The sequence below is a fragment of the Chiloscyllium plagiosum genome, unplaced genomic scaffold, assembly GCF_037043375.1.
Source record: "Chiloscyllium plagiosum isolate Xiang-an unplaced genomic scaffold, Cpla_swu_hap1 HiC_scaffold_15, whole genome shotgun sequence".
Lineage (NCBI taxonomy): Eukaryota > Metazoa > Chordata > Chondrichthyes > Orectolobiformes > Hemiscylliidae > Chiloscyllium > Chiloscyllium plagiosum.
The window spans coordinates 771,743-915,921 of record NW_028270153.1 but is presented as its reverse complement, the minus strand read 5'-3'; the positions used below and the strand labels follow the sequence as shown (position 1 = coordinate 915,921).

At 44.2% G+C, this 144,179-nt stretch overlaps 1 protein-coding gene and 1 long non-coding RNA gene across 2 annotated transcripts; both read left to right on the top strand.

The window, feature by feature from the left end:
• Positions 1–27,899: 27,899 nt before the first annotated feature.
• Positions 27,900–32,170, top strand: LOC148147597 (uncharacterized). The gene is made up of 3 exons (XR_015759503.1): positions 27,900–28,023; positions 30,700–30,885; positions 32,093–32,170. It is a non-coding gene; the product is annotated as an uncharacterized LOC148147597 (long non-coding RNA).
• Positions 32,171–55,105: 22,935 nt separating this feature from the next.
• Positions 55,106–143,853, top strand: LOC122560342 (myosin-7-like). The gene is made up of 42 exons (XM_043710989.2): positions 55,106–55,267; positions 57,218–57,321; positions 58,305–58,448; positions 60,850–61,006; positions 61,206–61,233; positions 62,620–62,716; positions 63,020–63,043; positions 63,543–63,635; positions 64,027–64,090; positions 67,794–67,892; positions 74,067–74,170; positions 77,265–77,403; positions 78,001–78,119; positions 80,684–80,833; positions 81,696–81,866; positions 82,983–83,162; positions 83,344–83,476; positions 84,131–84,210; positions 88,216–88,303; positions 89,620–89,737; positions 91,343–91,466; positions 92,851–92,987; positions 97,664–97,919; positions 103,160–103,402; positions 105,045–105,221; positions 107,658–107,803; positions 109,955–110,045; positions 112,833–113,222; positions 114,395–114,521; positions 117,539–117,657; positions 120,303–120,499; positions 121,322–121,671; positions 122,612–122,736; positions 125,471–125,586; positions 126,922–127,114; positions 127,522–127,725; positions 127,820–127,945; positions 128,530–128,700; positions 131,241–131,345; positions 133,396–133,491; positions 133,578–133,706; positions 143,741–143,853. The coding sequence occupies exons 1-42, from the start codon at positions 55,171–55,173 to the stop codon at positions 143,750–143,752; spliced, it is 5,823 nt and encodes a 1,940-aa protein (XP_043566924.1). The 5' UTR covers positions 55,106–55,170; the 3' UTR covers positions 143,753–143,853.
• Positions 143,854–144,179: the final 326 nt, after the last annotated feature.

The window sequence follows — 144,179 nt, the reverse complement described above, 5'->3', positions numbered from 1 at the left end:
CCACTCTGAAGCTGCATCACAGCCTCCTGCACATCTTGCTGTGATAAGGGGGCATTGAGAAAGACTCTTGCTCAGGGGTCACGCCTGGGAGCTCCAGATCCTTAAAAAAAGACTCAATTTTGGCCACCCCTCCTCACAACCCTCAGATTGGTATAACTTAGAGTAAAATCTCCGGAATGCCACATTAATCTTTTTGGAGTCACATGTTAGGTTCTGAGACCTGTCCCTAATCACCGTAATGGCGTGTGGGGCACTCCTTTATCTGGCGAGATATGTTAAGTATTTGCCTGGTCTGTCACCATCTCATATAATCTTTGCTTTGCAAAAGTAAGCTCCTTCTTTGCTGTCTGCGTAAGCACAGAATTCAGTGCAGACCACAGCGCTGTAATCCTCTGTAGTTTGACCAACGAGGGCCTGTCAAAGTAAGCCTTCTCAGCTTCAACCATGCTTCAAGGAGACGTTGCTGCTCACCCTTCTGCCACTTCCAATGGCAGACTAAGAAATAACTAACCGCCTGGTATATGCTTTGGCAGTTTCCCAAAGGATGGGTGGACTACTAACCAAGCCTGAGTTAATGTCTAGGAACACCCGAAATTCCCTAGAGAAGTACTCCACAAACTTATTAACCTTAAGGATAAAGGGATCCATTCACCAGTGCCTCGGGCCCATTAGAGTGTTCTTCATCTTAACCAACAGGTACACTGGAGCGTGATTGGACATGGTAATATTACCAATTGTACAAGATGCCACCAAGTCCAGGGTTGCCATGGGGGTCAGAAATAAATCAATCCTGGTGTGACATCTGTGTGGGCTGGAAAATAACATAAAATCCTTGCCTGTAGAGTAGAGACACCTCCAGATGTCTACCAACCCTAACTCCAAACACAGATCCACTAATTGTTTAGTTTGTACAGAGGGTATCAGGGGGCCTTTGGGCAACCTGTCTATTGTAGGATCCATGAGATAGTTAAAATCTCCCCCTAAAATGATATGCTGGGACTCGAGACTGTAGAATTTAAAGAATGCATCTACCAGAAATTTGAGAGGATGGGCCAGAGGGCAATAAACTTTCAAAACACTATGTTCTTCCCCCTTTATCAGGGCTTTGAGAATCTTTAACACACTCTAGTAGCTTAAATGGGAGATTCCCCCTAACTAATATAGCCACTCCCCTACTTCTGGTATTAAAAGATGAAAAGTAAATCCGATCAAAGCTATTCTGCTGTGGTTTCAAATGCTCCCTATCATCCAAGTGTGTCTCCTGTAACAAAGCAATATCCACTTTCTCCTTTCTAAGACTCAAAAGTGCCTTCTTCCTCTTAATTGGTGAGTGGCTCCCCTTGATATTCCAGCTATACCATTTAATTCAAGTCATTAGCCATAACCTTCTGGCAGCAACATTTAAATTCCGGAGAGGAGGAACTCGAACCACAAATTGTTGCACCTTAGTGTCACATAATTCATCAAACATAAAAACTACATAAGATAAAACCACTACAAAGTTTGTGAGAAGGTTTGTAGCTCGGGTGCTCGTTGTTGTGGTTCTGTTCGCCGAGCTGGGAATGTGTGTTGCAGACGTTTCGTCCCCTGGGACAACACTACTATTATAGGACAATCCAAACAGAGAACAGCCAGGGAATTCCTAGAGGCATGGCACTCATCCACAGATTCAATCAATAAGCACATCGACCTGGACCCAATATACCGGCCACTGCAACTGACAGCTGGAACTGACAACCGGAAGCGGCAGAGACAAACCACTATAAGTGCCGGAGGAAAGATCACAGAAGCGCTTCACAGGAGGCTCCCAAGCACTGAGGATGTCACCTAGACAGGGGACGAAACGTCTGCAACACAAATTCCCAGCTCAGCGAACAGAACCACAATAAAACCACTACAGTTAACAAACCTACAAAGCTATCAAAGATTATATACAACAAAAGCCAAAAATACAAGCCAACGGCGCTGAATGGGGGATCTCACTCCCTGCCCAAAGTGGGAAAATACCCATCCCAAAATCCAACTTCCCATCCTGCTGCCTATACTGCAGCCCAGGCATTTAAATACCTGAACCTGTATAAACTGCCTGTAAGTAGGCATCTAGCCCTCCCAACCATTTTCCCTCCTCCTAGCTAGAGCCGCACCGCAAACACAAGCAGAAAAGAAAGAAAATACACCATGGAATAGCAATATAAAAGAAATTCTTTTTTAAAGAGAAAAGGGATAAATATCCCACCCATCCTTTCGTATAACTTCTCAACCCCCACCAAACATCATTTAAACCAGATTATCACCCATCAAAAAAGGTAAAGAAAGCCCCAACCGGATTGCCTCTGTTTTTAAAAAAAAAGAGACATACCCAAACAACAGTACTATTTCTACATACTGAATTGTTCAGATTTAGTAATTTGTCCACAAAGTCTCTTGCCTTCTCCGATGTGTCAAAGGGATGTACGGATCCATCTAAGGTGATCTGAACCACCACTGATACCTCAGAGAGTACTGGATCCCTGGCTCCCTCAGTCTTCTCTTAAAGCCGTCATAGGATTTTCTTTTCTGGATCACTGCCATTGAGAAGTCCTGGAAGAACATCATCTTCGAGCCCTTGTAAATTAGGGCCTTCGGATCCTTCCTCTGGATTCTGGAAGCTTCCACGATTCTCTCCTTATCTATATAATGATGAAACCACACCAAGAGAGGACAAGAATGTTGACCTAGACCTGACCTCCGTGCCATGACCTGGTGAGCCCTCTCAATCTTCAAGCCTCTCATTCCAGTCTCCAAGTTAAGGAATTTCGGCAACCAGTCCTCATAACATTCCACCGGCCGCTCACCTTCCTTATCCTCCGGCAGACTGACGATCAAAATATTTTTTCTCCTGCCTCTGTTCTCGAGGTCATCAACTTGGTCAAGCAAATTATGGACCTGTGTCTTCAGAGCTTGGATCCTATCCTTGGAGGAACCGGTATCAGCTTCCACCACAGTGACTCTGTGTTCAACCTCATCCGTCTTCTTTTCCAGGTCTCCCAGCTGCTGTTCATGCTTCTGCAGCTTGATAGAGGTCGGGGCCAGCTTCTCCTCGATCTGCTTACCTAACATCTCGCGAGATTTCGCGAGCTTCTTCACCAGGGCCTGGTAGGAAGTCGAGTCTGAGGATCCTGCAGGCTAGGCCACTGGCCCTGCCTCGGATGTACCTTCTCCCTTCTTCGGCATCCCTGGATGGTGAAAACTCAGGTAAGTTATTTTTTCACAGTTTCCTGGGATTCCACGACCTTTCCACGACCTGGTGGTCCAGGTAGGGCAGGTTAAAAGTTCAGCCTGCTTGTGCTACAGTGTGGAGCTTTGCAACATGATCCTCCTAGATTGCCGCCATCTTGGATCCCCCGAGTCTCTGGCTTTTAAGATTGTCAATATACTAAATTCAAATTTGATTGGTGTTTGGTATTTTGGGGGTATAATTTAAACTGATTAGCCAAATTTGAATTTGTTTTACCACCTCCAGGCAACCCAGCTACCCCAGCTGTTCGACCAAGTGTTATGTTGTTACCTTATTCAGAACACTTGGTGCTGTGTCAGGTAGTTCTGCTAGATTTTAGCTCTCTTAAAAGTACAGTACACCCACATCTTCACAACACCTCCCTCCTTAAGAAAAAATGAACCATCACAATGAAAAGATGGCTTCAGTTTTGTTTCTCTATTTTTTAAACACATTACCCAAAATACAGATAACTTTAAACTAAATTCACCTTAACTTCTTCCCATATAACTGTATATATGAAATTAAATAAATACAAATCTCATCTAAACTTTATTAGTTAAATCCACAATAATGCATCTACAATTACATTCTTATGAGCCGCAACATGTATGATTTTAAATTAAAAGTCTGTAACATAAGACTCCAACAAAATAGTCTCATGTTCTTGTCTTTAAAGCGTTCTAAGAATGTAAGCAGATTGTGAACCATGTACACAGTTGTCTCCAACACATTGTTCGTCACATACACATTAAAATGTTGTAAGGCCAGTACCAAACTCAATCGTTCCTTTTCGATTGTGGAGTATTTCTTCTGGTGGATGTTGATCTTCTTCAAAAAGTAACCAACTGACAGTTCAATCCCGTCTTTATCTTCCTGTAGGGGTACAGCTCTAACCCCAATGTCACTAGCATCGATGTGACTTTAAAAGGTTTTGAAAAGTTTGGTGCAGCTAAAACTGGTTTGGTGGTTACTATTAATTTCAAATGGTCAAATGCCTCCTGGCATTGTTCTGTCCACCAAAAGTTAGTGTCCTTCTTTAGCAAATTGATTAATGGTGCACTACACTGCTGAAGTTTGGAACATACTTCTGATAGAATCCATTGAGTCCTAAGAATTGAAGCACCTCTTTCTTTGAGGTTGATCGTGGAAATTCCTCGATGGCCTTCGTCTTTGCGTTCCATAGGGTCAACCTTCCACGACTGATGTTATATCCCAAGAACGTCACCTCTGCTTTCGTGAATTCAGTTTTATTTAAGTTTATCACCAGTTTTGCTTCTCGTAGTCATTCAAAGAGCTCTGCTGCTGTACCATGTGATCTTTCTAGGACTTACTAAAGATTACAACATCTTCCAAATAGACTGCACAGTTTGTTAACCCAGCCACAACTGATTAGATTAGATTAGCTACAGAATGGAAACAGGTCCTTTGGCCCAATAAGTCCACACCGATCCGCCGCAGAGTAACCCACCCAGACCAATTCCCCTACCCTATATTTATCCCTGACTAATGCACCAACACTATGGGCAATTTAGCATGGCCAATTCACCTGAATCGTACATTTTTTGGATTGTGGGAGGAAACCGGAGCACCCAAAGGAAACCCACACAGACACAAGGGATCTCCTATCACTGGTAACAGCACTAACACATCATCCCTTCGGGAAAACGTCCGAGTCTCAGACCTTTTATCTGCCACCTGCTTCATTCTACACTGTGCCCTCTTTAGGTGCTGTTGAGCTAACTCACCTACTCGATTTAATCTCTCCCTCAACTCCAATACATAATCTAAGTGTGGGATCTCCGACTTTGGTCTTGTCAACTTTTCTTTAATTAATTTCAAAGGCACTCTCACTTCATGCCCGAATATTAACTTGAAGGGAGTGAACTGAGTAGATTCATTTGGGGCATCTCTAATGACAAGCAATATGAATAAGATACCTTTATCCCAATCATTCAAGTAGTCCTGACAGGATGCTCTCAACATTGTCTTCAAGGTCTGATGCCACCTTTCTAAAGCTCCCTGGGATTCAGGATGATTCGAATTGGATTTAAAGTGCTGTATCCACAACCTCCTTAAACAGTCTAGCAGTAAAAGTTCTCCCTTGGTCCAACTGAATCTCTCTGGGTAGCCCACACCGTGTGAAGAAAGCTACTACCTCCTCTACTACCCTTTTTGCCTTAATATTCCGTAATGGAATTGCCTCCGGAAATCTGGTAGGCACATCCATTATGGCTAACAAGTACTAGTTCCCAGTTTTAGTGCTCGGGAGGGGACCTACACAATGAATTATAACCCACGTGAAATGTTCTTTAAATGCAGGAATTGGCAACAAAGATGCTGGTTTTATTACCGTCTATGGCTTACCCAGCATTTGGCATGTACGACACATACAGCAAAAGTTAACCACATCCTTGTGCATTCCAGGCCAATAAAAATGCTTCTGTACCTTAGCCTGAGTCTTTCGTACCCCTAGGTGACCTCCATAGGTAGTTCATGTGCTACGCGTAACACTTTCTGTCCGTATGCTACCGGCAACACAATCTGGTGCACTTCAGCCCATTTCTCTTCTGCACTAACCTGCCGTGGTCTCCATTTCCGTCTTAGGACTGTATCTTGCAGATAATAACCCTCAGGAATATTCTCTGCCTCCTTTTCGGAGTACACCTCCACATATATATCTTTCATTGTCTTGTCTTTCTGTTGCAAGTCCCTTAGCTTTGACCCTCTTCCTGTTCAGGTTTTTCCTGCACCATTACATCAAACAGGGTGTCCGCTAACTGAACCTCAACTCCATCTTTCTCTTTACTTTTCGCTTTGTGCTGTGACTTATGATAGTGGGATCTGGTTACCACACAGTCTGGGAAAATGCCAGGATATTTCTGTTTTAACTCCTCAGTTTCTTGGTCTTCTCCACAACAAGGAGTGTCGCTCCCACCTTGGATCCTGCCAAATCATTCCCAAGAAGAAAATTAATTCCTGGAACTGACACTCTGTCAATAACTCTCACTGTGGCTTTCCCCTCTTGAGTTGGCACTCCAACCTGACCTTATATAAGGGGACGCTAAATTTCTGTCCGTCTATCCCACAAATTACCACACTCTCGGGTAACAGTTCATAAAAAGTGGATATTCTCTCATCTCTTACTATCAGCACCTGGTTAGATCCTGTGTCTCTCAAAATGATAACTTCTTGTCCTTCTCCCCCTGTTCTTTCTAAGTATACTTTACCCACAGAGGCAAATTCTTTGTAGAGATCAGGTGATATCTCCATACCCAACCCCTGGCTGGGCTGTGCACTCTCCTGCAGCTCCTCGGCTCTTCTTGGGGGTCTCCTTTACTACCTTCACTAATGCCACTGGCTTAGCTTCTTTTACCACATCGTTTCCCACAATGCCTTTCTTTAGGGCGGCATGGTGGCTCAGTGGTTAGCACTGCTGCCTCACAGCGCCAGAGACCCGGGTTCAATTCCCGCCTCAGGCGACTGACTGTGTGGAGTTTGCACATTCTCCCTGTGGGCTGCGTGGGTTTCCTCCGGGTGCTCCGGTTTCCTCCCACAGTCCAAAGATGTGTAGGTAAGGTGAATTGGCCATGCTAAATTGCCCGTAGTGTTAGGTAAGGGGTAAATGTAGGGGTATGGGTGGGTTGCGCTTCGGCGGGTCGGTGTGGACTTGTTGGGCCGAAGGGCCTGTTTCCACACTGTAATGTAATCTAATCTAATCTTAACCATGGTAGGCTACTGCAGAAAATACGGAGATATGGCATTGAGGGTGAGTTGGAGGTTTGGATTCGGAATTGGCTGGATGGAAGAAGACAGAGGGTAGTAGTTGATGGCAAAGTTTCTTCATGGAGTGCCGTCACTAGCGGTGTTCCGCAAGGATCTGTTTTGGGACCATTGCTGTTTGTCATTTTTATAAATGACCTGGAAGAGGGGTTAGAAGGTTGGGTGAGCAAGTTTGCGGATGACACGAAAGTCGGAGGAGTTGTTGACAGTGAGGAAGCATGTGGCAGGTTACAGCAGGATATAGAGAAGCTGCAGAGCTGGGCAGAAAGGTGGCAGATGGAATTCAATGTAGCTAAGTGCGAGGTGATTCACTTTGGGAAGAATAACAAAAAGATGGGGTACTGGGCTAATGGTCGGATACTTGGTAGTGTGGATGAGCAGAGGGATCTTGGTGTCCATGTACACAGATCTCTGAAAGTTGCCACCCAGGTAAATAGTGCGGTGAGGAAGGCATATGGCGTACTGGCTTTTATTGGTAGAGGAATTGAGTTCCGGAGTCCTGAGGTCATGATGCAGTTGTATAAGACTCTGGTACGGCCGCATCTGGAATATTGTGTGCAGTTTTGGTCGCCATACTATAGGAAGGATGTGGAGGCATTGGAACGGGTGCAGAGGAGGTTTACCAGGATGTTGCCTGGTATGGAAGGAAAATCGTATGAGGAAAGACTGAGACACTTGGGGCTGTTTTCACTAGAGAAAAGAAGGTTTAGGGGTGACTTGATTGAGGTGTACAAGATGATTAGGGGGTTAGATAGGGTCGACAGTATGAACCTTTTCCCGCGTATTGAGTCGGGTATTACAAGGGGGCATAGCTTTAAATTAAGGGGGGGTAGATATAGGACTGATGTTAGGGGTAGGTTCTTCACTCAGCGAGTCGTTAGTTCATGGAATGCCCTGCCAGTAACAGTGGTGGACTCTCCCTCTTTATGGGCATTTAAGAGGGCATTGGATAGGTATATGGAGGATAGTGGGTTAGTGTAGTTTAGGTGGGCTTGGATCGGCGCAACATCGAGGGCCCAAGGGCCTGTACTGCGCTGTAATCTTCTATGTTCTATGTTCTATGTTCTATGTTCTAACGACCAGTATTGTGTCTTTACGTGTCCCACTTTACCACAGTGGAAACTACCTGCGGCCTTTCACCTCCTTTCCATCCTTTTGGGCTTCTTTTTTTTAACATGCGGTAAAATCTTACCAATGCTCTCTACTCTTGGTTTGGTAGTGTAGGATCTCCCCTTCTCCCAACTTCTATCCCTCACAGGACAAAATTCTGGCCGGAAGCTGCTCTTATGCACCAGCATGTATCATCTGCTACTTCTGCTGCCCTTCTCACTTCCTCAACTTTCTGTTCCTTCACATGAGTTCTTATCATCTCTGGAATTGAGTTGTTAAACCCCTCCAGCAGGATAATCTCTTATAGAGCCTCAAAGCTCCTATCTATTTTCAAAGCACGAACCCATCAATCAAAATGACTATGTTTAATTCTTTCAAACTCAACATAAGTCTGATTTGGTTCCTTCTTTATGTTTCTGAACTGCTGTCTACATGCTTTTGGTACCAATTCATAGGCCCTTTTTAGAGCCAATTTAACTTCTTCATAATCTCCTGACCCCTCATCAGACAGCGCGGCAAATACATCACTAGTTCTGCCTACCAGTTTAGTCTGAACTAGCATTACCCATAAATCTTCGGACCACTCCATCTGCCTAGCCAATTTTTAAAATGAAATAAAGAAGGCTTCAACATCTTTCTCATCAAAATGTGGCAGAGTTTTAACATATTTGTATATATCACTACCTTCTCTTTTAATGTCCAGCCTGTTAACTTGACTTTGCTGACTTAGTCACAACTTCTCAAGTTCAAATTCTCTCTTTTTCTGTCTCCCTTTCTTTTCTCTCTCTTTGCTCAGCTAAGAACCTCTCTTACTTTTTCATCTCTCTCTCTTCTCGCTCTCTTTCTCTTTCTCTCTCCCACTGTCTTTCCTCTCTCTCTGTTTGTTTATCTTCTAACTCCATTTTCCTCAGTTGTAATTTAAGTTTTTCTACCTCTATTGCACTTGTCTGTTTCTCTGACACACCTAAGTGTTTGAGTAATTCCCTTACAATTTCAGCTTTACTTTTGTCCTCGGTTAAACTCAAATCTAACTTATTTGCTAATTCTAAAAGTATGGCCTTTTTCTTTCCTTCTAAACTTTCTTGGCAAATTTGAGAATCATCTTCAAATCCCAGAACCTCTTTAGCAATTTTAGGAGTCAGATTAGATTACTTACAGTGTGGAAACAGGCCCTTCAGCCCAACAAGTTCACACCGACCCGCCGAAGCGCAACCTGAAGCATTCCCCTACATTTACCCCTTTTACCGAACACTACGGGCAATTTAGCATGGCCAATTCACCTGACCTGCACATTTATTAATTTCAAAGGCACTCTCACTTCATGCCCGAATATTAACTTGAAGGGAGTGAACTGAGTAGATTCATTTGGGGCATCTCTAATGACAAGCAATATGAATAAGATACCTTTATCCCAATCATTCAAGTAGTCCTGACAGGATGCTCTCAACATTGTCTTCAAGGTCTGATGCCACCTTTCTAAAGCTCCCTGGGATTCAGGATGATTCGAATTGGATTTAAAGTGCTGTATCCACAACCTCCTTAAACAGTCTAGCAGTAAAAGTTCTCCCTTGGTCCAACTGAATCTCTCTGGGTAGCCCACACCGTGTGAAGAAAGCTACTACCTCCTCTACTACCCTTTTTGCCTTAATATTCCGTAATGGAATTGCCTCCGGAAATCTGGTAGGCACATCCATTATGGCTAACAAGTACTAGTTCCCAGTTTTAGTGCTCGGGAGGGGACCTACACAATGAATTATAACCCACGTGAAATGTTCTTTAAATGCAGGAATTGGCAACAAAGATGCTGGTTTTATTACCGTCTATGGCTTACCCAGCATTTGGCATGTACGACACATACAGCAAAAGTTAACCACATCCTTGTGCATTCCAGGCCAATAAAAATGCTTCTGTACCTTAGCCTGAGTCTTTCGTACCCCTAGGTGACCTCCATAGGTAGTTCATGTGCTACGCGTAACACTTTCTGTCCGTATGCTACCGGCAACACAATCTGGTGCACTTCAGCCCATTTCTCTTCTGCACTAACCTGCCGTGGTCTCCATTTCCGTCTTAGGACTGTATCTTGCAGATAATAACCCTCAGGAATATTCTCTGCCTCCTTTTCGGAGTACACCTCCACATATATATCTTTCATTGTCTTGTCTTTCTGTTGCAAGTCCCTTAGCTTTGACCCTCTTCCTGTTCAGGTTTTTCCTGCACCATTACATCAAACAGGGTGTCCGCTAACTGAACCTCAACTCCATCTTTCTCTTTACTTTTCGCTTTGTGCTGTGACTTATGATAGTGGGATCTGGTTACCACACAGTCTGGGAAAATGCCAGGATATTTCTGTTTTAACTCCTCAGTTTCTTGGTCTTCTCCACAACAAGGAGTGTCGCTCCCACCTTGGATCCTGCCAAATCATTCCCAAGAAGAAAATTAATTCCTGGAACTGACACTCTGTCAATCACTCTCACTGTGGCTTTCCCCTCTTGAGTTGGCACTCCAACCTGACCTTATATAAGGGGACGCTAAATTTCTGTCCGTCTATCCCACAAATTACCACACTCTCGGGTAACAGTTCATAAAAAGTGGATATTCTCTCATCTCTTACTATCAGCACCTGGTTAGATCCTGTGTCTCTCAAAATGATAACTTCTTGTCCTTCTCCCCCTGTTCTTTCTAAGTATACTTTACCCACAGAGGCAAATTCTTTGTAGAGATCAGGTGATATCTCCATACCCAACCCCTGGCTGGGCTGTGCACTCTCCTGCAGCTCCTCGGCTCTTCTTGGGGGTCTCCTTTACTACCTTCACTAATGCCACTGGCTTAGCTTCTTTTACCACATCGTTTCCCACAATGCCTTTCTTTAGGGCGGCATGGTGGCTCAGTGGTTAGCACTGCTGCCTCACAGCGCCAGAGACCCGGGTTCAATTCCCGCCTCAGGCGACTGACTGTGTGGAGTTTGCACATTCTCCCTGTGGGCTGCGTGGGTTTCCTCCGGGTGCTCCGGTTTCCTCCCACAGTCCAAAGATGTGTAGGTAAGGTGAATTGGCCATGCTAAATTGCCCGTAGTGTTAGGTAAGGGGTAAATGTAGGGGTATGGGTGGGTTGCGCTTCGGCGGGTCGGTGTGGACTTGTTGGGCCGAAGGGCCTGTTTCCACACTGTAATGTAATCTAATCTAATCTTAACGACCAGTATTGTGTCTTTACGTGTCCCACTTTACCACAGTGGAAACTACCTGCGGCCTTTCACCTCCTTTCCATCCTTTTGGGCTTCTTTTTTTTAACATGCGGTAAAATCTTACCAATGCTCTCTACTCTTGGTTTGGTAGTGTAGGATCTCCCCTTCTCCCAACTTCTATCCCTCACAGGACAAAATTCTGGCCGGAAGCTGCTCTTATGCACCAGCATGTATCATCTGCTACTTCTGCTGCCCTTCTCACTTCCTCAACTTTCTGTTCCTTCACATGAGTTCTTATCATCTCTGGAATTGAGTTGTTAAACCCCTCCAGCAGGATAATCTCTTATAGAGCCTCAAAGCTCCTATCTATTTTCAAAGCACGAACCCATCAATCAAAATGACTATGTTTAATTCTTTCAAACTCAACATAAGTCTGATTTGGTTCCTTCTTTATGTTTCTGAACTGCTGTCTACATGCTTTTGGTACCAATTCATAGGCCCTTTTTAGAGCCAATTTAACTTCTTCATAATCTCCTGACCCCTCATCAGACAGCGCGGCAAATACATCACTAGTTCTGCCTACCAGTTTAGTCTGAACTAGCATTACCCATAAATCTTCGGACCACTCCATCTGCCTAGCCAATTTTTAAAATGAAATAAAGAAGGCTTCAACATCTTTCTCATCAAAATGTGGCAGAGTTTTAACATATTTGTATATATCACTACCTTCTCTTTTAATGTCCAGCCTGTTAACTTGACTTTGCTGACTTAGTCACAACTTCTCAAGTTCAAATTCTCTCTTTTTCTGTCTCCCTTTCTTTTCTCTCTCTTTGCTCAGCTAAGAACCTCTCTTACTTTTTCATCTCTCTCTCTTCTCGCTCTCTTTCTCTTTCTCTCTCCCACTGTCTTTCCTCTCTCTCTGTTTGTTTATCTTCTAACTCCATTTTCCTCAGTTGTAATTTAAGTTTTTCTACCTCTATTGCACTTGTCTGTTTCTCTGACACACCTAAGTGTTTGAGTAATTCCCTTACAATTTCAGCTTTACTTTTGTCCTCGGTTAAACTCAAATCTAACTTATTTGCTAATTCTAAAAGTATGGCCTTTTTCTTTCCTTCTAAACTTTCTTGGCAAATTTGAGAATCATCTTCAAATCCCAGAACCTCTTTAGCAATTTTAGGAGTCAGATTAGATTACTTACAGTGTGGAAACAGGCCCTTCAGCCCAACAAGTTCACACCGACCCGCCGAAGCGCAACCTGAAGCATTCCCCTACATTTACCCCTTTTACCGAACACTACGGGCAATTTAGCATGGCCAATTCACCTGACCTGCACATTTTTGGACTGTGGGAGGAAACCGGAGCACCCGGAGGAAATCCATGCAGACACGGGGAGAATGTGCAAACTCCACACAGTCAGTCGCCTGAGTCGGGAATTGAACCCGGGTCTCTGGTGCTGTGAGGCAGCAGTGCTAACCACTGTACCACCGTGCCACCCACTGTGCCACCGTGCCACCCACGAGTCATTCTCTCACTTTTAATTTAATCAACCACAAGTCACCGAAATTTAACAAATTGTCTCACCTACATTTTATTTAAAGATCTAGGACACTAACCTATAAGTGTTTAAATAGGCTGGGATTTTTCGTACCCCCAAATCTATTCAAATCTGTCTAAACCAGTTCAAATCCCGATAATGAGCCCCCAAACTGTTATGTCATGAGGTAAACCCTGCTGGTTAATTTAAACTAGCAACACAGAAAAGATTTATCCCGTGCAGTAATCTGTGAAAAATTGAGAGGCCAAGAACGAGTTAAAGTAAAATTAACAACTTTATTTCTTAAAGTATAACAGAGAATAATTAACTATAAATAATTAACAACTGTTTACAACTCTTTCCTCTAACCTATCTTTTACTTTCCCTTTTATAATGCTAGTCTGATAAAAACCCTGATTAAGATTTACCAAAATTCAAATTTCAAAACCTGCCAACTATCAGAACTTCTCTTTATATCTTCCTCTGTCTTCTTTTCTTCTTCTTAGGGATTTCTGTTTTACAGGACACTGATCAATTAAGGTACCTTGAAGAGAGATATTTTTCGGGCAGTCTGTACATGGCAGTTCTCTCTCAACTGTTCAAGTTTTCCCAGTCTTATTTCATTGGTTTTTAAAATATTGTCAATATACAAAATTCAAATTTGATTGGAAGTTGGTATTTTGGGGTATAACTTAAACTGATTGCCTGAATTTGAATTTGTTTTGTCATCTCCAGGCAACCCAGCTACCCAGCTGTTTGACCAAATGTTACATTGTTACCTTATTCCGAACACTTGGTGCTGTATCAGGTAGTTCTACTAGATTTTAACTCTTAAAGATACAGTACCCCTTACACCTTCATAACAATATTCAGTCTCTGCCTGTAGTTCAAGCCCTCCAACCCTGGTAACATTCTTGTAAATCTTTTCTGAAGTCTTTCAAGATTCACAGCATCCTTCCTATAGCAGGGAGACCAGAATTGCACAGAGTATTCTAAAAGTGGCCTAACCAATGTCTTCTATAGCCACAACATGACCTCTCAACTCCTATACCCAATGCTCTGGCTAATGTCGAGTTGAGACTAATATCAGATCAGCATGATCTTATTGAATGGCAGAACAGGCTCAAAGGGTCAAGTGGCCTATTCCTGTTCCTTAGTCCCGTGTTTGTTAATAAAATTTGGCTTCCTACCACTCAACCTTAATTTTGTCATTTCTGGTTTAGTGGCTTTTTTGCCATTGGAATTGGTGTGGTATTAATCTGTCCTGGATTCCAGCAGGTGTGTTTCTCTATTTGAGGATTGCCTGTGATACATTTGGGTTGGATATGCTCAATTTCTTTCTGACTGCTTTAGTGATGAAATCCACAGCCTTGGCTTTTCCGAATCACAATGAGGACTGTGTACATTACATTCCAGCACATTCCAGTGGGTGGACCATTCTGTGACATCATTCCAGTGGGTGGACCATTCTGTGACATCATTCCAGAGGGTGGACCATTCTGTGACGTCATTCCAGTGGGTTGACCATTCTGTGACATCATTCCAGAGGGTGGACCATTCTGTGACGTCATTCCAGTGGGTTGACCATTCTGTGACATCATTCCAGTGGGTGGACCATTCTGTGACATCTTTCCAGAGGGTGGACCATTCTGTGACATCATTCCAGTGGGTGGACCATTCTGTGACATCATTCCAATAGGTGGACCATTCTGTGACATCATTCCAGAGGGTGGACCATTCTGTGACGTCATTCCAGTGGGTGGACCATTCTGTGACATCATTCCAGTGGGTGGACCATTCTGTGACATCTTTCCAGAGGGTGGACCATTCTGTGACATCATTCCAGAGGGTGAAGAAGGCATATGGCGTACTGGCTTTTATTGGTAGAGGAATTGAGTTCCGGAGTACTGAGGTCATGTTGCAGTTGTATAAGACTCTGGTGCAGCCACATCTGGAGTATTGTGTGCAGTTTTGGTCGCCATACTATAGGAAGGATGTGGAGGCACTGGAACGGGTGCAGAGGAGGTTTACCAGGATGTTGCCTGGTATGGTAGAAAGATCGTATGAGGAAAGGCTGAGGCACTTAGGGTTGTTTTCATTGGAGAAAAGAAGGTTTAGGGGTGACTTGATAGAGGTGTATAAGATGATTAGGGGTTTAGATAGGGTCGACAGTGAGAATCTTTTTCCACGTATGGAGTCAGCTATTACAAGGGGGCATAGCTTTAAATTAAGGGGGGGGTAGGTATAGGACAGATGTTAGGGGTAGGTTCTTTACTCAGCGAGTCGTGAGTTCATGGAATGCCCTACCAGTAGCAGTGGTGGACTCTCCCTCATTATGGGCATTTAAGTGGGCATTGGATAGGCATATGGAGGATAGTGGGCTAGTGTAGGTTAGGTGGGCTTGGATCGGCGCAACATCGAGGGCCGAAGGGCCTGTACTGCGCTGTATTCTTCTATGTTCTATGTTCTAGGGTGGACCATTCTGTGACATCAGCATCATCCAAGAGTAGAAAATCTGCCATCAGAGTGCAGTGATCTCTGACAAGGAAGCAGGGCTTCCCAGAGGCGGCTTGCTGGCCATGATAAAACCGCACACTTTGTGAGAAAATGTTAAATTGATGCTCTGTCACCACAGGTACAAATCCTATCACAGCAGCAGGTGGGATTTATTTCTAATGAATGAATAAAACTGCCTTTCAAAGCCCCTTTCATTAATTGTCACCACAAAGTGACTGAATTCTCATTAAAACCCAGCTGGCTCACAACTAGCGAAGGCTATCTATTGAAACTTCACTTCCCCCTGAAACGGTCTGAGGATTGCGAGGAACTACTGGCTGGCAAATAGCTGTGGAAGAATGCATCTTGTTGCTGGTGGATTCTCCATTGGTAGTCATTTCAGTAGCCTGGAGCTCAGACACTGGGCTTACGTCACTGACTAATGGATCTGAACATGGAGTGAGGCTGATTTCGGAGATTCCCATCCCCTCAACATCATCTAAACTATCCTTACCATCAATGTCCAAACTAGCAGCTATCTTATAAACTTTAGACATCTATTAGTGGTCTTTATCTGGCAGAACGATACATTTGCTAAGAAATTGCTTACTGGGTCAGTTTGCTTGTTTGCAGTGGGACTGACACCTACCATATGAGACTGAGGAGAGGACCAGATACTGGGCAGATTTGATAAGAAGGTGAAGTGATTCCAGTGGCCCTGGAGGGAGAGTGTGGCAGTGAAGTGATCCTTCACATCCCCAATTGTATGAATGTGTTTGGCAGTGGATCCTGGGAGAATTCCATGCTGCAATGGGTGTGCTCAGCCTGAGCTTTGCACCTTGTATTGGCTTCATCAACATGTGTTCAAGCTGAAGTAGAGCTGCTGTGGTTCTGTTCGCCGAGCTGGAAGTTTTTGTTGCAAACGTTTCGTCCCCTGTCAGGTGACATCCTCAGTGCTTGGGAGCCTCCTGTGAAGCGCTTCTGTGGTGTTTCCTCCGGCATTTATAGTGGTCTGTCCCTGCCGCTTCCGGTTGTCAGTTTCAGCTGTCTGCTGTAGTGGCCGGTATATTGGGTCCAGGTCGATGTGTTTGTTGATGGAGTTTGTAGATGAGTGCCATGCTTCTAGGAATTCCCTGGCTGTTCTTTGTTTGGCTTGCCCTATAATGATAGTGTTGCCCTATAATGGTAGTCGAATTCATGTTGCTTGTCGTCTGCGTGTGTGGCTACTAGGGATAGCTGGTCGTGTCGTTTTGTGGCTAGTTGATGTCAGGGGATGAAACGTTTGCAACAAAAACTTCCAGCTCGGCGAACAGAACCACAGCAACGAGGACCCGAGCTACAAATCTTCGCACAAACCTTGAAGTAGAGCTGTTATGTTCCCCAGAAATGGTGACACTTCCTGAAGTAGAGTAGTCATGACTGAGCTCACCTTTCTGCAAGATGTTATCCTCAAAAAAAGTCACCAGACGTTGATGCATGTTATCACTTTTTGTCTGACAACCCTTAAGAAACTCGGCCTGTGGATAATCCAAACACTAAGACATCATCACATGACCAAGAGCATTATAGCACTCTTGGCAGAGTCTGTGTCTAGAGCGTATTCTGTACTGTCTATATTAGTTTAGCTTGAAATAAACCCATAGATTCCCAAATGGTGTCCACATGTGCCTCACTTGTGTCACATTCAGAAACGAAAATGTGTTGCTGGAAATGCGCAGCAGGTCAGGCAGCATCCAAGGAACAGGAGAATCGATGTTTCGGGCATATGCCCGAAACATTGATTCTCCTGTTCCTTGGATGCTGCCTGACCTGCTGCACTTTTCCAGCAACACATTTTCAGCTCTGATCTCCAGCATCTGCAGTCCTCACTTTCTCCTCACATTCAGAAACAGCAAGGATATACCATATGGTGAGCAGCCACAATTGTTCACTGAAAAGTTAAAAAAAACAGAGTAACGAAAAGCAGACAGATAAATCTGAAGACCAAGGGAAGAAGGCGCAAAAGACATTACATCCACAAATACAGAGAATACTCGAGAAACCCAGCTGGTCTGGCAGCAACTATGCAGAGAGAAACAAGAGTTAAAGTTTCAAATCTAGTATGACTCTTCTTCAGAAGTTATATTAATATATAGCAGCAATCCAGAAATTCCCAAATGATCAGAAATTCCCAAAGGACCAGAAACAGGAGAGAATAAGCCTCAGATCACAAACTATGAGTTAGAGAAAGGCAGTCAGGCAGCTGTCTGAATCTATCTAGTTGCTATTTACAATTTTAGGAGTTTTGGGAGTTTGGGAGTCAGACACGCACTGAACAATATTATAACAGACCTCAATTAAAATGGATTTTGGGCAGCATAAAGTGAAGAGAACAAACTATAAAACATATTTGGAAGAAACGGTTGTTACAGGACAGAGTGGAAGCCTGTCAAAATGTAATGAGCAAGATCACAACTTTCGTTTTTATCAAGTGTCTGGAGTTGTTGTTATCAGAGGAGAGTTAAAAATGGCTTATTGTCTGGCAATGCAAATGACAGCTGTGTACCATGTTGGGTTAGTTCTAATCTGTAGTGTTTTAGAGAGAGAGAAGCAATCCTATTTTGCTAAGTATATTGTTTGTATTAAAATTAGGTTCAATAGGTGTGTGAATTGTGCCTCTATAATCTTTTGGACTTTTAACTGAATAAGTACTCTTACTATCTTGCCCATTATGCACTTGGGTTTTACACACTATTGGTTTTAAGCATTGCCTACTTTTCTGCATTAATTTTAAATTTAATAGTCTTTTTTTATTATAAAGTGCCTTGGGGCCTTTAAGGATAGACAATAAATGCCAGCCAAGCCAACGATGCTGACATCCGATGAACAAATACAAAATGTCAATGCCTGTCCCTCTTAAAAGCCAATTAGAGAATGATCTAGCATCCTCTAAACCAGTTTAAAATTAGCCTCGCTCACCAACAACAATTAACATGTAGTGACTGTGGGAATGAGTCTATAAGCAGCAGCTCCCTGTGAACAAGGTACACTCTGTGTCGAAACAAGTGTTTTCTGAGGCCACTGCCCAATCAGAAGGAAAAGACTCCCAAGACTGGTGGAGCAAGACCAGAGGCTGAGTGTCAACATGTGCCTTAAACAGAACTAGGCAGCAAGGACCACAGTAAACCTGGACAATCACAGGCCTGCTTTGTTATGTATCACACTTCATGGTAATGTCAATGTATTGATAGTCAGGAACCCCGGCTAATGTTCAGGGACTATGACCTTAAATCCCAACAAGGCAGGTGATGGAATTTAAATCCAATAAAAGTCTGGAATAATAAGCTGGTCCAATAGCAACTGTGCGATCACTGCTGACTGGAAAAAAACAACTGGTTCACTAATATCTTTGAGGAAAGGAAATCTGCCACCCTTACATGGTCTAGCCTATATGTGACTCCAGACTTTCAGTAATATGGTTAGAGCGGCACAGTTGCTCAGTGGTTAGCAATGCTGCCTCACAACGCCGGAGACCTGGGTCCAATTTCTTCCGAGGGTGATTGTGTGGAGTTTGCACATTCTCTGTGTCTGCGAGGGTTTTCTCTGAGTGCTCTGGTCTCCTCCCACAGTGCAACAATGTGCACGTTAGGTGGATTAGCCATGCTAAATTACCCTTTGGGTAAGATCTTTTGGGGCCTTGGATGGGATAAGTGGAGGGAGGGGAGATGAGGAAACTGGTGAAATCAATATTGATCCCGTGTGATTGGACTGTGTGGCTCCAAAGAATCCTTCCACATCCAGCAGAGATTTTTCTGCACCTCCACACACCTCATCTACTGTGTCTGTAGCTCTTGATGTGGTCTCTTCTACACTGGGGAGACAGGATGCCAAGTTGCAAAATGTTTCAGAGAACATCTCTGGGACAAACTACCCCACCGCCCTGTACCAAACACTTCAACTCCCCCTCCCACTCTGCCAAGGACATGCAAGTGCTGGGCCTCCTCCACTACCAAATTCTAGCCACCTGATACCTGGAGAAAGAACTCCTCATCTTCTGCCTTGCGACCATCCAACCACAAGGGATCAATGTTGACTTCACCACCCTTCCCTCACCTTACCCCAGATCCAGCCCTCCAATTCAGCACCGCCCTCTTGAACTGTCTGACCTGTCAACTCCACGTTCCACTCTGACCTATCACCTTCACCCCCAATCTTCATCCACCTATTGCATTCCCAGCTACCTTCCCCCCAAATCCATCCTGCTCCTATTTATCTCTTAGCCTCCTTGGCACCCCGCCCCCACTTTCCTGATGAAGAACGTATACTCAAAACATCAACTCTCCTGCTCCTCAGATGCTGCCTGAACTGTTTGTGCTTTACCAGCATCACATGTTTTGACTTTGGTCAGTGGGACAGTATACTGATGATGTAATTTATAATGTCTGACTGTGTTAGGCTGTTGCTTGGCAAGTCAGTGAGATAGTTGTCCCATTATTGTCACAAGCCCCAGCAGATCAGTAAGGGGGACTTTTAGAAACAACAGGCAGAGTTTGATGTTGTAGTTTCTGGTGCTAGGTCAATGCTGGGGGTTCATTTCGTTTAATTCCTTTGAGAATTTTCTGTAGCATTTTGCTACAAATGTTGCATGATATTCCATTTCTTATGAGTCAAGCACCCTTTCACTCACTTGCACTAAACCCCACCCTCAACTCTCGCCTGTCCCCTGACATTGTCTCTTCCAATCTCTGCTCCGCCTCCCCTCTCCCCTGTTTCTTGCCCCTGGCCTCAGCCCATCTTCCCCTCCCCATCTCCATATTGCTAACCATCATACTCATGACTGCTCTGAGCCCTCTCTCCCTCCATTTCTCTCCTTGGCTCTGACCTGATTGAGAAAGATTTCCAGAGGAGAGTTTTTTCTGTGAAATTGGGACAGTGGATCCTGCTGTTCCAAGAGGGTCAGAGTTAGTGGATAACAGACTCCTCGGAGTTCACTGACTCTCCCTCTCCTGCACCCTTCAGCCCTCGCTCACTTTGTGTCTCTCCACAGACTCTGCTGCATGGCTTGAGGAGTTACAACATTTTCTGGCTTTTTTTTAGGTTCCACTTGCTGCAGTGTTTCTACTCAACATGAAAGGTAGGACAGAGCCAACATTTTCCAACAATCAGTTTCAAATTCCAGGGACAGTATAAGTTCACAACACAGCCATACTGAGAACTGACGATCGCTCACTTTCATTGGTGAAACCCCAGGTTAACATTTGTCTTTTTATTCTAAAAATAGAGAGCAGTTGTTCATTGTTTTATCAACATCTCATTTTCCTTGCTGTGGTGGTTAAACAGTGTGACCCAGACACAATGTGACAGAAGCCAGGCAGGGGATGTCTGTGAATTTGCAAATTCACAAAGATGGTTCCCCTTCTTACTTTGCTTGGCGATACCATCCTGGAGCAATCACTAATCATTAATCACCCTCATCACTGCTGTTCATATCTGAAACTCAAGTGGAAGGGAACATCCCTTCCTCAGCTACAACCTCACCCTCAGTCATATCTCTGTTTTTCAGGATGCTGTGGATAGTGAGCAGCAGCTGGTGCTGCCTTTGATTTCCATTGAGATAAATCTCTCCAGAGACACCATGGCCCAGACCAACAAAACGAATGAGACTGATTGGCAGGGACCAGAGGCATTTACACATTGTCTCACTTCAAGAGGATGAGAGGATAGATTTTAGCTATGTCAATTTATTGACCATGAAAAGACAGCAAGGGAAGGCCAAGAAATACTTGGCAATAAATAACTTGAAAGAAGGATTATCTTACCAATATAACCTTTGGAAATAGTGGATTAATACATGTCTCCCCATGAGGGGTATTGCCATGAGGAATGGCAACACAGGGATAAGGGCAAACTAGTCATCAAGACGTCGGCACTGATTCTCTCGAGACAAGTATTCAAATTCTGTCCTGGTTGTTGAGACGATTTAAATTTGGAATTTAAACAACTGGCCTCCATAATAATGTTCATGCAATGCAAACCCATCTGGTTCACTAATGTCCTTTAGGGAAGGATTCAAGACCCACAGCAATATGCCTGACTCCTATCTGACCTTGAAATGGCCTAGAGAGCCATTCAATTGTATCAAAACATTTCAGCAATGATCCTCCCTCCATCATTAGGTCAGAAATGAGGATGGTTGCCGATGATTGCACCATGTTCAGCACCATTTGTGATTCCTCAGATAGGAGAAAGTGAGGTCTGCAGATGCTGGAGATCAGAGCTGAAAATGTGTTGCTGGAACAGGAGAATCGACGTTTCGGGCATTGGTTCCTGAAGAAGGGCTTATGCCCGAAACGTCGATTCTCCTGTTCCCTGGATGCTGCCTGACCTGCTGCGCTGTTCCAGCAACACATTTTCAGCGCTGATTCCTCAGATACTAAAGCAGTCCATGTCCAAATACAACAAGATCTGGACAAAATCCAGGCTTGAGCTAACAAGTAGCAAGTATCATTCAACCCACACAAATGCCATGCAATGACCATCATCAATAAGAGAGAGTCTAACCATCACCCTCTGTCATTCAGTGACATTACCATCACTGATCTCCCCCATTGTCGACATTCTGGGGGTTACTATTGACCAGGAACCAAACTGAACTAGTCATATAAATACAGCGTCTACAAGAGCAGGTTAGAAACCAGAGATTTTACAGCAAGTGACTCACCTCACAATCATCTACAAGGCACAAGTCATGGAATACTCCTCCCTCCACTTGCCTGAAGGGGTGCAGCTCCATCAACACTCAAAAAGCTTGATACCATCCATGACAAAGCAACCTGCTTAATTGGCACCATACCCACAAGCATTCACTCCCTCCACCACCGACATTCAGTAGCAGTAGTGTGTACTGTCTACAAGAAGCACTGCAGAAATTCACCAAGGTTCCTTAGACAGCACCTTGCAAACCCATGACCTATTCCATCGAGAAAGACAAGAGCAGCAGCTACATGGGAACACCACCCCCTGCGAGTTCCCCTCCAAGCCACTCACCATCTTGACTTAGAATTGAGACAAAGAAGAATATCACCACCTTTAGGATAGAGAATTCCAACAATTTACCATCCTATCTCATTGAGAGTAAATTCTGTACATATACTATACACAGTTACTTCTTATTACACATGCTGACTTACACTCACTAGCAATTACATACACACTGAGCTGACCATTACATATTCAGAAGTGTGGTGTTGGAAAAGCACAGCAGGTCAGGCAGCATCTGAGGAGCAGGAGAATCAACATTTCAGGCAAGAGCCCTTCATCAGGAAGCTCTTGCCTGAAACATCAATTCTCCTGCTCCTCGAATGCTGACTGACTGGCTGTGCTTTTCCAGCATTACACTCTCGACTCTGATCTCCAGCATCTGCAGTCCTCACTTTCTCAAAGTTGACCATTACACATTGACAGTGATCACATCCTTTACTGGCCGGATCATATTAATGGGTTCTGAATTGTGCAGTTCCATAGTTGTGTTTGTTAGATTGTAATGATATGGTTTTGAGAAACTGTTCTAGCCCACCTTCTTGCCATCGCCAACATCCAATCAGCTCATACTGTCAGGGCGAGAGGGAATATTTGAAGATCAATTCAGGGATTTTTCCAGAAAGGAGCATTAGTTGCTGTTCTGAGGAGGAGTCAATGGACTCTAAACGTTAAATCTACTTTCTCTCCACCAACGTTGCCAAACATGATGGGTTTCTCCAGCAATTTATGTTTTTGTTAATTTACTGAGAACTGAGATAAGTTTACTTTCATTGTCAGTTTTCAATGAGACTGTTTCCTGATTAATGGGGTGCCCAATCATAGAGACAACCACAATTAAAGGGAAGATGGCTGGATGGATCTTTGCAGAATCCATTATGTTTCAAGTGGCAGCAATCTGGCTTGAACCTGACTCTGTGCAGAACAAGGAATGATTAATTAGCAGCACAATACAAAGAGCAAGGGGACTGGTGGCAGCTTTGATCTACATTAGTTACTCTGGCAGTTCGACCTCTGCAAAGGGCAGTCTGTCACATGGTGGATTCCACAGCCCTGAACAATGCGATAATAGACACAGCTTCCAGCCTGTTGTGTAATATCTTCCCAACATAGCCATTGCTCAACTCATCAACAATGTCCATGCATCTCACACTCCTGTGACCTTTCATTCCACCAGTCTGTTATATTTGATGCACAGTCAGATACTTTATCACTTAGCCAATGATATTTAAGATGATAAACCTGTGAGGGAAATCAAGGGCGACATTGAGAGGTCTTACCAAATGTATAAAGAGAATGAGGATGGTTAAAGGTTAACAATGTACACAGGAAACACTGTCATTTAAACTCAGAACACTGTAGGTTTGCAAAATAAATACTCCTTACCTCTCAGCGAGGGTGAGAATAATATACCAAATATGAGGAAGCTTAAATGTAAATCAGAGAGAGGAACTAACTTTAATGTAAGTTAAAGGTAAAGATAAAAGAGGAAACAATGGTGGTGGAGGGGTGGGGGGGGGGGGGAGGTTTAAAAGGGAGTAAAATTGCCAGGGCTCGATGGTTTCAATCTCTTGGTGAAGAAACTGAAGATGCTTCAGTCATCAACTTCTGAACCTTTGTTTCATAAAACATCCCATTGAACTAGAAAGTTACAGGCAGACCATTTGACCCACTATGCTTGTGCTGGCTCTTTGAAAGATTTACTCAATTAGTCCAACTCACCCTGGTCTTCCCCATACTCCTGCAAAATTTCCCTTCAAATATTTATCCAATTGCTTTTGAAAGTTACTGTTGTATTTACTTCCTCTGCCCCTTCAGGAAGCACATTTACTGCATTTAAAAAATACAACACTCCTGATCCCACATAATAGTTTTTGTCAGTTAACTAAAAAAAAATTGCATTATTTTAGAAGAAAACTCTTAGCCAATTTCAGTTGTAGGGAAGATTCTAGAGTCTATCATCAAGGCCTCAGTGACTGGAAATTTGCACAGTTTGAGCGGAGAGAGCCAGGGTGGGTTTGGGGAAGCTCCTACAAGCCTGGTCTCTTCAAACAGGGAATCTACCCTCATAGTATTTATATACTATGGTTGTTAATAAGAACGCCGTCCTTCTCCGCTGTTTGACAGAGCAGTAGCAGCTTCTGATTTTCTCAAATCTGTTTGTCTGATTAACTCAGAAACTCTGGGAGTCTGAGTGTGGCAAGTTGTGACTTGGGCCTTGTTCCCATGACAACTGGGTCACATGGGCTTGTTTCCAGGCAGAATTCATTGCACGTCACAGCCCCTCTCCAAACTACTGCATCTACATTGAATTACGCTTAAAAGGTCATTCACATATAAAGTCCAACAACCATAACACCTCCCCCTCAAAATATGTTAAAAATTAACATTGTGATAATTTATCGACAGTTCTATCAAAACATAACATAACAATATACACATTTTAACAATTAACTTTCTACAGAAAATTCACAATGTTTTTTTCTGCATTTGTTGTATTGGCTTTCAAACATTTTGTTTTGGAAACATTATGAAGTGTAGTCCCTCATAACCAATTGCAAATGGCAGTTTGCTACCTTTCTGTCACTGGTCAGAGAAGATTTCCACTCTCATTTCATATCATCTTGACAGTTTTCCCATACCCTTAGTTAGAACATGTCTTTTATTCTGTTGACTTTTTCTTGAATAATGTCCATTTCTGACAATCTACCTGACATACAGGATCTGCTGATGAAAATTGTAAACAGTGTAGCACCCCTCTGTCATATTGCTTCTGAGTCTGGATTTAGTAATTACTTTAGTTTGTCTTTAAAAGGAGCTAGTACTGACACAATCTTCAAAGCAGCCAGTCCAATCTCCAAACTATGTCTTCAGGGTTTCTTAAGTCTAAACATGTCAGGAATGTTTTAACCAATCACACATCCAGATTGTTTACCACAGCAATGGACTTGAGATCCTCCTGTTTTAATTCAGGTGCACTTCAATCTTCCAGTGTGTTTTCAGGATTTAATTTTTTTTTCAGGAGACGGTTCTTTAACTCCACCTCCTTTAATATTTTAAGGTGTATGTCAAAGTTTTCTCAATGTTTATTTTAAAATGTTTGCTATCCCTCTTATTGAATTCACAGATTTCCTGCTTTTCACTCACACAAGGATGTGAACTTTATCCAGTTCTTTTCTAGTGAGACCCATCATTACAAAGTCTGACCATACATATCCTCCATGTGATTCGAAGAGCTCCCAGCTTTTCTTTATTGAATCGTCATTGAGTATTATTGCTATCTGCTTTGTCAGAAGGCTTTTACATCAGACTGAACCTTATGATATTTTGGCAGTGTCCATATTGTTGAGCTTCATGGAGGGTTTCTCTCTGTGAGGCCGAGAAGGTTTTCTCTTATTGTTCCAAATTTACCTCATTTATTTCCTACAGTATCTGCCTTGCCCAATGCAGTCCCATTAACCCATTCATGCTAACCAGAAGAGCTCACCATAGCTGGGACATCCTATGTCAGATTTTTAAAAAATCATTGTGGGATGTAGGTGTTGTTGACTTGCTAGTGTTTATTATCTGTCCCTAGCTGCACTTGAGAAGGTGGGGTGTGAATTACTTTCTTTAATCACTGCAGTCCACATGCTGTAGTTGTACCCATAATGTCATTAGGGAGGGAATTCCAGGATTTTGGCCCAGCAACAGTGAAGGAATAGCGATATAATTCCAAGTCAGGATTGTGAATGTTTGGAGAGGAACTTGCAGGTGATGTTGTTCGTATATATCTGCTGCCCTTGTCCTTCTCGATGGAAGTGGTCGTGGGTTTTGGAAGGTGCTGTCTGAGGACCTTTGGTGAATTTCTGCAGTGCATCTTGTAGATAGTACACACTGCTGTTACTGAGCATTAGTGGTGAAGGGAGTGGACGTTTGTGGATGCGGTGCCAATCAAATGGGCTGCTTTGTCCTGGATGGTGTCAAGCTTCTTGAGTTTTGTTGGAGCTGCACCCATCCAGGCAAGTGGGGAGTATTCCATCACACTCCTGACTTGTGCCTTGTAGATGACGGACATGTAGAATTTACAAACGTGCGGAGCAGTAATTTTTAACTCCACCCCTGTGTCAATAAACTGGCTCTGTTGGGTGCAACATTGGTTTAAACCTGCCATACCCTATCCCACCACCTGCCTTTACTGCCTGTCAAAGATGGTTGATGTTAATATTTGTAATATTGAGCACAATGTACAAACTAGCATACCATCTTGGTCTCATTGACTTCCCAACTGCTCAGCATGAAGATAATACCTCCTTTATTTCAATTCATTATTAGCTTTCCCAGAACATTAGATATATGAATCCTTTCTTATCCTGTGAATACTGACACTGAAATCACAACAGGTTTCAGTCTTATCATGTCTGATTTTAAAAATAACACAAACAGAAAGTGATCAAGAAACTCAGCAGGCCTGGCATCATCTGTGGATAGAGAAACAGAGTTAATGCTCTTCAAACTGTTCTGCAATCTTTTCTCAGATATCTGGCATCTACCGTTCTTTTTTCTATTGTATCTGTTTTTAAAGAGCCGCATTAACATTAAACATGTACTTTCCGTTAACTCTGATTTCTCTTCACAGAAGCTGCCAGACCTGCTTAACTTTTCTAGCAACTTACATATTGTTTAAGACGTGTAAAGTTTCACAAACCTCACAAGTTTATTTTCATTTTCTTTCGTTGTTCTTATTTTTCTGTTTTCCTCTGCAGTTCTTTATCTTCCAGGATTACTTTGTGAGTGACGGGAAACAGGGAGTAGTGGTGGCTGGGTATTTTTCAAGCTGGCGTTCACTCTGGGACCCTTGCTTGTCCCAGGTCAAGGCTGGCAGGTTCTGTTGTCATGTCATCAGGACCTGCAGGCCCCTGCCCACAGAGCATGATGCCCAGTTCCTCCAGTTGCCTTGTCCAATGACAGCTATACCTTTCTCCAATGATTGTTGCTGTTAGTTTGCTGAGATTCTATGAATCTAACCAAATTCTCCAATCCGAGTAACTAGGTGATGGTTCTAAGTTACAAAGCAAGCATTCTATTTGACAGTACTGTAACATAAATCTTTCCTTACTGTTCACTTCCTTATGAAATATAGTTCAATCATCATGACTAAATCTAACATGGTCCAGTTTTCTTTATTATCGATCGTTCTAGAAAACTAGATTGATTGGAGTCTAGAAATGTACTATATTTCTCAGAGAAAAACTCTGCTTTTCCCAAGTTAAAGCAAAATTAAAATTCTTCTGTTTAACCAACTCTCTGTGTTGTGAATGAATTGCTGCTTGATTGCAGTTAATGTTGAATCTTGCCTCCCTGTTGCAGATGACTTTGAATTGGACTGCCTTATTCCAGTTTGGATTTATTCAGTTCTTATGACAAGGACATAAATAACTCCACATTTACAGCATTATTACACCATCAGTTACAATAAACTGGCTATCAGATTTCTCAGTATCACCACAAGAGTACTCAGGATTGCAGTATTATTACCATATACGTACACAAGGTTTTAATACTTCAAGTTACTGTCTATTCATTCACAGTTGTGAGCATCGACGACTAGTCCAGCCATTGACTGCCCGTGTCACTTTGCCCAGAGTTACATATGGACCAGACCAGGTTGGTAGATTTATTTTCCTAAAGTATTAATGAACCCAATGGGTTTTTAAGGCTGTCAACAGTAGACAAGACTTTTTTAAGATCCCAGAGTTTTATTTTTGCTATGGTGAGATTTGAACCCATTTCCCCAGAGCACTGGCCTAAGTTTCTGGATCACTGACATCGCCAGTACACCACTGTATCCCCACATTTGTAGGGCATCAGATGATTAATGCCTCTAGAAATTGGAAGTTTAATATCCAAGTGGTAACAGATTATTAATGCTACAGAGTATTAATGCCACAGGGTGCACCTGGACGCCTTTCTGGATGACACTGTTGATTAGTTAGACATGAGGGGGATATTTTCTGTTTGTTATTTTCATGGCTCTGATGCGAGTTAATCTGAGCTCTGACAGAGCAAACAATGACCTTCGACAGAACAAAAGAAGCAAGTGACCTTGCAGCCAGATAATAATGTTATAAATAGCCGAGTGAAACAGCCACACGATCCTTGGCCACTGATCTCAATGTGGGATGTGTCCTTAACCTGTTTCAATGGCCATGCATGAACACTCTGGTTTCAGACCAAGTTACAATGTTTGATTTCAAGAAGCCAGGAACATACAAACCTTCTGGCTACAAATATTTTCTAATTTGCTTTCTCCTGTAAAATGATGAGATAATAAGTGTTCTGCACAGAAACTGTCACCAGATATTGTAACTAAAAGTTCAATAAGCCCTATTCAACTTCATACAGTGACAAACTACAAATACCCAGTTCTGAAAAAGCGTCATATCAGACCCAAAACATTCCAGATGTCTTTCTCTCCCCAGAGACTGAGTTTCTCCAACATTCTCTTTTTCTATTTTAGATTTTCAGCTTCTGCAGGATTTTGCTTGTACTTGAACCTGTGGCTTGTGAGCAATGTAAAGAGTGCACATGCTCAAAGAGAAAGACAAAGTTATTAGTAAGTGACAGGAAGCAAAGAAGAGAAGTCCTTTGGATTTTAATTTTTTTAAATAGCAATGAAATGAAATAGGAAGTTGATCCCTCCTGCCCCTGGGGTAGGGATCAGTCTGTGTCCCAGCGTTAGTCTTGCCTTGAACCCCTCATCAGGGCCATACACATGTATGGAACTCAGTGACATTATTGATGAGGGTGCCTCCTTCATCCTGTCCTCTTGTGATCAGTCCCGTTCCGGATCATACCTGCACACAGACAATGGCCTGTTGCTGTCATGGAGAATCACTGCAGAAATTCACCAAAGATCCTCAAATCTTTGCATCTTTCAAATCAACGACCACTACCATCTAGAAGGACAAAGGCAGCAGACACATGGAAACACCAACCCCCTGCAATTTCCCCTACAAACTACTCACCATGCTGACTTGGAAATATATCGCTGTTTCTTCACTATCACTGGGTTAAAATACTGGAATGTTCTCCCTATTGGCATTGTGGGTCAACCTAAAGCAGGTGTACAAAGTTAAAAATCACACAACACCAGGTTATAGTCCAACAGGTTTAATTGGAAGCACCAGCTTTCGGAGCACCGTTCCTTCACCAGGTGGTTGTGGAGGACACAATTGTAAGGCACAGAATTTATAGCAAAAGTTTACAGTGTGATGTAACTGAAATTATACGTTAAAAAATACCTTGATTGTTTGTTGAGTCTTTCATCTGTTCGAATACCATGATAGTTTCACTGCTTTCATGTGTAAATCACAAAACCTTTTTTTAAAAATTGCATTCTCAGATTAACTGTAACAATTGGTGTTAGCTAGACAATATGTTGAAGGTGTTAGCCCCTTGTGTTCTTTGTCTATGCCATGATGTTTAAATTGATTCTAATCTAAAAAGTGAGATAACAGAGTTTTACAGGAATTCATGCAGTTTTTGGACAAAGTACAATGCAACTCTGCAAGTACAGATTCACCCCACAAAATATATGTGTGCATGTGGGTCTTTGTGTCTGTCTGGGTTGGGGGTTGTGAGTGTGAGAGAGTGTATATGTGTGTGTAGTGAGTGTAGAGTGTCTTAAGTCTGTGTGGGGTGCATATGTGATTGTGGGAGTGTGTGTGTTTGTGTGTAGGAGTGTCTGTGTGTGTGTATAATGCAATGGTGGTCACCTGTAGTGTGACATGAACCCAAGGTCCTGGTTGAAGCCCTCCCTATGGGTATGGAACTTAGCTATCAGTTTCTACTCTGCCACTTTTCATTGCTGCCTGTCCCAAAGTCCGCCTTGGAGGATGGTCACCCGAAGGTCTGAGGTCGAATGTCCTGGATCGCTGAAGTGTTCCCCAACTGGGAGGGAACCCTCCTGTCTGTTGATTGTTGTGCGGTGCCCATTCATCCGTTGCCGTAGCCTTTGCTCGGTTTCCCCAATGTACCATGCCTCCGGGCATCCTTGCCTGCAACGTATAAGATAGACAACGTTGTTTGAGGTTTGGCGGTTGTTTAAAAGCAAGCAGTGGAGGTGTGGGGGAGGTCTTGGTGAGACCTCAAACAGATCATTGTTCGTAGCAAGTTGCCTGGCTCTCAGGACAACTCCATACAACCCTGTCATGGTAGGCGCTGCAAAACGTGTCAGAGTGTGGACATAGATACCACCATTACACTTGGGGACACTTCCCACCATGTACGTGGCAGGTACTCATGTGACTCAGCCAATGTTGTCTATCTCATACGTTGCAGGCAAGGATGCCCAGAGGCATGGTACATTGGGGAAACTGAGCAAAGGCTACGACAACGGATGAATGGGCACCGCACAACAATCAACAGACAGGAGGGTTCCCTCCCAGTTGGGGAACACTTCCGTGGTCCAGGACATTCAACCTCGGACTTTTGGGTGACTATCCTCCAAGGCGGACTTTGGGACAGGTAACAATGAAAAATGGCAGAGTAGAAACTGATAGCTAAGTTCCATACCCACAGGGAGGGCTTCAACCAGGACCTTGGGTTCATGTCACACTACAGGTGACCACCATTGCACTATACACACACACAGATAAGACCATAAGACCATAAGACATAGGAGCGGAAGTAAGGCCATTCAGCCCATCGAGTCCACTCCGCCATTCAATCATGGCTGATGGGCATTTCAACTCCACTTATCCGCATTCTCCCCGTAGCCCTTAATTCCTTGTGACATCAAGAATTTATCAATTTCTGCCTTGAAGACATTTAGCGTCCCAGCCTCCACTGCACTCCATGGCAATGAATTCCACAGGCCCACCGCTCTCTGGCTGAAGAAATGTCTTCGCATTTCTGTTCTAAGTTTACCCCCTCTAATTCTAAGGCTGTGTCCACGGGTCCTAGTCTCCTCGCCTAACGGAAACAATTTCCTAGCGTCCACCCTCTCCAAGATGCTCCTACACACACACACACACACGGACACACATATACACAGACGTGCACACAGACATTCACACACACCCTTACAGACACACACTCCCACACTCACACATGCATCCTCACAGAGACTTAGACCACTCTACACTCATGCACACACACATATACACTCTCTCTCACAGACACTCACAACCCCCCACCCCAGACACACACACACTCCCACACTCACACATGCACCCCAAACAGACCTAAGACATTCTACACTCACTACACACACATATACACTCTCTCTCATATATATACACTCTCTCTCACACTCACAATCCCCAACCCAGATAGACACACACACAGACAGACACAAAGACCCACATGCGCACACATATTTTGTGGGGTGAATCTATACTTGCAGGGTTACATTGTACTTTGCTCAAAGACTGCATGAATTCATGTAAAACTCTGTTATCTCACTTTTTAGATTAGAATCAATTTAAACATCATGACACAGACAGAGAACACAGGGGGCTAACACCTTCAACATATTGTCTAGCTATCACCATTGTTAACAGCTAACCCGAGAATGCAACTTTAAAAAAAAGGTTTTGTGATTTACACATGAAAGAAGTGAAACTATCACGGTATTCGAACAGATGAAAGACTCAACAAACAAGGTATTTTCAATGTATAATTTCAGTTACGTCACACTGTAAACTTTTGCTATAAATTCTGTGTCTTACAGTTGTGTCCTCCACAATCACCTGATGAAGGAGTGATGCTCCGAAAGCTAGTGCTTCCAATTAAACCTGTTGGAGTATAACCTGGTGTTGTGTGATTTTTAACTTTGTACACCCCAGTCCAACACTGGCATCTCCGAATCATAAAGCAGGTGAACTGCAGCAATTCAAGAAGGCAGCTCACCACCCCATTCTCAAGGGCAAGTAGGGATGGGTAATAAATGCTGGCCCAGCCAGCAATGGCCACATCCCATGGGTGAATAAAAAAGGTTAAATTCTCAAGATGGTGCAAGTTGGATAAATATGAAAAAATGAAGCGGAAAAGGGTGAGGATGAAGGGTGAGGGTGGAAGAGTGAGGGTGGAAGGGTGAGGGTGGAAGGGTGAGGATAGATGTGTGAGGGTGAAGGTGAGGATGAAAGCATGAGGGTGAAGGGTGGTGCTGGAAGGGTGAGGGTGAAGGGTGAGGGTGGAAGGGTGAGGGTAGGTGTGTGAGGGTGAAGGTGAGGATGAAGGTATGAGGGTGAAGGGTGATGCTGGAAGGGTGAGGATGGAAGGGTGAGGGACTTCGAGGACAATGGGTGGGTATTAGAGATGTGGGCAGTTGTATTTGAAAGGGGCTGAGGGAAATGAATGGGGTGAGGGGGAGAGGCTGTGAGGAGGGAGGAGAGAGAGTGTGGTGAAGGGGCAGACAGGTGGTAGTGACGGTGTGGGGGGTGGCCCTCCGGTATTGGGTGAGAGAGTGTGGTCTGGCAGGTCAAAGCTGATTGAAGATAAAGAGAGTGACCAGATGCAGTCAGTGAATGCTCTAAATCCACGCAAATTCCTGCAGTACTTCTTGTGGGGTCCATGGACTATCGAAAATAATGAGAGGATTTGAAATAGTCTCATGTGATATTACAGGGACTTATCTGGCAAAAAGCAACATCAATAAGTTTGTTAAAGTTTCAGCCGAATGTAAATGCAGATCCCAAACATTGCTTTAATCTTGTACTGATTTGTGAGGCATTGCCATTTTAACTGCTGTACTGAAGTTGGACAGTACAGGAATTAACAAACAGGATCATTTCTACTGCTGCATAAAGTGTTGGGAAATTTTCAAGAGCTATGCTCACAGATAAGATAAACTTTCCAGTCTGTTTCTAATTCTGGAATGTTTCCATTCAGTGAGCTGGGAATGTGGACAATCAGAGCATGAAGGATCTTGTCCTCCACTCTGAATCTGCTCCAAGTTTAGGCACAAGCTCTCTGCTCCCTGATTCACTGATCACTCTGGGTTCATCAAGTTCATTGCCAAGATCAGGGTGAAGGTGGTCAGGAATTGGATGGAGACAGGTTGTTGAAGTGTTTTGTCCTTCATTCATCAAAATTCAAACTTCAAAATATCACAACTATTACAAACACAGGGAAAAGGCTGCTGATTGGTTGGCAAGTCAATCAATTAGTAATGGCCAAGCCATTACTAAGAGAAAGCAGCAGGGAACACTTAACCCCACACCCTAGGTAACTCACAAAAAGATGCAAAACTTCAACATATTCCTTCTGTTTGCAAAGTCCAGGTTTAAATGGATGTCACTTCTGACAAATGTAATAAATGAGTCACATCATGAGCATAATTGATCGCCTTAAATTAGTTGTTATTCAGGTTGTAAGTTTGCTCACTGAGCTGATAGGTTTGTTGTCAGACGTTTCGTCACCATGCTAGGTAACATCATCAGTGAGCCTCCAGTGAAGTGGTGATGTTCTGTCCCACTTTTTATTTATGTGTCTTGGTCTGTTGTGGTGGGTGATATCGCTTCTGTTTCTTTATCTGTGAGGTTGGTAAATGGGGTCCAAATCAATGTGTTTATTGATGGAGTTCCAGTTTGAATGCCAGGCCTTTAGGAATTCCTGTGCATGTCCCAGGATAGACGTGTTGCCCCATTCGAATTGATGTCCTTCTTTGGCTGTGTGTAAGGATAGTAATGATGGTTGGTTATGTGTTTTGGTGGCTAGTTAGTGTTCATGTATCTTGGTGGCTAGTTTCTTGCCCGCCTGTCCAATGTAATGTTTGTTGCAGTCATTGTAGGGTATTTTGTGTATGATGTTCATTCTGCTAGTTGGTGTACAGGGTCCTTTAGGTTCATCAGTAGCATTTTCAGTGTGTTGGTAGGTTTATGAGCTACCATGATGCCAAGGGGTTGGAGTAGTCTGGTAGTCATCTCCAAGATATCTTTGATGTATGGTAGTTTGGCATTCTCAGGATTGTCCAGCAAGGGCTGTCTTTTCACAGAAAAACTCCTAACAGTGTATTTGGTTTGTTCTTCATAAGGAGAAAGTGAGGACTGCCGATGCTGGAGAGTAGAGCTGAAAAATGTGTTGCTGGAAGAACGCAGCAGGTCAGGCAGCATCCAAGGAGCAGGAGAATCGACGTTTCGGGCATAAGCCCTTCTTCAGGATTCCTGATACATTTGCGCTTTTCCAGCAACACATTTTTCAGCTTTGTTCTTCATAAGGGGCAGAGTACAGCATCCAAGGGGCATTCAATCAACCTGTTCTTGCAAAATCCCAAACAAATCATCTCCAGTGACATGTGATTCCATGGACTTTTGAACATTGAAAAGTAGGGTCTGGATTAGAATGGTGCTGGAAAAGCACAGCAGTTCAGGCAGCATCCGAGGAGCAGTAAAATCAACATTTTGGGCAAAAGCCCTTCATCAGGAACACCTAATGTGGCTGTAGTAGCAGGTTTGTTTCAGGACATGGTTGAAGAGCTGCAGGGCAGAGGAAATGACCTGGGAGTTGCAGTGGGAGAGGGACTCTCTGAGATTCTTGTAGAGAGAGGAGGAAAACTTCTTCAAGGCAGGCATCCTTGCAAGAGGATTCGCAGTAGGGTTAAATCCAACAAGGTAAAAATAATGACTGCTGATGCTGGAAACCAGAGTCTTGATTAGAATGGTGCTGGAAAAGCACAGCAGTTCAGGCAGCATCCGAGGAGCAGTAAAATTGACGTTTCAGGCAAAAGCCCTTCATCAGGAATAGCATTGAAAAGTAAAACTGTAGCATTTGTAGGATTGCATAGTGTTTGGTCAGAAAATGTCAAACCACAAGTTTTTAATGTATTTACTGTTGGAATGGATAAGAGCATTGAAAAAAATCAGATCGAGATATCCGCACTTCTGCCTTGTGAGGCAGGATAATGAATTAATATTCTTAGAGATCACAGTTCAAAACGGTGCAAATTTCCTTCCAGAAAATGTGTAAATTAAAATGATTTGTGGTTTTGATGGAAATTGTTGAGCTGCACCTTTGTCTAACATGATGTTAATGTGTGATTTGGTGACAGCTCTGTGGTTGGGATATCGCAGTCACCTGTGCTCATTTTCTTTTAGCAAATGACCAGTGGGAATGAGGTATTTCTGTTTCCGAAGGTTTCAGAAAAGCCCAGTGAAACTAATCAACAAACACTCACTCCTCCACCACCGACGGTCAGTAACAGCAGTGTGCACTATCGACAAGATGCATCTCAGAACTTCACCAAAGCTCCTTAGACTGCACCTTCCAAACCCACGATCACTTCCATCTAGGAGGACAAGGGCAGCAGATACATGGGGATGCCACCACCTTCAAGTTCCCCATCAAGCCACTCATCATCCTGACTTGGAAATATATCCATGTTCCTTCACTGCCGTTGGCTGTAAAACCTGGAATTCCCTCCCTAAGGGCATTGTGGGTCTACCTACAGCACATGGACTGCAGTGGTTCAAGGAGGCAGCTCACCCCCACCTTCTCAAGGGGCAATTAGGACGGGCAATAAATGCTAACCAGCATGTCCCACTAGGACTGATAAATTAAACTGCATTTATTTAAATGCAAGAGGCCCAACAGAGAAGGCAGATGAACTCAGGGCATGGTGAGGAATGTGGGACTGGGATATCATAGCAATTACAGAGACATGGCTTAGCAACGGACAGGACTGGCAGCTTAAAGTTCCAGGATACAAATGCTACTAGAAAGATAGAAAGGGAAGCAAGAGAGGAGGGGGAGTGGCATTTTTGATAAGGGATAACATTATAGCTGTACTGAGGGAGGATATTCCCGGAAATACATCCAGGGAAGTTACTTGAGTGGAACTGAGAAATGAAGGGATGATCACCTTATTGGGATTGTGTTATAAGACTCCCTAACAGTCAGAGGGAAATTGAGAAACAATTTTGTAAGGAGATTTTAGTTCTCTGTAACAATAATAGGGTGGTTATGGTAGGGGATTTTTACTTTCCAGACATAGACTGGGATGCCATAGTATTAAGGGTTTAGATGAAGAGGAATTTGTTAAAGTGTACAAGGAAATTGTCTGAGTCAGTATGTGGATGTACCTACTAGAGAACGTTCAAAACTTGACCAACTCTTGGGAAATAAGGCAGGGCAGGTGACTGACGTGTCAGTGGGGGAGCACTTTGAGGCCAGTGCTCCAAGTTTTAAAATAGTGATGGAAAAGGATAGGCTAGATCTAACAGTTGAAGTTCTAAATTGGAGGAAGGATAATTTTAATGGTATTAGGCAAGAACTTTCAAAAGCTGATTGGGTGCAGATGTTCGTGGGTAAAGGTACGGCTGGAAAATGGGAAGTCTTCAGAAATGAGATAACGAGAATCCAGAGAAAGTATATTCCTGTCAGGGTGAAAGAAAAGGCTGATAGGTATAGGGAATGCTGGATGACTGAAGAAATTGAGGGTTTGGTTAAGAAAAAGAGGAAGCATATGTAAGGTATAGACAGGATGGATCCAGTGAATCCTTAGAAGAGTATAAAGGCAGTAGGAGTACACTAAAGCAAGAAATCAGGTGGGCAAAAAGGGGACATGAGATAGCTTTGGCAAATAGGTTTAAGGAGAATCCAAAGGGTTTTTACAAATACATTAAGAACAAAAGGGTAACTAGGGAGAGAATAGGGCCCCTCAAAGATCAGCAAGGTGGCCTTTGTGTGGAGCCGCAGGAGATGGGGAACATACGAAGTGAGTATTTTGCATCAGTGTTTACTGTGGAAAAGGACATGGAAGATATAGAACGTAGGGAAATAGATGGTGACATCTTGCAAAATGTCCATATTACAGAGGAGGAAGTGCTGGATGTCTTGAAATGCATGAAGATGAATAAATCATCAGGACCTGATCAGGTGTACCCTAGACCTCTGTGGGAAGCTAGGGAAGTGATGGCTGGGCACCTTGCTGAGATATTTGTATCATCGATAGTCACAGGTGAGGTGCCGGAAGACTGGAGGTTGGCTAACGTGGTGTCACTGTTTAAGAAGGGCAGTAAAGACAAGCCAGGGAACTATAGACCAGTGAGCCTGACCTCGGTGGTGGGCAAGTTGTTGGAGGGAATCCTGAGGGACAGGATGTACATGTATTTGGAAAGGCAAGGACTGATTAGGGACAGTCAACATGGCTTTGTGTGTAAGAAATCATGTCTCACAAACTTGATTGAGTTTTTTGAAGAAGTAACAAAGAAGATTGATGAGGGCAGAGCAGTGGACTTGATCTATATGGCTTTCAGTAAGGCGTTCGACAAGGTTCCCCATGGGAGACTGGTGAGCAAGGTTAGATCTCATGGAATACAGGGTGAACTAGCCATTTCAATACAGAACTGACTCGAAGGTAGAAGACAGAGGGTGCTGGTGGAGTGTTGTTTTCAGATTGGAGGCCTGTGACCAGTGGAGTGCCACAAGGATCGGTGCTGGGTCCACTCCTTTTCCTCATTTATATAAATGATTTGGATGTGAACAGAGGAGGCATAATTAGCAAGTTTGCAGATGACACAAAATAGGAGGTGCAGTGGACAGCGAAGAGGGTTACCTCAGATTACAAAAGGATCTTGATCAGATGGTAAAAATGAGGACTGCAGATGCTGGAGATCAGAGTCAAGAGTGTGTGATGCTGGAAAAGGAATCCTGATGAAGGGCTCCTGCCTGAAATGTCAATTCTCCTGCTCCTTGGATGCTGCCTGACCTGCTTTTCCAGCACTACACATTCTCAACTATTGATCAGATGGGCCAGTTGGCTGAGGAGTGGCAGATGGAGTTTAATTTCGATAAATGTGAGGTGCTGCATTTTGGGAAAGCAAATCTTAGCAGGTCTTATACACTTAATGTTTAGGTCCTAGGGAGTGTTGCTGAACAAAGAGACCTTGGAGTGCAGGTTCATAGTTCCTTGAAAGTAGAGTCGCAGGTAGATTGGATCGTGAAGAAGGTGTTTGATGTGATTAGATTAGATTACTTACAGTGTGGAAACAGGCCCTTCGGCCCAACAAGTCCACACCAACCCACAACCCACCCAGACCCATTCCCCTACATTTACCTCTTCACCTAACACTACGGGCAATTTAGCATGGCCAACTCACCTAACCCACACATTTTTGGACTGTGGGAGGAAACCGGAGCATCCGGAGGAAACCCACGCAGACACAGGGAGAATGTGCAAACTCCACACAGTCAGTCGCCTGAGGTGGGAATTGAACCTGGGTCTCTGGCGCTGAGAGGCAGCAGTGCTAACCACTGTGCCACCATACCTTATGCTATCCTTTATTGGTCAGAGTATTGAGTACAGGAGTTGGGAGGTCATCTTGCGGCTGTACAGGACATTGGTTAGGCCACTTTTGGAATATTACATGAAATTCTGGTCTCCTTCCTATCGGAAGGATGTTGTGAAACTTGAAAAGTTCAGAAAAGATTTACAAGGATGTTGCCAGGGTTGGAGGATTTGAGCTGTATAGAGAGAGAGGCTGAATGGGCTGGGGCTGTTTTCCCTGGAGTGTCAGAGGCTGACGGGTGACTGTATAGAGGTTTATAAAATCATGAGGGACATGGATAGAGTGAATAGATAAGGTCTTTTGCTGGGGTCAGGGAGTCCAAAACTAGAGGGCATAGGTTTAGGGTAAGAGGGGAAAGATTTAAAAGGGACCTACGGAGCACCTTTTTCGCACAGAGGGTGGTGTGTGATGAAATGAGCTGCCAACAGAAATGGTGGAGGCTGGTACAATTGCAGCACTTAAAAGGCATCTGGATGGGTATATGACTAGGCAGGGTTTAGAGGGATATGGTTGAAACTTTATTGCTGGAACAGCACAGCAGGTCAGGCAGCATCCAGGGAACAGGAGATTCGACGTTTCGGGCACAGGCCTGTGCCCGAAACGTCGAATCTCCTGTTCCCTGGATGCTGCCTGACCTGCTGTGCTGTTCCAGCAATAAAGTTTCAACTTTGATCTCCAGCATCTGCAGACCTCACTTTCTCCTCCTTAGAGGGATATGGGCCAAGTGCTCACAAATGGGACTAGATTAGGTTAGGGTATCTGGTCAGCATGGACAAGTTGGAACAAAGGGTCTGTTTCCATGCTGTACATCTCTATGACTGACTCTATGATTGCAGGGTCAGGGTCAGCAAGAAGACCACATGGTGATTGATATCAGCTGGTAGCCTCTCATTGGTCTGAAGTGGCCTCTAATGGCCTCACCTCTTGAGTTGAGAAGGTTTCCCAGTTGGTGTCAGGTTTATGTACAAAACCAGTCACCTGACTGGATACCACTGGAGGATTGTGAGTGTTGTGAAGGATGTCCCCTGGGACCCAGGGCAGGAGGGACTGAATGCTTTTTAAATAGTGAGACATGTGCAACAGGGGAAATAGACAATAGGTGCAGGAGTAGGCCAATCTGCCCTTCGAGCTTGCACCACCATTCAATATGATCATGGCTGATCATCCTTAATCAGTATCCTGTTCCTGCCTTATCTCCATAACCCTTGATTCCACAATCCTTGAGAGCTCTATCCAACTCTTTCTTAAATGAATCCAGAGACTGAGCCTCTGGGGAAGAGCATTCCACACAGCCACCACTCTCTGGGTGAAGAGGTTTCTCCTCATCTCTGTCCTAAATGGTCTACCCCATATTTTTAAGCTGTGAACTCTGGTTCAGCACTCACCCATCAGCGGAAACATGTTTCCTGCCTCCAGAGTGTCCAATTGTTTAATAATCTTATATGTCTCAATCAGATCCCCTCTCAGTCTTCTAAACTCAAGGGTATACAAGCCATATCGCTCCAGTCTTTCAGCATTAGGTAATCCCGCCATTCCAGGAATTGACCTCGTGAACCTACGCTGCACTCCTTCAATAGCCAGAATGTCTTTCCTCAAATTTGGAGACCAGGTCTCACCAGGGCCCTGTACAGCTGCAGAAGAACCTCTTTGCTTCTATACTCAATCCCTCTTGTTATGAAGGCCAGCATGCTATTAGCCTTCTTCACTGCCTGCTGTACCTGCATGCTTACCTTCATTGACTGGTGCACAAGAACACCCAGATCTCTCTGTACTGCCCCTTTACCTAAATTGATTCCATTGAGGTAGTAATCTGCCTTCCTGTTCTTGCCACCAAAGTGGATAATCATACATTTATCCATATTAAACTGCATCTGCCATGCATCTGACCACTCACCTAACTTGTCCAGGTCACCCTGTAATCTCCGAACATCCTCATCACATTTCACCCTGCCAGCCAGCTTAGTATCATCAGCAAATTTGCTAATATTATTACTAATATCATCTTCTATATCATTAACATATATTGTAAAAAGCTGCAATCCCAGTACTTATCCCTGCGGTACCCCACTGGTCACTGCCTGCCATTCCAAAATGGAGCCGTTTATCACTACTCTTTGTTTCCTATCAGCCAACCAATTTTCAATCCAAGTTAGTACTTTGCCCCCAATATCATGCGCCCTAATTTTGGTCACTAACTTCCTATGTGGGACTTTATCAAAAACTTTCTGAAAGTCCAGGTACACTACATCTACTGGATCTCCCTCGTCCATCTTCAGAGTTACATCCTCAAAAGATTCCAGAAGATTAGTCAAGCATGATTTCCCCTTCATAAATCCATGCTGACTCTGACCAATCCTGTTACTACTATTCAGATGTGTCATAATTTCATCCTTTATAATAGACTCCAGCATCTTTGCTACCACTGAGGTCAGACTAACTGGTTTATAATTTCCTGCTTTCTCTCTCCCACCTTTCTTAAAAGGTGGTATAACATTAGCCACCCTCCAATCCGCAGGAACTGATCCCGAATCTATCGAACTCTGGAAAATAATTTCTCAAGCCACCTCCTTCAGTACCCTGGGATGTAGACCATCAGGCCCCGGGGACTTATCAACCTTCAGACCTAACAGTCTCTCCAACACCAATTCCTGGCAAATCTAAAATCCTTTAAGTTCAGGTCCTTCAGCCACTGTTACCTCAGGGAGATTGCTTGTGTCTTCCCCAGTGAACACAGATCTGAAGTAGCAATTCAATTCTTCTGCCATTTCTTTGTTCCCCATAATATATTCCCCTGTTTCTGTCTTCAAGGGCCCAATTTTAGTCTTAACCATTTTTTTGCCTTTCACATACCTAAAAAAACTTTTACTATCTTCCTTTATATTATTGGCCAGTTTACCTTGTGAAAGGGATTCAGGAATGTGTGTTCAGAGGTTATTGAAACTAGCAGTAAGGTACAAATATTCAAAAGGGCTGGGAGGATGTTTGTCTTTATCTTGGGCTGGACTCCAATGGGGAGGAAATTCCACATCAAACAATCAAAACCCTGGTTCGACACATCTGGAGTAAATACTGCTCTGAACATCACTCCACAGAAATGATTACTCATTTTAAAACTGAAATTGGTAGTTTTAAAACATAAGGGAATGAATGGAATCAAGGTAGGTGATAGAGTTAGAATGCAGATCAGCCATGAACTTAATGGAATAATGAATAGCTTAGACATTTAATGTCCCAAACTCCAATAACTCACGCAGTGATGCCCAGTTTAGGTTCTGTCTGACCTATTACAGCCTTGGTCCAAACATGGACAAAAAAGCTGAAATCTATAGTGGAGGGGAGTGAGAGAGATGGAGTTTGGCATCAGGGAGCCCTGGCACATTTGAAGCCAATGGGAATAAGAGCTAGAGTTATGCCCAACACAAAGGAAGATGGAAAAAAGTGAGAAAGCACTCAAAATATTCAGCAAGATAGGGAGCTGAAGTGGAGATGAATATGAGCAAGGGACAGGATGGTATTCTCCCTCCAACAGGTGGAGGTACAGAGGCAGTTAGGGAGCTGGGTGGATGACTGGAACAGGGATGTGCTTGCCTGTGTAATTAGATGTGAGGTCAAGGCTGGAGATCCTCTCACTGAAGGATTGACTATGGCTTTTCTGCCGAGAAATAAATCGTGTCCATGAGTGACCACCAGATGCCCATCTGACTAAAGTTGAGGTCCCACATGGGGGTATCTGGTGGGTAATGACCATGGCTTGTCCAGTGGGGGGAGCTTTGGAGATATTGACTGGAGCCATAGGCTGAAGATCCCTGTCAATCCAATTTGTTATTTCAGAGCTATGTCACTTCAACTGAACTGAAAAAGAGAAAATGGTTGTGGTTGTAGGAGGTCAGTTATCTCAGTTCTGGGACATCGCTGCAGAAGTTTCTCAAGCTATAGATGTTTCTCTGTACCTCAGCTGTCATATAATTTAGAAATTTTGTTTCCCAGTGAAATTTATCTTTTGGTTTCGAGGAAAATGAGATGTTTTGAAACTACTTGGGAATAAGTTTAATATCAGGAATCAGGAACTGACCACAAGGTAGTGAAACAGTGAGTAGCAAGTGTGCAATTCTTTCCTCAAGAAAGTTCTACTTCTACTCCATTAGAAAATGTACAATAGGACAATGTGGTGAATGTCAACATGAAGTGGGTGACCCCCATGGCACTGAATATTACAAGTGAAGATCACAACGGGTTCAGCCTGGAGATACTCACTATCACAGCCCAAGATCAAAGAACAGACAAGAGCCAATTTGATATGAATACAACTCCTTATTGTCTTCTCATTGAGTTCTTAAACTTTTACAACCCCAAACATCTTCCTCAATGACCTTTCCTCCATCATAAGGTCAAAAGTGGGGATGCTCAATGATGATTGGACAATGTTCAGCACCATTCATAACTCGTCAGATGTTGAAGCAGTCTATATCCTTGGGCAACATGGTGGCTCAGTGGTTAGCACTGCTGCCTCACTATGCCAAGGACTCCAGTTCAATTCCAACCTTGAGCAATTGTCTGTGTGGAGTTTGCACATTCTCACCATGTCTGCATGGGTTTCCTCGGTGCTGTAGTTTGCTCCCACAATCCAAAAATATGCGGATTAACTAGATTGGCCATGGGAAATGCAGAGTTTTAGGGTATGGGGAAAGAGTCTGAGTGGAATTCTCTTCAAAGGATCACTGTGGACTCAATGGAACAAATGGCCTGTTTTAAAACTGTAGAGGTTCTACATACAAATGAAACAAGGTCTGTACAATATCCAGGCTTGGGCTGACAAGTTGTAAGTCATATTTACACCACACAAGTCATATTTACAAGTACCAAGTCATATTTACACCACCAATTCATATATACACCATCAAGTCATATTTATAAATACCAAGCAATGACCAATTCCACAAGAAACAATTTAAACATCATCCTCTAACATTTCTGAATCCTCATCAAATTCCCCCACTATCGACATCCTGGAGGTTACCATTGATGAGAAACTGACCAAAACTTGCTACAGAAATACAATGGTTACAAGAGCAGATCAGAGGCTAGGAATGCTGCAGTGAGTAACTCCCCTCCTGACTCCCCAAAGCCTGACCATCGACATGGCACAAGTAAGGAGTGTGATGGAATACTCCCCAGTTGGTGACTAGAGCAGCAGCACTCAAGAAGCTCGGTACCATCCAAGACAAAGTAGCCCACTTGATTGGCACCACATCCACAAGCGTCCACTCCCTGCACCACCAATGCTCAGTAGCAGCAGTGTGTACTATCGACAAAATGCACTGCAGAAATTCAGCATAGATCCTCAGACAGCACCTTCCAAACTCACGATCACTTCCATTGAGAAGAACAAGGGGCAGAGCTGAAAATGTTTTGCTGGAAAAGCGCAGCAGGTCAGGCAGCATCCAAGGAGCAGGAGAATTGACGTTTCGGGCATGAGCCCTTCTTCAGCTCTGATCTCCAGCATCTGCAGTCCTCACTTTCTCCAAGAACAAGGGGCAGTGCATACATGGGAACACCACCCCATGCAAGTTCCCCATCAAGCTCCTCATCATCCTGACTTGGAAATATATCGCCGTTCCTTCACTGTCGCTGGGTCAAAATCCCAGAATTCCCTGCCTAATGGCACTGTGGGTCTAACCTACAGCACATGGACTGCAGCAGGTCGAGAAGGCTGCAGTCCATGTGCTTTAGGGAAGTAGTAACTCCAAAGATTGCAGATAGATGGGTGACAGTGAGGGGACTGGGAGGAAGCAGCCAGTGCAGGGACCCCCTGCGGCCGTTCCCCTCAAGAACAAGTATACCGTTTTGGATACTTGTGGGGGGGACAACTTACCAGGGGTAAGTAATGGGGCTCAGGCCTCTGGCACGGAGCCTGTCCCCGTTGCTCAGAAGGGAAGGGTGGAGAAGAGAAGAGCAATAGTAATTGGGGACTCGATAGTTCGGGGCACAAATAGGCGGTTTTGTGGGGGGCGAGAGAGACTCACGTTTGGTATATGTTGCCTCCCAGGTGCAAGGGTACGTGACATCTCTGATCGTGTTTTCCGGGTCCTTAAGGGGGAGGGGGAGCAGCCCGAAGTCGTGGTCATAGGTAGGAGGAGAGCTGAGGATGTTAGGCAGGCTTTCAGGGAGCTAGGTTGGAAGCTCAGAGTTAGAACGAACAGAGTTGTTGTCTCTGGTTTGTTACCCGTGCCACGTGATAGAGAGTCGAGGAATAGGGAGAGAGAACAGTTAAATGCGTGGCTACAGGGATGGTGCAGGAGGGAGGGATTCCGGTATTTGGATAACTGGGGTTCTTTCTGGGGAAGGTGGGACCTCTATAAACAGGATGGTCTACACCTGAACCTGAGGGGCACCAGTATCCTTGGCGGGAGGTTTGCTAGTGCTCTTGGGGGGGGGGGGGGTTTAAACTAACTCTGCAGGGGCATGGGAACCTAGATTGTAGCTTTAGGGTGCAGGACCTGGAGTGTAGGGAGGTTAGGAACATGGCATCAATCTCAAAGGAGGGTGCCTGTAAACAGGAAAATGGCTTGAAGTGTGTATACTTCAATGCAAGAAGTATACGAAATAAGGTAGGTGAACTTGCAGCGTGGGTTGGTACCTGGGACTTCGATGTTGTGGCTATTACGGAGACATGGGTAGAACAGGGACAGGATTGGCTGTTGCAGGTTCCAGGGTTTAAATGTTTTAGTAGGGTCAGAGGTGGGGGTAAAAGAGGGGGAGGTGTGGCATTGCTTGTCAAAGATAGTATTACAGCGGTGGAAAGGACGATGGATGAAGACTCGCCATCTGAGGTAGTTTGGGCTGAGGTTAGGAATAGGAAAGGTGAGGTCACCCTGTTAGTAGTTTTTTACAGGCCCCCTAATAGTCCTAGAAACGTAGAAGAAAGGATTGCGAGGATGATTCAAGAGAAGAGTGAAAGTAATAGGGTGGTTGTTATGGGGGACTTTAACTTTCCTGATATTGATTGGGAAAGCTATAGCTCTAGTTCGTTAGATGGGTCAGTGTTTGTCCAATGTGTGCAGGAGGGTTTCCTGACACAATATGTAGACAGGCCAACAAGAGGTGAGGCCATACTGGATTTGGTTCTAGGTAACGAACCAGGCCAGGTGTTAGAATTAGAGGTAGGTGAGCACTTTGGGGACAGTGACCACAATTCGGTGACTTTTACTCTAGTGATGGAGAGGGATAAGTGTGCACTGCAGGGCAAGAGTTATAGCTGGGGGCAGGGAAATTATGATGCAGTGAGGCATGACTTAGGATGCGTGGCTTGGAAAAGTAGGCTTCAAGGCAAGGGCGTAATTGATATGTGGAGCTTGTTCAAGGAGCAACTATTGAGTGTCCTTGATAAGTATGTACCTGTCAGACAGGGAGGAAAGGGTCGTGTGAGGGAGCCGTGGTTTAATAAGGAATTGGAATCCCTTGTTAAATGGAAGAGGACGGCCTATGTAAAGATGTGGCGTGAAGGTTCAATTGGGGCGATTGAGAGTTATAAGGTAGCCAGGAAGGACCTGAAGAGAGAGCTAAGAGCAGCAAGGAGGGGACATGAAAGGTCCTTAGTTGGTAGGATTAGGGAAAACCCTAAGGCTTTCTATAGGTATGTCAGGAATAAAAGAATGACTAGGGTAGGAATAGGTCCAGTCAAGGATAGTAGTGGGAAGTTGCGTGTGGAGGCTGAAGAGATTGGGGAGACACTGAATGAATACTTTTCGTCAGTATTCACTCAGGAACAGGACATTGTTGCCGATGTGAATACTGAGTCACAATTAAGTAGAATGAACGGCTTTGAGGTATGTAGGGAAGAGGTGTTGAAAATTCTGGAAAGGGTGAAAATAGATAAGTCCCCTGGGCCTGATGGCATTTATCCTAGGATTCACTGGGAAGCAAGGGAGGAGATTGCAGAGCCATTGGCCTTGATTTTTATGTCCTCGTTGTCTACAGGAGTAGTGCCAGAAGACTGGAGGCTAGCAAATGTGGTTCCCTTGTTCAAAAGGGTGAGTAGGGATAACCCTAGTAACTATAGGCCGGTGAGTCTCACTTCTGTTGTGGGCAAAGTCTTAGAGAGAATTGTAAGGGATAGGATTTATGAACATCTGGATAGGAATAATGTGATCAAGGATAGTCAGCATGGTTTTGTGAAGGGCAGGTCGTGCCTCACAAACCTTATTGAATTCTTTGAGAAGGTGACTAAGGAGGTGGACGAGGGGAAAGCAGTAGATGTGGTGTATATGGATTTTAGTAAGGCGTTTGATAAGGTTTCCCATGGTAGGCTACTTCAAAAAATACGGAGGTATGGCATTGAGGGTGAGTTGGAGGTTTGGATTAGGGGTTGGCTGGCTGGAAGAAAACCGAGGGTAGTAGTTGATGGTAAAGGTTCATCTTGGAGTGCCGTTACTAGCGGTGTTCCGCAAGGATCTGTTTTGGGACCATTGCTGTTTGTCATTTTTATAAATGACCTGGGGGAGGGGCTAGAAGGTTGGGTGAGCAAGTTTGCGATGATACGAAAGTCGGAGGAGTTGTAGACAGTGAGGAAGGATGTGGCAGGTTACAGCGGGATATAGATAAGATTAGATTAGATTACTTACAGTGTAGAAACAGGCCCTTCGGCCCAACAAGTCCACACCAACCCGCCGAAGCGAAACCCACCCATACCCCTACATTTACCCCTTACCTAACTCTACGGGCAATTAAGCATGGCCAATTCACCTGACCTGCACATCTTTGGACTGTGGGAGGAAACCGGAGCACCCGGAGGAAAACCACGCAGACACGGGGAGAATGTGCAAACTCCACACAGTCAGTCGCCTGAGGCGGGAATTGAACCCGGGTCTCCGGCGCTGTGAGGCAGCAGTGCTAACCACTGTGCCACCGTGCCGCCACTGTGCCAGATAAGCTGCAGAACTGGGCAGAAAGGTGGCAAATGGAGTTCAATGTAGCTCAGTATGAGGTGATTCACTTTGGTAAGAGTAACAAAAAGATGGGGTACTGGGCTAATGGTCGGATACTTGGTAGTGTGGAAGAGCAGAGGGATCTTGGTGTCCATGTACACAGATCTTTGAAAGTTGCCACCCAGGTAAATAGTGCTGTGAAGAAGGCATATGGCGTACTGGCTTTTATTGGTAGAGGAATTGAGTTCCGGAGTCCTGAGATCATGTTGCAGTTGTATAAGACTCTGGTGCGGCCGCACCTGGAGTATTGTGTGCAGTTTTGGTCGCCATACTATTGGAAGGATGTGGAGGCATTGGAACGGGTGCAGAGGAGGTTTACCAGGATGTTGCCTGGTATGGTAGGAAGATCGTATGAGGAAAGGCTGAGGCACTTGGGGTTGTTTTCATTGGAGAAAAGAAGGTTTAGGGGTGACTTGATAGAGGTGTACAAGATGATTAGGGGTTTAGATAGGGTTGACCGTGAGAACATTTTTCCACGTATGGAGTCAGCTATTACGAGGGGGCATAGCTTTAAATTAAGGGGTGGTAGGTATAGGACAGATGTTAGGGGTAGGTTCTTTACTCAGCGAGTCGTGAGTTCATGAAATGCCCTGCCAGTAGCAGTGGTGGACTCTCCCTCTTTATGGGCATTTAAACGGGCATTGGATAGGCATATGGAGGATAGTGGGCTAGTGTAGGTTAGGTGGGCTTGGATCGGCTCTACATCGAGGGCCAAAGGGCCTGTACTGTGCTGTATTCTTCTATGTTCTATGTTCTATAAGGCAGCTCACCCCCACCTCCTCAAGGGGCAATTAGGGATGGGCAATAAATGCTGGCCAGGCAGTAATGTGTTCATCCTGATAATTAATGAAAAAACATTATTGAAATGTTTGATATGTTTTCACATCCTCCAGCACCTAAGACGCTTGTGGTCATCTGATTTCAGCCGGTTGGACATGCCCAACTTTAATTCCACTATCATTGGTATTTTCCAGTCAGCTGCCGGGGCCCTGAGCTCTGAAATTCCCTCCTCAAACTCCATTAAATTTCCACAGCTCTTCCTTCCCTGAGGATCCTTTTTAAGCAGAATCTGAGCAGCTGCCCCAGGTTTGTGTGCTGTGAATTTTGAGAACGCTTTGTGTAGATCTTTTGTGACAGTTTACCAGGTGCTACATAAATGCAAAATGCTGCAATACTGGAAATGTGAAATAGACAATGAAAATGCTGGAGAAATTCAGCAGGCCTAGCAGCATCTGTGGAGAGAGAAACAGAGTCAACATTCCAAATTCTGATGTGACTGCAGTTCAGAACATAAATCCATAAATGCATAATGTTCTTTTTTTGGTGCTTACTCAGAATGATGAGAAAGCGGAAGTAAAATTGGAGGAATAATCTTGACAATCTCCAGGAAACCTTCCATAAAGTGTCTCTCTCTCTCTCTGCCTTTTGTCACTCAATCAGCCATGGTCATCTCCACAATGGAAGGACAGTGCTAACTCAGATCTTGAGCCAATGGATTTCACTGACATTGGCTCCCATTTTGGATTGATTGAGACTCTGCTTTGTGTTGTGAATCTTTACCAATTTTAACCCTGTGTCAATATCAGAAACAAGATATCCCGCTGAGGGTGAACTTCAAACATGGAGCTATATAAATTTACTAAAAATATAAAACATGAAATCGATGGAGGAATTTCACAGAAAAGAATCATTTCCAGGAAATAATTGATGGAAATTTAAAGGTGTTGGTTTGAAGGGAAGAAGCAGGATGGGGAGGGTCTCTCTCACTCTCTGCTGCTGGCTGAGGTACAATCATAAAAATAAAGACTGTATGTGCAGACAGTTCAGGCAGATTGCCTTTTCTGTAAAGCTGAGGCAGGGTGTCAGATCCAATGGGCTTGAGGACCAGGGACACAAGGGATTTCTCACATAGCTCTTGTCAAACTGACCTTGAGGGGAGAATAAAAAGGGCTGAGCGTGCCTTCACCTCAATCAGAGCTGCTTAGTGAAGGTTAGTACAACATGCTTGCTTATACAACTCAGCAACTAACTAACCATGTACAAACAAGGAGATTGCATGAGGAAAGACTTTTTTAGTCCGAGGGAATGATGCACATTTTATTCAGCTATTCTGTAAGAGTACTGATTGTGGCAGTTTAAATGAAGCTGAAGGAACTGTTTTTTTGATGCTTGTGGACCAGCAATGAGTCAATGGTTTGTTCCAGCTCAAGGTGATTGAGAGCTGCTTTCGCAATCCTGTTATTTGGTTTTGGTGTGGTTGTGGAGCTGGGCAAAGAGCTGGATAGATTCATTTTGTGTGGCTACTTGCAGTGTCTGTTTTGTGATTTTACACCAAGCCCTATGCAATCAAAGGGGACAATAACTGTTCAATGTGACTTTCGTTTTTGCTAAAGGGCTTTACATTTCTTTTGTGGACGATCTGCACCCTGCACAATTCTTTATTAAACTTTCTGATCTGATTAGTCCAGATCTTTTTTTCAGTTTTAGGAGCTACTGAACAGAGAAAAATTATGCTTCTAAATCCCCTTGTACAGTTATAAACACTTCATGTGGTTAGAAACTATAAACTGTTACTCAACTTTTAGTTTAACATTTTAGAAATTCTTTCCATGGAAACTAATTGTGCAGTGACTTATCTGCAAGTAATTTTGCGTGGTATGAGATTTTATTCAAGGAATTATTAACTCCCAGAAGGATATAACATTGTTCAGGAGCAACAGGGAATGAAGACAATTGGTGTTAAATAGAAACCAAACTTTGAGTTTATTTTGACTGTGGCTAAAAATAAAAGGGAAGCTGGGAGAGAGCAGGATTTGCACAGATTTTAGATCTTATCCAAGGAATAAGAACCAGCGCGACCAGTTTTTATTTCAACACAGGCAGAAGGTATGGTCGAATATTTTGAGCTGAGGATGAACACCATTGGAGCGCTCAGAGGAGTAAGGGCTTTTGTAATAATATTGGGTAAAACAGGCAGAGAATTTGGGCATGATTTGGACTGGGGTGTACAAAGTTAAAAATCACACAACACCAGGTTATAGTCCAACAGGTTTAATTGGAAGCACACTAGCTTTCGGAGTGCTGCTCCTTCACCAGGTGGTTGTTCATCCACCACCTGATGAAGGAGTGATGCTCCGAAAGCTAGTGCTTCCAATTAAACCTGTTGGACTATAACCTGGTGTGTGATTTTTAACTGAGATAATTTGGGAGCTTTTAATAACAATACATATTTTTCCACAATTCAATCAAGGATTTTGCTAAACAGGCTTTAAAGCATTGGAAGTGTGCTGTAGAACTTCTTCAAATTCATTGCGAGATGTTTGATTTTTAGTTCCTTCCTAATTTATTTTTATATTGAATGAATTTAATGCTTTGCCATTTTGTTCTATAACTCAGGCATTACTTATTTGAAAATCTGCTCCGGATTTGGGTTTGACTTGTATTAACGCTGTGATAGTCTGACACTGAGGTGTCTGAGAGATCCATGAATCTGATTCCAGTTGCTCGACAGTGAATCACAGAATGTTGCAGCACAGAAGGAGAGCCCTTTGGCTCTCTATGTGAGGAGGTATTCTCACTGTGAATTTGCCTCACATAAGTGGAAAATCCTTGAAGTTTGTCATAGGCCCATTTTTGAGTTGGATTTCAGCAGCTGGTTTCTGGGAGGCAGAGTCTTTTCCTTGATCACTAAATCCACTCTGTTATCAGGCAGGAAATCTCTTTTTGGGCCATGATGTGAATCAGAAGTGATTTCAGAGTCGGTTAACAGCAACGTTCAGTATGCTAACTCTGTGAATACCACCCTAGACCTTCTAGTTGGAAGATAAATGCAGTGGCAATGTGCCCCAAAAAGATACACAAGGGGACCCCTCAGAGATCTGGATGCACTAGGGGATCCCTCAGAGATTACAATGAACTAAGACAGTCCCAGCCTGAAGTGGGAAGTTTAAATTTGGGATGACCAATTGCTCAGCATCTGGAATCTTCTGGAAAAGTTGTGAACTCTGAATTAGAACTGGAGATTTCAGAAGGTTCCAGCCTGATCACTGGAACATTTCCTTGGGAAAGGATAAAACTCTCATACTAGCTCCAACATCCGGGAATTAAAAACCCAGGTGCACCCCCAGCCCCAAATGCCCCCGACGCGAGAGCCTTCCCAAATCGACCTGACCCACTGGCCCCCATGGTCTCGACACCCCCTCCCAACCCCCGACTCACCCTCATCCTCCCACTCACCTTCACGCACCCACTCACGCTTACCCCTGACTCACCCTCACCCCGACTCACCCTCACCCCTACTCACCCTCATCCTCCCACTCACCCTCACCCCGACTCACCCTTACCCACCCACTCACCCTCACCCCGACTCACCCTTACCCACCCACTCACCCTCACCCCGACTCACCCTCACCCCTGACTCACCCTCACCCACCCACTCACCCTCACCCTTCCATTCACCCTCATCCCTGACTCACCCTCACCCCGACTCACCCTCACCCCTAATTCACCCTCACCCCTGACTCAGCCTCAACCCTGACTCACCCCCACCCACCCACTCACCCTCATCCCGACTCACCCTCACCCCTGACTCACCCTCACCCTGATTCACCCTCACCCGTGACTCAGCCTCACCCCTGACTCACCCTCATCCCACCCACTCACCCTCACCCTTCCACTCACCCTCACCCTGACTCAGCCTCACCCCGACTCACCCTCACCCACCCACTCACCCTCACCCTTCCACTCACCCTCACCCCTGACTCACCCTCACCCCTAACTCACCCTCACCCACCCACTCACCCTCACCCCTGACTCACCCTCACCCCCAACTTACCCTCACCCTCCCACTCATCCTCACGCCCCCACTCACCCTCAACCCACCCTAACCCCCTCACTCACCCTCACTCCACCCTCAAACCCCCACTCGCCCTCAAAGCCCACTCATCCTCACCCCACCACTCACCCTCAAGTACCCTCACCTCCCCACTCATCTTCACACTCAGCTACCCTAAACCCCCACTCACCCACACTCCACCTTATCCCCCCACCCATCCTCACTCTACCCTTACACTCCACTCATCCTCAACCCTCCACTCACCCTCACCTTCCCACTCATCCTCACCACTCACTCACACTCCCACTCACTCCTCACTCACCCACACCCTCCTCACCCCCCACTCACCCTTACACTCCACTCCACCTCACCCCCTACTCATTCTCACCCACACACTTACTCCCCAAACCTGCCCCCACCCACACCCCCATCTCCCTCACCCTTAACACCTACTCAACCTCACATCCCACTCACCCCCACCCATCACCCACTATGCCTACCCTCACCCACCCTCACCTGAGCCCAATGCACCCAGAGCATGCACCAGGACACTCTCACCCTTCACTCACATGTCACCACTCCCACACCTGTTCAGCTGCCTATCAGCTCATCCCCCAACCCCCCATCACTCACCTACCAACTCACCTTTCCAACTGCCCAACACCCTATCATCCCAGCCCCACACCCAATCCCATATTCATTCAGAGACAGTCTAGGTTGTTAAAGCTCAGAATGCTGCAGGTTCTGTTGTAAAATGGGCCAGGCCTCTAGCACAGATCCTGCTGTCTGTGGTGCATCGCTCCAGGCCAACTGCTCCTGTTTTTCAGGAGACCCAAATCATAGTGTGGATAAGAATTGTGGACTTCTGGAGCAAGGCAAAGGAATCAGAGCAGAGAGGCAATCCCACACTGACTGCCTCATTTGTGAGACTAGACACATTGCATCGTGTGAGCTGTTATACCAATCAGGGCAAGAACTAGGAAAAATGACAGTCTTTGGTGGGTCAGCATGAAGGGACCTGAGTCTAAAGAAGGGAAAATGTTGATAGTTTCTCATGAATACCCAACATTTTCTCAATGAAAATGGAGAGAACAGGAAAGTGAGCCCCAAGATTGACTGTCCCCATTTCCAGAAAGCAGCAGTGACAGTGTCATCATCGTCAACGGAGAAGCAGTCGCCGATGAACAGGGACTGGGAGCTTGCTCAGTGGGAAGTGGTCAATTTCTCATAATACCAGCATGCATTTGATGGGCTGAATGACATCCTTATTTGCTCTACTTACCCTCTGGATTAGAGTGGTGCTGGATGAACTTCTGTGCTTTTCCAGCACCACTCTAATCCAGAATCTGGCTTCCAGCATCTGCAGTCATTGTTTTTACCTCTAGTTACCCTCTGCCAGGTGTGAGAAATAAAGATAAATAGCAAGACAAAGGGGTATTTAATGGGGTAATCAATAGATGGGATATTAGGTTTATGACATAATTGATGGGTAATTTATAGGATTGTCAATGGGGTAATGGGTGGGGTAAGTAAAGGGGTGATGGGTGGTGATGGGTAGGGTAAGTTAAGGGGTGATGGTTGGGGTAAGTTAAGGGGTGATGGGTAGGGTAAGTTAAGGGGTGATGGGTGAGGTAATGGGTGGGGTGATGGGTGGTGTAATGGTTGGAGTAATGGGTGGGGTGATGGTTTGGGTAATGGGTGTGGTAATGGGTGTGGTGATGGGTGAGCTGATTGGTGAGGTAATGGGTGGGGTGATGGTGGGCTGATGGGTGAGGTAATGGGTGAAGTAATGGGTGGGTTGATTGCTGGGGTAATGGGTGGGGTAATGGGTGGGATGATGGGTGGAATAATGGGTGGGGTAATGGGTAGGCTGATTGGTGAGGTGATGGGTGGGGTGATGGGTGAGCTGATGGGTCAGGTAATGGGTGGGGTAATGGGTGAGGTAGTGGGTGGGGTGGTAGCTGGAGTAATAGGTGGACGGATGGGTGGGGTGATGAGGGATAATGATTGGGGTGATAGGTGGGGTAATGGCTGGGGTAATGGGTGAGCTGCTGGGGGGTATTGTTTGGGGTAATGGGTGGGGTGAATTGAAAGCACAAGCTCAGCTGGTTACAAACTGTGGAGTGAGTGAGGGGGTTGGGTGCTACCTGACTCCAACATGCAGACTATTCAGAGGAATTTACAAGAATGTTGCCGGGACTGGAGGGTTTGAGCTATAGGGAGAGGCTTCTTTCCTCAGACGCTGAGGAGTGACCTTATAGGGGTTCATGAAATCATGCAGGTCAAGGATAGAGTGAAAAAATCAAGGTCATTTCCCCAGGGTGGAGGTGTCCAAAACTGGAGGGCATTGGTTTAAAGTGAGAGTGGAAAGGGACCTGAGGGATGACTTTTTCACATAGAGGGTGAGCTGCCAGAGGAAGTGGTGGAAGCTGGTACAATTGCAGCATTTAAAAGGCATCTGGATGGGTAAGTGAATAATAAGGGTTTAGAGGGATATGGGCCAAATGCTGGCAAATGGGACGAGGTTGGATCGGGATATCTGGTTGATGCAGACAGGTTGGACCGAAGGGTCTGTTATCGTGCTTTGTAACTCGATGAGAACTGTCTGAATTCTTACTGACTCTGTTTCTACTCCCCAGCCCTGAACACTCTCTGCATCAATCAACTCTGGTTGCTGTTGCTACTGCTGTGAAAATTAGCCAACATGTCAATGCACGATATGTCAGAATTTGGGGAGGCTGCCCCTTTCCTGAGGAAAAGTGATAAGGAGTTAATGGTTTTACAAACCATTGCCTTTGATGGTAAGGAGCAGTTTGACTGCCACGGAGTCAATGATCTGGTATGTATGCTGTCCACTCAATCAGGCAGAAGGTTGAGTAATAAAGCCTGAGAAAAATTCATCAAGTTTAGATTAGATTACTTACAGTGTGGAAACAGGCCCTTCGGCCCAACAAGTCCACACCGCCCCGCGGAAGCGCAACCCACCCATACCCCTACATTTACCCCTTACCTAACACTACGGGCAATTTAGCATGGCCAATTCACCTAACCTGCACATCTTTGGACTGTGGGAGGAAACCGGAGCACCCGGAGGAAACCCACGCAGACACGGGGAGAACGTGCAAACTCCACACAGTCAATCGCCTGAGGCGGGTATTGAACCCGGGTCTCTGGTGCTGTGAGGCAGCAGTGCTAACCACTGTGCCACCGTGCCGCCCAAAGTTCTCTACCATGTATTCCTCATTAATATGTTCTTAGTGAGAGAGCACAGGGCAGTACGTGACATTGAGCAGAAACTGAGCATTCTATCCTTGGGGACTTGTTAACATCACATCATGAGTTAGGAACAATTAATACTTGTTCCTATCGGAAAGATGTTGTGAAAGTTGAAAAAGTTCAGGCAATATTTAGGCAAGGTTCAGGCAAGGGGTGACCTTATTGAGGTTTACAAAATTATGAGGGGCATGGATAGGATAAATTGACAAAGTATTTTCCCTGGGGTGGGGAAGTCCAGAACTAGAGGGCATAGGTTTAGGGTGAGAGGGGAAAGATATAAAAGAGACCTATGGGGCAACTTTTTCACACAGAGGGTGGTACGTGTATGGAATGAGCTGCCAGAGGAAATGGTGGAGGCTGGTACAATTGCAGCATTTAAAAGGCATTTGGATGGGTATATGAATAGGAAGGATTTGGAGGGATATGGGCCAGGTGCTGGCAGGTGAGACTAGATTGGGTTGGGATATCTGGTCGGCATGGACGGGTTGGACCAAAGGGTCTATTTCCGTGCTGTACATCTCTATGACTCTATGATTCTATGACCCTGGACACTCAGGAGGGCCTGGCCTGTTACTCCAGCCCCTACCCCCACCAAAGGCCCTGCCCTGGCCCACCTCCCGGGCCCAGCTCCTCTCCCAGGCCATCCCCTCTCCCAGGTCCCACTCCCCAGGCCCTGCTCCACCCCCAGGTCATCCCCTCCCCCAGACCCCACCACCTGGTCCTGCTCTCCCCCGGGCCCTACCCCACCCCCAGGCCCTGCTCTTCCCCCAGGCCTGCCTCTCCACCCCAGGTTCTCCTTCCCCACCAAGGCCCTGCCCTTCCACCAGGCCCTGCTCCAGCCCTCAGGCTCTGCCTCTCCCCCAGTCCCAACCCCATTCCCGAGCCTACCTCCACCCCTCCCCCAGCCTACTTCAGTAAATGTTTTTAAAGCTAAGATCGATATTTTTTGAACAGTAAAGGAATTAAGGGTCATGGTGAGAGTGCGGGTCAGTGGAGCTGAGCCCATGAAAAGATCCGCCATGATTTTATTGAATGGTGGAGCACGACCGCAGGGCCAGATGGCCTACTCCTGCTCCTAGCTCTTATGGTCTTAATCTGTTCCCACCACCTGTTCAGGCAATGTGTTCCCATCACAAGAACTCACTACACATCGCCCAAGTGCATTTCCAGTACACTAGCTATCACTTCCTTTGCAAAGTGTGGGGCCAGAATTGACTGCAGATCTCCAGCTCAGCCCCAAGAGTAATTTATAAATGCTTCACATCGTCTTCCTGCTTTTGTCTCTCTGTTGTCAATAACAAAGGAAAGGACCCCTCCTGCTGGTTTCCAGCCTTGCAGTTTTCTAATGTCACCTTCAATGAGTTCACACACTCCTTTAAGCAAAACCTCTCATTGTTTCATGTCAGATTGAGAGGTGATGAATTAATGTGTGATTGATCATGTATTAATTTGTTCTTGGCTACTCTCATCTTCAGGCAAGAAACGTTGCTGGGTTCCTGATGAAAAGGAAGCTTATGTGGAAGCTGAGATTAAAGAAGTTAATGGTGGAAAAGTCACTGTGGAAACCAAAAATGGCAAAGTAAGTGGGAACTAGCCCATTGCATAACAAAGGTTTCTGAACATCAACTGTCCCGGGTCCATCTGTGGTTAGATTTTACTGTGCTGTCTCCATCTACTGTCTGGATCTGCCCATTGCCCACACACCAGCCTCCAATCCAGGGTCTGCTTCCTATAGCCTCCTCATGGTACTAAGTGACTGAATGAGTGTGAGATTGTTATCTCAGCCAAGTGTTGATCTTTTTATGGGATAAAGATCCTTTTGACATCAACTCAGAAATCTTCCATTATTCCTTGTTAATAATTTATAGTTTAGCTTGATCCATGTTCTAGATTAATCTGTAATAAAGTTCCACTTTCTTATATTACTCTCAGAAATGAAAGCATCTTGTATCTCGAGTTTCCTTTGAAATTAAACATTGCGTCTATTACCCACAACCTTTGAGAAACCTTTTGCAACCTTGGATCGAGAAATGAAATACTGCAGATGCTGGAAATCTAAAGTAAAAATAGAAAGCCAGTGATACTGGGCAGCTCAGGCTGTATCTGCAAAGAGAGAAATTGAATTAATATTTCAGGTCGATAACCTTTCATCAGCATCTCTTTCTGTTTCAGTCTACATCGACTCACACACACTGTCTGGCCAGCTGAGGACTGCCAGCATTGTCTGTGTTCACTATGGTGTTGGACATTGCTCTCACCTTGCTGACTGCTCTTTGCTGGTCTCTGAGGAGACCTTTTCAATTGTTCACTCTCAGCTCCAGCTCAAGTGGCCAAGGTGGATCTGTTTTGTGAATCATTTCTCCAATTGGAGATGCTACATTTGTGACAGTTCCACTTCAGGTGTTTCTTCTACACTAGTGATGGAGCCTGCTGCATTTTATCTAGTCCAATGATTCACTGCCCATTATTACAAACTATTTCTTACAATTGTTATTATGATATCATTCAAATGCAGCCAGCTTGCTATTGAGCCTGTTTTTTTTTTTCCCTGTCTTCCTTTAGACTATAACAATTAAAGAAGATGACATTCAGCAGATGAACCCTCCCAAGTTCGATATGATTGAAGACATGGCCATGTTAACCAACCTGAACGAAGCTTCAGTGTTGACCAATCTCCGCCGGCGATACAGTAACTGGATGATTTATGTAAGAATAACCAATTATTAAAACTAAAACTTTTAATAAAATGTGAGCTGTGTGATTGGGTTCAATTGAGGCCTTCTGGGGGAGTTTGATGATTATTTAAATCAAAACAATGTGCAGGTTATAGGGAGGAGGCAGGAGATTGGCATGAATTCATAATGCTGACTCAGAGGCAGTGCGAAGGTGATGGGCCAAATGGCGTCTTCCTGTATCTGAACAATTCTCTCATTTTGTGTGACTCTGTGTTCAAGCCACTCTGTCAGAATTCCCTGATGTGACTCTGAGCTTCAAACTGAATTCAGCTGTAAGACTGGAGAATCCCAATCTGGCTTGGTAGAACATTCCAGTAACGTGTCTTCTCCCATTGGAGCCCCAGACAATGCTGCCCATGTAGAATAAACCCTGGTCACAAGGACAAAGACAACATGCAATATGTTAACCACCAATAACCTCCAAATATTCCTGACTCGATTGGAGTCAGTGTCTGATTTAGTCACAGTGTGGCCATGACACTAAATTATGCTCCTTTCTGACTGGAGTCAGGGGTGGAGTCTGAAGGTCAGGGGCCAGCAGTCTGAGGTTGTTACTAACCGCCCTCTGGAAGTTTCTATTTTCCTGAATAAGAGGGTGTTTATCGTTCTCCCAAACAGCACCCACCCATATATCCAATCAAAGAAGTGTTCCCAGAATAGTCAGAAGAAAAAACAGCATTGGCCACTTTCCTTCTGACGATAAAGGAAAGGTTCACAGGGTCAGGAACATGATGCATTGTGGGGTAGCTCTGATCTAAATTCCATAGAACCTGGAACAGTACAGCACAGAAATGGGCCCTTCAGCCCACATTGTCTATACCGACTATGATACTGTTCTGTAGTAATCCCATCTAGTCCTTATCCTTCCATTCCCTGCCTGTTCATGTGTCTGTCTAAATACCTCTTAAATGTTGCTGTTGTTCCTGCTTGTTCCATCTTCCCTGGCAGCACAATTCAGGCACTTATCACCCTTTGTGTAAAAATCATGCCTCACACATCTCCTTTAAACTTGTCCCCTCTCACCTTAGACCTATGCCCCGTAGTATTTGATGTTTCCACCCTAGGAAAAAGACTCCAACTATCCACCTTATCCATGCCTCTCATTTTTATATACTTGAGTCAGTTCACCTTCTCAGCCTCCAATGCTCTAACTACAACATTCCAAGTTTGTCCAAACTCTCCTTATAGCTAATACATTCCAATCCAGGCAATATCCTGGTAAACCTGTTTTGCACCCTCACCAAAACCTCCACATCCTTCCTGTAGTGAGGTGACCAGAACTGCACACAATACTCCAAATGTTGCCTGACTGAAGTTTCATGCAGCTGCAGCATGATTTGCCAAGTTTTATACTCCGTGCCCCGAGTGAAGAAGGAAAGCACCTCACCTTCTTTATCACCTCATGCCCTTGTGTTGCCACTTTCAGGGAGCTATGGACTTGCACACCAAGATCCCTCTGTATGTCAATATTCCTAAGGGCTCTGCCATTTACTGCATACTTTCCTCTTGCATTTGACCTTTCAAAATGCATCACCTCACACTTGTCCAGATTAAACTCCATCTGACATTTCTCCGCCCAACTTTCCAATTGATCCACAGGTAGATTTTCTATAATCCCATGGTTGTGTTCTTGTGCAACCCTGCATTATAGAATAATCGTGCTTTAGAAACAGCACGGTGAAATGCTGGTGATGTAATTGCTTTACAGCCAACATATTTTTAAAAGTTTGCATTTTCGAAAGTGTTCCCGATTCATCAATTGCATTATAGCGAATTCGCGATAATGAAAGATATGTTATAGTAGAATGACCTGTATATCCTGCTGTATCCTTTGACAACCTGCTGCACTATCCATTTCTGAGATTCTTGGTCCCCACCTTTTAGAATAAACAACCTCACAAACCACAAGTTCTAAAATATTCCATCCCAAACTTGCTGATTTTCTGAAACAAAAACAGAAATTGCTGGGTCTGGCAGCATTCCTTCTGCAGCTAGGTCACACTCAGTCTGGGCCATCAGTGAAAGATGGCTGACACTTTGCAGCATCCAACCTGAGTCTCAGAGGGGAGATAGAGAATTAACTATATGAAAGCAGCTTCCTGTTCCATTGAGACTCGTTGGGAGTTGCATTAAAACAGCCCAAATCATGATGATTTCTTGTAGCTAATGTACAAGGACCATTTCAACATCTGGGCAGAATCTGATTCCATTTATGGAGATGTAAAGACAACCCAAAGAAATCGGTTTTACCATCAATACCCACATCCCAAGAAAGAACTTTTTAAAATTGTTTCAGCTGATTATCTGACTCTTAATGAAAGTAACATGAAGTAGAAATGCTTGGTCTGATTCTGTGCCTTCCTTCCTGACAGACCTACTCAGGGTTGTTCTGTGTGACCGTGAATCCATATAAATGGCTCCCGGTGTACAGTGCTCCCGTGGTCGCTGCCTACAAGGGCAAGAGACGTTCAGAGGCACCACCTCATATCTACTCCATTGCTGATAATGCGTATAACGACATGGTTCGCAGTAAGTAGCATCATCATTGGAGCCTCTGCTCTGAAAACAGACGCACATGGGGAACAGTATATAAGTGGGTTAGCTGATTGCAGATAAGTTGTGATTATCAGCAAATGACCCTTCTGTATTGATCAGCAGAAAGTAATACAGCAGGCTAGGAGAAAGGGAGAGTCTGGGAAAATCATTAATTATAACTCAATTTTTCCAGATCGGGAGAACCAGTCAATGCTGATTACGTGAGTGCTTAAATTTCATATTTTAATAATATTTATAAACTAATTTGTGGTTAAAGTTGAAATGTAAGTGAGTTCATTGAAAAGAGCTGAAGTTTAGTTTTGAGTTAACAGCCCTGTGAGTAGCCTCAAATATTGTTTATAATAAACTGTGTGATTGATCAGCATTATCCCATAATAACCTTAGTATTATGTCACATATTAATCTTGATCAACACTTTCCCAGCTTTTCGACTCAAAATTTGTTTTGGGATTTTGCTGTTGGTGGTGTTATCTCACAGAATTTAACCAAATTGTGTGACTGCAATCTGACCGTGTAACATTGTGCAATTCTGTGTTATTATAACAGACTTCTTTATAAATTCACATATTTTATACATTTCTGACCATATTTATAATGGAAAGTTCCCATGTAAACTTATCATGCTGCAATTGCGCTCTGCTGCCAGAGATGGCATTTGAGCACCTTGGTCTGATCCAGGTGTCATTTCACTCATCAACAGCTCTTTGTGCAGGGCTACTCCAGAACATTGGCTTGTCCAAATAGAAAATGGGAAGCCTTGCTTTTGTCTCTAATGCAAATTAACCCATAGATTTTAACACGTGAAATTTGTTATTATTAGTTATTGATGGATCAAGCTCCATTCTGTAAAATAAGTTTATTGATTTCCCCAAATCACCATGTGTGTCCATTTTAGTTCCCGAGCAATTAAACGTAGAAGCTGAGAATAAATTTATAATGTAATAAATACATTAAAAATCTGAATTAATTTTGGAACGCCTCGGATGATTTGCAGAAGGAGCCAGATACCTGTTTGAAGACTTTGTAGGAAGTGTCTGTTTTCAGTGCAGTCTATGTTGTCTCCATTCTGGTAATCAACTACATGCCATTGAAGGTCATCAGAAAGGGGGCTTTCTGAAATTGGAGCAGGCCATGTTGGAGAGATTCGTTGAACCCATTGTAATCCTAAAATCAAACCCAATCACAATTTGTCTACCATCAGTCCCTCTCCTATAGATGAGTGCCAGAGATGGAGACAATCAAACAGACAGAGAGAGAGAGAAACTGACAGTGACATTGAGGGACACAGAGAATAGACAGGGGGACAGATAAACTGATTGCCCAAAATAATTTCATCAAAAGCCATTTTATAATGGATTATATGAATCATTTTGTAATGGATTAATCTTGTTTACCAACAGGCCACAACTCATTCAGCACAAAAAAGACACAGATCCTTTTTAACACTGAGAATAACAAACTGAATGCTATTCTCTGTTTTTATATTTGATATTTTGAATGATTATGAATATTTTGTTACTTACTTTTTATTTTTTGGGGTTTAACTTTTTCACTTTTTTCCCTCCCTGGATTTTGACCTTTCCCAGTGGTGAGTCTGGAGCTGGGAAAACTGTCAACACGAAACGTGTTATTCAGTACTTTGCAATTGTAGCTGCCTTGGGCGAAGGAGGTGGAAAGAAGGGCGTAAGATCAACTCTTTCAAACTTCTTCAATTTTTATTTTGCATTTTTGCTTTTTTCTGATAAAAAAATATTTTGGCATCTGCTTTAATGTTGAGTAATTTATACACAGTTTGTTCTTTATTGAGTAAATACTTTTTGCCCTAGAGATTTTTCTCCTCTTTTTGTATATTTTTAAAACAAAACTTTTTAAAGATAATTTTTATACCTGTGCTGTTCTTATTTTTCAAAATAAAATTGCAAATTTTTTTTCAGTGTTTCCTGTTTTAATCCAAGGAGATTTATTTTTTTCTGTTTTTCCTTGCAGTCTCAACCAGCAACAAAGACTGGGGTAAGATTAGTGTTTCTGCCATGACTGGGTGGAATTTCTTTGTGTAGTTCTGACCTTGTGAGCAGGTTCTTTGTAAAATTCCACACAATAATTGACTGATTGCCACCTGTAACTTCAATATCATAACCTTAACCCTGGCTCAACCAAACACCCCTGCCCCCAAATCATAACCTCAATCCAATTGTTAACCAATTGCTAATCATGTCTCTGTCCTAATAGCCCATGCACCGCAGCAAGATTTGGAGTTGTTTATATCATATTGCATGAGTTAGAAGAGAAAAATTTCTAAAAATTTAAGATGGTTTGCCAAATGTCAGTGAACTATGGGACAATTTAAATCCAGATGGAGGTAATTGGCCGAGAGAATGGGTAGAGTAGGAGGGTTGTTAAAAAGGGGTGGGATTTTGAGCTATTTCCAGAAGAGTTTCTTGATTAATTTATGTGAGTATCAGGGATACTTTACACAGTTCATCTTCAAATGTGTTTCTCCAATTCTTAGGGTACCCTGGAGGATCAGATCATTGAGGCAAACCCAGCAATGGAAGCTTTTGGCAACGCCAAGACGTTAAGAAATGACAACTCTTCCCGTTTTGTATGTATTTAATGAAATATACATCTTCTTTCATACAATTGGCAACATGTTAAACAATAATCGGCACTCTCTTCTCATGCAATAGAAATTGTTGCTCCCTTTGAGATTTGGTATTCCTGCACATTCATTCTGATGAGTACACAGTAAAAAGCTTCAACAGAATGGATCTTTTTCAGCAAGATTCAAATAATTAGACAGTTAATGCCAGACAATATATTGTGCAATCTGAAAAGCTTCATTTGAAACTAGGAAGTTCAAACAGTTTTACTGATGACTTGCTACCTTAGTTTAAAGATTTTCACACATTCTGCATTTAATGAATGAATCCCACTCTCTGATTTAACCATTTCTGTGCTGTAATCTCTATATCGTTCCTATTACCTTTGTGCAGGGGAAGTTTATCCGGATCCACTTTGGTCCCACAGGGAAACTGGCATCAGCTGACATTGACATCTGTAAGTGAGTGGAAACTTGGCTGAAGGGTTGGTGTGAGGCGACAGGGTGGTGGGGGAGAGAGAGAGAGAGAGAAATGGAGAGATTTAGGGAGAGGTGGTTTGAGAAGTGGGAGTTGGTGTGGGGACGGGAAGCCGTAGATACTGTCGTGGAGAAAATGTAGAGAATCACCAGGAGACGCAGAGAGTTCTTCAAGGAATAGGTATTTTATTTGCAAACAAAAAACCATGACACTCAGAAAGCAAATTCTTGAATGCTCCTGAACCTCAGAGTCTGTGGGTTTTTATATCTTTCTTATCATGTTTCTGTTAGCTTATCAGCATGTCCAACTGTGTTAATCAGAATTACCTCACTCCAGCTATACAATAAACCAATGGTGTTAATTCCCATTATCTCTTTAATTCTGCCACTATGGTATTTCCTACATTCTACTTAATGTTATTGTAATGTCAAGATTTTAGATTAGATTAGATTACATTACAGTGTGGAAACAGGCCCTTCGGCCCAACAAGTCCACACCGACTCGCCGAAGCGCAACCCACCCATACCCCTAACCTAACACTACGGGCAATTTAGCATGGTCAATTCACCTGACCTGCACATCTTTGGACTGTGGGAGGAAACTGGAGCACCCGGAGGAAACCCACGCAGACACGGGGAGAACGTGCAAACTCCACACAGTCAGTCGCCTGAGGCGGGAATTGAACCGGGTCTCTGGCGCTGTGAGGCAGCAGTGCTAACCACTGTGCCACCGTGCCGCCCACAGATTAGACATTTTATTGTCAGCTCTGCAACAATGGTCTTTCATTCCAGACCCTACTTAATATTTTCCTAATGTCATGATTAGATATTTATTGTCAAGGGTTTCAAGCAGGCTGACTCTACTAACTATTAATTAGATATTTAATGTCATGTCCCAAAAATGTATTGCTACAACCTGCCATGACGATATTTAGCAGGCGAGATTGACTTTACTAACTATGCTATCTCATCCCGCCATAGTGACCTTTCAGCCTCAACCTGACTCTGCTAATTGGTGTAGGATTAGATTAGATTAGATTAGATTAGATTACTTACAGTGTGGAAACAGGCCCTTCGGCCCAACAAGTCCACACCGACCTGCCGAAGCGCAACCCACCTAGACCCATTCTCCTACATTTACCCCTTCACCTAACACTATGGGCAATTTAGCATGGCCAATTCACCTAACCTGCACATTTTTGGACTGTGGGAGGAAACCGGAGCACCCGGTGGAAACCCACGCAGACACGGGGAGAACGTGCAAACTCCACACAGAGAGTCGCCTGAGGCGGGAATTGAACCCGGGTCTCTGACTCTGTGAGGCAGCAGTGCTAACCACTGTGCCACTGTGCCGCCCCTATTCTTATCCCATCCTGCCTTCCACAGTGACCCCATCCTGCCACAGTGACCCCATCCTGCCACAGCGACCCCATCCTGCCACAGTGACCCCATCCTGCCACAGCGACCCCATCCTGCCACAGTGACCCCATCCTGCCACAGTGACCCCATCCTGCCACAGCGACCCCATCCTGCCACAGTGACCCCATCCTGCCACAGCGACCCCATCCTGCCACAGTGACCCCATCCTGCCACAGTGACCCCATCCTGCCACAGCAACCCCATCCTGCCACAGTGACCCCATCCTGCCATAGCGACCCCATCCTGCCACAGTGACCCCATCCTGCCACAGCAACCCCATCCTGCCACAGTGACCCCATCCTGCCACAGCAACCCCATCCTGCCACAGTGACCCCATCCTGCCACAGTGACCTTTTGGCTAATGTTGCATTCCACAGACTCCTTGCAACAGATCGCCAGTGGTCTTGGTCATTCACAGCTCCTAATCTCCCTGTAATCTCTCTATGCACTGTCATTATCACCTCTTTATTGCTACCTTTGCTTCTGGAGCCAGGACTCACCTTCTCTCAGCCGAGTATAAATACCTCCCTATTTCTCCCTTTTTTTAGCTTTGACAAAGGGTCAGTTAGACTCGAAATGTCAGCTCTTTTCTCTCCTTACAGATGCTGCCAGACCTGCTGAGATTTTCCAGTATTTCTCTTTTGATTTTTTCGCCAGTGGTCTTCATGCTTTAACCCTTCCCATGCTTTCATGTTCTTTATTTTCCATAATACTGCAGCAGTTCATACAGTTTGATGAACATTTTTGGCCAAACTAATGAGATAAAAGCCTTTTTCTACTGGGTTTAATGTACCTGAATGAACGGCACCTGGAAAAACCCTAAAGACTTTAGAGTTAACAGAATCAGTAAACTGTTCTGATCCTTTTTTTAACAAAGTCACCATAGTATTAATTAAACAATTTAAAATTACCCAATTTTTTTAACTACCATGAATAAACACGTGTTTCCATTAATTAAACACATTGCAATGCCCATTGAGGGCAACTCTGTCTAATGTGAAGTAGAGAAGCAAGTTCAGTACAGCTGAGGTATAAAAGCATGGTTTGATAGTAAGTGATAGATTGGACCAACTTGCACTTGTAAAATGTAACCATTGTATGATTGTAACCAATCACAACTTAAGCTCTTCTCTTTGGAATGGAACTGGGATTTGAGCAGAAATGAGTCTCTTCTGGATTTACCCAGAATATACAGATTTATGACCCTAATTCTGTTTTTCTCTCCAACTACTCGATCAAATCCCTTCGCCATTTGAAAGACCTCAATCATGCCATTGCATCAAAATTATAAACTTGCCACATTGGAAACATTGGAAGACAAGATTTGTTTAATTCATAGTTAGATCAAGCAGAGTTCTGGAGTTTTATTACATCTTATGTCTTTTTACTAAGTTTTATTATGGTTGGTCTACCTGGAGAAGTCTTCAACCTCTTTTACTACAAAGTCATTTTATGTTTCATTGATTAAAGAACTCAAAGTTTTGAAAGGTTGTGGGAAAATGAATTTATTTCAAATTTTGTGGACATACCTGGAGTGTTTTTTTAAAAAGAGGTAATTGAAGGTTCACTGTGGACATTGGAAGTTATTTTAACAAGGCTTCCTGGAAATTAAATGGCTGGTGATAGCTGCTTGAGTTTCTGTACACCCCCTTCTGGGTTGTTTATAACAACAATTAGCTTGGTTCTTATTTTACCTGATTCATTTTGGAGAGAAGCCTGCTAACAACAAGCTCTCCATCTGATCTCTTCCCTCTTGTTGAGCCCAGCATAAAACCTATCTCTTTCTTTTGAAAGAACAATTGGAGGACCATCTCAGGATTGTGTTTCCTGAATCAGTTGAGTTGACCAGACTTCAACAAAAAACAGACTTCAACAAAAACCTTGCAAGTTTAGTGACTTGCACGGGCAGGACATTAGAGCAAAGACTCGAACATTCTACTCTTTATCACTGGCTCTTAGAAATATGAGTAAAGATAAGATGAGTGTGAAATTCTTCAGTAAAACTTGAACAGGCTTTTCTTCTGAAAAGAGGAGGCTGAGTAGTGACATAAACGTGCAGAACTCAGTTGTGACTAATTATTATAGATGAGCCATTGTCAAATGCTGCCATCACAATCCTCTGTTCTAGAAGGTAATGTCAAGTTGCACTGTCCTTTCAGCAGCTCCATTGTGTTCAAGACATTTCTAACTGCAGTTATCTGCTCAATGAAATTTGGTGATATCTGAATGTACTGCTCTGTAATAATTCAAACCTCTAACTTTCAGATCTTCTAGAAAAATCTCGGGTAATCTTCCAACAGCCTGGGGAAAGGAGTTACCATATTTATTACCAGATCTTTTCTGGCAAAAAGCCTGAGCTCTTTGGTAAGTATGAATAAACACAAATTAACATTTTTCCCCAAAAAAACTTTGATCTGATTTATTATTGACACATGTACCGAGATACAGTGAAAAGTATTGTTCTGTGTGCTATCCAGACAAATCATATCTTTCTTAAGTACATCAAGGTAATAGAACAGAATATAATGTTACAGCTACAGAGAAGGTGGAGAGAAAGATAAATTCTAACATATGGGAGGTCTGTTCATAGGTCTGATAACTGTAGGGAAGAAGCTGTTATTAATCTATTGGTACAAATGTTTGAAAACACATATCTTCTGACCAATGGAAGGGGGTGGAAAGGAGTATAAGAGGGATGTGAGGGGGGGGGGGTGGTCTTTGATGATGTTGGCTGCTTTCCTGAGGCAGCGGGAAGTGTAAATAGAGTTACTGGATGGAAGGCGGGTTTGTGTGATGAACTGGGCTCTGTTCACAACTCTCTATAATTTCCTGCAGTCTTGGGTACAGCAGTTGCCATACCGCGCTGTGATGCATCTGGATAGGATGCTTTCTATGGTCCATCTATAAAAATTGGGAAGAATCTTTGTGAACAAGCTGAATTTCTTTAGCCTCCTGAGGAGGTAGAGGTGTTGGTGTGCTTTCTTGACTCTGGTGTCGATGTGGATGGACCAGGATCGATTGTTGGTGATAGTGACTCCAAGGAACTTGAAGCTCTTTTTAGATTACTTACAGTGTGGAAACAGGCCCTTCAGCCCAACAAGTCCACACCGACCTGCCGAAGTGCAACCCATCCAGACCTATTCCCCTACATTTACCCCTTCACCTAACACTACGGGTAATTTAGTATGGCCAATTCACCTGACCTGGACATTTTTTGTTTGGACTGTGGGAGGAAACCAGAGCACCCGGAGGAAACCCATGCAGACACGAGGAGAATGTGCAAACTCCATGCAGAGAGTCGCCTGAGGTGGGAACTGAACCCGGGTCTCTGGCGCTGTGAGGCAGCAGTGCTAACCACTGTGCCATCGTGCTGCCCATAACCCACTCTTGACCACCTTCACCTCAGCACCATTGATACAGACAAGGGCATGTTCTCCACTCCGTTTCCTGAAGTTGCTGGCACTGGAAAGATTGTTGTCTTTACACCAGGCTATTTCTATCTCTTTACTCTGTCTCATTGTTGATGAGATCTGACCCACTATGATGGCATCAACAGCAAACTTATAAATGGAGTTAAAGCACAATTTGGTGACATGGTTGTGAGTGTATAAGGAGTATAGTAAGGGAATCTGGAAATTGAAATATTTTCCAGACAAATACCCTATCAGCTCTATGACCCTTAATTGGTGAGAGTGATAATGTGAGAGACACAGACAAGCCATTTTAACCCTTACTTTGGACATTGAGGTGGTCACAAGGGAGCGCTAAGTGATAACTACTATTGTGACTGTTTCTTCTCTGTCCAGTGATCCCCAAAGATTCATATTCTGCTCATACTCACTGTCAACTTCACACTAAACAATGGCTATTTAGATAAGAATATCCAATCCTATCCATGTCCAGTTACTCTGCAAGAATCTGGGGCCAGATTTTACAGGAGTCAGAAATCTAGTGACAAGGTCACATCTTAGCTTTAAAAAAATCACACTGAAGATTACCAAGTGTTTTGCTTTGTGAATTGAAGAAGGCATTTGGTATGCTTTCCTTTATTGGTCAGAATATTGAGTACAGGAGTTGGGAGGTCATGTTGCAGCTGTACAGGACATTGGTTAGGCCACTATTGGAATATTGCGTGCAATTCTGGTCTCCTTCCTGTCAGAAAGATGTGAAACTTGGAAGGGTTCAGAAAAGATTTACAAGGATGTTGCCAGGGTTGGAGGATCTGATCTACAGGGAGTGGCTGAACAGGCTGGGGCTGTTTTCCCTGGAGCGTCGGAGGCTGAGAAGTGACCTTATAGAGGTTTACAAAATTATGAGGGGCATGGATAGGACAAATAGACAAAGTCTTTTCCCTGGGGTCGGGGAGTCCAGAACTAGAGTCCATAGGTTTAGGGTGAGAGGGAAAGATATCAAACAGACCTAAGGGGCAACTTTTTCACGCAGAGGGTGGTACATGTGTGGAATGAGCTGCCAGAGGATGTGGTGGAGTCTGGTACAATTGCAACATTTAAGAGGCATTTGGATGGGTATATGAATAGGAAGGGTTTGGAGGGATATGGTCGGGTGCTGGCAGGTGGGACTAGATTGGGTTGGGATATCTGGTCGGCATGGACGGGTTGGACCGAAGGGTCTGTTTCCATGCTGTACATCTCTATGACTCTAATTACAAGAGTGTGAGTTGAAAATGGGACCTTGGGTGAATGACAGAAACATGAGCCTCCCTCCTTAACCAATGAGGTTCCATTGGCAGTTAGGAAGGTAAATACAATGTTAGCATTCATTTCAAATGGGCTAGAATACAAGAGCAGAGATGTACTGCTGAGGCTGAATAAGGCTCTGGTCAGACACAGTTGGAATATTATGAGCAGTTTTGGGGTCCATATCTAACGAGGGATGTGCTGATGTTGGAGGGGGTCCAGAGGAGGTTCACAAGAATGATCTCAGTGATGAAGGGTTTGTCATATAAGGAGCATTTGAGGAATCTGGTTCTGTACACACTGGAACTTAGAAGGATGTGGAGGGTGGGTGGGTCGGGGGGGCGGGGGGGGGGGGGGGGCGGGGGGGGTGTGATCTGAGGACATAGAGAAGATGTTTCCACCAGTAGGACAGACTAGAACCTGAGGGCACAGCCTCAGAGTGAAGGGATGACCCTTCAGAACGGAGATGAGGAGGAATTTCTTCAGCCAGAGGGTGGTGACTCTGTGGAACTCATTGTTGCAGAGGGTTGTGGAGGCCAAGTCATTGAATGTCTTTAAGGCAGAGATAGATAGGGTCGTGATTAGTAAGGGGGGTGGTTAAGGGTTACAGGGAGAAAGCAGGAGAATGGGTTTGAGAGACAGATCAACTGCGATTGAATGGTAGGCAGACTTGATGGGCCAAATGGTCTAATTTAAAGATTAATAGTGAAAGAAGTGTAAATAGGGTGAATTTGTGATAAATTGGATACAGAAAGAGAAAGAGAAAACAAAAGAAAGATGACATTGGGGGAGAAAAGAGACAAAATCATAAAGTAAAAAAGCAATTAAAGTGAAAACTTTTACACTATAAAATCACCAATAACCATTCATAACCTGAAGGAATGAGGCTCCAAATATAAATTGACTCTTTCTGTAAAAACAAAAGACTTTTAATACTTATTTTTACATTGTTTAAGATAGGCTGTTAATTACTGGAGAAAGTGAGGACTGCAGATGCTGGATGTCAGAGTTGAGAGTGTGTTGCTGGAAAAGCACAGCAGGTTTTGCAGCATCCGAGGAACAGGAGAATTGATGTTTTGGGCATAAACGCCCCCTGATGAAGGGTTTTTTGGCTGAAATGTTGATCCTCCTATTAATTACTGGACTTAACTTTGTGATAAAGTTACTGACAGTGAATGTAAAGTTAAAAGTAAAGTTGCTATAGTCCTAGAGGACCACGTTCATATCAGACGGAGACAACTGGTGAAGATTTAACCTGAGGGTCAACACACCTTAGGTTACAGCAGAGGGTGAGAAGGAGAGTCCTTCATGGTGCAGGAATTGAACCCACATTGTTCGGATTGCTCTGCATTGCAAACCAACTGTCCAGCTAACCGAGCTGACTGCAGTGAAAGTACAAATTCATTAACTGCACAAAAATCACAAAAGGTTAAAGCTGAAGCGAATAATGAAACATCATAAATTATTCTGATTCAGGGGTATTGGATCCTTGCTGTAAGTTAATTAAACTCCTCATTGAGTATGAGTTTCATGGGTGGCATGGTGGCACAGTGGCTAGCACTGCTGCCTCACAGCGCCAGAGACCTGGGTTCAATTCCTGCCTCAGGCTGCTGACTGTGTGGAGTTTGCACATTCTCCCCGTGTCTGTGTGGGTTTCCTCTGGGTGCTCCGGTTTCCTCCCACAATCCAAAAATGTGCAGATTAGGTGAATTGGCCATGCTAAATTGCCCGTCGTGTTAGGTGAAGGGGTAAATGTAGGGGAATGGGTCTGGGTGAATTGCGCTTCGGTGGGTCGGTGTGGACTTGTTGGGCTGAAGGGCCCGTTTCCATAATGTAAGTAATCTAATCTAAAAAAAAAGCAGTGACCTGCCCTGCTAAAACTCCTCACCTGAGCCCTTTATAAAGCAGACCCTGGAATGTTTAGGGCTGATTTGCCAATCAGTGTTAGAACATAGAACTGTACAGCACAGGAACAGGCTCTTTGGCCTGTGACGTTGTGCCACACATGATGCCAAATTAAACTAATCCCTCCTGCCTGCTTTTGGTCCATATCCCTCCATTCCTTACATATTGATGTGCTTATCTAAAAGCCTCTTAAACCCACCCCCCCTCCCCCAACACCAATTGTATTTGCCTCCACCCCCACCCCTGGCAGCGGGTTTCACACTCCTACCACTCCTTGTGTAAAATACTTGCCCTTCACATCTCCCTTGAACTTTCCCCTCTCACCGTAAATGCAGGTTACCTAGTATTAGATATTCTAATTCTGGGAAACAGATTCTTTTATCTATGCAACTCATTATTTTATAGACTTTTATCAAGTTTCCCCTCAGCCTCCACCGCTCCAGGGAAAACAAGCCGTGATTTTCTAGCCTCTCCTTGTAGCTCATACCCTCTAATCCAGGCTGTATCCTGGTAAACCTCTTCTGCACCCTCTTCAAAGCCTCCACATTCTTCTTGTAATGTGGCGACTAGAATTAAATACAATACTCTAAGTGTGGCCTAATCATAAAGCTGTGAAATGACATCCAGACTTTTCAACTCAATTCCCTGACAAATAAAGGCAAGCAAGCCAAATGCCACCTTTACCACCCTATCTACTTGCGTGGCCACTTTCAGGGAGCTATGGACTCAACCCCAAGATTCCTCTGTACATCAATGCTGTTCAGAGTCTTGTCATTAACTGCATATTTTTCTTTAACATTTGATTTCCCGAAGTGCAGTATCTCACATTTACCTGGATTAAACTCCACTTGCTATTTCTCTGCCCATATCTGCATCTGAGCGATATCACACTGTATCCTTTGACAACCTTCTACACTCTCTGCACTCTACCGATCTTTGCAAACTTACTAACCTACCCATCTACATTTTCATCCAAATCAGTTATATATATCACTAAAAGCAGACATCTCAGTACGGATCCCTGCAGAACACCACTAGTCATGGTGTTTTTCCAGCCTGAAAAATACCCTTCAGGTATTTGGGGTGGCACAGTGGCTCACAGCGCTGGAGACCTGGGTTCAATTCCACACTTGGGTGACTGTTTGTGCAGAGTTTGCACATTCTCCCTGTGTCTGCATAGGTTTTCTCCAGATACTCCAATTTCATTCCACAGTCCAAAGATGTGCAGGTTAGGTGGATCAGCCAGGGTTGCAGGGAAAGGGTAGTAGATTGAGTCTGGGTGGGATGCTTTTCAGAGAGCCAGTGTGGACTTGTTGGGCCGAATAGCGTTTTTTCACACTGTAGGGATTGTATTCACGGCTATACTCTGCCTTTTATGGCCAAGCCAAGTCTGAATCCACACGGCCAATTCACCATGGATCCCATTCATCTTAATCTTCTGGATGAGCCTACCATGAGGGACCTTGTCGAAAGCCTTACTAAAATTCATGTAGACAACATCCACTGCTCTACCCTCATCGATCACCTTTGTCACCTCCTCGAAAAATTCAATCCAGTTGGTAAGACATTATCTGCCCCGCACTAAGTCATGCTGACTGTCCAGAATTAGGCCATGCTTTTCCAAATGCACATAAATCCTTTCCCTAAGTATTTTCTCCAATAGCTTCTCAACCACCAATATTCTGCAGTAAGTTTGACTCAGTGCATCACTACAACATTCCTCCCTTTAAATTCCAGTTCTCCCGTCATTTGATCAGCTCCAGAGAGAGCTAGACTAGTCTTAAAGCTCTGATCATTATGGTCTGGATTAAATTGTTGGATTAAATGATTCTTTGGGCACAAACTGATAGAGTCTGAAATCAATTAGATGTTAAGGAAATCCTCACGGATTATAAGAAATTGCCTTTATCACTTTCTTCAATGTTCTCTTTTCCAGACATGCTGCTGGTGAATAACAATCCTTTCGACTATCATTTCTGCTCACAAGGGGTTGTTACAGTTGATAATTTAGATGATGGGGAGGAACTGTCGGCAACTGATGTAAGTATTTCCTATTGGATTGCTCAAGCATTAAGCAAAATGCAAGGGTCAGACCCCAAAGCTCAGCCACAGTTATTTCCTGGTCTTCTTGAATTCCTCTACTCTCCTAACTTTCCATATCATCAGCCGGCCAGGCAGCATCCGAGGAGCTGGAGAGTCAATGTTTTGGAATGAGGAGCTTATGCTCAAAATACTTTTAGATCTCCAGCACATGCAGTCCTCATATTCTCATTTCCAAATCATCAGCCAGTCTCTAGTCTTCCCTTTCTTTTTAAAGTCCCTGAACGTGTTGCTTACTCCCAAGTCTATTCCCATGTTTTCTGAACTCCATATGTGGATCTTTCCAGTGAGGCTACTGCCACAATACCAAAACAACTCGACTCAAAGTCGCAAATAACATCCTGTCTGACAGTGAAAGGGGCCAACCTTCCCTCCTGTACCTGCAGATTTTGACCACCCCACCCTCTCCATTGTCATCTGACATGTATGTGGGTGTGTGTGTGGGAGTGTGTGTGTATGGGTATCTGTGGCTATTTGTGGGTGTGGCTGTGGGTGTGTGTCTGTGGCTGTGTGTAGGTGTGTGTGTATCTGTGGCTATGTGTGGGTGTGGGTGTGTCTGGGTATATCTGTGGCTTTGTAGTGTGGGAGGGTGTGTCTGTGGCTGTGGCTTTGTGTGGGTATGGGAGGGTGTGTGTGTGTCTATGGCTGTGTGTGGTTGTGGGAGGGTGTGTCTGTGTCTGTGGCTATGTGTAGGTATGGGAGGGTATACGTGTGTGTCTGTGGCTGTGTGTGGGTGTGGGAAGGTGTGTGTGTGTCTGTGGCTGTGTATGGGTGTGAGTGTAGGAGGGTGTGTCTGTCTGCGGCTGTGTGTGGGTGTGGGAGGATGTGTGTATGTGTCTGTGGCTGTGTGTGGGTGTGGGAGGGTGTGTCTGTGTCTGTGGCTGTGTGTAGGTATGGGAGGGTGTGCATGTGTGTAGGTGTGGGAGGGTGTGTGTTTGTCTGTGGCTGTGTGTGGGTGTGGGAGGGCGTGTCTGTGTCTGTGGCTGTGTGTGGTTGTGGGAGGGCGTGCCTGTGTCTGTGGCTGTGTGTGGGTGTGGGAGGGCGTGCCTGTGTCTGTGGCTGTGTGTGGGTGTGGGAGGGCGTGTCTGTGTCTGTGGCTGTGTGTAGGTGTGGGAGGGGGTGTCTGTGTCTGTGCCTGTGTGTAGGTATGGGAGGGTGTGCATGTGTGTCTGTGGCTGTGTGTGGGTGTGGGAGGGTGTGCATGTGTGTCTGTGGCTGTGTGTGGGTGTGGGAAGGCGTGTCTGTGTCTGTGGGTGTGTGTGGGTGTGGGAGGGTGTGTGTTTGTCTGTGGGTGTGTGTGGGTGTGGGAGGGTGTGTGTTTGTCTGTGGGTGTGTGTGGGTGTGGGAGGGTGTGTGTTTGTCTGTGGGTGTGTGTGGGTGTGGGAGGGTGCGTGTTTGTCTGTGGGTGTGTGTGTCTGTCTGTGGGAGGGTGTGTCTGTCTGTGGCTGTGTGTGGGTGTGGGTGAGATATGGTGGATGGGGATGGATGCTGTCACTCAGTTCCATCCTTATCTGCCCAATTACAGCCAGAAAATCACTTGCAATAGTTTCTCTTCCTGTTCTGACACCATTGCCGCTAATGTTCCGTGAAATGTCTTGGGATTTCCACCTATATTATAGGCTCTACATGAATACATGGCAAAATTACAAGTGGAATTTTCAAAACAATCTTTGCGATCTGTTGTTTTAAACAGAGATTTGGCATTTGCATCTCAATCATCAATTCCATATCCAAGTACACATCATGTATTGCTGGACAGGAGGGAGTCCTTTCACCCCTTAATCCTATTCTGCTATTCAGGGATATCATGACTGATCATACCTCAACACAAATGATGCACTGTGGTTCCCTATCCTCTCGTACAAACAATGTTTGACTACAAATGTGTCACTTGGCAAAACAGGCTGATTTGTCTTCGATGGTGTAACATTTCTTGAGTGTTGTTGAGGCTGCACCTATCCAGACAAGTGGGGAATATTCCATCACACTCCCAACTTGTGCTTCATAGATGTTGGACAGGCTTTGGGAAGTTAGGAGTCAAGATTAGAGTGGTGCTGGAAAAGCACAGCAAGTCAGGCAACATCCGAAGAGCAGGAAAATCGACGTTTTGGGCAGGAGCCTTTCCTGCTCCTCGGATGCTGCCTGACCTGCTGTGCTTCTCCAGCGCCAGTCTAATCTAGACTCTAATCTCCAGCATCTGCAGTACCCACTTTTGTCTTTGGGAAGTTAGGAGGTGAGTTACTCGCCACAGTATTCCTAGTTTCTGACCTACTGTTGTGGCACTGTGTTTATATGACTAAAAAAACAGAAAGTGCGAGAGAAACTCAGCAGTTCTGGCATCATCTGTGGAGAGAAAACATGTCATGATTGGAACTGGGGTGTGGGGATGGGTAAAAGACATGGAAGGAAGTGTGTCAGGCTGTCAAATTATTGGAACTCAATATTGAGTCCTGCAAAGTCCCCAAGTGGAAAATGGGATGCTGTTCCTCCAGCTTGTGCTGAGGCTTGCTTCAGCACTCTTGTTTTACATCAATAACTAGTCCAGTTCAGTGTCTGGTCAATAGAAACTCCCAGGATGTTGATAGTAGGAATTCAGTGATGGTGAAGTTGTTGAATATCAAGAGGCGGTGGTTGGACTCTCCCTTGTTAGAGATGGTCATTACCTGAAATTGTGTGGCATGAATATTACATGTGCCACTTGCCAGGCCAAGCCTGGACGTTGTCTAGGTCTCGCTGCATTTGAACATCAGTATCTGAGGAGTTGCAAATGCTGCTGAACATTGTTCAATTATCGGTGGACATCTCCACTTCTGACTTTATGATGGAGGGAAGGTCGTTGCTGAAGCAGCTGAAGATAGTTGGGCTCAGGATAAACAAATGGTCAATTTGTGCTGCCAATCCTGAGTGAATATTAGCACCTAAACAAGTCGACAGAAGGTCATAGTGTGACTAAGCAATGGAACACAGTCCGAGAATGATACAGTGATAAATATAGCAAGGAAGAAGCCTTGACACTTGTTTCTGCTTTGACTAGCATGCCATGGACATTCTGGGCTTCGAGACTGAAGAGAAATACGGCTGTTACAAAATTGTTGGATCGATCATGCACTTCGGAAACATGAAGTTCAAACAGAAACAACGGGAGGAGCAGGCAGAGCCAGATGGCACTGAAAGTAAGTCCCTGTCCTCAAATAATCACTGCCAGGGCACTTACAGCATGGGATTAGATACAGAGTAATGCTTCCTCTACTCTGTCCCCATCAAACACTCCCAGGACAGGGACTGCATAGGGTTAGATTCAGAGTAAAATTGAAGTGGTGTGAGGATGGGGATGAGGGAAGGGGGTGGATTTTGGGAGGGAGTTTCTGTCTCTGGGAGGGGAAGATTGGAGTGTTAGGAAAGAGGGTGTTGACGCTGAGGCGAGGCTCTGCGCCATGTTGGGATGAGGTTGTGAGGGGTCTGCTGGTTCTCACAATAACGGTGAGCATGTGTTCCCAGCGTAACAGTGAGCGTGTGTTTCCACGGTAATGGTAAGCGTCTGTTCCCAGGGTAGCGGTGAGTGTGTGTTCCCAGCGTAACAGTGAGCGTGTGTTCCCATGGTAACGGTGAGCGTCTGTTCCCAGGGTAACGGTGAGCGTGTGTTCCCATGGTGATGGTGAGTGTGTATTCCTAGGGTAACAGTGAGTGTGTTCCCAGGGTAACGGTGAACGTGTGTTCCCATGACAACTGTGAGTGTGTGTTCCCACAGTAACGGTTAGTCTGTGTTTCAGATGCTGATAAAGCTGCCTATCTGATGGGATTGAGCTCTGCTGATCTCCTGAAGGCCCTTGTTCACCCTCGAGTTAAAGTCGGCAATGAGTATGTGACCAAGGGACAAACGGTCGCCCAGGTGGGATTTCACACTGTCCAGCTTCAGAGTCCCCATTATCAAAAATAAACAGTTTACTTTTCTCTCTGCTTTGGACTCTCCAAATTGCTTGGGGCATCAAAAAGATGAAAAAGTGATAAACACCCCAAACCTCTCCCCCCCCCACCTCACTCCCCCTCACTGTCCTCTCACTCCCTCCCCCAACCGCCTCAACCCTACCTACAGTGCTGGTTTTCTTTGGCTTTAGTCAGACCAAACACAGACTCAAGGACAGGTTCATGGAACATTTATACTCCGCGAGCACTAACTAACCTGACCTTACTGTTACCATCAACTTTAATGCCTCTCCCAGCGACATGTCCATCCTTAGCCTCTTCCACTGTCAGAGTGAGGCCAAATGTAAACTGGAGGAACAACACCTGATAGTTCACCTATGGTGCTTACAACTCAATGGCCTCCACATCAACTTCACCACGTTCAAAATCCCTCCTCCCCCAGCCTTGTCCCATGCCTGGCCCCACCCCTCCTCCTCACCTCCCCTGACCTGACCGAACCTGTCCATCTTCCTACTCATCTATCTGCTCCACCCTTCTTACTGACCAATCACAATCATCCCCTACCTGCACCTACCTACCACCATCACTATCCTTCCCCCAGCCCTACCTCCCTCCTAATTATTTCTGGGCTCCTCTCCCATTCCTCAGTCCTGATGAAGGGGTTCAGCCTGAAAGGTTGACCTTGCTGCATCTCGGATGCTGTCTACACTGTTGCACTTTTCCAGTTTCACATCAAATGACTCTGACTTCCTTGCTGTCTTCTGATCAATTGGGTCAATGGGCTGAGGAGTGGCAGATTAAGTTTAATTTGGATAAAAGCAAAGTATTGCATTTTGTTGAAGCAAACAAGGACAGAATTTATACAATTAATGGTAGGGCCCTGGGTAATATTGTACACAGAGACACCTAGGGGCTCATGTACATAATTCTTTGACATTTGTGTCACAAGTAGACTGGGTGGTTAAGAAGGGATTTAGCGCACTTGCCTTCCGTGCTCAGACCTTTGAGTATAGGAGTTGGAATATCATGTTAAGGTTGTACAGGACATTGGTAAGATCTCTTCTGGAGTATTGTGTCCAGTTCTGGTCACCCTGTTATAGGAAGGACATTATTAAATTGGAGAAGGCTCAGAAAGGTTTACTAGGATGTTGCTGGGAATGGAGGGTTTGCGTTATAAAAATAGGGTAAACAGGCTGGGACTTTTTTCACTGGAGCATAGGAGATTGAGGGCTGACCTTATAGAGGTTTATAAAATAATGAGGGACATGATAAAATGAATGACAGGTGTATTTTCCCTAGGATGGGGGAATTTAAAACTAGGGGGAATATCTTTAAGTTGAGAAGAGAAAGATTTAAAAAAGACATGAGGAGCAACATTTTATACAGAGGGTGGATTGAGTGTGGAATGAACTTCCAGAGGAAGTGGTAGATGGAGGTACAGTTACAATGTTTAAAAGATATTTAGATAAGTATACGAATAAGGCATTTTTGGAGGGATATGGGCCAAGTGCAGGCAGGTGAAACTAATTTAGTTTGTGATTTTGATCAGCAGGGTTTGTTTTATGCTGTATGACTCTCTGACTGCAGAGCAGAAGGAGGCCATATGACCCATTATATTGGCTGCCAGCAATCTGCAATGTAAATGGATTGGGTCCCACTCTCCCCCTGCTTCCCCATCACTATGTAAAACTTGATCTCTCCAAGTGTTTTTTTGGAAGCCTTGATTGAGTCTGCCATAACCATGAACTCTGACCTTACTCATCAGCCTGTCATGTAGTACTTTATCAAACACCTTCTGGAAATCCATGTACACCACATCAACAGCATTACCCTCATCAACACTCTCTGTTATCTCATCATAAACTTCAGCAACTTAATTAAATATTGTTTTCTGTTAAATCTATGTTAGTAACAAAAACAGAAAATGCTGCAGAAACAGGATTTATGTTTCAAGTATTGGCCTCAAAACATTAACTGTTTCTCTCTCTATGGACTCCGCCAGACCTACTGAATTTCTCCAGCAGTTCGAATCCCACTTAGGAACAGGGCTACCAATGGTCTGGTAATTTTGCTGTGAATGATCACTTTGATCTTAAGTCTTTCCCACTGCAGAGATTCAATGACTGGCCTGCAGTTGCTGAGTTTTACCTTACACTCCAACACATTTTTAAACAAGGATGGAACATTTGCAATTCTCCAGTCATCCAGCAGCAGCCCTGTTCCTAAGTGGGATTCGAACTGCTGGAGAAATTCAGTAGGTCTGGCGGCGTCCATAGAGAGAGAAACAGTTAATGTTTTGAGGCCAATACTTGAAACATAAATCCTGTTTCTGCAGCATTTTCTGTTTTTGTTTCCATTCTCCAGAATCTGCAGTGTTTTGGTTTTGTTGAGGATTGGATGATTATTGCCAGCAAATCAGAAGTTCCATCCTGAACTGCCTCAGTAGTTTTGTGTCTGATCTGGGTCTGAGTGATATATCGATATAGGGAAGGTTTGCTATTCCTGAGATGTCACTTTCTTTTCCTTCAGGTAATCTACGCTGTGGGTGCCCTTGCCAAAGCTACTTATGATCGAATGTTTAAGTGGCTGGTTTTACGCATTAACAAGACCTTGGATACTAAATTATCCAGGCAGTTCTTCATTGGAGTGTTGGACATTGCAGGCTTTGAGATATTTGATGTGAGTCTTGAACAACATGAATAATTCATTTCTATACCTCTCTTGTAAAATAGAAAACATAGAAGCAACAGAGTATCCATGGTTTTGCAAAGAGCCAAGAGTAGACAAAATGGGCTAAATTGCCTCATGCTGTAAACACCACTGGATCCATATTCCAATCAATCAGACAGCTGCTTCATTTTGCTCATGTTTGCATGCCTGGCTTTGGGTGATAGGAGTGTTAAAGGTGCCCCTACCACCATCAGCAACCTCCTAGCACTCTCTGTCTCTCTCTCTCTCTCTCTCTCTGTCTCTCTCTCTCGATGACACAATTGTCACACCCTAAGCCACAGCATGTCGGAATCTGCAGATAATAAGTTGAGTTATCTCCCTTTGTCACAAAGTACCAGGTACAGAGATTACACAATGAATAATTATTAAATTTCTCTCTGTCTTTCTCTCTCTCTATATCCATCCATCCCTCTCTCTGTTCGTCTCTTTCTCTCCTTTTTCTCTTTTTATCTAATTCATTCTATCCATCCCTTTATTCTTTCACTCCCATTCCCTGTCTCCCTCTTTCCCTCTTTCAACTCTCTCCCTCCCTCTGTCTCATCGTCCTTCCTTCTCTCTTCCACTGTCTCCCTCTCTCTCTCTTGCCCCTATCTTTCTCTGTCTCCTGTCTCTTCCTGCCACTTCCTCTCTTTGTATTTTTCTTCCCCCCTCCTTCCACCTGCTCCTTTCCCTCTCTCTCCCTCCCTCCTCTCTCTCCTTCCCTCCCCTTCTCTCGCCTACTGCTCCCCTCTCCTCTGCTATCTCTCTCTATCTGCCTCTCACCATCGCCCTCTCTCTCTTGCCCTCTTTCTCCCTCTCTCTGGTCCGACAGTATAACAGTTTCGAGCAGCTCTGCATCAACTTTACGAATGAGAAGCTGCAACAGTTTTTCAACCACCACATGTTTGTGTTGGAGCAGGAAGAGTACAAGAGGGAAGGCATCGACTGGGTCTTCATTGATTTTGGCCTCGATCTTCAGGCTTGTATCGATCTGATTGAAAAGGTAGAAACTTTCACAAAACATTCATCCCTTTCAGTTAAATGATAGCAGGTCATTGTTAGACAATCAATATCATATCATTTTGAGCATTTTGTGTGGAAAATCATTCTTTCAGATGACAGATGACAGCCTAGGCTTGATCCACTCACCCTCCCTATTCCTGGATCACAGAAATCTCAGCGAGTCCCTTTCCCTAAACCCAGTGCTCATTCACTGACACTGGCTACTACTCGCAAAATCTCACCAATCAAAACTTAGCAGCCTTCTTTACTAATGTCACAGTGGCCACCTCTCCCTAGCTCTGTCACCTTCTCTGGACCCTACACCCCTCCCTATCTTTGTAACTTCCTCTGGCCCCTGCACCCGTCCGTATTTCTGTAACCTCCTCCGGACCCTACACCCCTGCCTACCTCTGTAACCTCCCCCAGTCTGCACCCCCTCCCTATCTCTGTCAACTCTTCCAGCCCCTACACCCCCTCCCTATCTCTGTAAACCCTTCCAGCCCCTATAGCCCTATATCACCTCCTCTAATTCTGCACAAGGCCTATTGCTTAACCATGGCTGGTCATGCAACCAACTAGGAGGAGAAAGTGAGGACTGCAGATGCTGGAGATCATAGCTGAAAATGTGTTGCTGGAAAAGCGCAGCAGGTCAGGCAGCATCCAAGGAGCAGGAGAATCGACGTTTCGGGACGTTTCGGGAAGAAGGGCTTATGCCCGAAACGTCGATTCCCCTGTTCCATGGATGCTGCCTGAGCTGCTGCGCTTTTCCAGCAACACATTTTCAGCATGCAACCAACTACTTAAGGTTCCAACCTCTAGATCTCCCTGAGTATCTCCACCTCTGCCTGGATTTCTGTCCCTGAGATTTTACACCACTTCTCTCCCTCTCTCCCCTTCTCTCTTTCTCCCTTAAGATGTTTCTTCCACCAATGAAAATGCAGTTCAGTCTCAGCCGGGTGAAACGTGCTGGAGCATAATCAGGAGGGATAATCTTGGCTCTGGACAGGGCCAGGACAGTGACAGGAATCAACTCCTGGGAAATATTTGAAAGGGAGGGAGTTGGTGAGGAAGAGGGCTGTCCAGTTCTGATTGTCAACTGATTTTGTGTTTGATGCAGCCAATGGGCATTCTATCGATCCTGGAGGAGGAGTGTATGTTCCCGAAAGCCACTGACATGTCATTCAAAGCAAAACTGTACGACAATCACTTGGGGAAATCACCCAATCTCCAGAAACCACGGCCTGACAAAAAACGCAAATATGAGGCTCATTTTGAGTTGGTTCATTACGCTGGAGTGGTAAGTGTGAGAAATGTATGTTTGAGAGTGTGTCCAAATGAGGAGAGAGTAAATACTTGGTAAATTGAGACTGACCGCACATCAATTTTATATCTTTAATTTAACATCATCTCCATAAGGAGAGAAACAGAATTTTTTGTGGTTGGTTTTGCGATTCAGATTTATTTGGATTTTCCCACAGGTCCCTTACAATATTATTGGATGGCTCGACAAAAACAAGGACCCGTTAAACGAGACTGTGGTGGCAGTTTTCCAGAAATCTTCAAACAAACTGTTGGCAGCTTTGTATGAATCATACGTCAGTGCTGAATTAGGTGCATTTTTTAAAATTTGTAAAATTGGGACTTTTTTTAAACAGGCTCCTTCAGGTTAAAATTTTCCTTTAGTTAGTGCAATGGCCTTCATCAACCCTGACCTTGCTCCTGATACTAGTCCCAAACCTGAACTCAAAACACCAGCCCCAATTCTCTCCCTGGTTTTGACTCTAAACCCTGACCTTGAGATTGACCTTTAAGATCCTGAGCTCTAACTACTCACCCAATCCTGATCCCAAAATAGGATTTGAACCCCTGACCCCAAATCCCAATGTTGACTTCTGAGCCTGATCTTAATGGTCCCCATCAGCAGCAGCTCGTAGAGGTTACAGTTAGAGTCAGTTCCAGATCTCTGTCCTCTGAATCCTTGTTGGTCAAGAAATAGAGGAATGAACTGATTTCCAAGATCTTAACCCAGAATCAGTATAAATCAATTTTAATTAAGCTTTAAGACAAGCCACAGCCTGGCCTCTCACTGGGGACTGTTTTGGTCTTTCTGTTTTTTTAAGCCAGTGACTCAATATCTAATTCACTTCATTCAGACTGACCCAGGGTTATCGTAGGCTGAGTTTCCTGCTATAAGCAGTTGCATCCACAGATAGATAGCCCTCGAATGGATAATTTATTATTTTTAATTTTCTCTCTTCATTCCAGCCATGGAGCAGAGCAAGACTGGCCAAAAGGAAAAACGCAAGAAAGCTGCCTCTTTCCAGACTGTCTCTCAGTTACATAAAGTAAGTCTCCTCTGTTTCTTTCAATCCAGCATCAAATAGGCCTCTTGTGCGTATCCCAGCCGGTCAAATGTTAGCCACCCTGTCAGGGTAAAGACTGGCCTGCTGTCTACCAGATGCAGCTGGCAGAATTCTGAGATTTCTTTCACAGCAAACAGTGTAACTTGGCAAGACATGACCCCACCAATACCAATAGGACAATGAAAATTGTAATTTCCACCTTTGAGAATCTTGGATTGAAATATGAAGCTTTGTTCATAGTTTGTTATTAAATAATCTAAAATTCATATATTTAATAATGGGGGCAGTTTGAATCTGTGCTACAGGTTAGGAAATGGATAGAATTGGGAGCAATGTTGGTTTAAAGACCTCTCTCTTATGACCCGGAAATATTGGACATGATTTAAAAAACAGCATTCTGCCTGATTCCAAACTTCAGGAAAATGGTCCCTTTCTGTTAATTCAAATTCCCTTCATTGAAATGATCGAATAATTTTAAATTCTACTTCCAGATTTGCAGATTACTCTATAATTCACTTTTTTTTCATTCAATTTATGAGGTTTTGAAATGATTTTGTAGAAAGATTACTCAGATTTGATGAAATGGCTGAATAGCAGAGTGTGAGTCTCTGTGTCTTGATCAGAAACAGAGTCAGGTGATATTTTCTTTCTTGGAATATTCACTGTCATAATTTGTACTTTCTAATCTGTAAAAACACAAACATGAGGCAAAGATAGACAATTCCAAAAAAAATCTGCCATTGCACATGTCACAGGAAAAGATTTCCTGACAGTTATTGGATTTTAACCCCATTAAGACAGTGAAGATCCCCCTAAATAGACAGAGCACGGATATACAGAACTCTCTCAAGGCCTGTTATCTACTGCATTGATATCATTCATATGTATTCCCAAAACTGTCTAACCCTGACTGTTCAGATTGTCAGCTCCCAGCTGGGTCTGAGTTTTGCATTTAAAATCAATGGTAACATTTATTTCTAATCTCATTCTCCAATGAGCAGAGGCGTAGGTTCTTCAGCCAATAATTAACCCTGAATTCAGGAGCCAAAGCCCTGAGCAGCATTGATAGCACTATGCCCTCTCCCAAGAGGGAGAGAGATGGACAGACATATAGACAGAGGGAGATAGAGAGAGAGAGATAGTGTGGCACCCTCTCCCACTTGTTTCCAAAGCAGTGTTTACAGTGAATGAGATTCTTCAAAATGAACTAAAAGCCTTTCCTCAGATGCGTTTATGGAAAACCATTCACATCATGTGGTAGGTAAGCCTAACATCTGTGGTGGGTAAGTTACGTGAGAAGATTCTGAGGGATAAGATATACAGGCATTGGGAAAGACAGGGTTTGATAAGGAGCAGTCAGCATGGCTTTCTGCATGGGAGATCATGCCTCACAAATTTGTTTGAGTTCTTTGATGAAGTGAACAGGAAGATTAATGAGGGCAGGGTGGCGGATGTAATCTGTAAGGACTCAGTGGGACCTTTGCTAAGGTTCCACATGGTAGGATGCTCTGGAAGGTTAGATCACAGGGAATCCAAGAAGCGCTGGCAAATTGGATACACTTGGCTTGATGATAGGAAGCAAAGGGCAATATTGGAAGGATGCTTTTTGGACTGGAGGCCTGTGACTAGTGGAGTGCCTCAGGGATCGTTGCTGTGCCCATTACTGTTGTTATCTATATCAATGTTTTGGATGAGAGTATACAAGGCATGATTAATAAGTTTGATGTCCTGATGAAGAGCTTATGTTCAAAACATTAACTCTCCTGCTCCCTGGATGCTGCCTGACTGGCTGTGCTTTTTCAACACCACACTCTTCGATTCCCAGCATCACTTTCTCCTAAATGATTAGTAAGCTTGCAGATGGCACTAAAATAGGTGGTATTGTGGACAGAGAGGAAGGTTATCAGAAATTGCAGCAGGATCTTGATCAGCTGGGGAAGTGGGCCGAGAAACAGCAAATGGAGTTTAATTTAGATAAGTGTGAGGTCTTGCATTTTGGAAAGTCAAATCAAGGTGGGAGTTCCATGGTGAATGGTAGGGCCGTAAGGGGTGTAGTGGAACAGAGGGACCTTGGAGTTCAGGTGCACAGTTCCCTGAAAGTGGAATCACAGGTAGACAGGGCAGTGAAGAACGCTCTTGGCACTGTGGCCTTCATCAGTCAGTGCACTGAGTATAGAAGTTGGGAAGTTATGTTGCAGTTATACAGGACATTGGTGAGGCCGCACTTGGAGTAATTTGTTCAGTTTTGGTCACATAGGAAGGATGTTATCAAACTGGAAAGATGAAATTTGCAAGGCTGTTGCCAGGACTCAACAGTCTGAGTTATAGAGAGAGATTGGACAAGCTAGGACTTTTTTCTTTAGAGCGTAGGAGACTGAGGGGGGATCTTATAGAGGTGTGTAAGATCACGAGAGGCATGGATAGGGTGAATGCACTGAATCTTTTTCTCAGTGTTAGAGGGCATCAGTTTAAAGTTAGAGGGGGAAGGATAAAAGTGAACTTGAGGGGCAACTTTTTTTACACAGAGGGTGGTACGCATATGGAATAAGCTGCCAGTGGAAGTGGTTGAGGTAGGTACATGAAGAACATTTAAAAGGCATGTGGACAAATACATGAATAAGAAAGGTTTAGAAGGATATGGGCCAAGTGCAGGGAATTGGGGTTAGCATGGATGGACATTTTGGTCAGTATGGACCAGTTTGGGCCAAAGGGCCTGTCTCTGTGCTGGAGGACTCCATGACTGTATCAGCCACAAACAGCCCTGCCTCTGTCTGTCTCTGTCTCTCTCTCTGTCTCTCTCTCTGTCTGTCTGTCCCTCTCTCTCTCACACACACACATTGTAATGTGTGAATACTTATCAGTATTTTGCTCAAAAAATAAATACATCATCAGTAGAAGTGATGAACTTCATCATGTGAGAGTTGTGTGAATTGGCTCAGTCAGACAATGAAACCAGAGCTGTCCTGGAACACTGCCATTTTCCATTTAAAAACCCCCTTTAGTGGTCAGTGTCACAATGTTAGTCCCTTTGTTGAGAATCACTAACTGCCCAAATATCTCGTGCTTTGATCAGTAGATACCAGACATGGCTTTCGACCTTTACTCCCAGGCAGTTGTACAGATCATCCCAGTCTTACCCATTTGCTAAGACCTCTTGGAGGCAGCTTGGCTCAGTGGGAATACTGGGATTAAAGATGGATGATATTAAATGGCCTAAAAGCCTTCCTCATCCGAACTAACCTAATGATTGCTTTCTGAACTGACAATGAGATGAAGGTAGTTAAGACTTGCAGTGATGTTTAGCTAATTTATGAATGAACATCACTTTAAGTCTGTGCTATCTTTCTATCTCACTATCTGCTGAAGGGTAAAATGTGGTAAGTACAGAAAGATATGATGGTTGGACAAATCCCGACGGGCAAAACCGTAATTTCATCTCAATAATCGCAACCTGATCCCAAATCTGATATATATCCCTTTGCAATTAATAGAGCTCTGGACAACCAGAGAAATATCACAACATCACCCACTAAACTTGAAAAATCCCTATTAACCAGAGAGATTCTTAGCAGAGGATTTTTTATTAACCAGAAAGAATTCCCCATTAACTGCAGCATTCCCTGTAAACCAGACAAACTCTTCTATTAACCACAGGGAATGTTCTTTTAACCAGAGAATTTCCTATTAACCAGATAGAATCCTGTATTAACTAGAGGATTCCTTATTAACCAGGCAGAATCTATGTTAAGTACATGCTTGCACAAGCGAGTTGGTGACCTCACAGCCTCAGCATGAGTCAGGGATCAGGGTGGGTGGGAAGGTCAAGATAGCAGAAAGTTTGGGGAAGAGTGATTTTGGCTTGTTTCTGTCTGAAAGATGGATTGTTAGGAATAGAATTGTTCAGCAGATTCTGCTGCTAAACTTGTCAAGTGTGACTGGTTAAAGAAGCTGACTGGTGTCACAACGTTTCTTCTCTCATTGCTTTAGGAGAATCTCAACAAACTGATGACCAACCTGCGATCCACTCAGCCTCACTTTGTGCGATGCATCATTCCCAATGAAACCAAGACTCCAGGTACTTGCTCTATTCATACTTTTTCTAGATTGTTCTTTAGATGCATTTCTGAGGGAGCTTTGAGGATTTCTTGGCTAGGGATTGACCAATGGGACATTTCTCATCCCATGACCTCTCTCTGCCCACTTCTGTGAACACAATGAGTCATACTCACTCCTCTCCCAGGTGAGATCAAGGGAGTTTTCCACAATGTCCTGACCAATACACAGCCCTCAACCAACAAACTAAAAGAGATGATCAAATTCTTGCTGTTTGTGTGAGCTTGCTGTGCACATTTTGGCTGCAATACAACAACAACTGCACATTAACAGTTTTTAATGAGATGTAAAGTGTTTTGTGACATGGAAACATAAGAAGAGAGGTGTGGGAGTAGGTCATTTGGTTCTCTGAGCCTGCTCCACCATTTGTTATGATCATGACTGATCATCCAACTGAATAGTCTGTTCTGCTTTTTTACCCCATACCCTTTGATCTCTTTAGGCCCAAGTACTGTAACCAATTCTTCCTTGAAAACATTTAGTGTTTTGGCCTAGACTGCTTTCTGAGGTAGTGAATTCTCCAGGCTCCCCACTCTCTGGTGAAGACATTTCCCCCCATTTCTGTCCTAAATGGAATCCTCAGACTGTGGCCTCTGGTTTCATCGTGAAGTCATGATGATGTTATATAAAAGTAAACAAAGGAACAAAAGAGATGTACAGCACAGGAACAGATCCTTCAGTCCTCCAAGCCTGTGCCGATCATCATGCCCTAACTAAACTATAAAACAAACCTTCTCCCCTTGTTTAGTCCATATCCCTCTATTCCCTGTCTATCATTGTAACCATCCAGATGCCTCTTAAATCTGCCAACGTGCCTGCTTCCACCACCTCTTCTAGCAATGCCCTCCAGGCTTTTACAATTCTCTGCATGAAAACTTCCCTTGTACATCTCCCTGAAACTTCCCTCTCTCCCCTCAAACCTGTGTCCCTTTGTAATTGAAACTGCAAACCTGGGAAAAAGCCTCTGTCTGTCCCCCCTATCTATGCCTATCATAATTCTGTAGGCCTCTCTCAGCCACTATTTCCAGTGAAAACAATCCTAACCTTTTAAAACTTTCCTCTTAAAGCCTTGGTTTGTGATGAGATCACTAATTGCTGAGACAACCATGGCTGTTGTGACCTATCACCCCGGTCAGAGATTGAACCACTCACTGATCACTCTTCTAGATGTATCTTGTTCCTGTTCAAAGGGTTGCAATTGAGAGGCTCCTGATAATGAGACTGTGTTAATGGTGGGTTCGTTTGGTCAATCTGACCCTAAACTTGTACCTTTTCCAGGTGCAATGGACCCATTCTTGGTCCTTCACCAGCTGCGGTGTAATGGTGTCCTTGAAGGAATCCGGATTTGCCGGAAAGGTTTCCCAAACAGAGTACTTTATGCTGACTTCAAGCAGCGGTAAGTACTAGCTGTACCAAAGCACCCAATCTTTCTGCCTGTGGCTCACTCTGACAGCCTTAAATGGTGAACGTGAAATCCCATGATCGTTGTGTTTCATTCTATTAATAGCTAAGGCAGAGCTAAGGAATAAACCAGAACAGAAATTGCTGGAGAAATTCATTGTTGGAGAAAGAAAGAGTAAAGTTTCGAGTCCAGGGATCCCTCTCCAGAACTGAGCAATGTGAAGAAATTGACACAAAATGTTTTGTAATCAGGGAATTGTGGTAACTAAATGTCATTGACTTAATCAGTGTAGGAGCTCATGCTGATTCACTTGGTGTAATACACTCCCTTTTAGAAAGCCCCAGTGAAACCCTGTACTCCTGTAACCTAAACAGTACCATTGCCCTTATTCTTGGAGGATTATGGTGGCTGAATTTTAATTAAAACCCAATCAATTCAGGAGGTCATAAGAATCATTTTGGGGTTTCACACTCCACATTGGGAGAGCTCTACAAAAAACATGCCTCATACATGCACACACAGACAGACACACATTGACACTCACATGCACACACAGACAGACACACATTGACACTCACATGCACACACAGGCAATCATACATAAACACATGCACATATGCACAAACATGCAGACACACACACAAACTCAATTTATTCTAAAAGAATGAGGAGAAGCAAAATAACATTAAACCTGAATTCTAAAGGGAGTGAGGAACAGTGAGTCCCAAGTGCTTATGTTCCCAAATCATTAAATATAGCAGGGCAAGTTGGTAAAGTGGTTAAAATGCATGTGGAATTCAGAGATTTAATAATATAGAGCAAGGAGGTTATAGAATCAGAGAATCCCTGCAGTGTGGAAGTAGGCCATTTGATCCATCAAGTCCACATTGACCCTCCAAAGAGCATTTCACCCAGATCCAACCCCATCTCTGTAACTCTGCATTTTCCATGGCTAACTCACCCAGCCTGGGCATCTCTGGACAACTTAGCACGGCCACTCCACCTTAACCTGCATGCCTTTGGACTGTGGGAGGAAATCGGAGCACCCGGAGGAAACCCACACAGACAGTCACCCGAGGCTGGAATCAAACCCAAGGATCCCTGGTGCTGTGAGACAGCAGTACTAACCATTGAGCCACTTTCCATGCTGTACATATCTATGACTCTATGACTCAATGCTGCCCTGTTATGGTAACCTTCTTTAAGACACTGGTTCGGTCTCAGCTGGAACTGTGTCTAATTCTGGGCACTACCCTTTGGGAAGGATGTGATAGTGCTGGAGATATGATCCATAGGATTAGTGCCAGGCATTTCAGTGATGTGGAGAGTTGGAGAAGCTGATCTTCCTTTTACTTCTTGATGTTCAAGATTCTAATGAGGATTATTCTGCTGCCAAACCTGGCCCAGCCATTCATTATCATGGAATTCCAACGTAATGACAGTCACTATACTCCAAATGGAATTCAAAATGTGATGTGCTGAGAGATATTTGGATTAATGGATATTATTTATAATCCACAGATATACCAGTATTTTTGATGTGTGTTTAGCAGCACACCTATCCTGGTCCCTCATCCTGTCTCCTTTCTCCATTGACAGATACCGTATTCTCAACCCATCTGCTGTTCCTGAAGACAAGTTCGTTGACAGCAGAAAAGCAACAGAGAAATTGCTGGGCTCTCTCGATATCGATCACACGCAGTATAGGTTTGGTCACACAAAGGTAAAGAGATGGGTGAAAACACCAAGAACAATTGCCATTCATTCACTTTCCAAAGAATCAAAATTTGCCTTTCCCATTGCACAGATTGTACACCCATTGATGTCTTCAAATTCAAAATATTATTTGTGAAATATTTATCCTTAACCTTGATCTGTATATGACAGGTAATAAAATTAGACATTAATCTGGGCCCCTCCTTACAGTGTTTTCCTCCCCTTTCTGACATATGCTTTAATTATTTTTATTTTTATAACATTCTGTTTATTAAATTGAAATCTTCCTGTTCTTGTTCACTGTGTTCTCAGTCCTGGGAGGGTCAGTTAGCTCAGTTATGGAAATGTGTTGCTGGAAAAACGCAGCAGGTCAGGCAGCATCTAGGGAACAGGAGAATCGACGTTTCGGGCATTAGCCCTTCTTCAGGAATGGTCGAGTTGCAGGGAATGTAGATAGCGGCGCATGGCTGCAAGCGTGGAGCGGAGGATCCGGAGGGACGTCTGTTGCTGGAGGCTTCGGATTTGTTGTAGGTACTGGTTGTCCTGGTTGGGTCCAAGTTTTGTTGGTCGGAATGTAATCCGGAGTCCGTGCGGGATAAGTCGGTTCCGTAGGCAGGTGCTGAGGAAGGAGATATGGCTGTGGTAGCGAGTCTGTTTGAGAATGTGGCTGAAGAGCTTCTGTGCAGAGGAGATGACCTGGGGGGTGCAGTGAGAGAGGGACTCACTGAAACCTTTGTAGAGGGAGAAAGAGAGCTTCTTCAAGGAAGGCATCCTTGTAAGAGGATTCGCAGTAGGTTGAAATCTTTGAGGAGAAAGTGAGGTCTGCAGATGCTGGAGATCAGAGATGGAAATGTGTTGCTGGAAAAACGCAGCAGGTCAGGCAGCATCTAGGGAACAGGAGAATCGACGTTTCGGGCATTAGCCCTTCTTCAGGAATCCTGAAGAAGGGCTAATGCCCGAAACGTCGATTCTCCTGTTCCCTAGATGCTGCCTGACCTGCTGTGTTTTTCCAGCAACACATTTCCATGTCTGATCTCCAGCATCTGCAGACCTCACTTTCTCCAGTTAGCTCAGTTGGCTAGACAGCTGGTTTGCAGTGTAGTGTAATGCCAACAGCATCAGCATCTCCCCAAGGGGGAAGGATATGCAGAGTTAGAGAGCTAAGGTAAGAGATAGATAGCTACAGAGAGAGAGAGAGAGAGAGAGTGGTGTGGTGGTGGGGACAGGCGCGGGAGCAGAGAGGAACATATAGGGAGAGAGCAGATGGAGATCCCAGTGTCTGAGCGTTAAAGTTGAGAGATGATCTTTGCTGAGTAAATGAGATTTTGTGCTTGGCAGGGTAAGTTGTTTGTGCAATCTGCTCCTGAATTGCGATGTTTCTTGTGAACTAGGTGTTCTTCAAAGCTGGCTTGTTGGGCCAGCTGGAAGAAATGCGAGATGAGCGATTGGCAAAGATCCTGACAATGATCCAGGCTCGTAGCCGAGGATATTTGATGAGAATTGAGTATCAGAAAATGATCGCCAGACGGTAAGCCTCAACTGTCAATGGAACTGTTGAGAATGACAAATGTAAATCCATGAAAAGGTATTCATGACCTGTCACAAATCACTGTCACTCATTTGCCCCAATCTGCCCGGAACAAGTTGAAATTGACAGTTCTGCTCAATAACACTGAAAAAAAAATGGGTCTTCACTTCATGCCAATCTCCTGAAAATTGAAACCTGCTATAGTTGGCATCTTTCATCCATCACAAACAGGGTGTTCATAAAACAGGTCCTTCAGCCCATCAAGTCTGCACTGACAAAAAAACATACTAAATCTATACTAGTCCCACTTTCCTGCATTATGCCCATAGCCTTGAATGTTATGATATTTCAAATGCTCATTTCAAGTACCCCCTCAGGCAGTGCATTCCTGATTTCCACTACCCTCTGGGTGAAAACTGATTTCCTCAAATCTCCTCTAAAGCTCCTCCCTTGCAATTCAAAATTATGTCCCCTTGTTATTGGCACCCCGGCTAAGGGAAACTTCTGTTTTCTATCCACCTTGTCTGTGCCCCTCGTAATCTTAAATACACCTCTATCAGGTCCCCCTCAAAATGTCCATGTTGCAAAGAAAAGAACCGAAGCTTATCCAGCCTCTCGCCATCGCTGAAATGCTCCATCTCAGGCAACATTCCGGTGAATCACCTCTGTACCCTTTCCAATTTTATCCCGTCCCTCCTTTAGTGTGGGGACCAGAACTGCCCACAGTACTCAATCTGTGGCCTAACGAAAGTTCTGTACAGCTCCAACATGATCTCCCTGCTCTTATAATCTATGCTTCAAATGCTATATCTTATCTACGCAATTAACTTTCAGAAACAAGCACTTCAAGGTCCCTGTGTTCCTCTGAGCTTTCTAGTGTCCTGCCATTCATTGAATACTCACTTGTTCTGTTTGTTTCTCCAAAGTGCATGACTTTGGGTTAAATTCCATCTGCTACTTATCTCTCCATCTGACCAATCTGTCTTCATTGTCCTGTAACACTTTTCTCTGCACTGTCAACCTCCCGACCAATCTGTGTCATCTGAAACTTGCTTATCATTCCCTCCTTACATTTTTTCTATATCTTTCATATATATCATGAACAATAATGGGCCCAGCACTCATCCCTAGGGTACACCTTCTCCAGTCAGACAAACAGACTTTTACCACCACCCACTGTCTCCTACCATGAAGCTAATTTTGGATCCAATTTGCCAAGTTACCCTGGATCCGAAGTGCTTATACATTCTTTATCAGTCTCCCATATGGGAACTTGTCAAAGGTTTTGCTGAAATCCAACTCAAGCAGCGCATATCAGTCACTGTGTGAAACAATTATTTCTCATGTTGTCATCCTTCTGTTGTCCCTGAATCTTTACCTCCTGGTTCTTGATCCCACATCAATGGAAACAGTTTTTTTCCTTTCTACTCACCCCTATTCAGACCCCTGGAGATTTTGAACATGTCGATGACATCTCCTTCAACCTTCATTTCTCTAAAAGGATGTCACTGTTTCTCCCATCAGCCCCTCAGCCTGAAACAATGCCTGTGAATCTTTTTTTGCTCTCTTTCCAATGTATTCATATCCTTCTTCTGCCCAGACTATACACAATAATCCAGCTGAAGTCTAATAGGAATCTTGTACAAGTTCAGCATCATCTCCTCACTCTCATTCGCTATGCTCCAAGATACTGTCTGCCTTATTGGCAACTCTCACAATCTGTCCTTCAAGATGTGTGCAGACATATCTGAGCACCCTCTGATTTTGCACCACCTGTAGAATTGTACCTTTTGTTTTATGCTGTCTCTCCATGTTCTTTACCAAGGTAAACCACCTCACATTCCTCTACATGCAAAATATATGCTTACTTTATCAACCATTGTGTGCCCTCGGAAGTCTAATGTTATTCTGCTCATGATCACAATACTTTCAAGTTCCATTTTTGACTCTGTGTCCTGTACACCAAGGACTAGATCATTAATATTAAGCAGGAAGAGTAAAGATTCCAACATTGGGGAACTCCGCTATAAACTTTCCTCTAATTTGAAAAAGATCCATTGACCATTACTCTCTTTCCCACCTCAGAGCCAATTTTGTATCCATATCATTACTGTCCCTTTTCTTCCGTGATCAAGGCTGTTGTGTGGGACTGGATTGAATGCCTTCTGGAAATCTACACATACCACATCAGCAGCATTACCCTCATCAACCCTCACTGTTACTTCTTCAGAAAACTCCAGAAAGTTCTTTAAACATGATTTTCCTTGAACAAATTGATGGTGAATTTCTTCAACTAGCCCCAAGTGACAATTACTGTTCAGGGACGTGTAGGTTAGGTGCATTAGTCAGGGATAAATATAGGGTCGGGGAATGGGTCTGGGTGGGTTACTCTTCGGACAGTGGGTAGACTTGTTGGGCCGAAGGGCCTGTTTCCACACTGTAGGGATTCTAATTCTAATTCTAATTTAATGACTAATTATTACAATTGGATGTTTCCCCACTGCTGATACTAAACTGATTGGCCTATAATGGCTGGGCTTATCTTTGTTTTGAACAAGGGTAATCTCCAGTCCTCTGGCACATTTCTTGAGTCTAAGGGAAACTGGAAAGTTATTGCTAGTATCTCTACAATGTATGCTCTCATTTCTTTCAGTATCCTTCAATACATCTCACCCCATGATAATAAAATCTAAATCTAAATCGATTATCTATGAGTGTCATTCAGGAATGGAAAGATGTGGGTGTGTACCTACTCAGCACTGGTTCACTCTGGACCCATGCTCTTAATTGGGAAAAACACAGCTGTGTCAGTACCTGCCACATCTGGAGAATGTATTGTAGAGAAATAAAATTGCCGATCTCAGTGAAATCATTAACAAGAAACAACACAATACGATGAGGCCATTCAGCCCCTTGAGCCTATTCCACCATTCAATATGATTGGTCACAGATCAGCTACAATCGCCATAACTCCCCTTTGCCCCAAATCTTTTAATATCATTGGAAAACAAAATCTACCAATTGGAGACTTAAAATTAACAATTGTTTGTTGGCCAGTTGCCTCTTGTGGAGGACAATTCCAAATGTCTACCACCCTTTTTGTGCATTGCAGTGTCTCCTGATTTCACTGCTGAGGTCTCTGGCTATGACCTTGCTCCCTAACACTAGATAACGCCTTCAGCAGGGCAAACCATTTCTTACGAACCACTCCGTCTAGACCCCTGGATATTTTGAAAACATTAATGAAATTCCAAATTTGCTTAATCTCCCTTTGTAGAGTATGCTTTAGAGTTCATGTATTATTGTACCAAATTTACACAGCATTCCCTCCAAGATCAATGTACAAACAAATGAATTAAGAGTAGAAGTAGGCCATTCAGCCCATCGAGCCTACACTGCCATTCAGTAAGATCACAATTGATCTGAATACTCCACATTTCTCTGACACCTAATAACTTTTCATCCCGTTCACCATCTTTCGTGGAAGAGAGTTCCAAATGCATGCAGCTCCCTGTGAGGTAATCGTCTCCCTATTTCTGTCACAAATGGGCAAGCCATGGTTTTGAAACAGTGACCCTTGTACCATTGTAAGGTGCTGAAAATGTGTTGCTGGAAAAGCGCAGCAGGTCAGGCAGCATCCAAGGAACAGGAGAATCAACGTTTCGGGCATAAGCCCTTCTTCAGGAAGGTGCTCCCAGGGCTGCGCTTGTCTTGGTATATAACTGGAGCATGATCTCTAGCCAGGAGAAAGTGAGGATTGAGATGCTGGAGATCATAGTCGAAGAGTGTGGTGCTGGAAACACGCAACCTGTCAGGCAGCATCCGAGGAGCAGGGGAGTCGATGTTTTGGGCATAAGCCCTTCATCAGGAATAAGTCATTCTCCTGCTCCTCGGATGCTGCCTGACCAGCTGTGCTTTATCAGCACCACATTCTTCGATTCTGATCTCTAGCCCCTTGGATTTTAATTCTCTCGGGGTTGTTTAGTATAAACCCAAGTATTGCTGATAATGCATATATTTTGATGGTGTTTGCTTTGTTCTGAAAGTGCAAGACAAAGAGCTTTGATGAAATGAATCTCTTTTTTTTTTCAGCAATAAGCCTTTAAGTGTAAGGATCAGTGTTCTATCAGGTTTCAGAATAAGCCTTGGAAAATGTTTCACATCTGCCCTTTTCAAACCCTGCCTTGACCTCAAACATATTACAATCATAGAGTCCCTACAGTATTGGCCCACTGAATGCACACTGACCCTCTGAAAAGCATCCCACCCAGACTCACTCCCCTCCCTTATCCCTGGAACCCTGCATTTTCCCATGGCTAATCCACCTAGCTTGCATATCCCTGAACACTATGGGCAATTTAGCATGTCTAATCCATGTAAGCTGCACAGCTTTGGACTGTGGGAGAAAACTGGAATGCCCGAAGGAAATCCAGGCAGACATGGGGAGAATGTCCAAACTCCACACAGACAGTTGTCTGGAATCAACCCTGGGTCCCTGATGCTGTGAGGCAGCAATGCTAACCACCGAGCCACTATGTTGCCCAAGCGCTATATTAGGTTACTGTTCGCAATCTGTTATGCAGTTAACAAAACCTAATATGTCACTCTATTGATAGTCTGAGGGTAAAGTTCTGTTAATAAAACTAAATTGTATTTCTGTTTCATTTTGGAACCAGAGATGCGTTACTTGTCATTCAGTGGAATATTCGTGCTTTCAATGCAGTGAAGAATTGGTCTTGGATGAAGCTTTTCTTCAAGATTAAACCTCTGCTGAAAAGTGCTGAGACTGAGAAAGAGATGGCAAATCTGAAAGATGAGTTCTTGAAGTTGAAAGAGGCTCTGGTCAAGTCTGAGGCCAAACGCAAGGAGCTGGAGGAAAAGCAAGTCTCTCTAATCCAAGAGAAGAATGACCTGTCCCTTCAGCTACAGGCGGTAAGAGCTGGTCCCTCCCCTAGCCTTACACTCGGTGGATGGGACCCTTTCATCTCCAAGAGTCTCCTGGCAAATAGACTCGAGATGGTTCACTGATCACTTTGTAACCCTTTATAACTGGGGGAGGGAACAATCAGGTGATGGTGAATTGACTGCTCAGGCCCCAGGGTAAGGTGTTTAAGAAGCTGTTTTGCTATCATCTGGAAGTTACTATTCCTACAGAGTTTTGAGCTGATCGAAGAGATGGAGTTTGTTGCCAATTTTGTTTTCTCATTTTAAACCTCTTCCATGGGTTGATTCAGTTGAGCCAATTGCCTCTTACTTCACTACTGCTGGATTACAGAGAGAGAGGCCACAGGAAGGCCATTGTGGCAGCACATACAACCATATCAACGTAGGCCATTCAGCCCCTTGAGCCTGCTCCTTCATTCAATAAGATCATGACTGAACTGATTACTCCACATTCCTGACAACACCTGATAACCTTTCACCCCCTTGCTCATCAAAAATCTCTCTACTTCTGTCCTAAAAATATTCAAACACCCTGCTTTCATCATCTTTTGAGAAAAAGAGTTTGAAATACACTGAACCCTCTTTGAGGATAAAGTCCTTCTTATTGCTCTACTGAAGGGTGATTTCCACAAAAGGAAATATCATGATTTGGGCTTCTTGTCTTATATATTTCATCTCTTACTTTTGTACAGTCCAGCAGATACAAGCCCAACCTATCCAGCCTTACAGTGTAATCTGCCAATTCCAGTTATTAGTCTAGTAGACATTCTCTGATCTGCTTCCAACACATTTACATCCTTACAAAAAAAAACAAAGACTGCAGATACTGGAAATCAGAAACAAGAACAGGAACTGGGGTGAAAACTCAGCAGATCTGGCCGCATCTGTGAAGAGAAAGCAGCGTTAACATTTTGGATGTTGGTTTGCTCGCTGAGCTGGAAGGTTCATTTCCAGACCTTTTGTCACCCTACTAGGTAACATCTTCAGTGGGCCTCCAGGCTAAGCACTGTTGATAATTCCTCTTTTTTATTTATATGTTTGGATTTCTTTGGGTTGTTGACATCATTTCCTGTGGTGACATCATTTCCTGTGGTGGCTCATTGAAGATGTTACCGAGTAGGGTGACAAAACGTCTGGAAATTAAATTTGCAGCTCAGTGAGCAAAACTACATCCAGAACCTTAACCTGAGCTACAAATCTTCTCAAACCTCGTGTTAACATTTTGGGTCCAGAAGAAGGGTTTGTGAACCTGAAACATTAACTCAGCTTTCTTTCCACATTCTTTCTAAAGTGGCCAAAACTGCACACAGTATTCCAGATGTGAGATCTCACCAGTCCCTGTGGAACTGAAGTATAACCTCACTGCTTTTGTATTCAATCCCCCTCACAAAAATCAATAACATTCTATGAGGAACACAGAGCAGGAGGAGGCCATTCAGCCTGAGTCTACTCTGCCATTCTAGATCATGGTTGATCATCTCACCACATGCCGTATCCAGAGCTGTCCTCGTACCCCTTGTTGTCATTACCAATGAGGAATCTATAAAACTCTGTCAAAGAGGAAGCTTGCAAAGGCTGTGAAGTACAGAATTCCAAAGAATCACTATCCTCTGGTCTTAAAGGAATTAAGGGTTCTGGGAAAAGGGTAAGGACGTGGACGTGAGGAATGTCAGATCAGCCAGGATTCCTACTGAATGGCAGAGCAGACTCGATGGGCCGAATGGCCCAAACCTTCTTCTATGTCTTCTGGTCCTTATGGACTGGATTGGGTAGGACTAAATGTTACTGGGCAGTATTCTGTTCCGAATGTTAAATGAGATAGTCACTGCTCTTATTGTTCTGGTTAAAATGGGACAAAGGGGTCATGGTGACTAAATTTACCGATGATGATATGAAAATCAGAAACTAAGTTGCGAAGAGGACATGGGGCTCTAGGTACATTCAATGAGTGGGCAAGGATCTGGCTTTTGGAAGTTTCTATGAGATTGTCTCTTATTTTTCTAAACTCCAGAGATTCCAGGCCCAGTCTCCTCCCTCTCTCCTCTTGGGACAGTCCCACTCTCCCAGGAATCATTCAGGTAAATGTCTGCTGCACTCCCTCTGTGGCGATTCCATCCTTCATTAGGCAAGGGACCAGAACTGGACACAGTGCTCTGGGTGCTGTCTAACCAGTGCTCCATATCAGCGCAGCAAAACTTTATTTTACTCCTGTCCTCAGATCCTTTTGTGGTAAAGACCAACTTTCCAACAACCTTTTGAATTCAAAGTTTGGGAGAGGATTTGTAGCTCGGGTGCTCGTTATTGTGGTTCTGTTCGCCGAGCTGGAAATTTTTGTTGCAAACATTTCGTCCCCTGTCTAGGTGACATCCTCAGTGCTTGGGAGCCTCCTGTGAAGCGCTTCTGTGGTGTTTCCTCTGGCATTTATAGTGGTCTGTCCTTGCCGCTTCCGGTTGTCAGTTTCAGCTGTCCGCTGTAGTGGCCGGTATATTGGGTCCAGGTCGATGTGTTTGTTGATGGAGTTTGTGGATGAGTGCCATGCTTCTAGGAATTCCCTGGCTGGTCTTTGTCTGGCTTGCCCTATGATAGTAGTGTTGTCCCATGTTGCTTGTCGTCTGCGTGTGTGGCTACTAAGGATAGCTGGTCGTGTCGTTTTGTGGCTGGTTGATGTTCATGGATGCGGATCGTTAGCTGTTTTCCTGTTTGTCCTATACAGTGTTTTGTGCAGTCCTTGCATGGGATTTTGTACACTACATTAGTTTTGCTCATGCTGGGTATCGGGTCCTTTGTTCTGGTGAGTTGTTGTCTGAGGACAGACAACAGGACGTTGAACCTATCAACAAAGACGGCATACTTAAACTACTGGACTTGTGCCTCACAACACACTTCCCATTCAACAACCAGATATACGAACAAATCAACGGAACACCCATGGGCTCACCGATCTCGGGACTCATAGCAGAAGCAGTAATGCAAAGGTTAGAACAAACAGTCTTACCACAAATTCAACCCAAACTCTGGGTCAGATACGTTGATGACACCTTTGTAATCATTAAAAACACAGAAATAGAGAAAACACACCAGATCATCAATGCCACACTCACAGGAATCCGATTCATGAGAGAAGAAGAAAAGGACAACCAACTCCCATTCCTAGATGTGATTGTACAGAGAACACCAAACAGAGAATTCACCACAAAGGTACACAGGAAAACCACACACACAGACCAAGTCCTGAACTATGAAAGCAACCACCCCAACACACACAAACGAAGTTGCATCAAGACACTATTCAAAAGGGCCACAACACACTGCAGTACACCAGAACTGCAAAAAGAGGAAGAGGAACACCTGTACAAGGTACTCGCCAAAAACGGATACCCCTGCAATTTCATCAACAGATGCCTAAGAGAAAGACAACGGAACGAGGACATGCCGCAACCCAAAGGACTAGCCACACTACCATACATCAGGAGCATTTCAGAACTGACAGCCAGACTACTGCGACCACTAGGACTTATAACAGCACATAAACCAACAGCCACTCTCAGACAACAACTCACCCGAACGAAGGACCCGATACCCAGCATGAGCAAAACTAATGTAGTGTACAAAATCCCATGCAAAGACTGCACAAAACACTACATAGGACAAACAGGAAGACAGCTAACGATCCGCATCCATGAACATCAACTAGCCACGAAACGACACGACCAGCTATCCTTAGTAGCCACACACGCAGACGACAAGCAACATTAATTCGACTGGGACAACACTACCATTATAGGGCAAGCCAAACAAAGAACAGCCATGGAATTCCTAGAAGCATGGCACTCATCCACAAACTCCATCAACAAAGACATCGACCTGGACCCAATATACCGGCCACTACAGCGGACAGCTGAAACTGACAACCGGAAGCGGCAGGGACAGGCCACAATAAATGCCGGAGGAAACACCACAGAAGCGCTTCACAGAAGGGTCCCAAAGCACTGAGGATGTCACCTAGACAGGGAACGAAACGTTTGCAACAAAAATTTCCAGCTCGGCGAACAGAACCACAACAACTTTTTGAATTACTCACTGGACCCCTGTATACTAACCTTTTGTGAGTCATGCATTCACACCTAGTTCTATCTGAAACTCCGAACTCAACATCTCTCAATATTTAAATGTTTATTTTGATTCTTCTTGCCAAAGTGGACAATTTCACGCTTTACTACATTATACTCAATTTGCCAGATCTTTGCCCACTCACTGAATCTATTTGTAGCCCATGTCCTCTTCATAAGTTTGTTTTTGATCTTCATATCATCGGTAAATTTAGTCACCATGACCCCTTTGTCCCATTTTAACCAGGACAATAAGAGCAGTGACTATCTCATTTAACATTCAGAACAGAATACTGCCCAGTAACATTCAGTCCTACCCAATCCAGTCCATAAGGACCAGAAGACATTGGAGAAGGCTTGGGCCACTTGGCCCATTGAGTCGCTCTGCTGTTCAATCATAGCTGATATGTTTCTCAACCCCAGTCTCTTGACTTCTTCCTGTAGCCCTTGATCCCCTTATTAATGAAGAATCTATCTATCCCTGTCTTAAAGACACTCAATGACTTGGCCTCCACAACCCTCTGCAACAATGAGTTCCACAGAGTTACCACCCTCTGGCTGAAGAAATTCCTCCTCATCTTAGTTCTGAAGGGTCATCCCTTCACTCTGAGGCTGTGCCCTCAAATCTGAGTCTCTCCTACAAGTGGAAACATTTTCTTCACTTTATCCAGGCCTCCCAATATTCTGTAAGTTTCAATTAGATCCCTCTTTATCCATCTAAACATCGAGTACAGACCCAGAGTTCTCAACTGCTCCTAATATAACAAGCCCTTCATCCCCAGGATCATTCTTGTATCCTCTGTTACCCCTCATGCCACCACATCCTTCATTAGATATGCAGCCCAAAACTGCTCACAATGTTTCTAATGTGGTCTGACTAGAGCCTTATACAGCCTCAGCAGTACATCTTTGCTCTTCTATTCTAGCCCTTTTGAAATAAATGCTAAGATTGTATTTGATATCCTAACTGTCAATGAAACCTTATTGGTTAAGGTGACAGGCTCTTGTTTCTGTCATTCACAATCTCCTCAATGATCTTCTTTCAAACCCTGGGGTACAGTGCATTCAGCCCAGGGCTGGGGAGACTGATTTTATCCTCTATGTGCTTTCTGCTTCTAGGAGCAAGACACCCTCGCTGATGCAGCAGAGAGATGTGACCTTCTGATCAAAGCAAAGATCCAATTGGAAGCGAAGGTGAAGGAGCTAACGGAGCGACTGGACGATGAGGAAGAGATGAATGCAGAACTGACCGCCAAGAAACGCAAACTTGAGGATGAGTGTGCGGAATTGAAGAAAGACATTGATGATTTGGAAATCACACTAGCCAAAGTAGAAAAGGAGAAACATGCAACAGAAAATAAGGTGAAATTCATATTTAGCAACAAATACACATCTATTCCTTTGTTGTACTTCCCTCTCACAGTTTCCACATCCTAGCAGCTCCTGAATCTATTGCAGTGAGAACCCACAGCAGCATCTTCACAGTCCCAGCAAAGAGCCACACTCTCGGCAAACACCTCCCCATTCATCCCAACCTTAACCCTTCACCTGCATTCTGATTCCTGTACCAACCCCTCCCTGTGATATACCATTCATTTTCCAACTTTTCCTAGTGTTATACACTGATAGACCTGTTCCCAGTAGTATTGTACCCCAGTGTTATTCAGTGACAGATCTTTCCCCAATAGTATGGTACTCCAGTGTTATACACTGACAGGCCTGTCCCCAGCAATACTATACCCCAGTGTTATACAGTGACAGACATGTCCCCACCAGTACTGTACCCCAGTATGATACATTGACACCCTGTCCCCACCAGTACTGTATCCCGGTGTTAAATAATGACACACCCTATCTCCACCATAGAGTCGTAGAGTCATAGAGATGTACAGCACGGAAATAGTCCCTTCGGTCCAACCTGTCCATGCCGACCAGATATCCCAATTCAATTTAGTCCCACCCGCCAGCACCCGGCCCATATTCCTCCAAACCCTTCCTATTCATATACCCATCCAAATGCCTTTTAAATATTGCAATTGTACCAGCCTCCACCACATCCTCTGGCAGCTCATTCCATACACGTATCACCCTCTGCATGAAAAAGTTGCCCCGTAGGTCTCTTTTATATCTTTCCCCCTCACCTTAAACCAATGCCCTCTAGTTCTGGACTCCCCCACGACAGGGAAAAGACTTTGTCTATTTATCTTATCCATGCCCCTCATGATTTTGTAAACCTCTATAAAGTCACCCCAGGGAAAACAGCCGCAGCCTATTCAACCTCTCCCTATAACTCAAATCCTCCAACCCTGGCAACATCCTTGTAAATCTTTTCTGAACCCTTTCAAGTTTCATAACATCCTTCCGATCAGAAGAAGACCAGAATTGTACGCAATGTTCCAATAGTGACCTAACCAATGTCCTGTACAGCCGCAACATGACCTCCCAACTCCTGTACTCTATACTCTGACCAATAAAGGAAAGCATAACAAACACCTTCTTCACTATCCTATCTATCTGCGACTCCACTTACAAGGAGCTATGAACCTGCACCCTAAGGTCTCTTTGTTCAGCAACACTCCCGAGGACCTTACCATTAAGTGTATAAGTCCTGCTAAGATTTGTTTTCCCAGAATGCAGCACCTCACATTTATCTAAATTAAACTCCATCTGCCACTCCTCAGCCCATTGGCCCATCTGATCAAGATCCCGTTGTAATTTGAGGTAACCTCCTTCGTTGTCCACTACACCTCCAATTTTGGTGTCATCTGCAAACTTACAAACTGTACCTCTTATGCTCACATCCAAATCAGTACTGTATCCCTGTGTATTATTATCTATTGGTCAGTTTAGCAGCGTTGAAATTCTTTCCTGAAAACTGCTGGTTGGTGAAAGTGAAATTTATTGTTGAAGATGTTGGGTTGATAGTTAAGGATTCCCCTCTGACCAATGTGTGATGTTATTTGTTTTCTGAGTTTGTAACTCTCTGCCTTGGTGCCACTTATAGGTTAAAAATCTTACAGAAGAAATGGCTTCTCTTGATGAAACGATTGTGAAACTCACCAAAGAGAAGAAAGCTCTTCAGGAGGCCCATCAGCAGACCCTGGAGGATCTGCAGGCTGAGGAAGACAAGGTCAACACCCTGACCAAAGCCAAGGCCAAGCTAGAGCAACAAGTTGATGATGTGAGTTCCAGTTAAAGCTTTCAGATGCTGAAATGGCAGACCAATGAGGATTGAACAATTTAATAACTGGGTGTGAATCTGAGTGTTCACTTTGGACTGCAGTGATTCAAGAATGCAGCTTAGCACCATCTTCTCAAGGGCCACTCAGGATGGGCAATAAATGCTGGCAGCCAGTAATGTCCAAGTCCTACAAGTGAATTTAAAATAAAATGTGTTGAATATCAATGATTGTTGGAGTTGCACTCATCCAGAGGAAGTGGGGAGTATTTCATTAGACTCTTGATTAGTGCCTTGTACATGATGGGCAGGCTTTGAGGAGTCAGGAAGTGAGTTACTCGCCACAGTATTTCTAACCTCTGACTTGCTCTTGTAGCCATTCTGTTTATGTGGTGAGTCCAGTTGAATTTCTGGTCAATTGTAATTCCAAGGATGTTGATAGTGGCAGATTCAGTGATGGTAATGTCAAGGGGCGATAGTTAATCTTGTTGTATATGATCATTGCCTGGCATTTGTGTGACACAGATATTAATTAATGATTGGCTGACAAAGCTGGAATATTGTTGAAACTTTATTGCTGGAACAGCACAGCAGGTCAGGCAGCATCCAGGGAACAGGAGATTCGACGTTTCGGGCACAGGCCCTTCTTCAGGAATGAGCAGAGAGTGTTCAGCAGGAGAAGATAAAAGGTAGGGAGGAGGGACTTGGAGGAGGGGAGTTGGAAATGTGATAGGTGGAAAGAGGTCAAGGTGAGGGTGATAGGTCGGAGTAGGGTGGAGGCGGAGAGGTCAAGAAGAAGACTGCAGGTCAGGAAGGCGGTGCCGGGCTGGAAGGATCCGGCTGAGACAAGGTGGGGGGAGGGGGGATGAAGAAACTGGTGAAGTCCAAGTTCATGCCCTGCGGTTGGAGGGTTCCCAGTCGGAAGATAAGACGCTCCTCCTCCGACCGTCGGGTTGTTGTGGTTTGGCGGTGGATGAGTCCAATGACCTGCATATCCTCGGTGGAGTGGGAGGGGGAGTTGAAATGCTGTGCCACAGGTTGGTTGGGTTGGTTCGTCCGGGTGGCCCAGAGGTGCTCCCTGAATCGCTCCGCAAGTAGGCGGCCTGTCTCCCCAATATAGAGGAGGCCACACCGGCTGCAGCGGATGCAGTAGATGATGTGGGTGGAGGTGCAGGTGAATCTGTGGCGGATATGGAAGTTTCCCTTGGGGCCTTGGAGAGAAGTGAGGGGGGAGGTGTGGGCGCAAGTGTTGCACCTCCTGCGGTTGCAAGGGAAGGTGCCGGGAGTGGTGGTTGGGTCGGTGGGGGGTGTGGATCTGACAAGGGAGTCGCGGAGGGAGTGGTCTCTACGGAAGGCTGATAGGGGAGGGGAGGGAAATATATCCTTGGTGCTGGGGTCTGTTTGGAGGTGGCGGAAGTGACGGCGGATGATGCGCTGTACATGGAGATTGGTGGGGTGGTAGGTGAGGACCAGTGGGGTTCTGTCCTGGTGGCGGTTGGAGGGGCGGGGCTCAAGGGCGGAGGAGCGGGAAGTGGAGGAGATGCGGTGGAGGGCACCGTCGACCACGTCGGGGGGGAAATTGCGGTCCTTGAAGAAGGAGGCCATCTGTGTTGTACGTATTTTGAACTGGAATATTGTCCAGGTTTTGGCTGCATTAGAACACAGACTGTTTCAGTGTCTGAGGAGCTGTGAATGGTGCTGAACATTGTGTAATCATCAGCAAATTTCCACACCTATGAACTTATGATGGAGGGAAGGTCATTGATGAAGCAGCTGAAGATGGTTGGGCCTAGGACAAATTCCACCAATCAAAAACAAAGCCTTCTTCTTGTTAAGGTGTTTGGAAGTTTTGAGAATTGGCAGGGGGGGGGGGTGTCCAGCATCTCCTGAGAACCCATTCCTGCCCAATCAGATTGCTGAATGAAAACTAGCTAAGCCCCTGATGAGGATGCGACAGACACTGAGTATAGACTGACAGTGTTAGACCTGCCCTGCCTGATGACCTCTGACAGGTGCATTCCTTAAAATGCTGCATTTTCTCAGAAAAAGTGGCCCTGACCATTCTCCAGCACCTGCTCGAATTGCTGCTACCATGAGGTTTCCCCAAACCCTTCCTTCTGTGAAATTAATGCATCATTTACCATTGGCAGGTTAAGGCTGTGTCTGAAAAAAAAGTCTAGATTCCTTGGAAAGTAAATAAATTGCATTTGGGTAGAGATGGAAATTTGCAAATCAGAATGAAAGTAAATACAAATTTGATTTAACTGGGAATTAGACTTGTTCTACTAACATCATGGTGTAAATATATTTTTTAAATCTGTTATATTCAGCATCCCCAGGGTCTGTGCTGACAATCCACCTGTATAATTCTCAATGGCTGCTTGAAGCTGCTGTTTGCTATTGTCCAATACTAACCAACATACTTTAATTTTCCCACAGCTTGAAGGTTCTTTGGAACAAGAGAAAAAAGTCCGCATGGATTTGGAGCGGGCCAAGCGGAAACTGGAGGGAGATTTGAAACTAACACATGAGTCTGTCATGGATTTAGAGAATGATAAGCAGCAGTTGGAGGAGAGACTGAAAAAGTGAGAATAATATTCTTAATCTTTTCCCAACTACAGTCACCAGACCTGAAATGTTAACTCTGATTTTTCTCCACAGATGCTACCAGACCTGCTGAGCTTTTCCAGTAATTTCTGTTTTTTATCTGATTTCCAACATCCACCATTCTTTGGGTCTTTTAAAAATTCTTATATAGTGACTCAACCACTCAGGTGTGACTTTCAAAATTGAATTTGATGATCATCTTTGCAGTAAAATTGTGGAGGATAATGGGGAAAGAGCAGTGGGAATGGCATTAGATGAGTCGCACTTGCAGAAAATAGCCATGGACATTATGGGCCGAATGACCTCAGATTCTGTAGGTTCCAGTCTACTATCCACTCAGTAAAAAAGCACCAGTGTTTCCTATAGGCTGTCTTCCTTCAAATTGGCATCATGCATCGTGACTGGGTCTTGTTGTCTCCTAACCGGTGACACTGTATTTTGTTAATTAGACCCACAAGGAGAAAGTGAGGACAGCAGATGCTGGAGATCATAGAGAGATGCTGGAAAAGCACAGCAGGTCAGGAAGCATCCAAGGAGCAGGAGAGTCAACGTTTCAGGCAAGAGCTTCCTAATGAAGGGCTTATGCCTGAAACATTGATTCGCCTGCTCCTTGGATACTGCCTGACCTGCTGTCTTTCCAGCACCACATTCTCGACATGAAACCCACAACACAAGCACCAGGGTCCCCTCATTCGATTGTTGAACAGTTTGACTGAAATCACTAAACTCATTCAACAAGTACTGATGAAAGCAGTTGTCCAATCACTGCCTCTGAGCAAACACTGAACAGAATGAAGGAAGACCTCAGTCCTACACAGAGACTGGGAGTATTCTGCTTTAAACATCCTGTGTGAAGAGGAGAAAATAAAACCAAACACTTTTCAAAAATTGAACTGATCAGACAGTGTCTGGGCTGAGAAACGGAGTTAGTGTTTCAGGTTGATGGTCTTTTATCTCCTGAGAGTCACCACTCTGAATCAATCGCCCTGTTCCTCTCTCCACAGACACCATCTGCTTATTTTTTTCTAGCATCTTCAGTTCTTATTTCATTCCTGAGAATGAGAAATTTGTAGGAATATGGGGGAAAAGCCAGGTATGGTGGCAATGAGAATGATGATAGCATTTTGAAGAGCTGGTACTTGAGTCAGGATCCAAATGGTTTCTTTCTGTGCTGTACCACTGGGTACATAGAACATAGAACATAGAAGAATACAGCGCAGTACAGGCCCTTCGGCCCTCGATGTTGCGCCGATCCAAGCCCACCTAACCTACACTAACCCACTATCCTCCATATACCTATCCAATGCCCGCTTAAATGCCCATAAAGAGGGAGAGTCCACCACTGCTACTGGCAGGGCATTCCATGAACTTACGACTCGCTGAGTGAAGAACCTACCCCTAACTTCAGTCCTATATCTACCCCCCCTTAATTTAAAGCTATGCCCCCTTGTAATACCCGACTCCATACGCGGGAAAAGGTTCACACTGTCAACCCTATCTAACCCCCTAATCATCTTGTACACCTCAATCAAGTCACCCCTAAACCTTCAGAGTTACCCAGCTTCAATGTAACCGAGTTCCCTGAGGCCAGTCGATTTGTTGGTTACAGTTCTTTGTGTGGCCCCTGACAGGCTGATATTTGTTCAGAAGCCTGAGGCACATCACAAACACAGAACCTCACATAGAGTCATAGAGATGTACAGCACGGAAACAGACCCTTTGGTTCAACTCGTCCATGCCGACCAGATATCTTAATCTAATCATCCCATTTGCCAGCACTTGGCCCATATCCCTCAAGACCCCTCCACAAGGAAAGACTGGACACATTTGATACCCTCACCTCCCCAACCCCCCACCATGCCCCCCACCCCCCTGATTTGAGAAACAGCTTAAACACTCCCTGACCAAACTCCTCTGATCATTAACGCTTAGGAAAATTAACACAAGGGAGGAGGAGTGCAGTAAACAGATTGCAATCTCAGCAAAACCTCCCAATCAATTTTATTAATATGGACCCATGTGTGACATTCCTGCCAATTAAATGTCATGTATATCAATCCTGTTCCGTGAGTCAGTGTAACCTCTGAGCTGTCACCTAATGAGACATTTCTTTTTTTTTCTACTCACAGGAAGGATTTTGAAATAAGTCAGCTAAACTCAAAAATCGAGGATGAAGGGGCTCTTGTTGCTCAGCTCCAGAAGAAGATTAAAGAACTGCAGGTAAATTCCAGTATCTTCTGAATGTTTTTAAGCTGAGCAAAGTATTCCATTCATTTATACTCTGTGGGCGATGGTTGTCTCAGAGGCAACAACAACTGAGTTTCATTAGTGCCAGTGCAGACCGAGCTGCTGATTACAGTCTACCTGTTAGTCTGTGGCTCTGTATGTTAATGTAGCAATCACCATCCCATGTACATAATTGTAGCAGGTACCAGTTGACTGTATGTTAGTGTACCCATTCCTGTTCCCCTTCTCCTGTACGTTGGTGTACCCATTCCAAGTACATTTGTGTACCTGTCATTTATCCTGTAGATGTGTGCACTGGGGAAACAGTGCCATCACTTTTCTCCTGGCTGCTATGAACCTTTTAATCTTTCTGCCCAGTTCCTTGTGAGCATTGGGCTATGGAATTAAATCAACAACAACTTTGTATTTATATTACACGTTTAACAGAGCAAAGACACCTGAACCACCTTTCCAAAGTGATCCCAAAGTGTAACAGCAATAATTAATTTTGGTCAAACAGTTAGATTTTAAAAGAGGAAGGTGTGATGGAGACATGTAGTGAAGGAATTCCAGAGCTGAGGGCCCAGGGAGCTGAGGGCCCAGGGAGCTGGGGGCCCAGGGAGCTGGGGGCCCAGGGGGCTGATGGCCCAGGGAGCTGAGGTGACCGTGTCTGTGGTGGGTGAATTGCAGATACTCAGCCATAGCTCAGTCAGTAGTTTTTCTCAAAACCTACTGACAGAGCTATGGAGGGGACATGAAAGGTCCTTAGTTGGTAGGATTAGGGAAATCCCTAAGGCTTTCTATAGGTATGTCAGGAATAAAAGAATGACGAGGGTAGGAATAGGTCCAGTCAAGGATAGTAGTGGGAAGTTGCGTGTGGAGGCTGAAGAGATTGGGGAGACACTGAATGAATACTTTTCGTCAGTATTCACTCAGGAACAGGACATTGTTGCTGATGTGAATACTGAGTCACAATTAAGTAGAATGAATGGCTTTGAGGTATGTAGGGAAGAGGTGTTGGAAATTCTGGAAAGGGTGAAAATAGCTAAGTCCCCTGGGCCTGATGGCATTTATCCTAGGATTCTCTGGGAAGCAAGGGAGGAGATTGCAGAGCCATTGGCCTTGATTTTTATGTCCTCGTTGTCTACAGGAGTAGTGCCAGAAGACTGGAGGCTAGCAAATGTGGTTCCCTTGTTCAAGAAGGGGAGTAGGGATAACCCTAGTAACTATAGGCCGGTGAGTCTCACTTCTGTTGTGGGCAAAGTCTTAGAGAGAATTGTAAGGGATAGGATTTATGAACATCTGGATAGGAATAATGTGATCAAGGATAGTCAGCATGGTTTTGTGAAGGGCAGGTCGTGCCTCACAAACCTTATTGAATTCTTTGAGAAGCTGACTAAGGAGGTGGACGAGGGGAAAGCTGTAGATGTGGTGTACATGGATTTTAGTAAGGCATTTGATAAGGTTCCCCATGGTAGGCTACTTCAAAAAATACGGAGGTATGGCATTGAGGGTGAGTTGGAGGTTTGGATTAGGAATTGGCTGGCTGGAAGAAGACAGAGGGTAGTAGTTGATGGTAAAGGTTCATCTTGGAGTGCAGTTACTAGCGGTGTTCCGCAAGGATCTGTTTTGCGACCATTGCTGTTTGTCATTTTTATAAATGACCTGGAGGAGGGGCTAGAAGGTTGGGTGAGCAAGTTTGCGGATGATACGAAAGTCGGAGGAGTTGTTGACAGTGAGGAAGGATGTGTCAGGTTACAGCGGGATATAGATAATCTGCAGAACTGGGCAGAAAGATGGCAAATGGAGTTCAATGTAGCTAAGTATGAGGTGATTCACTTTGGTAAGAGTAACAAAAAGATGGGGTACTGGGCTAATGGTCGGATACTTGGTAGTGTGGATGAGCAGAGGGATCTTGGTGTCCATGTACACAGATCTTTGAAAGTTGCCACCCAGGTAACTGTGCGGTGAAGAAGGCATATGGCGTACTGGCTTTTATTGGTAGAGGAATTGAGTTCCGGAGTCCTGAGATCATGTTGCAGTTGTATAAGACTCTGGTGCGGCCGCATCTGGAGTATTGTGTGCAGTTTTGGTCGCCATACTATAGGAAGGATGTGGAGGCACTGGAACGGGTGCAGAGGAGGTTTACCAGGATGTTGCCTGGTATGGTAGGAAGATCGAATGAGACAAGGCTGAGGCACTTGGGGTTGTTTTCATTGGAGAAAAGAAGGTTTGGGGGTGACTTGATAGAGGTGTGCAAGATGATTAGGGGTTTAGATAGGGTTGACCGTGAGAACCTTTTTCCACGTATGGAGTCAGCTATTACGAGGGGGCATAGCTTTAAATTAAGGGGTGGTAGGTATAGGACAGATGTTAGGGGTAGGTTCTTTACTCAGCGAGTCGTGAGTTCATGGAATGCCCTGCCAGTAGCAGTGGTGGACACTCCCTCTTTATGGGCATTTAAGCGGGCATTGGATAGGCATATGGAGGATAGTGGGCTAGTGTAGGTTAGGTGGGCTTGGATCGGCGCAACATCGAGGGCCAAAGGGCCTGTACTGCACTGTATTCTTCTATGTTCTATGTTCTATGTAACCTCATTCCAGTCTGACCCTAGAAAGATCAAGGCTGACACTCCATGATGATGTTCAACCAATCACTGGATCCTAATGTGGAGGAGTTTTATGCTAATCATGAGGACCCTTCCAGTTTCTAAAACTAGTCCATTTGCAGGGAGACACCTCAATATGTGACAAATGAAGTTATTTTTGTCCTTCTATTTAGGCTCGAATTGAAGAGCTTGAGGAGGAGTTGGAAGCTGAACGTGCTGCAAGGGCCAAGGTGGAGAAGCAGAGGGCAGATGTGTCCCGGGAGCTGGAGGAGTTGAGTGAGAGACTGGAGGAAGCAGGAGGAGCAACAACAGCCCAGGTGGAGATGAACAAGAAACGCGAAGCTGCCTTCCTGAAACTGCGGCGAGATCTGGAAGAGGCAACGCTGCAACACGAGGCAACTGCAGCAGCCCTGCGGAAGAAGCAATCTGACACGGTGGCAGAACTGAGTGAGCAGATTGACAACTTGCAAAGGGTTAAACAGAAACTGGAGAAAGAGAAGAGCGAACTCAAAATGGAGACAGATGATTTAAATTCCAGCATTGAACAAGTCATAAAAGCAAAGGTATAGAGAACGCTACTTTGTAATTGGCCAGATTGAGTTCAGATATTGTTCCTCATGCTTATTATGATCAAACATCAAACAGAAGCAAATTGTAATCAGATTTACTTCATGAAAACTTTACTTTGTTCCAAAAAGAACCTCAACATCCCATTCTGTGTGGAGCTCACACTGATCCCTATTAATTACCAGGTCCCTTTACAAGACAGTGATGTTTCCAATGAAGGAGTGGACTGGACCACAACAGAGAGGGAGGAGGGTGGGAACAGTATAGGAGAGGGGGGAGGGCCAGGAAAGTCATGTAGGGAGGGGATAGTGGTGATGCAGGGATGGAGAGGAGGGGGTGAGGAGTGGTGTTGTGAGGATTGAGGTGTGGTATAGGGAGGGGGAGAAGAGTAGGGCTGTTAATGGGTGGTGGGGGGGGGGGTGGAGTTGGGATACACAACTTCTTTCATCGCTACTATAACTGCAGATACCACTCAGCTCTGCGCAACATCTGAAGGAACCCCCCCAACAATAAAAGCTCAATTCCAGAAAATCTCTGGGTTCACACAAAGTTTGAGACACACAATGGAGTTACACTGAACCAAACTCAGAGAGGTCTGCTCTGTTCTAATCCTGACAGAATCACCCTGAATCTTACCAAACGTACAACAATTTTTGGAATACTAACAAATTAAAATATCCATTATCTCATACACCCTTTTTAGACCTCCCTTTGTTAGTCAGCTGTCTGTATTGAAATTAAAACCACATACTGCTGAACATTTGCAGAGAGTCTGTAGAGGGAAAGAGAGTTATTGGTTCAAGGTGATGACCTTTCATCAATGACATGAGACTCCTTTGTGGCAAAAATATCACTGGGGACAATGAAAACATGCCTGAGGAAAGGGTCAAAGGTTGTGCCAGGTTTTAAACTCAAAGCAGAGACTGCAGTCAAGGCTTCAAACATCTCAAACTCACACTGCTTTCTTACCTGACTGATCCAGTCAAATACCGAAGTTAAAAATCACACATCGCAATATGTTAGTCCAACAAGTTTATTTGAAAGTAGAAGCTTTTGGAGCACTGCTACACCGAATCCAGCCTGAAAAGATATTCCTTAGTGCCTTGTTAAATAGTTTAATAGAAATGTGAAGAATAAATGAATGAGTTCAATGTTCTTGGTGTTACAGGCAAACTCAGAAAAGTTATGCAGAACGTATGAAGATCAACTAAATGAAGCAAATACCAAAGTTGGAGAACTGCAGCGACAAGTGGCAGATCTAGCTTCACACAAAGCCAAACTACAGAGTCAGAATGGTACGGAACAGAGATCAGGGAGGGGAGGGATAGAGCAGAACAGAAAGAGAGGAACTGGTGGGTAGAGAGGCGAGTGGGACATTACCCCTCATTATATCACAGTTCATTTTCCTCTGTTCAGGTGGATGTAGGGAGCACAAGAGGTTGGAGTCAAAGAAAGAGAACGAGGGATAGGGGCCTGCAGGAAGTTATGGTGATGAGGGAGTTGATGCCACACATACAGGGAGGATACAGGTAGTGGTGGACAGTTGCTCTGGGGTCAGTCCAGGCATTGGAAACAGTTGCCAGGAACAGAAAGAATGGTTCGTAGGATGATTCATCTATTTAGCCCAGTTTCCTCCTTCCGCTTCATTCCCCTGGTGAGAAATCTCTGGTTAGAATCTGGTAAAATTCCCATTTAAGTCCCAGTGTTATCGACACACTTACATCCTGGGAGGCATGGTGGCTCAGTGGTTAGCACTGCTGCCTCACAGTGTCGGGAACCGGGTTGGATTCCCACTTTGGGCCACCATCTGTGTAGAGTTTGCATATTCTCCCTGTGCCTGCTTGGATTTCCTCCCACAATCCAAAGATGTGCAGGTCAGGTGAATTGGCTATGCTAAATTGCCCGTAGTGTTAGGTGCATTAGTCAGGGGTAAATATTTGAGGGTAGGGGATGGGTTACTCTTTGGAGGGTCAGTGTGGACTTGTTGGGCCAAATGGCCTGTTTCCACATTGTAGGGAATCTAATCTAATCTAGTTCCTCTCCTTCAGGAAACAGTCAAAGTTGCTAATTAGACTCGAAGTGTCCTCCAGCACAGAGACAGGCCCTTTGGCCCAAACTGGTCACTTCCGACCAACATGTCCACCCACGCTAACCCCATTTCCTTGCACTTGGCCCATATCCTTCTAATCCTTTCCTATCCATGTTTTTATCCAAATGCCTTTTAAATGTTGTTAATATACCCACCTCAACTACTTCCGCTAACAGCTCATTCCATATGCGTACCACCCTCTGCGTAAAAATGTTGCCCCTCAGGTTCCCTTTTATTCTTTCCCCTTTAACCTTAAACTGATTCCCTCTAGTCCTCTTTTCCACAACCCTGGGAAAAAGACTGAGTGGATTCACCGTCTCTGTGCCCTCTCCGTGCCCTCTCCGTGCCTCTCCGTGTTCTCTCCTTGCCCTCTCCGTGTACTCTCCGTGTCCTCTCCGTGCCCTCTCCATGCCCTCTCCGTGCAACTCTCAGTGCCCTCTCCGTGCAACTCTCAGTGCCCTCTCCGTGCCCTCTCCGTGCCCTCTCCGTGCCCTCTCCGTGCCCTCTCCGTGCCCTCTCCGTACCGTCTCCGTGTCCTCTCCGTGTCCTCTCCGTGCCCGTGCCCTCTCCGTACCCTCTCCGTACCCTCTCCGTGTCCTCTCCGTGTCCTCTCCGTGCCCTCTCCGTGTCCTCTCCGTGCCCTCTCATGATCTATACACCTTTAGAAAGGTCCTCCCCGCCCCTCAGTCTCCTACGCTCGAAACAAAAACATCCTCGCTTGTCCAACCTCTCCCTATAACTCAGACTGTTGAGTCCTGGCAACGTCCTTGTAAGCTTCTTCTGTACTCTGTCCGGTGAAATAACACACTTCCTATTGCAAGGTGACCAAAATCGAACAGAATACTCCAAGTGCGGCCTCACCAACATTCTGTACAACTGCAACATAACTTCCCAGCTTCTATACTCAATGCCCTGACTGATGAAGGCCAGTGTTCCAAAAGCCTTCTTCACTGCCCTGTCTACCTGGGACTCCACTTACATAGAACATTGCACCTGAACCCCAAGGTCCCTCTGTTCCACGACACCCCTTACGGCCCTACCATTCACCATGGAACTCCCACCTTGATTTGACTTTCCAAAATGCAAGACCTCACACTTATCTAAAGTCCATTTACAATTTCTTCCCCAGCTGATCAATTTCCTGCTGCAATTTCTGATAACCTTCCTCACTGTCCACAATACCACCTATCTTAGTGTCATCAGCAAACTTACTTATCATTTCTTGTACATTTTCATCCAAATCATTGATATCAATAACAAACAGTAATGGGCCCAGCACTGACCCTGAGGCACCCCACTATTCACAGGCCTCCAGTCCAACAAGCATCCTTCCACTATTACCCTCTGCTTCCTACCATCAAGCCAATTGTGTATCCAACTTGCCAGGTCTCCCTGGATTCCATGCGATCTAACCTTCCAGAGCAGCTGACCATGTAGAACCTTTTCAAAGGCCTTACTGAAATCCATATAGACTACATCTGCTTCCCTGGCCCAATCAACTTTCCTGGTCACTTCATGAAAGATCTTTGACAAATTTATGAGACATGATCTCCCACTCTCAAAGCCATTGTGGAGAGCTGCCAGGGTAAGAGAGAGACAGCAAATCTGGGATGGAGCAGGAAGATGGAGCCCTTGGTGTTGAATCAAGACTTGCACAGGAATAGACTGGGAGAAAGTAAAGACTACAGATGCTGGAGATCAGGCATCCGAGGAGAAGACGTTTCGAGCATAAACTCCTCATCAGGAGCTTCATGCAGTTTATTCATTCCTGATGAAGAGTTAATGCTCAATGTCAACTCTCCTGCTCCTCGAATGCTGCCTTATCAACTGTGCTTTTCCAGCACCACACTTTTTGACTTAGGAATAGACTGAACAGGACCTGGGGAGTGAATTCCCCCACCTGGGACTCTAACAGCTCACTGTCTCTCCTCCCTCAACCCTAACCTCCCCCTGCCTGCCCTGGACACCTCATCGGGCTGGAAGTGTGAATTTTCACGTGGCTATTTCTACTTAATCCCAATAACATCAGGTAAATGGTGACTGTGACCCCACCTCCAGTGGAGGGTTGCTCTATGGTAATGTACAGGGAGTGCTTCTAACAAAATTCACTGCAATATGTCCCAACAATAGATGGGGTCATCAGAGAGGGCCAAAGAGAGTAAGGGGAAATTTAATTTATCACAAATGGAAGTGTTTCTAAGATTGTTCTATGATCACCATCAGGGGAATACAGCAGGCAAATGGAAGAAAAGGAAGCTCTCATTAACCAGTTAAGCCGTGGCAAAGTGTCCTTCACACAAAGTATTGAAGAGTTGAGAAGACAGTTGGAAGAAGAGACCAAAGTAAGTAACATCTTCACCTCTTCATTTCAGAAAAATACTTCACAAGAACATAATCAGTGAAAATAGACATCGCAACAGAGATTAAAATAAGTTACCAAAAACTTGGTCAAACAGATGGGTAAAAGAAAGAAAGCAAGGTAGAGATGTGGGAAAGGTAGAGATGTGGGAAAAGGTAGAGATGTGGGAAAGGTAGAGATGTGGAAAAGTTGAGGGAGGGGTTTCCAAAGCTTGGGATCCAGGCAATTGAAAGCACAGCAATTGGTGGTGAAGCAAATAGAGTAGCCAATGGACATGGGGCCAAAGAAACAGAGTTTACAGAGGGTTGTGGGCTGCAGAAGATCACAGAGATGGTGACAATGCATTAACGTAGAGATCAGATATTGAGAATTGAAATGCTGCTTATTCAGCTTCCAGAGTAGATCAAAATCCACTCGGTGGTAGGGGAATGGGATTTGGGATGATCTGAGGCAGGGATAGAAAAGAGAACATTATAAATCTGGAAGCAGGTGGCCTTAATGATAGAGAGGAAATGTCAGCTACTCTGTTCAGAGTCAAATATTGAGAAAAATCTGAGCCTTTAATTCTGAACAGGGAGAAGGATGCAGTGGTAGCTTGAGGGTTGAGTTTATGATGACACTGAAGTCAATGGCTTCAGCTGTATTTATTTGGAAAAAAGTTCTGTTCATCCAAATGTGGATGCCTAAGATCCAGCAGAGGAGTGAGGGAGGTGACGGTGATGGTGACGGTGACGGAATCGCCAGTGAACATGTGAAAACTAACACTGGATATAGATGATGGCACTGAGGGGTAGGATATGATTGAGGAACAGGAAGAATGTCATTAATTCTCTGGCTACAGTTGGACAAATAAGAATGGAACTGCAGCTAGGTGACAGTGGGGAGGTGTTGGAGGGGAATGATGTGATCAACCATCAAAGGCTGAAGATGGGTGATATTCTGGGAATATTTTATACCCATCTTTTTAAAGGAGTGCAGTGATTATGATGTGGGCTTTGAAATCATACATCATACGCCATACGTCATACACCACACAATTAAACATTGTTTGCTAACATGCAGATGAGGAACAAGCAGTAGGTCTTCAGATTAGAGAGCAGGTTGCCTTGGGAGAAGGAGCTGGAGAAGGCAAGCATAAAGAAAGCATGAGATGAGAAAGCTGAAGGTTTGAGGCTAATACAAAGAGAGTACTTTCTGGATAGTCTGGCATGTCCGAGCAAGCCACTGTGTTCAAGGGCAACTACGAACAGACAAAATATACAGGTCATGCCCTCAACACCCATAAAAGAAGAATTGAGGAAAGACTGGATATAGAGGATGTGACAGAGGCAGTGGAATGGACTGTTGTAATCATAGCAGCTAAGAAGGCCGTAGGTTTGTTGTTGAAGACAAATTGAAGGAGTAAGGGAAGAATGCTCAGCAACAATGGGTACTTGAGGCATCATCTGTGGAGGTAGGAGCAGTTAATGCTTCAGAGTCTAAGTCTGAAGAAGTTTCATACCAGAAATAAAACATTAACTCTGTTTCTCTCTCCAAGGATACTGCTGGATCTACTGAGTTTCTCTAATATTTTGTGTGTTTGTTTCAGATTTCCTATCAGATACTTTTACTCTCCAAAATGTTCCTAATGTAGGGGCAGATTTGGCCCAATAGCACTTGCTGTATTCTCACCTGATCTGTTGAGGAAAATCTAAACAAGTTCTCCTTCAAATATGCAACTCTTCCAAATAAGGGAGTTTTGTTTAAATTATTTATGGGACGTGGGTGTCACTGGCTGGGCTGGCACTTATTACATATCCCTAATTGCCCACAGAATAGTTAAGGGTCAACCTCATTGTTATGGGTCTGTAGGCCAGACAGGTAAGGAGGGCAGTTTCCCTCCCTACAGGACATTAACAAACCAGACAAAACAACAACAATTTCACAGTCATCATTGGCCTTTCATTCCATATTTTCTTGGAATTTGAATCCGGTTTTCTAGATTAATAATCGAGTGACAATACCAACAAGCCATTGTCTCCCCCCGAGAGTGATGAGAGGGGACTACGCAGGAGAAAGAGGGAATGGAAGAGAATGGAAGCTTTACTCAGCAGAAAGGTGAATTGACTAATGTAGTATCCTGGCAGACAGTTTGAGAAGGACCAGCACTCCACTTATTCCCTGAAAACAGACTACTATTAAGGCAACGTTCCTAGGAAGCAAGCAAGTTTTGTAAACTTGGCTAAATTCCAAGGTACTTCTGACAATGAACTTTGAGTGGTGATCCAAAGTGTGGGGTGACTGAGACCCACACCGTCCTCATTAAAACAAAACTACACAGTCTCACTTCAACTGGGAATTGCAGAGTAATGCTCAGAACTAGGATCTCTGGCCAGTTTGTCCTCTTCACAAAGTGGCTATGCTTTTGGGTCACCGAGGGAGCAGTAGATCACCTCCTGATTATTAAGACAGTACCAGTCTAGTGACATTAGGAAAGCTGATTGGTTTATACTCCCTTTGGTTTCAAGGCCACATCAACCTCGATAAGTCATGGTGTAATGGACAAACCAGAATTGCAGGTCAGACCATAATAATTCAGACCATAATAATTCAGACCATAATAATTCGTTGTTTGTGCTTCCATCAAAGTCTAAGAATGCTCTTGCTCATGCTCTGCATGCTTCACGACATGACTGTGACCTTCTGAGAGAACAGTATGAGGAGGAACAAGAGGCAAAGGCAGAACTGCAGAGGGTGCTGTCCAAGGCTAATGCTGAGGTGGCCCAATGGCGTAACAAGTATGAAACAGACGCAATCCAGAGGACAGAGGAACTGGAAGAAGCCAAGTATGTATGGTGACAATGTTTAACGTTGAACACATCAAATTACCTATTATGGAAAGATAGGGAAGGGAATAAGACTATTTGGTCCATCACAAATGTGCAGGCCCTTTGAGAGAGCAATCCAATTGATTCCCCTGCCCCTCCACTTACACCCATGGTCTGCCAATACTTCTCCTTCTAGTATTTATCCAATTCCAATTTAAAAGTAATGACAGAATCGGCTCCCACTTCCATTTCAGGCAGCATGCTATAAAATAAAGCTCTCACCTCCTGACATGTTCCTTTACCAATCGCTTGGAGGAATTTGTATTTCTCTGGTTCCGGGCTCTCCTCCAATGGAAACCCTTTCTCCCTAATCACCCAATCAGTAACCTGTATGGTTTTAAACAGCTGAGTTGTAAAGCACAGTAATTCAACTTTTATAGTCTCCCTGCCACAGAAATCCTTTATCACTGGTACTGTTCCAATAAATTCCCTCTGCAACTTCTCCATTCACGTTAACATTCTTCACAGTGACTGAGTAAGTTATTTTTCTCATACCATAGTTACACTGTGAGCTTAAAACAGAAAATCAAAGGCTTACTTCAGATTCAGTGCAGCTTGTGGAATTAAAATGATTGGATGATAAAACACTGTGCCTGTATCTTCTAGCACAGACTGAACTTCTCAATATAGACAGTGTAGAGAGAGCAATCCTCACTTTTTCCACAGGGTAGAGAGAGCTTTACTCTGTATTTAGCCCTGTGCTGCATGTGTTTAATGGGACATTGGCTGCCTGAATAAGCATGAGGAACTAAACAGATTCATTGGATTTTTTGATTAAAGGAAGAAGTTGGCTATTCGTCTCCAAGAAGCAGAGGAGGCCGTGGAAGCAGTAAACGCCAAATGTTCCTCACTGGACAAGACAAAGCATCGCCTGCAGACAGAAATCGAGGACTTGACAATCGACCTGGAGAGAGCAAATTCAGCTGTCTTCGCTTTCGACAAAAAACAGCGCAACTTTGACAAGACCATCGCTGACTGGAAGCAGAAATTTGAGGAGACTCAGGCTGAACTGGAGGCTTCACAGAAGGAAGCTCGTAGCCTGAGCACTGAGCTCTTTAAACTGAAGAATGCCTATGAGGAGTCACTGGATCACTTGGAGACTCTTAAACGAGAGAACAAGAACCTTCAAGGTACATTAATGTTTAGTTGTCCACACCTGAGACACAACCTCTATTGCTCAGAATCTCTAGACTTTACTGCACTTGCCAGTCCACAAGGCAATGAGAATCTGAGGCCAAGAACAAAAGAAATTTTGGGGTAAAATTTGAGCTTTGGACACCAGTTTCAGCATTTCCTGTAGATTGAGAGGGTGTAATTACAGTTTGTCAATTACATTGGGCTCACCATTCTAACCTGGATGTAAGAATGGATAATAGGAAAACAGACAAAATTTAAATAGCAACAAAGAGCAAGATTCCATTACAGGACACGTAAACAGATATAATTTTTAATAATTTAAATTGTTGAATGTAAACCTGTTAAATAATTGGCAGAAAACAATTGTTATTATTCAGATGTATGTTGATTTTTGAAAGGCAAAACATCACTCCTTGTATTTATGAAATAGTTTCTACAGATGGGTATTTTAAGATCACTCAATAGTCCTGAGGGAGCGACGCACTGTCGGAGGTCAGTGCTGAGGGAACACTGCATTATCAGGAACAATGGTTTCTCAGTGAGATGCTTGCTTAGGACTTCTTCCCTCACAATGTGGCATTCTCTTGGTACAGCAGCTTGGTACAACAGTGTTCTTTCACCGGTCAATTATTGAATGTATCTCATTTATCCCTCCCCCCGGAAACTCCCTGCCTCTATTCCTTATGAAGGGCTTTTGCCCGAACCGTCGATTTTCCTGCTCCTCGGATGCTGCCTGACCTGCTGTACTTTTCCAGCATCACACTGATCTAAACTCTGGTTTCAAGCGTCTGCAGTCCTCACTTTTGTCTATTCAATGTGTTGGTCTTGGTTATGGGCTGTTGTCTCTGAAGTGGAGCTAGAACTGACATCATTGCTGAGGGAATCAAGGCAGATTAATCAAGGCAGAATAAATCCTGTTTCTTCTTGTGACAGATGAGATCACAGACCTGACTGACCAGATCAGTGAAGGAACTAAAACCATTCATGAGCTGGAGAAAGTGAAGAAGAACCTGGAACAGGAGAAAAGCGAGGTGCAGGGTGCATTGGCAGAGGCGGAGGTAGGTGCAAGCCTGAACTGCTGGAATAAAAGGAGGAAGTGCTCAAGTTTTGCCTTGTGCATGGGTTTGAACCTCAAATCTGGAAAAAGAGCACAACACAGGTCAGAGAACTGTGAATTAAGACTGTGGAGACTGATGGAATAGGTCAGTTGGAGAGAAATGAGCAATGAAGTCACTCTCAAGATGGTGTTGGGGAAAGATTGTGAGTGAATATCATCAAGAAAGGCAAACACTAGATTGTTCATTTCCTAAGGCATGGGAGGTTGCTGAAGGGAATGTCTATTGGAAGGTTAGAGAGATGTAGACAATAGACAATAGACCATTCAATATGATCATGGCTGATCATCCTTAATCAGTATCCTGTTCCTGCCTTATCCCCATAACCCTTGATTCCACTATCCTTAATAGCTCTAGCCAACTCTTTCTTGAAAGTATCCAGAGACTTGGCCTCTACAGCCTTCTGGGGCAGAGCATTCCACACACCCACCACTCTCTGGATGAAGAAGTTTCTCCTCAACTCTGTTCTAAATGGCCTATCCCTTATTTTTAAGCTGTGTCCTCTGGTTCGGGACTCACCCATCAGCGAAAACATGTTTCCTGCCTCCAGAGTGTCCAATCCTTTAATAATCTTATACGTCTCAATCAGACCCCCTCTCAGTCTTCTAAACTCAAGCGTATATAAGCCCAGTCGCTCCAATCTTTCAGCATAAGATAGTCCTGCCATTCCAGGAATTGCCCTCGTGATCCTACGCTGCACTCCCTCAAAGGCCAGAATGTCTTTCCTCAAATTTGAGACCAAAACTGCGCACAATATTCCAGGTGCAGTCTCACCAGGGTCCTGTATAGCTGCGGAAGGACCTCTTTGCTTCTATACTCAATTCCTCTTGTTATTAAGGCCAGCATGCTATGAGCTTTCTTCACTGCCTGCTGTACCTGCATGCTTGCTTTCATTGACTGATGTACAAGAACACCTAGATCTCGTTGTACTGCCCCTTTACCTAACTTGACTCCATTTAGGTCGTAATCTGCCTTCCTGTTGGAAGACCAAGTGGGAGAAAACAGTGGTCATGTCAAACATGTTTAAAGACATGACTTAAAACAAACATCACGTTCCGTCCCAGGAAACAAAGCAACAACAAACAAATTAGGACAAATTAACTTTTTATTGTTAGACAGAGCTTTACAAAATTAGAAGCGAGAGAAACGTGGCTCCACTTTTTCACAACTGACCAATGTGTTTACTTGCTATATATTATCTAAATTTACATCTAGGATGATATATAAAGTGATCTACTGATACACAGATCCCGCTGCTCATTTTCCCTAAAGCACAATCATGCACTTTCCAGTTAAGTAAAACTACCTCTACACTGTCCCCATCAAACACTGCAGGACAGGGAGAAGTGGAATTGGGTGGTAGGGTTGTGGGGTCAGGACCTACTCTAGCTCCTCCATTGTGTCAAGTTCTGGCCAATAATCTAGGATCCCCTCTCAGTGATAACCAGCCTTTATTGAGTCACTGGCTGTTTGTAGCAAGGTCCACTGGCTTTCTATTGAATTTCTGCGCTGTATTGTTTTGTGTTCTATGAATGCTGTCTCTGGGAAACTTCACAAGGAAGCACTGGGCTACCATGAACATTTCAGTTTCATTTTCTGAAAATTACTCCACTCTTCAAACTTGTTCAAATGTGAAAAGATCCTTTTCAAAACTCTATTACTGCAAGAACCTTAAAATGTTGGGGAGGTACTTGTCAAACTTAAATAAACCTACCAGGCTTGCATTCAAACACTTACTGGTAGCTCCCATGTCTGTAAACCATTTAATTGGTACTTGGAACAATACAGGAACCTAGTGAGAGTCAATGTGTAATGGTAATGTCACTAGACACCATTGACAGGATACTCCAGAAGCCCTGATGAAGGGTCTTATGCCAAATGCCGACTGTCCTGCTCCTCAGATGTTGCCTGACCTGCTGTGCTTTTTCCAGCAGTACACTTTATCTACTGAAGTCATTGGGCATGCTTGCCTTTATTGGTCAGTGCATTGAGTATAGGAGTTGGGAGGTCATGTTGCAGCTGTACAGGACATTGGTTAGGCCACTTTTAGAATATTGTGTGCAGAACTGGTTTCCCTGCTACAGTAAGGATGTTGTGAAACTTGAAAGGGTTCATAAAAGATTTACAAGGATGTTGCCACAGTTGGAGGGTTTGAGCTATAGGGAGAGGCTGAAAAGACTGGGACTGTTTTCCCTGGAGTGTCAGAGGCTGAGGGTTGACCTTATAGATTTTATAATATATTCCTGATGAAGGGCATGCGTCAAAACGTCGATTTTCCTGCTCCTCGGCTGCTACCTGACCTGCTGTGCATTTCCAGTGCCACACTTTTCAACTCTGATCTCCAGCATCTGCAGTCCTCACTTTCTCCTAGTCAATGTAACCATTAGAAATTTTATTTTAAAAAACCCAGCCGGTTCACTTTTTTTCTGTAGGGAAGGAAACTACCATCCTTACCTGGTCTGGCCTACATGTGACCCAGACCCACAGCAATGTGGTTGACTCTTAAATGTCCTCTGGGCAATTAGGGATGGGTAATAAATGCTGGAGCACTCACCTCCCGTGAACAAATTTAAAATTGTCTCTGCCTCAGGACCATTGTGAAATGAGCCAACAATCAGCTCTGGTTGTTAGGGTCACTGGGGAAACTCTGTTTGATGAGCTTTCCGTTTTTGCCCAGGGTGCTCTTGAACATGAGGAGAGTAAAACTCTGAGGATCCAACTTGAGCTCTCACAGCTAAAGGCTGAGATTGAACGCAAACTGTCAGAAAAGGATGAAGAAATCGATGGTCTACGGTGAGCTGAACAGTTTTGTTGTACATTATTCGGCATTAAACATCTTATGGAATTTCAGAGATTAGAGCAAGTTGTTCAAACAAGAAAGAAATTTTATTCAGACACATCTACTTCCTCCCAATTCAGTAGTGAACATTACACTGTCCACTCGATGTTATCTTCTGGTCATTGAGTTCACACAGGCTACTTCTTAATTCAAAGTATCTGATTGAGTACTCGTGCCTAGGATCAAAAGTCTTTGCTGTAATCAACAGTTTGCCTCCAAATGTTAGGACTGTGATTCTTTGAAACCAATTGATTGAATTGGTACAATATCCAATGAAGAGAATGATTAGGCACATTACAGGAAAAGACTCCATCTATCTTAATGCTCACAATGACAGAACCTGGCAGGATGCTAGGAAATTGTTTCAGTTAAACGAGGAGACTAGGACCCGTGGACACAGCCTTAGAATTAGAGGGGGTCATTTCAGAACAGAAATGCGGAGGCATTTCTTCAGCCAGAGAGTGGTGGGCCTGTGGAATTCATTGCCACGGAGTGCAGTGGAAGCCGGGACGCTAAATGTCTTCAAGGCCGAGATTGATAGATTCTTGTTGTCTCGAGGAATTAAGGGCTACGGGGAGAACGCTGGTAAGTGGAGCTGAAATGCGCATCAGCCATGATTGAATGGCGGAGTGGACTTGATGGGCCGAATGGCCTTACTTCCACTCCTATGTCTTATGGTCTTATGGTCTTATGGACAGCAGGCTAGTCTTTGCAAATATCTTTCACCCAAAGTCATGAGGATGATCCAATATTACTTTCTTCCAATGAAATAATTACTTAGATTGCTGTATCTGTCCATTTCTGGTCTTTCCACATGATATTGAGGAATGACTGAGTGCACTGTACTTTACAAAGGCCGCCAGCTCTGACAACATTCCTGACTTTAGCCCAGAATATCCTTGCAACAGAATTGGTCACCTCTCAATTAAGCTGTCCCAGTTCAACAAGCATATTAATATCAACCAGACCAACAGGTACGTACTGTCCCTCAGCTGAGGAATCAGCTTTTCCAGGATAAGTTCCACTTGGAAAGATGCACAGTGGGTAGTAAGAGTGCAGAATATACACAGAATAGGGAATTTGGATTTCAGTGCTCTAGAGCAAGAGACTGGATAGCACCACCTCCTGATTGAGCCAGACAAATCTTGAAGGATCTTCTAGAATAAGGTTGCCGCAGGTGGTGAGAATCAGTGGGAAAAATACCTACTTTTCCATATCCTCGCCAATTACCCCCCTGTGTCTGTATCACAACAAAATCACTGCATTCAACATCGCCTTGTTCATTCCAGGCGTAACCATCAGCGAACCATTGAACTGATGCAGGCTGCTCTTGATTCTGAGGCAAAGGCCAGGAATGAGGCTATTCGATTAAAGAAGAAAATGGAGGGTGATTTGAATGAGATGGAACTGCAGCTTAATCACGCCAACAGACAAGCCGCTGAATCCCAGAAACTACTGCGAAACCTTCAGGCCCAATATAAGGTCAGTCAAGGCCTGGTCTGAGACTAGGTCAGGAAGAGTTTGGAAAACTTGTAAAGTAGCCATATTTGATTTGATGATAAAGTTGCCATAGTCTACTGGACCATCGAACTGCTCTCCCATTAGATAGAAACAACTGGTGAGGGTTTAAACTGAGGGTTACCATGAGGAAAAGTTGGAAAGGTTGAGTCCTTTACGGTAACTATAGCCGGGTACAGGAACTGAACCCATGCTGTTAGCATCACTTTGCATTGAGCAAACTGACCCCCAACAGGAAAGTAAATAAAAGAAAACTTTGGATAGAAGTCAAACTTTTATCACATACAGAATAATTTAGTTTTGCTATTTAAGGAGCTCAATCAGAAAATCTTGAACATCATTGGCTCTAAAATAAGGTATGATTTATGTAGGACATCCAATTGGAACTTGATGAAACAATTCGGCAGAAAGATGATTACAAGGAACAAATTGCAGCAGCTGAGCGTCACAGCAACCTGTTGGTGGCAGAACTTGAGGAACTGCGTGCAGTTCTCGAGCAGTCAGAGAGGGGCAGGAAACTAGCCGAGCAGGAATTACTGGAGGCAACTGAACGTGTGAACCTGTTACATTCACAGGTAAGCTCAGAGTGAGCGTGATTAACTATAAAAATTGTGAATCCCTGCTGTCAGAGCAGAGAGAAAAATAACTTTTTCTTTTGCATTTATTCAGAACACTGGTCTCATTAATCAGAAAAAGAAACTGGAAAATGACATTAATTCTCTAAGCTCTGAGGTAGAAGAAGCAGTGCAAGAATGTCGGAATGCTGAGGACAAAGCGAAGAAGGCAATCACAGATGTAAGTAGCTGTACCTCAAATTTCCCGAAAACAATCAACACCGTTTGGAAATACTTAGAGCACACAAACTATTCAACAGGAATTGCATAACTTGCAGATTGCCTCACTTCAGTTATCTCTCAAAATGAGCAATGTGTGAAATGACGCCATAACCTAAAGACAGTGAGAGTCATCAGTTGCTATTTTATAGTGCATTGCCCTCTTAGTAGCAGTCCATAAATTACCATATTTACTGTATTAAAGATCACACTTTGACATAAAGGAGTTTGAATTTAACCTCCAGCTGCTTTACTATGTCTTCACCAGCAAGAATATTTCTAAAGATGCTGGCCATCCCAATTTTCTGCTTTTCACGCAATAGGATCCTGTCCATCTTCTGCATTTGGTCTCTAGTAGTTTAGAGGGTGATTGGGATTGGGACACTCTGGGTGAAGTTATAATCATAACCTGGCTAAGAACTGCAGGAACTTTAATTAACTCAAATATCACAGAACTCCAACTTGTAAAATATACATCTTATCATTCATATTCTATATATGATCATCAGTTTTGACTCTAACGGTTGATGATTGCATTGTTTTCAGGCTGCAATGATGGCTGAGGAACTGAAGAAGGAGCAGGATACCAGTGCCCATCTGGAGAGGATGAAAAAGAACATGGAACAGACAACCAAAGACTTGCAGCTGCGCCTAAATGAAGCTGAACAGATCGCATTGAAAGGAGGCAAGAAACAGATCCAGAAACTGGAGACCAGGGTGAGGGACTTCAAAAGGAAAATGTGATAGCATTTGTTTGGCTTAATCTATGGTTGGTTTAATCTAATGTTTCAGGGTGTGGCACTGAAAGCTGAGGGAGCAGCTCCTCAGAGAATGAGAGCCTGAAGCCAAATGGACTCTCAGCTAATTGTCCCACTGCATCACAGCCAACATTCCATTTTTCTTTCCTGTTACCTACTGAACGTGGAGCAAGGATTTTTTGTGATTTATGCAGAATAACTGGCATTTGGGAGAGAGATATTAGGGGGCTGGAGGCCAGAGGAGACAAGTAAGAGGGTTCAGAGGATGGAGTGAAGCATATGCTAAGGCTGGGCCAAAGTGACCACCATTGGAAGTTACAGCACTTTCTGGAAGCCTTCTAAAGGATCTGAAGAATTTAATCGCCTTCCTAAAACAGGAAAGCTGTACATTAGGCCAAAGAGCATCTATGGAGCAAGAAACAGGACTAATGTTTCAGATACCATCAACCTGAGATAATGATTGTTTTACTGTCTATCGATGCTAGCTGACCTAATCAGTATTCCCAGTGATTACTATTTGTATTTGGTTTCCAGCATCCACAGTATACTACTTTTTGTTTTAACAGTCTCTCTCTTCAGCTCAGTCAGGGAACTGAGGGTTATAGGGAAAATGCAGGAATGTGGAGTTGAGGCTGTACCATTGCAGCATTAACTGGTGGAGCAGACTCGATGGGCTGAATGTCAACTTCTACCAAAACATCTTATGGTGTTGATTGCTAATTATTTGTTCATGTAAACAACTAGCAAAGGATAGTGAATGCCAATTCTATTTTCAGGTAAATTTTTGTGGGGTCAGTGTTGGAGCAGAATGAGCTGATATCGAGAAACAGTGAATCTCTCTCAGTCCATAAGACACGTGAGCAGAAGTAGGCCGTTCAGCCCATCAAATCTGCTATGCCATTCAGTAAGATCATGGCTGATCAAATAATCCTGAACTCCACTTTTCTGCCTTTCCCCATAACCCTTGATTCCCTTACTGATGCAAAATTTTAGAAAGTCTCAAATACAACCCAGCATTGACCACCCTCTGCAGTAAAGAATTTCACAGATTCATCTTCCGAGAGAAGAAATCCCTCCTAAACTCTGTTCCCAACTGGGAGACTCCTTCTTCTGAGGTTATGCCCTCGGGCTCTGGATTCTCCCACAGGGAAGAAAACCTTTCCACATCAATCCTTGGAATCTACCCTATCTTCAGCAAGGTCACCTCTCATTCTTCTAAACCCAAATGAGTTCAGGTCTAACTTCTCCTCCTAAGAACATTCCTCCATACCTGTGATAAGTCAAGTGAACCCAATCTGATGACTTCCCCGATGTGATGACATTTTTCATTAGGTGCAGGGACCAGAACTCTTCTTAGTATTGCAGTTCTGATTTAATCACCGCTTTTTATAACTTCAGCAAGATCTCCACATTTTTATCTTCTATTCCCTTTGAAAGAAAGGCCAACATTCCATTTTTCTTTCCTGTTACCTACTGAACGTGGAGCAAGGATTTTTTGTGATTTATGCACAATAACTCCTAAATCCCTCTGTGCTGCAGTTTTCCAGTCTTCCTCCATTTAAAACAATACTCAGCTCCTCTAAGCTTCCTGCTAAAGCGCTTAACCTCATATTTGCCCACATTATATTCCATCTGCCAAGTATTTCCCCACTCGCTTATCCTGTCTGCATTCCTCTGCGGATTCTGTCATCCTCACCACCTGCCTTCCTACCTATTATTGTATCATCTGCAAACTTGGCAATAAAACATTCACTTTCCGCATACATGTCACTAATATATTGTACACAACTGTGGCCCCAACACTGATCCCTGTGGCACTCCACTAGTCACAGGGTTCAGAATGTTACCAGATTCCTCACCATCACAGGTGACCTGTAACTAAACTGAAAGTAAATATTTTGAAGAGAAAGTTTCAAACATTGAGCTTATTGAGGTGATTATAATCACAACAAGTTGTCTTTACAGGAGCCAGTTTATTGGTCCTACCTTCAGACTTGAATGCTATAACAATTACAACACTGCTAGATATTCTTCTTTGGCTCAGTCACCTGTATTAACAGTCTAATAGGGACTTGATTCAACTTTTGCTGTATCTATATGTACAGTAACATGCTTGAGGATACAATATCTGTTGAGGATCTTGTTCACATGCTTCCATAACTACATATCTTTAAAGTTGAGGCCTGGCTGAAGAATTATACAATAATTGATGACCTAGCCAGCAACACTCACATCCCATGAACAAATGAAACAAAAAGATACAATTAACTATGATGACTTGGGACAAAACAGACAAAATACCCATCACAATCCAACTCTATTCAGTCCAAACAACTACTTTCCCCATCATTACCCAATTGTGGGCTCATTTACTTTGTTAAAAATATGTAGAACCATATTTATTTTGAAATCCATTCCCTGAACAAAAGTCTGAATTGTAGCATAAACTTTTAACAAAACCTTACTTGAATAGCTCATATTCTGTCTTCTGTTTTCCAGGTGAGGGAACTGGAGTCTGAGCTTGAGACTGAACAGAGGAAAAATGCAGAGTCCCTAAAAGGTCTTCGAAAGTATGAGCGCAGAATTAAGGAGCTGACCTACCAGGTATGATGTGCAAAGCTTGTAAAACACTGCCAAGTTATGCAGAATCTCTCACCCCTTATGTCCCAATCCTCGCTGCATTTCCTGGAGGAGGAAGCTGAATTACTCACATTACCTTGATGAAGCAATCGCCTTCTGGCAACACTTGTCCTCTTCAGTTCCTTGGGGCTCTTCTCTTTGACCATGTCCTCACCCCATTCATGTTTCAGGAACCGTTCACATCCTGTCACAGCTCAGTACTGACCAGTTACCAGTAGCTCCCTATACTTCAAATGCTCGTCCATCATCCTTGACCAAAATCTCATTAACATCACATTTTTGACAGAAAGACAGCTCCCAGCTATACTTCCTTGGTGGCAGAGAGGTTCCTATTGAAGTAACCTTTTATTTGCTCCTATCATCTGTTTTTCTAGACTCCCCCCTACATGCATCCGTACTGTTCACTTCAATTACTCCCTTTTGGTAGGGAGTTCCACTTTTATCAAGGCAAAGAAATTTCTCTTGAATTCCTTACTGAATTTGAGGACTTCATTTTTATGACCTTCGGTTTTGTTTTCTCCCACAAGTGGAGACATCAACTGTACCTCTATCCTATCAGACCCTTTCATAAATGTCCAGATCACCATCAGGAAAACTGTCTTCATATAATTTTCACTTTATTGCAAAGAGCTCAAACTTCATGGCTGACATCAAAATGATCGAAAAGTTCCTTTCCCTTCCCACAACAACTTTGTGTCTTTAACATTATGAAACATCCCAGGGCACTTCATAAGAACATTTGTAAACTTTGTATGACACTGAGCCACATAAAGAAATGTTGGGTTGGGTGACAATAGATACATTGGAACAACGTCATTAAGGAGGAAAGAAAGGTCGAGATGTTGACAGATGGGGGCGGAGTGGGGGTGGTGGGATGACGTTTCCCGTAATCATGGAATTATTACAGTGCAAGAGGGCACCATTTGGCCCATCATATCTCCATCAACTCTCCAAACAAGCAGTAACCCAGCAAACTGTTCCCTTTCAAATAACAGCCTAAATCTCCTTTGAATGTGTTGTTAGAACCTGATTCCACCACACTGTCAGACAATGCTTTCCAGATACTTGCTGCATGAAATGGCTTTTCTCATGATTTTGCTTCTTTTGCCAATTAGTTTAAATCTGTGCCTTCTGATCTATCAGATCACTCAACCTTCTTTTCACTAAATGGAAACAGTCCTAACCACCAGTCTCTCTCATACCTATAGTTCCTGTCTGAAGCCATTCTCATTAATCATGTCGGCTGCACTCCCTCCAATGCCTTCCCATCCTTCCTAAAGAGCTGTCCCCAGAATTGGATGCAATACTCCAGTTGAGGCCAAATTAGCGCCTTATCCAAATTCAACATCACTTCTTTGCATGGCAGGGCTGGGAGCTAGGGCATGGTGTAGGACTTGAGCTGGTAGTGGGGGTGTTTATAAAACATAGGATGCATTATTAACCATTCTCTCAACCAATCCTGCCACCCTGAATTAATTCTGCACATTTTCGCTCTCTCTGCATCTTTGAGAGGACTGCAATATGTTCTGCATTGCTTCCCAATGTTCTTTGCGCGGAAATTAATCCAGCTCCCTGCTCTCTGACCATCTGACCTAATTTCCATTAAATACTTCAGAACAGTGACCAAATCCCTTTAAAGTTCAAATTCTAAAAGTGATTTTATGTATAAACAGATACCTTTGTCACACCTCCATTCGAACATGAATTAACATTTGCCTTTGAGACATTTTGTTTCCTTCACCATGCTTGTGTCAAGGTCTCAGCTCCAACAGTGTCTTTTCCAGGCACCTGAATGATTTTTAATTTGGACAAGGGGAAGATTAAACTCCACTGATCAACTAAAAATTCTCGTACTGAAATTTTCCAGAATAATCAAAAGATTGTGGTCCACTTAAATAAAAATGTTTCTCCAAGCAGGGTAGGTTATGGCTGCTCTGATATCTCCACTGGATTTAGGGTTTTGAAAGTTGATGAAACTACAGATCTGGTATTAACTTTTCAATTCCCTGCCCAGGGTGAGGAGGACAGGAAGAGCATCATTTGTATGCAAGACCTCATTGATAAATTGCAACTGAAAGTCAAGAGCTACAAGCGGCAGGCTGAAGAGGCTGTGAGTAAAACTGTGTTTCTGTAAGTTCAGCACAATGATGCCCATTTCATTTATTGTGTAAATGTAACATTGTGGTTTTATCACAGGAAGGAAATGCCAGCACAAACCTGACCAAATACAGAACATTGCAGCATGAGCTGAATGATGCTGAGGAACGTGCTGAGATAGCTGAATCACAAGTCAACAAGCTGCGAGCCAAAACCCGGGATATCAAGGTATGAAAGGAACCAGGCAGCTTCATTCTGGACAAACAGAATTACTTTCTGGATTAGTGGTGCTGGAAGAGCACAGCAGTTCAGGCAGCATCCAAGGAGCTTCGAAATCGACGTTTCAGGCAAAAGCCCTTCATCAGGAATAAAGGCAGTGAGCCTGAAGCGTGGAGAGATAAGCTAGAGGAGGGTGCGGGTGGGGAGAAAGTAGCATAGAGTACAATGGGTGAGTGGGGAGGGGATGAAGGTGATAGGTCAGGGAGGAGAGGGTGGAGTGGATAGGTGGAAAAGGAGATAGGCAGGTAGGACAAGTCCGGACAAGTCATGGGGACAGTGCTGAGCTGGAAGTTTGGAACTAGGGTGAGATGGGGGAAGGGGAAATGAGGAAGCTGTTGAAGTCCACATTGATGCCCTGGGGTTGAAGTGTTCCGAGGCGGAAGATGAGGCGTTCTTCCTCCAGGCGCCTGGTGGTGAGGGAGCGGCGGTGAAGGAGGCCCAGGACCTCCATGTCCTCGGCAGAGTGGGAGGGGGAGTTGAAATGTTGGGCCACGGGGCGGTGTGGTTGATTGGTGGGGGTGTCTTGGAGATGTTCCCTAAAGCGCTCTGCTAGGAGGCGCCCAGTCTCCCCAATGTAGAGGAGACCGCATCGGGAGCAACGGATACAATAAATGATATTAGTGGATGTGCAAGTAAAGCTTTGATGGATGTGGAAGGCTCCTTTAGGGCCTTGGATGGAGGTGAGGGAGGAGGTGTGGGCGCAGGTTTTACAGTTCCTGCGGTGGCAGGGGAAAGTGCCAGGATGGGAGGGTGGGTTGTAGGGGGGGGCGTGGACCTGACCATGTAGTCACGGAGGGAATGGTCTTTGCGAAAGACGGAAAGGAGTGGGGAGGGAAATATATTCCTGGTGGTGGGATCTGTTTGGAGTTGGCGGAAATGTCGGCGGATGATTTGGTTTATGCGAAGGTTGGTAGAGTGGAAGGTGAGCACCAGGGACATTCTGTCCTTGTTACGGTTGGAGGAGTGGGGTCTGAGGGTGGAGGTGCGCGATGTGGACGAGATGCATTGGAGGGCATCTTTAACCACGTAGGAAGGGAAATTGCGGTCTCTAAAGAAGGAGGCCATCTGGTGTGTTCTGTGGTGGAACTGGTCCTCCTGGGAGCAGATACGGCGGAGGCGGAGGAATTGGGAATACGGGATGGCATTTTTGCAAGAGGTAGGGTGGGAAGAGGTGTAATCCAGGTAGCTGTGGGAGTTGGTGGGTTTGTAAAAAATGTCAGTGTCAAGTCGGTCGTCATTAATGGAGATGGAGAGGTCCAGGAAGGGGAGGGAGGTGTCAGAGATGGTCCAGGTAAATTTAAGGTCAGGGTGGAATGTGTTGGTGAAGTTGATGAATTGCTCAACCTCCTCGCGGGAGCACGAGGTGGCGCCAATGCAGTCATCAATGTAGCGGAAGAAGAGGTGGGGAGTGGTGCCGGTGTAATTATGGAAGATCAACTGCTCTACGTAGCCAACAAAGAGACAGGCATAGCTGGGGCCCATACGTGTGCCCATGGCTACCCCTTTGGTCTGGAGGAAGTGGGAGGATTCAAAGGAGAAATTGTTAAGGGTGAGGACCAGTTCGGCCAAACGAATGAGAGTGTCGCTGGAAGGGTACTGTTGGGGACGTCTGGAGAGGAAAAAACGGAGGGCTTGGAGGCCTTGGTCATGGCTGATGGAGATGTAGAGGGATTGGATATCCATGGTGAAGATGAGGCGTTCGGGGCCAGGGAAACGGAAGTCTTGGAGGAGGTGGAGGGCGTGGGTGGTGTCTCGAACGTATGTGGGGAGGCCCTGGACTAGGGGGGATAGGACAGTGTCGAGGTAGGTAGAGATGAGTTCAGTGGGGCAGGAGCATGCTGAGACAATGGGTCGGCCAGGGTGGTCAGGCTTGTGGAACAGAATTACTTGTAAAGTCATAGAGTCATACAGCACGGAAACAGACTCTTTGGTCCAACAGTCCATGCCAACCACATTTCCAATCTAAACTCATCCCATTGCCTGCGTTTTGCCCATATCCCTCCAAATCTTTCCTGTTCATGTACTTCCTCATCCCCCCCACCCCCAATGAGGGTGAGCGTCACTTGCGTTGGTGACCTCACTGTCGATCACACAACCATGGCAACTCCAGTGACAGTCTCCACCCCCACTACCAGCTCAAGTCCTACACCAGGCCCTAGCTCCCAGCCCCTGCCATGTTTTCACCATCCCTCCAGATCACCCCTGCACTGAGGATGAACAATCAGTCCTCAGCAAAGGTCTTACCTTCATCCCCCTACACTCCTGGATCAACGAATTCAACACGCATTGTGACGTTGAACACTTCTTCCGCCGCCTCCGCGTCAGAGCTTAGTTTTTCCACTAGAACTCCCACCCACCATCCGAGGACCCCTTCTTCCACCTCCAACACACCCCATCCACCTGGACACCCTGTGCCAACCTGTTACCCGCCCTCGATCTCTTTATTTCCAACTGCTGCCGTGACATTGACAGTCTCAACCTGTCCACCCGCCTGACCCACTCCAACCTTTCACCCTTACAACGCACAGCCCTCTACTCCCTCCGCTCCAACCCCAACCTCACCATCAAACCAGCAGACTCCAGGGGTGCATTGGTAGTTTGGCGCACCAACCGCTGCACCGCTGAAGCCAGGCGCCAAGTCAAAAACACCTCCTTCTACTGTCCCCTTGATCATGACCTCATCTCCCAGACCATGCAAAACCTCATCACCTCTAGGGATCTCCTAGCCACAGCCTCCAACCTCATAGTTCAGGAACACTGCGTTGCCCAATTCTATCTCCTACCAAAAGATTCACAAACCCGACTGCCCCGGCCGACCCATCGTCTCAGCCTCCTCCTGCCCCACAGAACTCATCTCTTCCTACCTTGACACTGTCCTGTCCCTCTTAGTCCAGGAACTCCCCACCTATGTTCGGGACACCACCCATGCCCTTCACCTCCTCCATGACTTTCATTTCCCCGGCCCCCAAAGCCTTATCTTCACTATGGACATCCAGTCCCTGCACACATCCATCCGCCATGATGAAGATCTCCCAGCCCTCAGTTTGTTTCCTCTCTCGCCGACCCAACCAGTACCTCATGCTCTCACGAAGAGGTTGAACAGTTCATCAACTTCACCAACACCTTCCAATCTGACCTCAAGTTCACCTGGACCATCTGGGACACCTCCCTCTCCTTCCTGGGCCTCTCCATCTCCATTTCGAGCAACCGACTCAACATGGACATTCTCTACACACCCACTGACTCCCACAGCTAGGACTACACCTCCTCCCACCATGCCTCCTGTAAAAACACTATCCCTTATTCCCAATTCCTCTGCCTCCGCTGCATCTGCTCCCAGGTGGACCAATTCCTCCACAGAGCATGCCAGATGGCCTCCTTCTTCAAAGATGTCAATTCCCCTCCCACGTGGACTACGATGCTGTCTAATGCATCTCCTCCACTACCCGCACGTGCGCCCTTGAACTCCACCCCTCCAACTGCAACAAGATCAGAAGCCCCTGGTCCTCACCTTCCACCCCACCAACCTTCGGATACATTGCATCATCCTCCACCACTTCCACCACCTACAAACAGACCCCAACACCAGAGATACATTTCCTTCCCCACCTTGATCTGTGGTTTGGAGAGACCATTCCCTCCTTGACTCCCTTGTCAGGTCCACACCCTCCATCAACCCATCCTTTTCTCCCAGCACCTTCCCCTTCCATCGCAGGAAGTGCAAAATTTGTGCCCACACCTCCCCCCCCCTCACCTCCATCCAAGGCCCCAAAGAATCCTTCCACATTCAATAGAAATTTACTTGTACTTCCAAACAAGTCATTTGCTGCATCCGTTGCACCTGATGTGGTCTCCTCCACATTGGGGGACAGGATGCCAACTTGCGGATCATTTCAGAGAACATCTCTGGGACACCCACACCAACCAACCCCACTGGCCTGTGGCGGAACACTAACTCCCCCTCCCTCTCCACCAAAGACATGCAGGTCCTGGGCCGCCTCCATCGCCAAACCCTAACCACCCCACACCTGGGGGAAGAACACCCCATCTTCCATTTTGGGAACCTCCAAACACACCGGATCAATGTGGATTTCACCAGATGCCCATTTCTCCTCCCCCCACCACACCCCAGTCCCAACCTCCCAACTCGGCATCGCCCTCTTGAACTGCCATACCTGTCCATCTTCTTTCCCACCTATCTGCTCCACCTTCGCTCCAACCTATCACCTTCACCCCCACTTTCATCTACCTATCGCATTCCCAACTACCTTCCCCCAGCCATACCCCCCTCCAATTTATCTCTCAGTCCTCCAGTGCACAAGCTTCTTTCCTGGTGAAGGGCTTATGCCCGAAATGTCGATTCCCCTGCTCCTTGGATGCTACCTGAGCTGCTGTGCTTTTCCAGCACCACACTCTTTGGACTGTGATCTCCAGCATCTGCAGTCCTCACTTTCTCCTATTCATGTACTTATTTAAATAGCTTTTAAATGTTGTGATGTATCTGCATCCACCACTTCCTCTGGCAGTTCATTCTACACATGAGCCTCTCTGCAAAAAAGTTGCTCCTCATATCCCTTTTAAGTCTTTCTCCTCTCACCTTAATATACTCCCTACTTTTGAACTCCCCACCTTGGGAAAAGACATTTGCTATTGACTTTATCTGTGCTCCTCATTTTTAAATCTCTATAAGGTCACCCTTCAACCTCCTACACGCCTGTGAAAAAAGTCTCAGCCTATCCAACCTACTGTTATAACTCATACCCTCCATTCCTGGTAAAACAAAGCAACATTCTGGTAAATCTTTTCTGAACTCTGTCCAGTCTAACAATATTCTTCCTGTAACGGAACGACCAGAACTGCAAATAGTACTCCATAAGAGGCCTCACCAACGTCCTGTACAATTTCAACATGACATCCCAACTCCTATACTCAAGGCTCTGAGTAATGACCACCCTGTCTACCTCTGATGCAAATTTCAAAGAATTATGTGCCTGAACGCCGAAATCTTTCCAAATTAAAAACCAAAAGAATTGTAGATGCTGTAAATCAGAAACAAAAACAAATTGCTGAAAAAGTTCAGCAGGTCTGGCAGCATCTGCGGAGAGAAATCAGACTTAACGTTTTGGGTCAAGTGACCTTTCCTCTACTCGGACTCCTCTCCACAGATACTGCCAAACCTACTGTGCTTTTCCAACAATTTCTGTTTTTTGTGCCCAGGTCCTCCTGTTCTACAACACTACTCAGGGCCCTAGCATTAATTATATCAATCCTGTCCTTATTTGTTTTACCAAAATGCAATTTCTCTCATTCATCCAAATTAAACTCCTCAGCCTATTGACCCAATTGATCAAGATCCCTTTGTAATCTTAGATAACCTTCTTCACTGACTACTATATCACGGATTTTGGTGTCATCCACAAACTTACTAACCAGGCTTTTTATGTTCTCATTAAATTATTAATATAAAATGACAAATAAAAGTGAATTTAGTACTAATCCCAATGGAATATCGCTGGTCACAGGCCTCCAGTCCAAAAAGCAACCCTCCACCATCATACTCAATCTCCTGCATTAAGCCAATTTTGTATCCAATTGGCAAACTCACCCTGAATCCCATGTGATCTAACAATACTAATTAGTCTACTGTGCGGAACCATGTCAAAGGCTTTCCTAAAGTCCAAGTAAACAATGTGTACCAGCTTCACCCTCATCAATCTTCTTGGTTACTTCCTCAAAAAACTCAAATCAAGTTTGTGAGACATGATTTCCCTTGCACACAACCATGTTGCCTATCCCTAATCACTCCTTGCCTCTCCAAATGCATATAAATCTTATCTTTCAGAATCACTTCCAAACAACTTACCCTCCACCGATATCAGATTCACAAAGTCTATAGTCCCCAGGCTGCTCCTTACATCCTTTCTTAAACAAAGGCACAATATTAGCCACTCTCCAGTCATCCGGCACCTCCCTGTAGTTATAATTGATACACATATTTCTGCAAGGGGCCCCACAATGTCCTCACTAACTTCCTACACCATCCTGGGATACACTTAATCAGGTCCTGAACATTTATCCACCTTTATATTTTCTAAGATTGCCAGCACTTCCTCTTCTATAATGTAAACTGTTTTCAAAATATCAATATTTATTTCTTGGAGTTCTCTAGCCTCCATTTCTTTCTCCACTGCAAAAACTGACACAAAATATTCATTTAATATCTCTCCCAACTCCTGAGGTTCAACACAAAGATAACCTTGTGGAACTTTAAAGGGTTCTACTCTTTCTCTAGTTGCTCTTTTGCTCTTAATGTACTTGCAGAATCTCTTTGGATTATCCTTAACCTTATCTGCCTCATCCTACGCTACCTCATATCCTTTCTCTGCTTCCTGATTTCCCTCTTAACAATGCCCCTACACTCTTTATCCTCTCCAAGAGATTCATTTGATCCCAGTTGTTTATATCTCTTCTTTATATGACTCTTCCTTATTCTTGAGTAGAACCTCAATATCTTTATTCATCCATTCTTCCCTAATCTTATCAGCCTTACACCTCAGTCTATTAGGAACATTATGCCTCTGAGCTCTTGTTAGCACACTTTTGAAAGGCTCTCACTTGTCAGTTGTCCCTTTACCTGCGAACAGACGACTCCAATCAACTTTCAAAAGTTCTTGTCTCAAACCATTAAAATTTGCCTTACTCCAATTATGAATTTTAACTTTTATGGAAGGCCTATTCTTTTGCATAACTATTTTAAAATAAATAGAATTATGATCACTAATCCCAAAGTATTCCCTTACTAACACTTTCAGTCACTTGCCCTGCTTTATTTCCCAAAGGAAGTTTGAATTTTGCTCCTTCTGTAGCAGGAACATTTACATATTGATAAAGAAAATTTTCTTGAACACAAATTTATCACCATCCAAACCTTCGACACTATGGCAGTATCAGTTAATGTTTGGAAAATTAAAGTCCCTACTATTACAATCCTAATATTCTTACATATATTTGAGGTCTCTCTACATATTTGCTCCTCAATTTCCCTCTATTGGGGAAATATTGTAATGAAAGGTCAGAAATTTCCAGATCACCAGAGAGAACTATAATTTTCTGAAAAATGTAGAACATGATTGTCCATATCACCCATCTTTATCCATGCCTCAACTCATCTATTACTCAGACCCTCTTTCAGACTGTTATCACCTCTGTAATTAATTATTGCAATATTCTCTTGACCAACATACATAAATGTTTTATTACAACAAAGAACTATGAATGCTGGAGAAGTGATAACACAAAAGTAGGAATTGCTGCAGAAATGCAGGTCTGAGTCCAGTGATCTTTTTCCAGAACTACCAAAAATGACACCAAAATTGGAGGTGTAGTGGACAGCGAAGAAGGTTACCTCAGATTACAACGGGATCTTGATCAGATGGGCCAATGGGCTGAGGAGTGGCAGATGGAGTTTAATTTAGATAAATGCGAGGTGCTGCATTTTGGGAAAGCAAATCTTAGCAGGACTTATATACTCAATGGTAAGGTCCTAGGGAGTGTTGCTGAACAAAGAGACCTTGGAGTGCAGGTTCATAGCTCCTTGAAAGTGGAGTCGCAGGTAGATAGGATAGTGAAGAAGGTGTTTGTAATGCTTTCCTTTGTTGGTTAGATTATTGAGTACAGGGGTTGGGAGGTCATGTTGCGGTTGAACAGGACATTGGTTTGGCCACTGTTGGAATATTGCGTGCAATTCTGGTCTCCTTCCTATCAGAAGGTTGTTGTGAAACTTGAAAGGGTTCAGAAAAGATTTACAAGGATGTTGCCAGGGTTGGAGGATTTGAGCTATAGGGAGAAGTTGAATAGGCTGGGGCTGTTTCCCCTAGAGCATCAGAGGCTGAGAGGTGACCTTATAGAGTTTTATAAAATCGTGAGGGGCATGGATAGGATAAACAGACAAAAGTATTTTCCCTGGGGTCGAGGAGTCCAGAACTAGAGGGCATAGGTTTAGGGTGAGAGGGGCAAGATATAAAAGACACCTAAGGGGCAACGTTTTCACACAGAGGGTGGTACGTGTATGGAATGAGCTGCCAGAGAAAGTGGTGGAGGCTGGTACAATTGCAACATTTTAGAGACATTTCGATGGGTATATGAATAGGAAAGGTTTGGAGGGATATGGGCCACGTGCTGGCAGGTGGGACTAGATTGGGTTGGGATATCTGGTCGGCATGGACATGTTGGACCGAAGGGTCTGTTTCCGTGCTGTACATCTCTATGACTCTATGGCTGTAAGCTGTTTTCTCTCCACAGATGCTGCAAGATCTAATGAGTTTCTCTAGAATTTTATTTTAGTTTGTTATATAAATGTTGTGGTGGTTCACTAATGAAGAATATAATTAAAATCACTGTGTGAATTGTGCCTCATATTGTGAAACCTCCCAAAGTCTTTCACAGGCATGTTAATCAGAGAAAAATGAAATTGAGCCAAAATTAAAAAAAGAATTAGGACAGGAAATAGTTTGTTGAAAGAGAGGCTTAACTTCTGTGTCTTAAAAGCGGAAGGACCTGCCTGTATCTTAATATAATTTTCAATATTGTTTGCTAATCACCTGTACTCACTAACTTACACTGGCTTCTCATTCAGAAATGCCATAATTTAAAAATTCTCAAACTGGTTTTCAGATCCCTACAAGACCTCTAAACCCATTGCGCTTTTTAAAAAGATTGTGCACAGCTGGGCGGCACGGTGGCACAGTGGTTAGCACTGCTGCCTCACAGCGCCCGAGACCCGGGTTCAATTCCCGCCTCAGGCGACTGACTGTGTGGAGTTTGCACGTTCTCCCCGTGTCTGCGTGGGTTTCCTCCGGGTGCTCCGGTTTCCTCCCACATCACAAAGATGTGCAGGGTCAGGTGAATTGGCCATACTAAATTGCCCGTAGTGTTAGGTAAGGGGTAAATGTAGGGGTATGGGTGGGTTTCGCTTCGGCGGGTCGGTGTGGACTTGTTGGGCCGAAGGGCCTGTTTCCACACTGTAATCTAATCTAATCTAATCTAATCTGTGTACATTGCTGACTTGCAAATGGAACAGTGGCCTTCAACCTCAAAGGGGAATGGAGTATAAAACTAGGGAGGTCTTGTTAAAACCGTGCAAGACACTGGTCAGACCACAGCAGGAATACTGTGAACCATTTTGGGCAGCCCTTATCAAAGGAAAACATGAGAAGCAGATCAGAGGTTTACAAGACTAATCCTGAGCATCAAAGAATTTTCTTCTGAGGAGAGCTTAAGTAGGTTAGGCCTGTACTCACCGGATTTAGGAAGAATGAGAGGTGATCTAATTGAAACTCAAGATTCTTATGGGGCTTGACAGGGTAAATGTGGAAAAGGTTGTTTTCCCCCTGTGGGAGGTCTAGAACGAGAAGGCATAATCTTAGAATAAGGGGTCACCCATTTAAGATGGAGATGAGGAGGAGTTTCCCTCTGGGGTGAGTGAATCTGTGGAATTCTTCACCAGAGAGGGCTGTTGAGGCTGGGCAATTAAGCATATTCAAGACAGAGCTAGACAGATTTTTAAATCAGTTTGGGAATTGAAGGTTATAGGGAAAAGACAAAAAAGTAGAATTGAGGATTATCAGATCAGTCACAATCTCATTGAATGGTGGAGCAGACCCAATGGGCTGAATGGCCTACGTCTGTTCCTACACCTCATGGTCTTTTAAAATCCAGTATACCATAATATGTTTTCTTTACCTCCTGTTTTCTTTATGTAATAGGGTATGAAAGATTCACTTGTGTGTTTAAACCAATTAAACAAATTCATCATCAACTTAGCAAATTTGTGCATCTGAATTCCAAGATTTCTCTCAAATTTATTGAGAAATTATTTTCTGTGTTTTTTGTTGCATTACCACCTACCCTGCCATTCTGAAGGTTGTTACTTTGTTGACTTTGCTCATATTTGATGTTAATTAATGAGCTGTTTCTTATTTCAGCATGAAGAATAAAGGACTGGTCACAAGACTCTGAACCAGCTCCCCTCTGCTTTCTATTCCAATGTGGCTTTAGTGCAACAAATCCCGTATGAATAAAGAAATTGATAATGCAACTTATTGTCCTGCGTTTAACCTTTCCAGCAGTTTGATCATAATTTCCTGGCAGCTTTCTGTCTGTTGAGAATGATTAGTACAGTCACAATACAGAATATTTCTCAAATATTGGGCTATATGTCAGGTATAGGCAGGATAGATCAAGTGAATCGTTAAAAGAGTATAAAGGCAGTAGGAGTATACTTAAGAGAGGAATCAAGAGGGCAAAAAGGGGACATGAGATAGCTTTGGCAAATAGGGTTGAGGAGAATCCAAAGGGCTTTTACAAATACATTAAGGACAAAAGGGTAACTAGGGAGAGAATAGGGCCCCTCAAAAATCAGCA

What these genes read in the sequence shown, in the direction of transcription:
- LOC122560342 (XM_043710989.2), top strand. Translation starts at nt 55,171, where the DNA reads ATGTCAATGCACGATATGTCAGAATTTGGGGAGGCTGCCCCTTTCCTG. An exon ending in CAATGAAACCAAGACTCCAG is followed by an intron (nt 88,304 to 89,619) that starts GTACTTGCTCTA and finishes TACCTTTTCCAG; the next exon opens with GTGCAATGGACCCATTCTTG. An exon ending in CGAAGAAGGCAATCACAGAT is followed by an intron (nt 127,946 to 128,529) that starts GTAAGTAGCTGT and finishes CATTGTTTTCAG; the next exon opens with GCTGCAATGATGGCTGAGGA.